Source organism: Labeo rohita, chromosome 23 (assembly GCF_022985175.1).
Source record: "Labeo rohita strain BAU-BD-2019 chromosome 23, IGBB_LRoh.1.0, whole genome shotgun sequence".
NCBI classification, from domain to species: domain Eukaryota; kingdom Metazoa; phylum Chordata; class Actinopteri; order Cypriniformes; family Cyprinidae; genus Labeo; species Labeo rohita.
The window spans coordinates 4,534,573-4,678,751 of NC_066891.1; the positions used below are offsets into that span (position 1 = coordinate 4,534,573).

A 144,179-nucleotide genomic window follows, 5' to 3' on the forward strand; every position below is an offset into this window, starting at 1 on the left:
CTCTATGGTTATTTGTGTACACTCAGAATAACAGCAAAACGTTGCGCTTTTGTAAAATAATGAAAGCAAACAGGATGCGCAAACAGGAGTCTCTGAACTTGAGCGCAAAACTTCGAAACTCTGTGTATACTTGCCTTACAGACATGAAAAATATATCTATAGAGGGTTAAATGTCTACTTTCAAATGAACCATTTTTAATAGAAAACAAATATTCTCAGATAATGTCATCCGTAAGAAACGTGCATACAGGTGCATCCACTATTGTGGAGATGATGAGTCAGTTTTGCCAACTTCATCTTTTAAGCTGAAAACAAAGAAAGTGTTATACAGTATTAAACATTAATGCAATCACCTTGTGTTTGTTTTCCCAGACATTCATAATTATTATATCTGCCGGTGCACTGTGGTAAGCTTTTTTTTCTGTGCACTTGAGCGCTTACTATGCTATGTAGACAAATACAGGCTCATTATTATGATTTATATGGTCTATTAATAAATGTGCGACTAATAGTCGACTAATGTTTAAAATGAATAACTACTAGTCGATCAGAAAAATCTTTAGTCCAGGGCAGCCCTAATATATACTATATTCTTATTCTTTCTGGTCCTCAATTCTGAAGGACCAGAGAGAACAATATTCTAGTGATAAGAGAACTCCAACTGTTTCACCATTTGTATCACTCTGCTTGCAGCATTTCCTACGGCGGCGGGTGTTATGGCGTATGCCCACATCTACTATAACTTTTTAAATACTGTTTTTATGTCATAGAATGTAGTTTTAAGAGATTTTAGTCAAGAATGTACTTGTTTAGACTTATAATTAGGGCTGGCAAATGATTAATTGTGATTAATCGCATACAAAATACGAGTTTAAGTTTGCCTAATATATGTGTGTGTACTGTGTGTAATTATTATGTGTATATATAAATACACACAAATTAATGTATATATTTAGGAGAAATATGTTATGTGCAAATATACAATTATTTATATATAATATAAATTCTATAAAAATTACAATAAATACATATACTTGTAAGTATTTATTAAATATATGCATGAATGTGCTTGTATTTGTATATGCATAATAATTACACCCAGTACACACACATATATTAGGAAAACTCAAACTTTTATTTTGTATGCGATTAATCGTGATTAATCATTTGCCAGCCCTACTTAAAATATACAATTTGTTAATAAAAATACTTTCTATGTGAAAATTTGCTTTGAAGTTTTCAGAGATGTGTGCTCCGGGGCGTCAGCAGCCTCACTTCGGCCAGATCTTCTGGAATTTGCCCCTGTCTCTGATGACTCTAGTGGTTGAACATGACATGTAATTCGTTTTGTCTAAATCTAACAGGCAGTCTTTGGTCTTATTAATCTATTATTTGTTTCTAGAGCAAATAGTTTTGGCTGAGGACAAAATCTCATCACATTATATTTTATGTAAATTTAATGCTGTATATCAGAGCACTACCTTTACTTTTGACTGAATTGCTTAGCAACTTTTATGATGGCTGTCATTGTTTATTAAATATTATTCAATATATAGTATTTTATATAAATAATAGTAGTAACTTCATTGTTTCGCCATCAGCACTAAAGACTTTTATTTTGAAAGAGACTGGAATGAGGTTGTAAACAAGGAAGTAATTTTTACTTTCAGTAAACTCTTGTAAGATGTAGCCTTAAAATGACCCTTAAAAGATTAATTGACAGTTTGACATTAAAACTAATGTTTTATTGTGAATATGAGATTAAGCTGAAGAATGAATGCTGTATTAGATGCTAAATACTAAATACTAAGCGCTTTTTATTACAGTATTGGATATGACAGTAATTAGGTAACAACATTAATATTTGAACCATAACTATAACTCATAGCTAAATCTAAGAAAATGGTGACAAAGTAGTAAAAATAGTAAATCATTTTGAAGATTTGCCATCAAAATAAAAGCCTAATAACAAATAATGCATCTTTTTATGCTTAAATGGCACTGGGATTAAATATTGCCATTTTAATGGATTTCATTAGGGGCATTTTTGTTATTAAGGTCCTGAGTGTACCTAGTGTGAAATACATTTGTGAAAGGAAATGAGAAGAAAAAGAGGGTCAAATATTAAAATCCAATAGAAATGTTTTTGGCAAATGTTTGCATTAATACAGGCAAAATTTTCAAAAAGCAAAAATGTCCCAGAAGACGCACAAAGGTTAAAGACCCCATTAAATTGCTTTTAGTTAGTTTTCCCAGAAGAAAAATACCGTCATTTCTAATTATAAAGTGAATTTGTCAGTTTTTATGTGCCCAATATCACATAGAGCTAAAACACATTGCACTACAAGCCAAAACTGTAATGAGGGTATTTAAATATTATAATAAAGTACAATTACTCAAAAGATGTCTTTTCTGGTTGTTTACTTGATGCATGATGCATCTTGATTATGAATATGCATCTTTTTTGTATGAATGTACTCTATATTATGCTGTGCATAAACAGTTTAGCAGCGACCGTAATGAAGTCTTAGCATGTTGACACTGGCAGCGAATGCTCATTTACAAACTCCTGATCTATGCAGGCCGTGAAATTGTTTCCAAATAATTTCCTGGTTTCATAATTTTCCCTCAGTTCCCTAATGACCCAGAACAGGTATTACGCACTGAAAATGAATAATCGCTACAAACTTTTAGCAGCTCTTTGAAAGAAAACAAAGCAATCGCGTCTCCAAAATGAATTATGAACATGTTTCACTGGAGGGAATTAGGTCCGGAATATTTAGTTCAAGCTGAGTTTAGCGAAAGGCTTTGACTGTTAAATGAGAAATGAAGCTTGGCTCTAACTACCTTCTCACTTTTAAACACGCTCGATGGGAGGCCCACGTGAGATCGAGGCAGCCTTTGTATGATACGCTTTGCCAGTGTTGACAACAGCTCTCAGAAACTCACATTACCTCCCACAACTATTGTCAGCCGGGTCTATAAGAGCTGCGACGCATGGAGACTAACAAACAGAGGCCGGGTCAAACCTGAGTGCCTATTCTTATGTTTGTTTTACTCTCGCTGTACCGTTTCTAAATGGCACAGTGTGCTTTTAAAGCCCTGGGACATCTTAATGCAAACAAAGGCAACCTGTGCTTTGCCTTCCTTGAACAACATCCACAAATCTAATACTAAATGGTGCTACGTCAGACGCTGGTATTTGTTATGGCTGTTGCATGCGTGCATATGTCCTAACTTCCTCAGACTGGCATAGTTTGCACAGCATTTTGTTTCTGAAGGCAAATTTAACCCATAATCATCAGGTATTACAAAAAGACAGAACAGACTCTTTGAAATGCACATTTCAATTGCACAAAGAAATGGCTTTCCATTTCATTCCCTTATCAACTAAATCAACAGAAATGAAAGAACTTCCAAGCTTTTACCTCTAATCAAGTTGGAAATGTATTACCGGTGGAGACTTTAGGGAGACGCGGACTTTTCTCTCCGCGCAAGTCATTTGTTTTTCCATTAAAGTCTGTCGGCCATGCAGAAGAGAGCAGAAGTAGAGGGAGCAGAGTTTCAAATAGATCCACTAAATTATACGACACCATTTCATGGAAATGATTCAGTAAATTTGGCATTGCAGGAATGAAACTTTTGACATTATTTAGCCACTTTCTTGTCCAACCAAACTTTTGGTGGAATACAAAGAGTAAATTCTTTAAAAAAATATCCTGGCTTCTCTTTTAAATGAAAGTGAAGGAAGATGAGAGCTTTAAAAATGACAGAAGAAGCATAAAAGTGGTCAATCTGAATCTTGCACCACAGCAGGAAAGATGTTTTGTGAAAAGTGTTTTGTGTCTGAAGCTTTGTAACACTCAGATTGAAATCATGTGGGAAAAAAATCATGTGACCGTAGTGTATTTTGTGTATTGCCTACATTTAGCTTTCTCCTTTGAGTTTTGATTCCTTGCAATGCCCAATTTGTGAATGAATCGATTTTTTTTTTTTTTTTTTTTTTTTTTGGAGTCAAATCTTTTTAATGAATCAATTGATTCAGTTTACAAAGCTAGTCTGTTTCTGAATTGATCTGATTCTCAAAATCAGTTCTTACTCATCTGGTAATTAGTGATTTTTAGTGATGTTGGTCAGTTTTGCACACAAAGCTACTTCAAAAAACATGGAATTTAGTCATATAAACCATTTTTATAAATTTTTAGGGCGCTTTTGCATCCTTTTTAAAGCTAAAAAAAAAAAAATCTGGTCCACAATTATTGTTATTGGAAAAATTTAAAAATATTATTCACAATTTGTCTTATAAATAATTCTTACTTGTACCTGAAAATATAATCTAATTAGACTTAAATGCAATAAAAAGGACACTTAAAATATACAATTGTAGTTTAAAAAAAGTATAAAAATAAAATATAAGAATAAAATATTAAAATAAAATAAAATAAAATTATATTGTGATTTTTGCACAGGTAAATGTGATCCAAGCACACACTATAAATTAGTGGATCCAGTTCACAAATCAAGTCTGAATGGTTTGTTCACAGATCGGACTGATTCTCAAAATCAGTAATAAATAATAAATAATTTATTAGTTAATTTTAGTGAATTTGGTCTGTTTCACACTTAAAAAAAATAAAATAAAATAAAATAAATCACATGGACAATTTTCATGATTTTTTTAGGGAGTAACACATAATTATTATTTAAAATTTATCAGATTTATGAATTCATCATTCTTTTGAGTCAAATCTTTTCAGTAAATTGATTGATCCAATTCAGAATTCCAGTTTGAATGATTCATTCAAACTGATCTGATTTTGAAAATCATTTCTTATTGATTTGATTATTCGTGAATTTTATGTGTGTTTCTCGCATAAGCTACAAATATAGTGCAAAAGCCATATGGACTATTTTTATCATTCTAAAGAGCTTTTACATCTTTTCTGGAGCTTAAAAACTCTGATCCACATTTATTGCTATGAGAAGAAAAGTATAATTATTATTTAAAATTGTCTGATTTGTGAATGAATCATTCTTTTGGGTTGAGTCTTTTCAGTGAATCAATTAATCCAGTTCACAAAGCCAGTCTGAATGATTCATTCACACATTGGACTTATTTGATTCTCGAAATCAGCTCTTATTCATCTGGTTACTAGTGAATTTTAGTGAATTTGGTTTGCTTATTATTGAACTATTTTTATGAAATTTTAAGGAGCTTTTTTTGCGAATTTAAAAAAGGTTCACTTTGTCCATTTGTGTTCTACAGAAGAAATATTCATGAAGGTTTAGAACAAGATGAAGGTAAGGAAATAATGACTGAATTTCCTTTTTTGGGTGAACTGTGCCTTTAAATTTCTCTGTGTATGACATTAAAAATAACTATGAACATTAGTTAAACTCTTTGTCAGTAAGTGTCCCTGACCAGTGACCTCTGTGAGATGTGACCGTAAACATTTCTGAAAACAACTCTTGAAAGAGTATGCTGCAATTTGAGTCAATTAGAGCGCTCTCTCCCGATTCTGGCCGCGCTGGGATTTGAATTAGAATGGCAAATGAGACAGCAGATGTTACAGCCGACCATCAGATGCTCAGGGATATTGGGGTTACAAACCAGTCAACCTTCTCACAGTGGCCATATACTGGACAACAACTGAGTGTGAGATTGTGTGCTTATTACAAGGAGAAATGCTGCTTTCCACTAGACACAGCAAAGAATGGTGCAAAACAAAAGAAAGGGATGCTACCTTTTATACCTGGCATGAACATGCATTTGCAGTAATGCAATTACATTTTGCATTGATGCAATTACAAAAAATCTGCAGAATGCTTTTATGTAATTGTTTAAACAATCTGATGGCTATATATATGTGTGTGTGTGTGTGTTTGTCTTTTAATAGCGTATATAAATAAAATGTAATTTAAAAAATAAAATAAAATTATAATGTGATTTTATTTTATTTATATTTATTTTTATGCAGATAAATGTAATCCAATCACACACTGTAGATGTGTTGGGATGCAAGGTGTAAACGCAATCCAGCTAAAGAATTTCCAGATGTGAATTAAAAATTAATGCCAGGTGTAAAGAGGCCTTAATGACATCCATCTATCATGAAATATATGTCCATTTCTAAGTGCTTTACCTATTGCGTCCCCCTGCATTTCACATGAGGGATATAAATACTGGATATACAGGACAATTTGTCAGTGTCCTGAACATCCAATGCAGTTTTGATGCAAATTTGGTTGTGTGTGCAAACTATCATTTCATAAGCGCACTTAAATTCATTCTTCTGTTAAAACCTGTGTATTATTTGAGTTGTAAAGCTGCAAATCATCATTGTACTGTTTTAATCTTTATGGTGTTAACTTTGTTATAGCTACAATGTACTTGGATATAACTTTACACAGCATAGTTTAGTAAGTGATCTTTTATTTAAAGGGACAGTTCACTGAAAAATGAAATTCTGTCATTATCTACTCGCCCTTGTGTTGTTCCAGAACTGTATATGCATTTTTTTATTCTTCTGCTGAATGCACAAGATGATATTTTCAAGAATGTTGGTAACCAAACAGTTTGTGTGTGCATCTGTAGACGAGAGAGAGGGAGAAATAGAGTGGCCTATGTGCTTTCCGCACATAATAAAAAGCAATTTTGTGGCAAAAGCATGGAATTAATTTGTCGTTTTTATCTGGTTGTTTACTATAGTTAATAGCTTGGTCAGTGTCCTTGAGGGTTCTGGTTCTTTTGCTGTTGAAGGTTGTAAGAACTTTTGAAATTACAGAATAACGTGATAGTGGACTATGTGCATGGAGTGTTCTTTAAAACTTTCACATAAAAATAACCCAGCTCCAAAATTTCAGGTGAAACGTCTTTTGATGTTATGGTGCAGTTGAGGTCAAAAGTTTCCATAAACTTTGCAGAATCTACAAAATGTAAATTATTTTACCGAAAAAAGAGGGATCGTACAAAATGCATGTTATTTTTCAATTGGTACTGACCTGAATAAGATATTTCACAAAAAAGATGTTTACATATAATCCACAAGAGAAAATAATAGTTGAATTTATAAAAATTACCTTGTTCAAAAGTTTACATACGCTTGATTTATACTGTGTTGTTACCTGAATGATTCACAGCTGTGTTTTGTTTAGTGAGAGTTGTTTATATGTGAAATATCTTATAATATTTATAACTTCCCTGGTGAAAAAAACAGCATATGCTGGTAGCGATGTTTTGATGCTGGAATGCTGGTTAGGTAGGTTTTGATGCTGGTTTAAGATGGTCCTTTGCTGGTTTATGCTGGTCCTTTGCTGGTTCATGCTGGTCCTTGACCAGCAACATGACCAGCAAAAACCAGCTAAGGACCAGCTTAAACCAGCATCAAAACATACCTACCAGCATATGCTGTTTTTTTCAACAGGGAGTTGTTGTTTTTTTTTACATTTTGTTTTTGGATCTACAAAAAAATTACTATTATAAAAAAAAATGCATTTTATTTAATTTAAATTCTTAACTAGTTAACTATAAATTAAATAAATTTAATTGTTAATGGTATAACAATTAACCCTTGTGCAACCTTTTGAACATTTTTGTCCTTTCAGCCTTTTTTGTGATTATTTCACCTGTGTTAATGCCAGCTGCATACATTTTGGCACAGGTGTGTATTTTTGGAATTTTACTATTTCACCTCCGTTTTCTTTAATAAATCTATTTTGCACTAGGTACAAAAAATTGTTACACTCAGCACCTTTTGGACAAAAATGTCCCCTTTGAAACCGATTAAAACTGCTATTTTTAATCATGGTGCCATTTTACTGTAAAATGATGCTAATTTTGTTAATAGACTTTCATTCTATTGGCAAGGCTTTAAAATTATTTTTTTTTACCAGATGGTGCCATTTTTATCAGGTTTGGCCCATAAAGCAAATACTCGCTTTATTCCTGTTTTCTGCTTCTGCAAATTATAGAGCCAGTTCATGCATAATAAATAATGCAGCTCTAATTGTGTGGGTGTGTTGGTATGGATGTTAGAGTGTGATTTGTATGTATCATAAAAAAAAATTGTGTGTGTGTGTGTGTTCTTGTAATATTTAAGAGAGAAAAACTACTGAAAATCACAAATCTAACCACTGTGTGCACCAGTGGAGTTTTGCTGGCATCTTATGGGGGAAATTTGGTACTGCGTCCAACCTGACAGCTCATTTTTTGAGATATCAACCTCAAATTTCTAGCAGGTTTAGAGTTTAACATATTTCATATAATATATTTTTTATATAAAATATTGTTCATAAAGCATTTTCATAAACTTAAACATCTGTAACTTTTTTTAAATTCACTTTTTAAAATTTTTCTACTTCATCAGTAATCTGCCATGGGTCTTCTTTAAAATGAGACCACACTTAAGTCTGTGCTCCCACGCTTCAAATTTTTATGACAGTTTTTTTTTTTTTTTTTTTTTTTTTTTTTTTTTTAGATGGAAATTTTTGTCCACTATGGACCTATGTGAAACATTTTTTTTTTTTTTTTTTTTTTTAATTGATACACAAGGGTTAAATATTACAAAACTACATTTTTAGCTTTATCTTTAACTGTTTAACTGTAGACTTGTTGCTGCTGTAGTTCTGGAACCACTTAATGCTGTTTACTAATCTAAACACCTCTGATTGGCCATTGTGTTCGTAAAATCAACAGAAACGTGTTTGATTGGTTATAATGCTCAACGCTGATCCAGCATGCACTGTAATTCTGAGAATTAGCACTTTTCATTCATTTTCACATTTCAGTTTAATCGAGACAACCATAATAGATTTAATTTAATTCAACTGTGCAGGGGCAATATTCACCCCTTTATCTTGAATTTGAGGCCATTTTTTGTTCATTTTGGTGACATATTTGCTACAAGGCCTGTTACTGAGTAACTAAACACACTCATACATCTGTAATACCATAATATATGAAGATTGTGCCCCACAGTATGAGACCGTAAGTGAGCCGAAAACATATTTGGAGGAAGCAGTCGCCCAGGCAGCCACCGGCCAGCTCACGGGAATAAAGCAGTTACCACACTTACTAAAAGAAGATTAATGTTTTATCCCTCACACCCAATAGTGCTTTGTCTCAGAGCGCTGCAGATGGGAGAGAACGGAGAGACGGATGATAAAAGTTCTCTGTGCTTCCCCTCTAATCAGTTTAGCTCATTTCTAATAGCAATGGATGACTGATACAAAAAGGAACTTTGATTGATTACATGCCGCCGATCTTCTCAAAAGGCATTAGCTTCCTCGCTCACAAAAGCCGGACCGCGGCATCAGGAGGTGCCCGTGAGTCATCACCGGAGGATGAGCTGGTAAAACAGCATAGGTGAGAGGAAAACTCTCAACCCTAATCCAGTGTGAAAGCCAAGAGCGATATCGGACTTAGTCGGGCGCAAAGGGTCTAAGATTGGCTGGTTAGCATGGACCTGTTAGCCAACAGAGGTTTCTCATTCATAGCAGTGTTGTTATTGTAAACTAAAATTAGAACTATTAAAAATGCTCATTCACTTAAATATGTTCAAGTACTAAAAATACTAAACTTTTACTGTAAAAAAGATTACAGAAGCTTATAAAAATTATAATATGTACTACCAGTCAAAACTTTGTAATGTTCTTCAAAGAAACCTGAAACAATGCTACTCAGCTGTATTCAACAAAATAATAAAAATAAATATTTTTATTAAATATTATTCTATTATTCTAAAATTAAATATTAGAATGATTTTTGAAGTGGTCACATAACTGGAGTAATGATGCTAAAAATTCAGCATTGAAACCGGAACAGGAATAAACTACATTTTAAAATATATTCAAATAGAGAACAGTTATTTTAAATAGTAAAAATATTGCAAAATGTTACTGTTTTTACTGTACTTTGGATCAAATAAATGCAGGCTTGGTGAGCAGAAGAGACTTCTTTAAAAAACATTAAAAATCTTACTTTTGACTGGTAGTGTATAAAATATAAAATTAATTAAAAGTATTATTAAATACTACAATAGTATAGAAAGAATGTTAAAATTAAAAAATATATATATATATATATATATATATATATATATGTTCAACTTTTCCATCCAAAATGTATCATTTATTTTAGCTTTAAGTACTAAAATTACAAAAACTGAAACAAAAATATAGTTAAATAGGAAAAATGTTCAAGTACTAAAAAAACTAAAAATATAAAAACAAAAGCCAATTCAAAATATTAACAAATATTACAATACTATATAAATAATACTAAAACAAAAAAAAAAAAAAATCATTTTCATTTACATAAATAAAAATAAAATATAAATATTAGATGGAAAACTATCATTTAATATTAAAAATTACTCAAACTAAAACTGGCTAAATAGCGAGGGGAAAAACAAATAAAAATGATAACAAAATTACTACAACTTGAAATAAAAACTGAAGATATAAAAATAAGAACTTATTCAAATTATTTAAATATGTTACAAAACTTTTTCAACAATACTAAAATGATGCCCAAACTTTTTAATACAAATGGCCAAAAATCAAATTTGATTGAGGTAAAATGTTGCATTATGTCCAACTATATAGTTAAATATATATATATTTTTTTAATAATTAAGTAAAAAAAAAAAATCAAACTCACTTATATAGTCTTTTTTTCCATTTCAATCTAAAAATACAATAAAACACTTAAAAATCTAAATTAGAAATAAAGATTTGCTTTATTTTGCATTTTAGCATTAATTTACATGCATTTTTTCCTATTTTTTATTTTTATTTTTTGTTTTCATCTCGTGATATATCAACGTGGGTAACGTTAAAGGTCATCACAGGCCAACTTAAAGCCAAAATAAAATTTCTATACTATTGTAGTATTTAATAATACTTTTAATTAGTTTTATATTTTATACACTATACCAGTCAAAAGTTTTTAGACAATAAGATTTTCTTATTTAAGCATTAGCTTTCTTGAGAAAAATTACAATAGGTACAATCAAACACATCCATTGACATACAGTAAGAGAAAATTAATGCAAACAGCAGCTCAGATTGTTTGGTATTCTTTTGAATTTATATATATATATATATATATATATATATATAAAATATATAACTCTAAACAGCAATTATAGGCCCTTTCACATCAGTGATCTTGAACACTGCATTAGCCAAAGATTAAAAGACAGCAAAACTATGATTATTTTTGGCATAATGGTGGTTATGTTATCGTATAGTTTAGTTTTACTTCCTTAACTTTTTACTTCAAGCATTGTATTTAGTCTTTAAAATTCATGAAAGCTGTGTAATTTATGATGATAAACCATAAAGGTATCATAACATTTTGTAGGTAAGCAAGCTTGTTTTCTGCAGTAATCCAAAAGCCATCGGAAAACTATTGGCCTACAAAAATGCGTCATCAGTAGCATATTACTCTTAATGTTTTCCTCATATAAAGACATTTCATTAATTAAGCCGAAGCATTGCCAAGACAACTTCACTTGTTGTTTAGCACCCTAAATGTCAACTTCATTGGTGCATTTAAGGAAAACAGTTTGGAATATTAAAACTCTTTTCAGCATTATCGACTGCCAAGGTGTGAAGACTATAAAAAAGTATGACCACAGCTTTTACAGGCCAGTTCTCAAAACAAGAACTTTGTTGATCAATTATGAATTTGCTAAACAATACTCAGTGCCTCTAGACTCAGTGTTCCTCATAATTTGATGCAGGCACACAGAAAACGGTCTGTGTTTGTTGAGAAGCGAACACCGATGACGTGACTAGACTGACTGGATGGGTTTCCAGAGTGGAAGCCGGTGTCTGTAATGTTATGCTGAGAATAAATCAAATGCGGGGCGGTGGCAAAATTATCAGTGATTTTGTAATCAGAATCTGTTTGGAAATCTGCCCTTGAAAGAGAGAGAGAGAGGGAGGGCTGGTAGAGCTTGCAAATGGATGCGGTCCAATCCCAAAACAATGATCAATGTGTCGCCACAGTCATGAGGGAAGACCGAACCTCTAGAGAATAACAAAAATATACAATACATGAAGTGTTGTTTATAAATGTAACTCTTTAACTCTTTTTACTCCCCCCCCCCCACTTCTAGAACTAAAATTTACAGATAATGTACTCACCCCCTTGTCATCCAAGATGTTCATGTCTTTCTTTCTTCAGCCGTAAAGAAAATGTGTTTTTTGAAGAAAACATTTCAGCACCTTTCTCCATATAATGGACTGATATGGTGCCCTGATTTTGAACTTCCATAATGCAGTTTAAATGCGGCTTCAAATCCCAAATGCGGTTGTAAAAGATCCCAGCCGAGGAAGAAGAGTCTTTTTTAGCAAAACGATGACAGTTGATTAACAAGAAAAATCTAACTCTGATCATAAGCCTAAAACTGACATTTTCTGAAAAGTTATTCCTCAATTCTAATTGGTTGATTGAAATATTGTTCTAGGATCAACAAGGATGTTGATCCAGGAACATGTTGTACTTGGTGAAATCGTGTTCACCGATCAAACACCCTTAACAAAAAATGTAAAACAACGATATAGGGCAATTTTGAAGTTGAGGGAGAACATGAGATGGTAGTTTTTCGACATACACTAACTGTCATGAACCGGAAAAAACAGTTCAGGCAGAGTAAGACAAGACAAGCGTTTGACATTAAAAACTATATAAATTGTATTACTTTTATGAAAATAACTGATCGTTACACTAGATAAGACCCTTCTTCCTTGGCTGGGATCGTTTACAACCACATTTGGGATCTTTGAAGCCACATTTAAACTGCATTTTGGAAGTTTAAAATCGGGGCACCATATCAGTCCATTATATGGAGAAAAAATCTGAAATGTTTTCCTCAAAAAACATAATTTCTTTACAGCTGAAGAAAGAAACACATGAACATCTTGGATGACAAGGGGTGAGTACATTATCTGTCAATTTTTGTTCTGAAAGTGGACTTCTCCTTTAACAAAATTTTCCAGATTTCCGTGTTTTTGCTGTTATACAGTAGGAGGCGCTATTATGCATCCTCTGAAAGAGTGTTAAACCTCTGGATCAAATACATGCAAAGAAGCAGGAACAAGCATTTACATATGTAAGCAAATGTATATGCAAAATAACACAATCATCAAGCATTAAACAGCATATAAAACAAAACTGCCTTGCATTACGGAATGAAATGTCAATCCAGGTAGTGGTTTAGAACTGTGCAAGCTTTAGGGATGTTGATTGTTTTGCATCTTTGATTTAAAAAAAAAAAAAAGTGATTTTTCTCAGCTTTTTGTTCAAAAAAAAAAAAAAAAAATATATATATATATATATATATATATATATATTATTATTATTTTTTTTTTTTTTTTGTTTGTTTGTTTGTTTGTTTGTTTGTTTTTTTGTTTTATATGAAACTTGCCCACATTTAAGTGTTGAGTAATGCATGAAGCTAGAATGAAATGTTTGCATGTTCAGATATCCATACAACAAAATATTCTCCAAAAATGCTGGAGGTGACCGACAACATTTAAAAAAAAGTTAAGAAACAGTTTAACCAAAAATGAAAATCTGTTATGTTTTACTCACTCTCATATTGATCCCAACCCCAATTTTATGCAGTTTTTTGTAGTGCAAAACGTTTCAGGAAAACAGTTCGGAATATCAAAAATCTTCTTGGACGCCACAACGACAGGCATCTGAGAATGGTTCGATTTGAAAAAGGGGATACTATTGTTAAAGATTAATTAAAAACCACTGCATGGATTTTTATCATTATAGGGTAGATTTGTAAATACACTGCCAACACACATTAATGTTCAAACAACATGTAAAAGTGAACTTTGCATCCGATGACCCCTTCAAAGGAGACCTATTATGCCCCTTTCTGCAAGATGTAATGTAAGTCTCAGGTGTCCCCAGAATGTGTCTGTGAAGTTTCAGCTCAAAATACCCCACACATCATTAATTATATCATTCTGAAAATGCCTATTTGGAGTGGAAGCAGAAACATGCTGTTTTCGTGCATGTCTCTTTAAATGCAAATTAGCTGCTTTTCCCCACCCCCCTTTTTTTTCAGAATAGGACTGTGCCTTTACAGCTTGCAAATTCTCTTTCATGTCTTATTGCACTTAAGCTGCCAAAAACATACAAGTTTACATTAAAAACACACAGGTGTTACAAAAACAGTCGGTTATGTCTGTGAAGGTAAACAGCTGGGAAATAAATTGCATGTTTATATGAGATCTATGTGGCAGCAGCGTAATATACAGTAAATATATTTATAAATCCACTGCTCTCTTGTCTTGTCTGAGACTGGGACTTTAAATAGCGTTCTGTGCAGACAACGACAGAACAGTTAGCATGCTTTGTTTGAACTTTTGCCATGGCGTTACAATTGGTATACAATTGTCGCTTGCGAAAACACAAAGTTATTGTGTTGTCCTTTGTCACGTTTTCTGAGTTGGTAGATGCACTGGGGACCTGATTGTAACACTTAAACACAGAAAAAGTCAGATTTTCATGATATGTCACCTTTAAAATGGCTTGGAATATCCAGAATAATTTCAAAGATTCTCTATTTTACAAAAATATACAATGTCATTTTGTGTCATTTTTACATCTAAAGAAAAAGTATACCTGAAAATGAAAATTCTGTCATCTTTTATTCAATCCATTGTTAATCCAGACTCATTTTTATGGTGTTTATGTCATTTTTGGAGCTTAACAGCCTTAGTTTTTTTTATGAATTTCACTTAATGGAAAAAATCATCCTCCATTCCTGATGTACAGAAGAAAGACAGTCTCACCGGTTCAGAAAAACACAAATGTGAGTAAATAATGACAGAATTATTTAAATTTAACAGGATGAACTATCCCTTTAAACAACACTCCCTCTCCCAAAGGCAATGACAGACGAGCAATAATGACAGGCACAGCTCTGAAACTCTGTTTCAAAGAGTTTGTTCCCTGCAAAGTTCAAACACACATTAATATGACTTCATTCAGCAAGCCCTCAGCATCCTAGCAGAGCGTCCCAAGCCGCAGTGATTGAAATGTAATTATTGGCAAATGAATTCATCTCCGAGTCTCTGCCAGTGATTGCTTCTTCATTGCAAGTCCATCTGGACCAGCGAAGCGTCTCTTTCACGCCGAATCCTCAATGAGTTCTCTTACACGGCCCACGCCGCGCGTCGCATCACGCGTCCCTGAGCTCTTTTCCATGCCACATCCAGCAGTGGGCCAAGGTTTATAATCTGCCACAAATCCCCCAGCGCTCCCGTACATGTCAGGCTGTCATAATCTCTTCTACATGGGCTGTCAAGTAAAGGGTCTTGTTTTCCGTCGTGCGCGCGGAGGATGTTGGATTTGCTGTTTTGCGAGCTCATTCTGCACTGTCAGTTCGAATGCAGCAGATGCAGAGAAAAGTCATCTTAACACAGCTGAACCAAGCTACACACCTGTCTGAAAATGTCAAGTGGCTGTGCTAACCTATGTACTGATACTACATACTTAAAAGTATATACTTCACTTGTGATGGGAAAGTACTAAGGAGATTTTTGCTAACGGATGGCTCGCCTTTGAACTTTGAGCTGTGATGCCAAATGCAATATTAAAATAGACCAAAAAAGTCAGTGTCACACTTTAAGTCACTTCAAAAAAAGAATAAGACTCTAGTTATTGTTCAAACGTTTGGGTTCAGAATGACTGAATGTCTCTTATGCTAATCAAGCCAACATTTATTTGACCAAAAATACAGTAAAAACAAATATTATTACAATTTAAAATAACTATTTTCTATTGTAATATATTGCAAAATGTCATTTATTCCTGAGACGCAAAGCTGAATTTTTAGCATCATTACTCCAGTCTTCAGTGTCACATGATCCTTCAGAAATCATTCTAATGTGCTGATTTGCTGCTAAAGAAAGATTTCTTATTATCAATGTTGAAAACAGTTGCGCTGCTTAATATTTTTGTGGAAACTATAATGCATTTTTAAAGGATTCTTTGAATTTAAAGTGAAAAATAAACCGTTTGTAACATTAAAAATGTCTTTACTGTCACTTTCAATTAAATCTACACAGTTGGATTAACAAAAAATGGATGCACGGCAATATTGGAGATACTCGGATGTAAACAACAGCATGGATTGCATGGTTAATGTACTAACAAATACGTTCTGCTAATTTATGCTGTCAAAACCACAGAAAAAACATGTGGAAGCTGTTAAATCATATAGAGAAGGACTTTAAGCAGGGAGGGGCACAATATTTGATGTACGAGCAGTATTAATTAAGATATTGGACTAATATTTCTCCTACCTGACTGGAAATGATAAGAACAAACTTGAATGTTGCCAAGATTCTTGCCCTGGAAATCCTGGTTCAGTTTGGCCAACCACGAACGCCTTTTGTTCCTCATTTTTGCACTCTTCCCCTTGATGTGTTATAACTTCTATAGTAGTATACTCCAAATTTTTTTTCCGGGTTTGACCGATTAGTATAGCCCAAAAGATGACAATAATTGAGCATTTTCAGCAGCAATAATCAGCAAAATATGCACGTTTCGTTCAGTGGCATTGTGTAAGTTCTGCACTGCGATTGTTGACGCGTCCTGAAAACACACTATTGTGTGAAAGCGGTTTCCTTTAGTTCATTGAACAAACTATTTTATTTGGTTTTAGCATCTGTTTAAATTCATTAAAGACAGTTAGGTGATTTGGTTCAAAAACACTGTTTGTTGTCCTGGTTGAAAGTCTCCTCACATCCCTATATCTTAAGTGGTCTAAATGTATTTATATCGTCTGTGGAAGATCGTCCAATCATAGTCCTCGGTCCTAGAGCTACGATAGGTTGTCCTACCTGCCTGTCAACGTATATATTTGCATATCTCCGCCCATCCTGTTCGCAGTTTGACTGTGCGCGTTCATGTGGTGTGGTTTTTGGAGGGAACGTTCAAAACTAATGATCGCAAACGTTTTTAAAACATTTAAACGTGAGTAAAACACATTTTTATAGCCTTGGTTCGTACTCAATATCTTAGTAGAAACAAAACAGCGGTTTACTTGGCAAATCTTTTGATGATTGTTTAAAGAAGTCTCTTAGCAACTAAATTGCAGAGGATAAACAAAGCAATTCAACATTAGCATTTGTTAGACAGGTGTACAGTTATCAGCATAGAAGATGGTGTGCTGTTTTACACACCTGTCTTTGCAAACATTTGCTAAACAGGTTTTATTATTATCATGTGTTTATGGGAACTTTGACTCATTGATGCATTTTATTTGCTCAGAAGTCAATTAGCTGTGTGCATGACACATCCGCATTGCAGAAAAATTAGAGCAGTAGATTTTCCCATGCATTTCAGGTTGGAAATATTTCAAGTGACATTCAGTTGCACTGTTTTTTTTTTTTTTCTCCAAGTGAAAAGTAGGAAATTCCAGCAAAAACTCTGCAGGTAGATGGATCTCTAGGACTTTAAACCCCTGCTGAGTGCATTAGATATTTAAAAGATGAAGTTCATTACGCAACCTATCAGATTTGGGCTTTGAGATGGATTGCTGCAGTATATCTTCCACAAAATATTTCTTATACCTGAGCATATGAATTTCAAAAGAATTGGAAAAGTCTATTTCATATTTCAAAATGAGCAATGCAATATATCCAGATACTAGACAGTGCACTTGGATAGAAGGCAACGGTTGGAAAGCGCAGCAATTTCAGACAGGGGATTCTTATGCTCCTAAATAATCCACAAGTAGCAGCATGCAGCATAAAAAAGCATTAAAAATTAGTGATGTTTGTTCCTTGGCAATTGAGATTACCTCTGACACAAAGAGGAGCAAGTGTGATATGTCTCTGTGCAGTTTTATAGCGCTCCAGGGAGGTATTGAGCAATGACTATGAACCCCCTAGAGGAAAGGAGAACGTACCAGGAGACAGATTTGTGGTTGTTCTCCCTTGGGCGGCACAACGCGCCATGCGTTTGCCATCTGTTTGTGGGCAATAACACTATGTGGTGATTAAAATGTATAAACAAGACACGTTTTCGCCAGCTTGTTAGAATGAGAGATTCAATCAGAAATCTTGATTTGCTGGTAGTGACCTTTCAATGTAACCCCCATAGACATTCTGAAATGAACATCAGGTGGAAGTGTCTAAATATAATGGCAAAAACAGAATTACTTGAGAAACAGAGACCCCTAGTGGAAACATTGTGGAAGTGCATTCCAAACCATGGATTGTACATATGGAGCATACCTTACAGCAGAATTTGTAATTGCTAATTCTTAACTACTGCATATAAAGCAGTTGAGTTACAATAAAGGAATAGTTCACCCATGTAAATGTACTCATCCTCAAGCTGTCCAAAATGTAGATAAGTTTGTTTCTTCATAGGAACAGATTTGGAGAAATGTGGCATTGTCACTTGCTTACCTACGCAGTGAATGGGTGCCATCAGAATGAGAATCCAAACAGCTGTTCTAGCTGGTAAACAGTGTTTGATCTGTGCATATTTCTCTCCTGATTGAGACGAGACGACTTTTTCACAGGAGAAAGCTATATTACGGATAAAGGACTCATATTTTAGCCAGAAGCAACAGTTTGAAGTGAAAAACATCTTAATGATGGATTTGTTTCTTATAACAGCTTTTTCCTTTATTAATTGATAGACTGTAGTCATGTGGATTACTAGTGGATTATTGTAGATTTTTTTTAATCACCTGTTTGGACTCTCATTCTGGCGGCACCCATTCACTGCAGAGGATCCACTGGTGAACAAGTAATGTAATGCCTCATTTCTCCAAATCCGTTCTCATTAAGAAACATACATTTAGTTCATATCTAAAGAGCGAAGAAAAATCTAGTTGCACAAATAAGAAACAGTCTTGAGTTAAACACAGTTGGTTTAAAGTGGATACTCATAACAACAGCTCAGCGTCTGGCAGCTACACCGAGTGTTTACTGAAACTAACACATACTTAAAAAGCACTTAAGAATAATTAAAGACGGGATACAGGAGGGAAAGTAGGTTCAAGAAAGAAAGAAGGTGGTGAAAATAGAAAGGAAGAAAATGAAAAGAGGAAGAAAGGAGAAAAAGGGAAAGACAGAAAGAAAGAAAAAGAATGTAAGAAAAGGTGATGAAAGTAAAAAGGAAGAAATGAAAAGGGGAAGGAAGAAGGGAAGAAAGGGAATGAAAAAGCGAAGGAATGTAAAGAAGAAAGAAAAAGAAAGAAGAGCAAAAAAAAAGGGAAAAAGAACAAAAGAAAAGGTGATGAAAGAAAGGAAGAAATGAAAAGGCATAGGAAGAAGGGTGTTAGATTGCTGTCCCCATGCCTAGACAAATAAGATCCAGCCCCGGATGCCAGATCCTGTCAGAAATGAATATAATGATTAAATGGAATAATAAAATTATTAAATGATTAATGATTATAAATGAATGAAGAATATATACAGTAAAAAGAAAGCAAAACACAACACATATGTATGATTGCTCTGAGGCAAACCACACACAGTTTGCATTTGAGGATCGTCCGATCCTTCATTGGGAATGAAAAAGCGAAGGAATGTAAGTAAGTAAGAAAGAAAAAGAACAAAAGAAAAGGTGATGAAAGTAGAAAGGAAGAAATGAAAAGGCGAAAGAAGAAAGGGAATGAAAAAGCGAAGGAATGTAAGAAAGGAAAATAGAAAAAGGAAGGGAAAGAAAGGGAAAGAAAGAAAAAGAACAAAAGAAAAGGTGATAAAAGTAGAAAGGAAGAAATGAAAAGGCGAAGGAATGTAAGAAAGGAAGAAAGAAAAAGGAAGAAAAAGAAGGAAGGAAAGAGAAAAAGAACAAAAGAAAAGGTGATAAAAGTAGAAAGGAAGAAATGAAAAGGTGAAGGGAGAAAGGGAATGAAAAAGAGAAGGAATGTACGAAAGAAAGAAAGAGAAAAAGAACAAAAGAAAAGGTGATAAAAGTAGAAAGGAAGAAATGAAAAGGTGAAGGGAGAAAGGGAATGAAAAAGAGAAGGAATGTACGAAAGAAAGAAAGAGAAAAAGAACAAAAGAAAAGGTGATATAAGTAGAAAGGAAGAAATAAAATTAGAAAAAAATGAAGGAAGAAAAGACACAAAAGGAAAATGAAGAAATAAAGAGAAGGAAGAAAGGATGGATGAGAAAAGGGAAGGAAAAGAAAGCAGAAAGAAGGAAAATTAAGGAAAAAGGAAACAAGAAAATGAAGGAAGAAAGGATATGAACATAATAAAGAAAGGAAAGGAAGGATGGACTGATGGATGGAATAAAAGCAGAAAGAAAGAAAATGAAGAAAATGAAGGAAGAAAGGAATAGGAAATTAAGCAAGAAAGAAAGGGTGAACAGAGAGTAGACGTATAAAAAAGAAAAAGAAGGCACAGGAAGGAATGAAATTAAGAAAGATGGGAACGAATGCAAATAAGAATGAAGGGAGAAAGCAAGGAAAGAATGAAGGGTGAAGAAAGAATGGATATAAGTGGAAAAAAGGGAAGAAGGAAGTGAAGGAAGAAGAGTTTGTGTGGGAAATAAGATCCCTGATCTCCTCATTTTCAGGCTGCACTTAATGCATGAGAGTGGGCGGAGCTTCTCTTTATGCCCACAGGGCAGAGGAACTTGTTAATTGAGATGTGGATCCTCCAGAGGTCGTCCGCCAGAGCCTCTAACTCCATTTATTTATCTGCCATTTTATTAGCTGCAGCCGGCCACACTCACACGCTCCCTTTAATTAGGCCAGTACAATCACGGCTGCTCCAGCAGGACCAGACCAGCATTTGATTATGCAGATGAAGAAATCACGACAGCTGGAATTCAGCACTCACTTCTCCTAGGCCAATTAGCACGCTTCAGACACCATGTAGTGACGATGTTTACCCTGTAATGATGCAGTTACACAGAGTAATAATTATACGTCTTGCTCAGTAGAATAAACTATGCGATTAAATATGATATCTTGTACAAATTATGCATGAGGGTTGTGGCTTTTTAATGCACAATGATTTTTCAAAGCCCTGCTGAAAATCAATACCACATGTAAATAACTTGTTATTCATTTCTGATTTTGAGATAAAATCAAGGCTTTTTGGAAACCTTCTGAATGCTTCTGACAATTTGTGTCCTTTGTTAACAGCTCAGAGTTTCTATTAGGCCTATATAAGGGTTGAAACACTTAAAAGAGTTGGTCAAAGGAATAGTTCACACAAAAAAAATAATTTGCTGAAACCTTCAGGCCTCAAGATGATGAATATTATTTCGTTTTTATCAGCTGTTTGGACTCTCATTCTGACGGCACCCATTCGCTGCAAAGAATTCATTGCTGAGCAAGTGATGTGATGCTACATTTCTCCAAATCTGATGAAGAAACAAACTCATCTACAACTTGGATGGCCTGAGGGTGAGTACATTTTTAGCAAAAATTCATTTTTGGGTGTACTGTTCCTTTAAGCCACTTGTAAATTGCTGGTGATTTGCATAAAGTGTCTATAAGTCATTTGAAATAGAAAACAAAGGAGCAGTGAGCATCAGCTGGCTCCATAGCTCAGTGGTTAGAGCACTGGTCTTGTAAACCAGGGGTCGCGAGTTCGATCCTCGCTGGGGCCTGTGGGTAAATACAAACATTTATCTTAAAAACCTATAAAATTAGTCAAATAAAAACAATTGCCATTGGCATATCTGTTCTATCATAACACCATTCTAGTGCTCACACTGAATGTTTACTCCTTTCAATTATAATTTGTAAACTGTATTGAATGTATCCAAAAATTTCAGATATTAACTTCATTTAAAATGTTTTTTAATGTTTTTTGCTCATCAAGGCTATATTTATTTAATTAAAAATACAGAAAAAAACTGTAATACTGTGAAATATTATTGCGATTTAAAATAGTGGTTTTCTGTTTCAATGTACTTTAAAATAGAATTTATTCCTGTAAACAAAAGCTGAATTTTCAGCGTCATTACTCCAGTCTTCAGTGTCATATGATCCTTCAGAAATCATTCTAATATGCTGATTTGTTTTTAGTGTTGGAAACAGTTGTACTGGTTGATCTTTTCTTGGGAACTTGTGATTCTTTTTCAAGATTTTTTGATGAATAAAATGTTTTTTAAAAAAAAGCATTTATTTCAACTTTTTTTTTTCTTTGAAAGAAATTAATACTTTTATTCAGTAAGGATGTGTTAAATTGATAAAAAACGATAGTAAAGAATAAAGTTCAATAAATGCTGTTCTTTTTAACCCTGAAAAAAGTATCACAGGTTCCAAAAAAATATTGAGCACCACAGCTGTTTGTAACATTGATAATAAATTAGCATATTAGATTGATTTCTGAAGGATCATGTGACACTGAAGGCTGGAGGAATGGCTGATGAAAATTCAGCATTTGTTTACAGGAATAAATTCTATTTTACAGTACATTAAAATAGAAAACCACTATTTTAAATCGCAATAATATTTCACAACATTACAGTTTTTTCTGTATTTTTAATCAAATAAATCTAGATCTGAAATTATATTTTCAAGTATATTAACATAGAGAACTGTTATTTTAAACTGCAATATTATTTCATAATATTACTTTTTATTTCTCTATTTTTGACCACATAAATGGAGTTTTGTTGAGCATAAGACTTCTTTAAAAAGCATTATAAATCTTACTGATCCCAAACTTTTGAACGGCAGTAGATATATACAGGGGTTGGACAATGAAACTGAAACACTGGCCAATATAGTGTTGGAGGTTTCATGGCTATATTTATGCAGCCTGGTGGCCAGTCTTTACTGATCGCACATTCCACCAATAAGAGCAGAGTGTGAAGGTTGACTTTGTGCACCCAATAGCTCAAACATTGTACCCTGAAGGTGGTGCCGTGTATTAGGATGATAATGCACCAATACACACAGCAAGACTGGTGACAAGAGTGATTTGATGAACATGAAAGTAAAGTTAAACATCTCCCATGGCCTGCACAGTCACCAGATCTGAATATTATTGAGCCACTTTGGGGTGTTTTGGAGGAGTGAGTCAGGAAATGTTTTCATACACCAACATCACATAGTGACCTGGCCACTGTTCTGCGAAAGGAATGGCTCAAAATCCTTCTGGCTACTGTGCAGGACTTGTATTTGTCATTCCCAAGATGAAATAATGCTGTATTGGCTGCAAAAGGAGGCCAAACACCATACTAATTGTGGTCTAAACCCAGGTGTTTCAGTTTCACTGTCCAACCCCTGTATATATACACATACATATACATATACATATATATATATATATATATATATATATATGTGTGTGTGTATGTATGTGTGTGTTTTTTTGAAAGAAGTCTCTTATGCTCAAGGTAGCATTTATTTAATCAAAAATACCGTAAACATTATGAAAAATTACTACAATTTCTATTTGAATATATTGTAAAATGTAATTTATTCCTGTGATCAAAGCTGAATTGTCAGCATCATTACTCCAGTTATCAGAGTCACATGATCCTTCAGAAATCACTCTAATATGCTGATTTGCTGCTTAAAAAACATATCTGATCAACGTTTGAAACAGTTGTGCTGCTTTTTACTGTCACTTACAATTAATTTAATGCATCCTTTTTGGAAAAAAAGTATTTAATTTCTTTAAAAAAAATAACAACCTTTGTTTTGAATGATGGTGTAAATTTTAAGATTAAAACCTGCAACCTTTCTGTTACCAGATTTACCCAATTTACCATTAAATTTACCCACTACTTTAAGCCTACATAATTGTGCCAATAATAAGAAACAGAAGGAAACAATGTAAATATTTTGCTTTTTTATTTTAACATCAGTGCCTCTTATTTCCTCTTACTGGAAGCTTCATCCAGCCGGCCCCAAATCCACCTGTATGCAACAGCTCAAATAATTCACTACACACAAGGACATGTGAAATGCAACAAACATCACTGGAGTAAACAGGGCGAGAACTTGTTGTCAGAGTAGAAATGCTATATCCTGTTGGAGACTGACAGTCTATAAGGTCAAGTCCACATGCTTAAGGTCTCAGCTCTCATCTGCCTCTAGATTGATGTTGTTTCCAAACTTGGCATATAATTGAACCTTCAAATCTCCAAGGACCTCCTGTATAGATGTAACACGACCCTCCAGCGCTTTGATCTCATCCTGCAGGGCTTCCTGTGGACACCAGAATATAAGTATGAAAACAAAAACAAACACTCAGCAAGCAAGAAACACAAGTGCAAATTGGAAATCTGCAAAGCAAAAAATGCTTAAAACTTTTGAAAAAATCTTTTTTATACATTTGAAAACTCTGTGACAAATATATCTAATCATTTTTTAGTTTTTATTATCAGTTCTCCAATAACAAGATCCTTGATGGTTTTGCAGTAGGTCGCTTTGTACTCGATTTGCAGCAACTTACTAGTAAAATCTATATAATGAATAATGTATAATCTAATGGGGCAGCCCATTTTACGTTTACGTTTAATAAAATGACAGATAAAGTGTGTAACCAAAATATCAATATTAAACGGGGAAAAAATGCAAAAAAGGAAAAAAAAAACACTTTATCTATAATACAAGACTTTTAATGTTTTATGTAAAAGCCTGAAACACTCCAGGACTCTTATTTTGACATATCCTGGACTCCTGCTAGCTGTTAATTCAAAAAGAGAATAAAATATGGTTTGTTACAAGTCACGTCACCTTTGCTGCCTCCAGCATTTCCTGTGTCTCTTCTTGAGAGTGACTGATGAACACGTCTCCGATCTGATACGGGATCAGCATTGCATCGTCCTCACACATCATGAGGTCATCGCTGGCATCTTCTAGATTCTGTAAGGATTTCTACAAAAAAAAAAAAAGGATTTGATCAGCATCTGCCTGAACAAAATGCAACCCAAAATGTATACAAATCAAACCAATTATTTACCTTTTTGGCTTCAATTTCATCTTTAAGTTCAGACATCCGATTTGTATTCCTGGCAAACTTGTTGATCTTTTGCTGGTCCTCAAATGTTACATTGACATCTTCAGCTGCCTGTTTTGATTTGAGTGATTTTTAATTAAAACAATGCATTTATTCCAATATAAACAAACCCATTTCCTCTAAAATATACACTGTAAGTTACAAGAAAAATATATAAAACTCAAATAATGCCATGGAATAATTCTGTTCATATACCGTGTCTGTAAACATATGCAGTGTTTTAAAATATTACTTTAGAGTTAGGAAACTCAGAACTATGTTCAAATGTTATGATATACAATTGAAGTCAAAAGTTTACATACACCTTGCAGAATCTGCAAAATGTTAATTGTTTTACCAAAATAAGAGATCATACAAATTGCATGTTGTTTATTAATTTTATACATTATATATATATATATATATATATATATACACAGAGTTGGGGAAAGTTACTTTTAAAAGTAATGCATTACAATTTTGCGTTACTCCCTGAAAAAGTAACTAATTACGTTACTTAGTTATTTTATGGAAAGTAATGCGTCACGTTACTTTTGCGTTACTTTTAAAATCTGGGCAGGGCTGGCTTCTTTGTTTTTAATATAAAACAATGCTAATGTAAAAGCCCTTTTACACCAAAAGTGAAATGAATTCACCTCAGGCTGAAAGAAAAGTACATTTATGCAGGAGATCACACTTTAGCTATAAAAAAAAAAAATTAAGCACAAATGTTAGTTTGTCTAAAGTAATTTTTGCTTATTAGTATGGTTGAATTGGATCATCGCAGGTCAGCAGCAAAGACATCAGATAATGAAATGGTATTAAATGCATAAAGAATATTTGTTTTATTTAACATATTTAATTATTGCAGGTTTGCGTCATATTCTGATTTGAATTTCACTGTTTTTATTCATTTTGAGGAATACTGAATCTGTTTTTTTGTGAGTGAGATGAATTAATGCATGTTCACATTTAGTCTAGAATACAGTAACATGTTTACTCCCAATTTCCCGACAGGAGACTTGACAATCAATAAATGGGGAAAAAAGTAACTGGCGTTACTTATTTGAAGAAGTAACTCAGATATTTCCTTAGAAACTCAAAAGTAATGCGCTACTTTACTAGTTACTTGAAAAAAGTATTATTATTACGTAACTTGCGTTACCCCCAACAATATATATATATATATATATATATATATATATATATATATATATATATATATATATACACACACACACACACACACACACACACACATACACACACACATATATATATATATATATATATAAGTTTAACTTATTTTGTCTTCTGGGAAACATGTAAGTATGAAATGAAAAAATATGGTATTTAAGCAAAATTAGAAAAATGTACACATCTTCATTCTGTTCAAAAGTTTTCACCCCCTTGCTCTTAATGCATCGTGTTTCCTTCCGTAGCATCAGTGAGCGTTTGAACCTTCTGTAATAGTTGCATATGAGTCCCTCAGTTGTTCTCAGTGTGAAAACATGGATCTCAAAATCATACAGTCATTGTTGGAAAGGGTTAAAATACACAAAAATACACAAAAAAGTTCTGTTCAGGGCAAACAAAGGACTCATGATAAACTATCATTAAAAAAACAAAAACAAACAAAAAAACAGCTGTGGATCATTCAGGTAACAACACAGTATTAAGAATCAAGCATATGTAAACTCTTTTGTAAATTCAACTATTATTTTAAAACGTCTTTTATGTGAAATATCTTATTCGGGTCAGTACTAAATAAACAATAACATGCATTTTGTATGATCCCTCTTATTTTCATAAAATCATTAACATTTACATGAACGTAAATGTAAATAAGAACTAAATGTCAATGCCAGAAAATCACGAATAATGTGACGTTAGCCATTTAGCTGCTCTCAAAATCAGTGAAAACAAATACTCTCTAGAGTCGCTCAACTTTCTCATTCGTGCACTGTTTTACATGTTTCAGCACCACTTACAGCTTACTAAGCACGCCAAAAAATACGACGTTGATCTAGACAGAAAGCCTTTTATTTGAACGCTTACCACTCCTTTCTTCATGGTGGCTGCCATCTTGAACGGGAAACGTGCTGCGTGCACGCGCGTGAGCAGCGGCGGCGGAATGGAGCACGTGGGTATTCATAAGTTTGGGCCTGGTTCTGTTGCCGTTTCAAAAATCTGGTGCTTTTGTCAGAGGGAGAATTAAAGACATTGCTTGACTTTAATAACTGACTTGAGTGCATGAGTTTTGCATTGCGGTTTTCTTGAAATTACCCGTAGTTTTCGTTGTGATCAGGATTTTCAAAACAATTACTGACATCTTCTGGACGATAGTAGATTTATTTCCAAATAGACATAATACACTTGAAGTTGAACCAGTAAATATACACTCTTATGTACCAGATATTTCCACTTGTCAGTATAGCCTTGTCAAAGAACCACAAATAAAGAATGGACATCTTAAAAACATTTAAACAATTACATGTTATTGTAGGCCTACTTGTTTACTTTCCAAAAACCCACAGGCCCAAAAGTGGCCATATGAAGAAAAAAAAACATATACATTAAGCTTGGCCAACTGACTTGTCTGGATCATTTTAAATGATGTTTATATTTATTATAGTGGTTGTTCCTATTGTATTTTTTAGTCATTTTGAAATCCATGACTGTCCATACACTACCAGTCAAAAGTTTTTGAACAGTAAGATTTAAGCCTGCATTTAGTTGATCTAAAATACTGGAAAATCAATAATATTGTGAAATATTTTTACTATTTAAAGTAACCGCTTTCTACTTGAATATATTTTAAAATATAATTTATTTCTGTGATGCAAAGCTGAATTTTCAGCATCATTACTCCAGTCTTCAGTGTCCCACAATCCTTTAGAAATCATTCTAACAGGCTGATTTGCTGTTCAAGAAACCTTTTTATTATTATTATCAATATTTAAAACAGCTAGTACATGTTTTCAGGATTCTGTGATGAATAGAAAGATCCAAGATCACATTTATCTGAAATAAAAAGTAAGTAAGTAAGTAAAATTTATTTATATAGCACCTTTCACAGACAAGGAGTCACAAAGTGCTTTACAAACTGTCAATAAAACGGATCAAACATGCATACAATAAGATCTACCATAAAACAACAAACAAAACCAATCTTCACAGAAATAAAATAACAGGCAACCATTGCTGTTAATTAAAAGCAAGTCCAAAAAGATGCGTCTTCAGGTGTTTTTTAAAAGAATTGACAGAACCCATAGTTCTCAGTGCTAATGGAAGAGAGTTCCAAAGCCTCGGTGCCACAGAACAAAAAGCACGATCACCTTTAGTCTTAAGACGTGTTCTAGGGACAGTTAAAAGGTCCAGGTCAGAAGACCTTAAAAACCGACCCGGTGAATGTTTATGTAAAAGATCCTGAATATAGAGAGGTGCCTGACCATGCAAGGCTCTATAAGTGATAACTAAAATTTTAAACTGCACTCTGAATTCAACTGGAAGCCAGTGAAGGTCCTTGAGTACTGGTCTTATATGAGACCACTTACTGGTACCAGTTAAAAGCCTTGCAGCTGCATTCAACTTGTACAACTTGTAGTCGCTCCAAAGAAGACTTATTCAAACAAGTATACAGAACATTGCAATAGTCCAATCGTGACGAGATGAAGGCATGAACAAGCATCTCCATCTCTTTTCTTGAAACCACCGATCTAATCTGAGCAATGTTCCTAAGATGGAAAAAACATGAGCGAACTACAGACTTTACATGATTGTTAAAACATATGGCTCTATCCAAAACGACACCTAGATTTCTTATTTCGCTATGATCTGAAGTAGCTGAAACCCCCAAAACCTGCTTAATCTTAGGTGTAATATTGTCAGGAGCAAAGATCATCATTTCAGTTTTATCCTTATTGAGTTGCAAAAAATTGTTTGCCATCCATTTATTAATGAAGACTAAACAATCCTGCAGAACTGACAGTTTATCTAGACTGTCAGGTCTAAAATAGCTGAATGTCATCAGCATATAGATGATAAGATATTATCTTAAAACTGTTAATAATCTTGCCAAAAGGAAGCATATACAGGCTAAACAACAGAGGGCCAAGCACAGAACCTTGTGGCATACCACAGGACAAAGGAACAGAATCAGACATAAAGGATCCAACAAATACAGAAAAAGATGAAAACCAATCCAGAGCTGATCCCGAGATACCTACTAAAGATTGTAATCTATTAATCAAAGTGCAGTGATCCACAGTGTCAAACGCTGCACTGAGATCTAACATAACCAACACGGAACATTCACCTGCATCTGTGGCCATCAAAATGTCATTAGAGACCCTGACTAGGGCAGTTTCAGTAGAATGATTTTTACGAAAGCCTGATTGAAATTTGTCTCCAAAATATCATTCAACTGCATTGCTACAACCTTTTGTAACTTTATACACTATACCATTCAAAAGCTTGGAGTCAGTATATATTTTTTAAAATATTATACATTTATAATTTATTTATACATTTTAATTATAAAAATACATTACAAAAATTATATAAAGTAATACTTTTATTTAGTAAGGATGCTTTAAATGGATCAAAAGTGATGATAAAAACATTTATAATTTACAAAAGATTTCCATTTCAGATAAATGCTGTTCTTCTGAACTTTCTATTCATCAAAAATATTCCATATATATATATATATATATATATATATACACTCAGCTGTTTTCAACATAATAACAACAAATGTTTTTAAATCAAAATATTAGAATGATTTCTGAAGGATCATGTGACTGGAGTAATGATGCTAAAAATTCAGCTTTGAAATCACAGGAATAAATGACATTTTAAAATACATTAAAATAGAAATCAGTTATTTTAAATAGTAAAAATATTTCAAAATTTTAGTCTTTTCGCTATGCTTTGGATCAAATAAATACAGGCTTGGCGAGCAGAAGAAACTTCTTTAAAAACATTACAATTTTGACTGATCTTTTTATTGCTAAGCAGAAAAACTGTACTTGAAGGCATCTCAAAATATCTTCTTTTATGTTTTAAAGAAATGCATGACAGAAGATGGAGACAGAATCTTTACTTTTGGGTGAACCAGCTCTTTCAGCTTCAGAATAGCCATGTGAGCGTCTATTGTGTTTCTGGTAAGTAAAACAGAGTTGCACCACAGGGTGCAAGCTGTTGAATATTTAGTTAACATAATGACAGCGGACACAACCTGACTGAACAAACTCACTGTGGTTGCTAGTGCTGGTTTCTTAAACATCCTCTTTGTAAACAGTGTTCCACCCAAAGACAAATATTGGGATGCTATGCAATTTCCCACTTTTTTCCCAACACAACTATTCATGCATGATTGTTTTTAATAGCCGTCTTTAATTTACATGTGCATATTTGAGTATCAATTACAAATATTAATGCATTCATTTTAAAAAACTATGATAGCAACTTTTCAGTTTGAATTCGGATGGTTTAGTGGAATGCCTTTGAGGTTTTTCAAGGATTTTCGCTCTTAGCATGTTGCAAGAATTCCTTTCATGGTGGCAGATCAAGTTCACAGTGACCACACAGGAATTTGCTTTTCGCCCCCAGTGTGTACATTTACAATGTGAGTCTGTGTCCATGAACGGCGCTTACATGACAAAATCTCACCCTCGGCTGATCTGCTCCTTTGTTCGTTGTCATGCTTTCTGTTGAATAGAAAACACTGAATGCTGTACATACTGGAGTGTTCTGTTTGACATTCGTTTAATGAAATATTAAAAAGTTTACAGTACGTTTTGGCCAAGCGAGAAGATTCCTCAGCTCAAACTAGTTGCATTTATTGGGAATGACTAAAACGGCCTGAATGGGCCTGTGGGAGACGGTCAGCATGTATTTAGCCTGTATTTATGCATGTCATGCAATGAAAAGAATTATATTATGTTGAGAAAAGATCAAAAAGGTCAAGCAGACTGATCATTTATGCTAAAACAATCAAGAAAAAGGGTGGGTCATGAATATGAGTAGGGGATCACAATGACATGTATAGTATTTAACATCAATATTTCATCACAAGATTAATGCGGGAGAACAGTCAACTTTATGTTAGCCTGCATACATTTGCTGTCTGTTTTTTTCTCTTTCAAAGACTGTATTTTTTTGTATTGCTATATTTTCCAAATTATCTAATAACAAGAAAAGAATCATTGCAGTGCATCTCATGTATCAATATTTGTCTTGGAAGTCAAAATGAAGTTTCCCTATTATTGAACATAAGCCTACTACTGTCCTACAGTCCACAGCAGTCCGTTGTACAAATGCTTTGTATTTAGATTTGCTTTAGGATTTATTTCATGATCTGAAGCTGATGATCAAAACTAGGGTTCATCACGACACTCAAACAAATGAACCAAATCCTTTTATGTTTGATGATGAGCTTAAACTGATCAGTTTAACTGGCTGTAAATATCAAATAGCCTGGTTAATAAATCCGTAATGAAGTCCAGAACAGGGTAAAATGAAATGAAATAAAATCAATAAATATAAATCAAAATATACATTTTTTTTACTATTAACCTTATTTCAACTATTAATTTATTTTATTTTATTATTTTATTTTATTTTAAAATAACAAAAGCTTTAACTAAAATAATAATAATAATAATAAACCTAAAAAAAACAGGGTAAAGAACAGGGTAAAATAATAAAATAAAATAAAATAAAATATATTGACTGTATTTAAATAAAATAAATCAATAAATATATAAATCAAAATAGTTTTTTTACTCTTACCTTTATTTAAACTATTAATTTAATTTATTTTATTTTTTATTTTAAAATAACTAAAGCTTTAACTTAAAAAAAAAAAAAAATCTATTTATGTTTAATGATAAGCTTAAACTGATGAGTTTAACTGGCTGTAAAAATCAAATAGCCCGGTTAATGAATCTGCAGTGATGTCCTGAACAGGATAAGATAAGATAAAATAAAATAAAATAAAATAAAATAAAATAAAATAAAATAAAATAAAATAAATGTTGACTGAATTCAAATAACATTTAAAACAAAATAGATTTTTTAACTATTACTTTTTTACTTTTTTAAACTATAATAGAAAAAAGCTATTAATTTTATTTAATTGCTACGCAAAATAAAATGAACTAAAATGAAAATGATTCAAAATATTAATAAAAACTCAAATTTAGAATTTAAAGTAACATTTGAAACATTTCAAATCATGCTGCAGAATATGATCGTCTTTCTGACATTGATATTAATTTAAGACAACTTACAGTACCTTTCAGACATTTTAATGCTCACCAAGGCTCCATTTATTTGATTTTCATCATATACATACAATTTAAAATAGCTGTTCTTTATTTGAATATACTGTTTTCTTTAATGTAGTTTATTCCTGGGACCAAAGCTGAATTTTCAGCATCATTTCACCAGTCTTTAGTGTCACATGATCCTTCAGAAATCATTCTAATATGCTGATTTGCTGCTCGAGAAACATTTCTGATTATGATCAATATTGAAATCAGTTGTGCTGCTTTATATTTTTGTGGAAACTGGATTCTTTCATGCATAGAAAGTTCAAAAGAGTAGCACGCCTCATTTTTCACATCACTCAAGTGTATTTCATGTTCCTTCCCATGTATTCTGCAGGTGAGCAATCATTAAATAAATAAAGGCTTAGACTGGTAAGCCTGTCATGTACTCTGTACTCAAGCCCTGGATGAGAGTCACACTGCGCAAATAAACTTCAGCTATGTATCCTCTACACACATCCTGTTTGGGCTCAACCACACCTACAAAACAGGCTGGCCCACGTGAGCTGTTCTCAGATCAGCCTGGCACTTTCTCTGCTTCAGTGTTTTGAGTAGATGCCGTCTGATGCCTTATCTTTGATGCGTGTGATAATCATATCACCTTTATTTAGGTGGAATAACTCATCAGTGTGAAACAATAGGACAAGAACATGAGTTCATCAGTGCTAATAGGCTCACAGACCAGGTCTCATCCACACTTTTGTCTCAGAAGTACCTTAAGATAATGCATTTTGAGCCCCACCCTCTTATAGGACAGGTATATGTGTACACACGCGGGCTGACAGACAGCAGACTGCTGAAGATTACTTTAATCGAGCTTTGGAAACTGTACACAGACTTTAAATACCAGTTTGGGGCACAACAGTGAAAAGGTAAATATAAATATTTTTGTAAATTTTAAATCAGTATATGCAATGGTCTGTATGTTTAATAATGATTGGAAATATTTTTTGTTATTTAATTATGATTCCTGCATGGGATTGAACCTAAAGACTTTACAAAAACAAGCCATAATCTACTCCACCCTGCAGCGATCAGTAGTGTTTCCTAATGGGACTTTGAGTGATATGATTGAATTTAACTCTTGTAACAGGCTTTTGAACAATTATTTTGTGCATATTTTCATTGTAATAACTATTTTTAACGTCAATGCCGATATTTAGTTGCTGACTTGAAGCGAAAATGGGAAACGAGCATTCAACTCAGAAAAAACGGCAGAAGGTGAGTTTTTTTTTTTTTTTTTTTTTTTTTTAATTACTTTTTACTAATATAGCTTTATTTTGCATCATTAATATTTTTTTAAAGTATTTTATAACACTTATTGTCTGCCGTTTTAGCAATATCATGAATATGTTTGTTTATTGATAATGTTTGTACATTGACTATGTAAATTAGCTTGATAAAAGCAAATGTTTTCAGTGTAGCAAGTAATTTTATGTCTTTCGTTTTGTGTTCGTTTTGGTAGATATTTGTGTGAAATTGTTATTCATAAAGGCAGATTATAAATTATTCATTATAAATTATTATAACACTCTTTCCAGTGTAATTATTCAATTAGAAACGTAAATATTTTAGTTTTTTCTTTTGATACTTTCTCTGCTAAAGACGATCATGTGATAGTGTTATGTTTACTGAGACAACTGCACAGGGTTGTTTTAGTTAGCAAAAAATAAAACCAGAAAAATAATTTTTGTTACTTGAAATAAAAAAAAGAACTGAAATTAAATTTTTAAAAACCTAAACTTATTTTAAATTAGCTAGTATCCAAAGCAACATTTAGTTTAACTTTAAGTAAAATTTTAAATTCAAACTAAAACTGGAATAAAAATTAATTAAAATTCATACGAATTATATATACATGTTTTATATATATGTATATATATGTATATATATTTACATGTGTTTTTTTATTTTAAAAAAGAATTTTTCTGCTTTAGAAAATACAAAAAAAAAAAAAAAAAAAAAAAGACTTATTCAAAATATAAACTATAATAGCATCTCAATAATACTAAAATAACACAGATTTAAACCAAAGAACAAAATGTAAAATAACAAAAGATCATGAAACTAACCGTGCAAATCATTTACCAGGTAAACACAGAGAAAAAAGTCCAAAATGGAGAACTGAATGGACATGCAGTACCAGCTCCAGAAACTGAACCTGGTATGTATACAATATACTGCACAGTTATTTTTTTCATGCGACTAAATGCATCTCCCCTCGTAATTTCATCTACAAGAGTAAGGCTCTACAACATCAGTATCATTAAGGTGACTAGCAGGCTTTTACATTGTTTGGATTAACTTAGTCAGCCAACAATTGAGAACATGACTCAAAGCTCTGTATAAACTTTGGGTGTTGTAGTCAGATGTGTGGTGGATAAAGCAATGTTTAATTTGCATTTTGTGTGCATTGCTATTTTGTTGTTGCTAACACTTTCACAAAGCCTTTATGGAAACAAAAAGCAGTCGCACGCACATTTTCCATGCTTTTTGATAGATAAATGTTGTTGATATATATCCCATAGAATGCATATGCATGCATATGTTCATGCACATATTATGAGACAATGAAAGTTGTACGATGCATATAGAAATAAGGCCAGAAATGCACTTTATGCAAGTATGCAATTGCATAGGTATTGCACAGTTTTTGTTCTGCTCTGTTATTTTGGCTGTAACCTCAAAAGTGTATATAAGAAGTGGGTGTGTGTTATGATTTATGACTGGTCAAAAAGATTATCATAGTGATAGCTGAAGGCAGTATATATTATGGTTCCTGTGTATTGCATACATAATTTCTTTTGTTTACCTTGATATAGAGATTATCAAAAAAGCACCAGTGGAGCAAAAGAGTGAAACCCCGCCAGCGCCTGTCACAGATCAACCAAAACCACCAGAAAAAGAGGAGGTAGACTGCAGTAAAGCCAATGGACCTGCACATGTGGAAACGACACCTGAGCCAAAAACGACAGTCGCAACAGATCCAGAACCACCTAAAAAAGCCCCAAAGCCTAGTGGAGATGAGGTGTCCGGCTTCCTTAAAATGTTTAAAAAGAAGAGCGAACCCGTGAAACCTGCAGCAGAAAGCGACGATGCAGTTGACGCACTGGCCAAAACGTTGGATCTGAAAAATGACGTGCAGCCTGTAAGTACAAGTTGCAAAACTGAAAATGTACTCGCCCTCTGGCCATCCAAGATGTAGATGAGTTTGTTTCTTCATCAGATTTGATGAGATGTAGCATTATGTCACTTGCTCAGGAATGGATCCTCTGCAGTGAATGGGTGCCGTCAGAATGAGAGTCCAAACAGCTGATAAAAACATCACAATAATCCACAAGTAATCCACACCACTCCAGTCCATCAGTTGACATCTTGTGTAACAAAAAGCTGTGTACTTGTAAGAAACAAATCCATCAAGACGTTTTTATCTTAAAACATAATTTAAATGTATTTAAATCATTTCTTCTAACTAAAATATGAGTCCTCTATCCATAATATTGCTTTCTCCAGTGAAAATGTTTTCTTTGTCTGAATCAGGAGAGAAATATGCATAGATCAAGCACTAATTACAAGCCAAAAGAGCCAAAAAGTCTAAATGTATTAGTGAATTTTTATGTGAGAGGAAGCGTTATTGGATTATGGACTCACATTTTGGCCAGAAGCAATGGTTTGAAGTCAAAAACGTTTTAATGATGGATTTGTTTCTTACAAACACACAGCTTTTGGCTTCACAAGATGATAATTGATGGACTGGAGTGGTGTGGATTACTTGTGGATTATTGTGATGTTTTTATCAGCTGTTTGGACTCTCATTCTGACGGCACCCATTCACTACAGAGGATCCATCGGTGAGCAAGTGATGCTACATTTCTCTAACAAGTTACAATGAAGAAACAGCATCAAACTATCCAAAATGTGGATGAGGTTAAGTACATTTTCATTTTTGGTTGAACTATTTTTCCTGCTACTCAATTTTTCCCTTGTCCATAGTAAAACGTCTGTATTTTAGACTTCAGATATTTCTGATTGGCTATGATTAGTCTCACTGCACAGCATTTTTGCTCTTAGTGTGGACAGAAAAATGATTTAGTCTTGTAAAATGTAGTAAAAAATAGTAAAAAAATCTTGAGGCACATTCACACAACGTTTTAGTACCATGTTAAAAAGAAAATCTAAGATTACGAGAATAAAGTCGAAATGTTTCAATAAAGTCGAAATGTTTCGAGAATAAAGTCCAAATTTTGAGCTTGAAGTCAAACTGTTCTGATATTAAAGTAATAATATTTCAAGAATAAAGTCGAAATTATGATAATAAAGTTGAAATTACGAGAATAAAGTCAAGAGAGGGCAGAGAAGAGAGGGGCGGGGCGAGCAGAGCTCATCAACATTTAAAGCGGCCTCGACCAGAAGAGAATGATTTTTGCAGAGCTGATTTTGGTAAGGTACAAAAGGTGTTTTTTACACTACCATTGAGAAATTTTAACCAAAGTGTGTTATAGACTTTTCATTAAGACCCTAAAGAGTTATATCAACTTGTGGAAAATGGGCATCCGATGACCCCTTTAAATATGTTCGTATAATAAGTTTTTTTTTTTTTTAAATATGACAGCTTGTCAATAGTTGGAGTTCACTTGAACCTTTATAACGTTTTATTGTTTTATTGTTTATTTTGTAATTAAATACATATGAGGAATGAAAGATAGGATGCCACAGATGTTTCTGTGGAATTTTCACAAAGAAAACAGTATAATTTAATGAAACAAATGTTTCGTTGTAATCGTAAAGATGATTGATTCACATGAATGCAGCGATCTGTCCCGAAACATTAAAGAGCGTGAAAAACACATTATTGCAAGACACACTGTTTGTATTTCACTATAACACTGACAGATTTTGAAAGCTGAGACTATTATATTAAAAGTACCAAAAGCACAAAGCTTATTGCTATTATTAGGTGGCTGGTGCACTACAAATAGGCCTAATGAATGCAATCGATGATGTGAAATATTATTTCCAAGCATGTCCCTGCGAGTATGGCACATTGTATGATTTCTGCTAATAATCTCAGGTGTATTCAAATAAATTTCGGTGGCCTGGCAACAACTTCCGGTGCTCCCAATCCAAGCCATCTGCATGCGCAGGCTATACTCTCAAAATATTATAACTTTAATTGCCACAATTTAATTAATTTCGACTTTATTCTCAAAACATTTCAACTTTATTCTTGAAACATTTCGACTTTATTCTCGAAATATTTCGACTTTATTCTCGAAATATTTCGACTTTATTTTTGAAATGTTTCGACTTTATTTTTGAAAATTTTTCAACTTTACTCTTGTACTTTCTACTTTATTCTCGAAACATTTAAACTTTGTTCTTGAAATTGTTCAACTTTACTCTTGTAATTTCAACTATTTTCAAAACCTTTTGACTTTATTCACGAAACATTTTGACTTATTCTCATAATTTCAACTTTATTCTCTAAACATTTAGACTTTTTTTCCAAAAATTTTTACTTTATTCTCGAAACATTTCAACTTTAATTTCAAAACATTTAGAATTTGTTCTTGAAACATTTCGACTATTCTCTAAATGTTTCAACATTATTCTTGAAATTTTTCAACTTTACTCTTGTAATTTCAACTTTATTTTTAAAACATTTAAACTTTATTCTCAACATTTCGACTTTATTCTAAACGTTTTGAATTTATTCTTAAAAACATTACTTTAATCTCAATTTTTTTCTTTATTCTTAAAACATTTTGACTTTAGTCTCGAAACATTTCGATTTTATTCTCGAAACATTGACTTTATTCTGAAATTTTTTTGACTTATTCTCAAAATTTTTCACATTTATTCTCAAAACATTTCGACTTTAGTCTCATAGTTTTGACTTTAATCTCAAAACATTTCAACAATATTCTCAAAATATTGCAACTTTATTCTAGAAATATTGCACCTTTATTTACTAATTTTTTTATTTATTTATTTATTTTTTTAACGTGGCACTAAAACGCCATTGTTCATTCATAATAAAATCAAGAATGCTTTAGTACAATTTTAGAACGTGTTGCAATCAAATTCTGCTTTAGCCGATGATTATTTTTGGATAGATACCTGCAGTATTCTGCCGAGCATCTACCAGGTAACAACAAATCCTCATAAATCACAAACGTAGTGCATTCTTATTCACATTTACCAATTTCTCGTTCCAAAAGGACAAAATCTTCATTAATGCAAACCAAAAGGAGATTCTTGAGGAAGTTGCGGAGAAGATCAAATTGCAATTGGTCGACGCCATTCCCGTGCAACCCGTAAATTCGAGTGTATTGACAAAGAGGTTCTCAAAAACGGATGAGATCCTCCCAGATTTGCCTGCTATACAAGAAGCAGTAGCTGTTCCAGAAGAACTAATAGCTGGAGAGCCAGTTAAAAGAAAACCCAGTGAGATACATATAGGACATCTGAAGTCTGAAGAAGCACAAGTTGACGCTAAGGTTGCAGAAGATGAAGAACCTAAGACGGAAGATGCGGAAAAGGCCTTGAAAGAAGATGAAGAGCTTATACAACTGGTTGAAAGCATTATATCGGATGAGAAGGAGCAAGCATGTGAGAACGAGCTCAATGATGTACTGACGAAAGTAGCCGATGAGGCTGATAGTGTGTCTTCAGATGTCAAATTAGCAGTGGATACTGTCAAAGTTGAGGAACCAGTCGTTGGAGCTGAAGAGCCGTTGCTGGTTGCTGAAGAAATTGCAGATATTGTTGAGGAAATCTTACAGATCACTCAGGAACAAGAAAGCCTTGATGCAGAAGAGTCTGAAGAACTTCAAAGGAACAAGTTTAAGGAGATATTGGTCATCGCAGAGCAACCATTAACAACATCTGTGGAACAAGCATTGATCGCTGAAGAAGAAATCACTCCTTTGGCTTCCGATTTTAATGGATCAGCAAATGTAGATGAGGAAAACTGGGTGATTATTGAGGAACCTGCTCGACCACTGAACGCTTCTGGATGTTTAGAAGAGCCTGTGCTCGCTAAAAGTAATTCTGGTGATTCTGCTCAATTGCTTTCCCAGTTGAGGTCTGCGTGCACTAAGGTTTTAGAGGATGCTTCATATAAGGCTCTCAGGGTTGATGCATGTGCTGATGAAAACACTGTTCATATCACAATTGAGCTTTGCCCGGATGAGTTCACATGTCTGAATAAGGTCAGTTGTAATACCGATGATCGTTCGCCGAGAAAGCCGCAGCATGGACGAATTTACCGCATGCGATTCACTTAAGATGTAAACGTACTAGCTCCTCTCCTCAAGATGCTTGTCATCAATTAACACAATTAACCACTAGATTTCTTCCTGAAGATGACGTTATTTAAAATATCCTGTAAATGTTTCTTTGCTTTCTTGGCTTATTGTTTTGGCTCTGTTTACTGTACCATACCAGACAAAGGTTTGAATTAATTAAGATTGTTTTTGAAAGAAGTCTCTTATTTTTGACCAAAAATAAAGTAAAAGCGATGCTATTGTGAAACATTATTACAAATTAAAATAACTGTTTTGTATTTGAATATATTTAATATTTCATTATAATATGCTGATTAGGTGCTTAATTGTTGTCAGTAATTATTGGTGCTTAATAATTAATAATCAATCTTATTATTATCAATGTTGAGAACTGTTTTTGCTGCCTAATATTTGTATGGAAACAAAAATGCAATATTTTAAGATTTTTTTTTTTTAATTAATAAAAAGTTCAAGGAACAATATTTATTTGAAATTTTAAAAAAAAGTAACATTATTATTGTGTTTATTGTCAGTTTTGATCAATGTACTGTGTCCTTTCTAAATTGGTATTATTATTATTATTATTATTATTATTATTATTAAATAAATATTATTATAAAATATTATCATTATTATTAACAATATTAATTAAATATTACTAAAAATATTACTTGCCCCACACTTTTAAATATTAAATATATATATATATATATATATATATATATATGTGTATATATGTGTGTGTATATATATATATATATATATATATATATATATGTGTATATATGTATATATATATATATTAATTATTATACGTTTTAAACATAACCGTATAACACAACATATAATGGAATAATAATGGAAAATTAATAATGGAAAAATATTTATATTCTTAATAAATTAATAAATATATAAATTAATGGTATCCACAAAAATATTACACAGCAAAAAGTATTTTCAACATTAATAATATATGAATTAATTATTTAAATTAATTATTTAAATTCAGCATTGATAATAACCTGGAAATTGCATCATAAATAATTCAATAAATAAATAAATAAATTGTGGAAAATAAGGAAAATATTTATATTCTTAACAAACGAATAAATATATAAATTAATGGTCTCCACAAAAATATTACACAGCAAAAACTATTTTCAACATTGCTAATAACCGTAAATTGCATATATATATATATATATATATATATATATATATATATATATATATATATATATGGAAAATAAGGAAAAAAAATTATATTCCTATTAAAATATGTAATAATAAGAATTATTATTTTAATAAATATATTAATTAATGGCTTCCAAAAAATATTACACAGCAAAAACTGATTTTAGCATTGATAATAATCTGAAATTGCATCATAAATAAAAATAATATAAATAATAAAATAATAAATAAATAAATATTTTACGGAAAATAAGAAAACAAATTTTATTCTTGTGCTAAGTTTATTAATTAATATATAGATTAATGGTCTCTATAAAAATATTAAGGAGCAAAAACAGTTTTTACATCTCATATATATGGAAAATAAGGAAAAATTATTATATGCTTATTAAAATAAATAATAATAATAATCTTTTTTTAATAAATAAATGATATAATTTTTTATATATATATATATATATATATATATATATATATATTTCACAAAATTCATGTTTTTATGTTTGATCGAAATAGACTTCTTTTAAAAACATAGTTATTAAAAAAATTAAAATATGTATTTTAATTATTCCAAACATGTTACTGTCTCAGAGAGTGTTTGTTTCGTCTTTTTCTTGTGTATTTTACATTTGCATGTATCTAACATCTAACGAAGAGCTACTGTAACTGTACACCAATCATCATCGACCAGCTATTATCGACTTATATCCGTCATATATTGACCATAACTGATTTCCACTAATATATAACCACCAAAACACATACTGTACAATTAAAATATGACACATTTCACTCTCAGATAAAGCAGACGCAGACGTTAAGTCCAGCACATTGCTGAATATCAATGAGTGAGGGGGGGAAACAGGCGTTAATAAAAGGATGATTGTTGCTGCTGGCTCGAGTAGGCAGAGGCATGGATGGAATTGTGCCCCTATTTCAATGCATCTATTGCACATCAGCTGTAAGGGTTGTAACACATTCTCTGGATTTGTCTATAGGATCCAGTGGACATAAAGACCAGCGCAGAGCCTGAGCCAGAGCCCGAGCCGGAGGCTGAAGCTCTCGAACCCAGTCCTGTGGAAGCCGCAGACGAAAATAACCCGTCAGAGGAGGTCAAACCAGTAGAAAAGACAGTTATGAACTTTTTCAAAACATTTGTAAGTATTGCTTTATTTGGTTCAATGATTTTAGTGATTTGAATGTTGAATTACGCACTTGAATGCATGTGGAGTTTTAAGCTGCAATGATTAGTTTTGATGTTATTGACTAAAATAAGCATGCAGTGTTTATAAAATGTTATTTTTTAACAATAACAAGTGTGCATTTGTCTATAACTGAACAATCTAGACTTGTTGCACCAGACTACAATGATGCATTTTTACTCCATCATTGTGGTATGTGTTACACTGCGTCTTTAATCTGTTAAACTCTGCTTGGCACTCTGCTAAATCAATCCTTTGGACATGTCAGACTGTGGCAGGCTTTTGTTTGCTGCATAATGTGAGCTCACAAGGGAGGCCTGTGCGTTTGGAGTTGTGATAAAGCACGGGAAGGCCTACGCCATCTCCAGAGGACAATGGCTGACTCAATAGGAGAAACATGTTTGGATCGGTCCCTGCCAGCCAGCTCTTTGTGTGCCCGTGGCAAAGTCAGCTCGTCTGGGTTGACAGACGGGCATTATCCTCACAAAACATACATTTTCGATTTCTCAGTCGCCAATGAGTATAGGCCCGGTTTGGGGACATGGAGTACCTGAAGGAGCAGTACGTGCTTAAACACGCCACTCTGATGGTCTTTCACAGTCACTCTAATGTTTCTGTGTCTCCGTTTTCTTTTCTGCATGCGAAGGTCACTCCGACCAAAACAAGCAAAGAAGCCAAAGCCACTCCAGATGCTTCAAAAGAACAGGTAATTAAAAAACCTTGACTGTCACAGCATTACTCATTCATATTCATGAGATTATTATATTATATTATATTACTTTATTAATTTTTAATGATTGAGATTATTGTCATAGTATTATTTCTACTATTATAATGTTTTAATAAGAGCAGTTTACAGTACCTCTATTCTGCTTAAGGCTTTTATTTCTGCATAGGATTGTTTTATTGATTATTATAGTGCTGAACATTTTAATGTGACAGCCTAAATTCTGTTCATTCATTCATTCATTCATTCATTCATTCATTTTCATTTGTTTGTTTATTCATTCATTCATTCATTCATTTATTCATTCAAGAATGCTTTATTAATAAATGTATAAATAAATATGAAATAATTATAATATTTATTTATTTAAGCTGGCTTTATTTATAATATTTGGAATAAATAGATATAAATAAATTCAAAATGTATTAACTTATTAAAGTATTTAAGCATGTTGTTTTTATAAATGTATAATATTTGACATTTTTAACCAAGTTATGAATAAATACATATAAAATAAACAGTATGTTGATCGATAGATAGTTTGATTGATTCAAGAATGCTTTATTAATAAACGTATAAATAAACAAAATAAAATGTTTATTTAGGCTGGCTTTATTTAATGAATAAATAGATATAAAATAAATACATTTAACACATTTTAACTTTTTTTTTTTTTTTTACAAATGAGTGGTATTTATGACATTTATGTGTATGAATTTTAACATTTATGAATAAATACATAATAATGCATTGATTGATTCAAGAATGTTTTACTAATACATTTATAAATAAATATACAATACATAAAATATAATATTTATTTATTTAAGCAGGCTTTATTTAGAAATTATGGATAAATAAATACAAAATGTATTAACTTAATCTATTAACTAGTATTTATTTTATCCTTAGTATTTATTTAAACATCCTTTTTTACAAATGTATGATATATTATGATATTTCTACAAATTTATGAATAAATACATATATTAACACAGTGCACTGATTGATTGATTGATTATTTATCTAAGCATGCATTATTTATTTATTTAAGAATGCATTATACATTTATGAATAAATAAATATAAAATAAATAAACACATAAACTATAACTATAAAATGCATTTATTTATTTATGTTTATGTCTAAGGATGGTTAATACAATTATATATTTATGAATAAATAAATAGAAAAATATGGAAGATTTATTTATTTATTGTTATTTATCTACGCATGATTTATATATTTATAAATAAATAAATATAAAAAAATCAATTTATGTCTAAATAAATAAATAATTCAAGCTTAGATATATACACAAACAACAACAACAAAACTCTGTAATATGAATCTATTGTCCTAAATAAATATAAAACTAATAAATACATATAAAATAAATATAAAATGCATTTATGTATTTATTTTTCTGTCTAAGGGTGGTTAATTCATTATACATTTATGAATGAATAAATTAATTAATAAATAAATAGAACAATATGACAAATGTATTTGTTTATTGATTGTATTGATTCTATTCTATTTTATTCTAATTTGTAATGATTGCAATTATTGTCATTATATTATTTCTAATATTATTATTATTTTATCTAAGCATGATTTATATATTTATAAATAAATAAATATAAAGAAATATCATTTATGTCTAAATAAATAAATAAATCAAGCTAAGATGTATTTGTTTATTGATTGTTCTACGTATTTATCCAAGTATAATTTATATATTTATAAATACATAAATATAAAGAAATACAATTTATGTCTAAATAAATAAATTATTCAAGCTTAGATACATGTGAGGGAAAAAAAAAAACTCATGTAAGATTATTGCCCTAAAAATAAAAAATAAAAAACAAATAAATAAATGCATATGAAATAAGCATAAAATGCAATTATATATTTCTTTCTTTATTTTTCTGACTAGTGATGGTTAATGTTATTTATACGTTTATGAATTAATAAATAAGACAAACTTATTTATTTATTGATTATTTTTTCTTATTTATCTAAGCATGATTTTTATATTTATAAATTAATAAATATAATGAAATACAATTTATGTCTAAATAAACAAATAATTTAAGCTCAGGTTTATTTGCCAAAAATTAAAGCATGATTATTGTGCTTAATACAGATGATGCTTGGTATTTATTGTCTGAATGTTTATTCTTCAGTCACAGAAAGAAACCCCACCAGCACCATCAACAAATGTGAGCCATTTCATTTGCATTACATATTTTATTGCTTTTATAATATTTCCACCTTTTGCATCATTTTTATAATCACATTTTAACACCATAAGCAAAACAATAATGCCACAAGAAACCTGCTGAGAAAAAGATTTGTTTTTGAGAGGTGCTTTGTTGACTATGAAGCACTGCAGAGGAATAAATAAAAAATGTAAACCACCTGCTGTGTTGTGCTTAAAAATAAAACAAATGCACTCCTTTCAAAGGTACAGGAAGCACCCAAGGCACCTCCTCCTCCTCCCCCAGCACCACCTAAGATGGAAAGCAAAGCAGAGCCGGCGGTAAAGAAAGAGGAAACGTCTGCAGCAAAAGCAGCGACAGCAGCTGCAACAAAAGCAGAGGGATCTGCCAAGAGCAAAACTAAAGACAGTGCATTAAGCAAACTCTTCCGTCCAAAGGTAAGACAGCAAGAACAATAAAGCACATTAATAAAGCCTTTCCCTTTGGTTCTCCGGTGAGACTTGGACTCTTACTGTACGTGTTAAATCTGTATGTAGCGTATGTGGCACGCCGTAACACAGTAATGTGAATTTGAGGTGTTGCTAGGCAAGGTGGTGTCAAAAGTTCAAGCGGCGACAAGCAGTGGAGCCAGAGCTAAGACGTCAGGAGTGGTAAATGATAACAAGCACGGGCTGCTCTGATATTAACTGAACTGACCCATTACTGTTAACTCAAGACATGCAAATTAATACAGAGAGCTACTGTTATTTTGCCTTTTGTGTGAGAGAGCTGGAATCAGAGCCTAAAACGAACATTTTGCCACACCAGTAAATGGCAAAATTTACTGGTCATTAATAGTTTTTAAGGCCATGAAACTGTATGTGTATTATTTCAAAAAAAAAAAAAAAAAAAAAAAAAAAAAAAAAGGCAGAACAAATTGGGACACTGATAATAATATTATTATTATTATTGTTATTATTTATTGATATATTATTATCATTTCATTTATTAATATATTATTATTTTATTTTATTTAATTAAAAATATTGCTACAATATTTTAAACTGTAAAATATTTTTAAGATAATAATTTGAATATATATATATATATATATATATATTATTTAATATTATTTATAATATAATTATTAATAGTATTACATTACAATAATTATAAATGACTAAATTACTAAATCACAAATTACTGTAACACTATTGAATTGTAAAATATTTAGTGATGATTTGATTATAATAATATTATTTTATTATTATTAATAATAATATTATTCAATCAAGTTATTAACTCAATTAATAATATCGCTATAATATATTAAATTATAAAATATTTTAAATAATGATAATAATAATAATACATTATAATAAAAATTATAATCACAATTCACTATACTATTGTAAAATATTTAGTGATAATTTGAATGTTAATAATAATAATCTTATTATAAAGTTAAATCAATTAAAATATCACTACAATATATTGAACTGTAAAATATTTTATAACACTTTTAATTTATATAATAATAATAATAATTACATTATAATAAAAATTATAATCATAAATCACTATAATACTATTGAATTGTAAAATAGTTAATGATAATTTCAATGCTAATAATGCTAATAATAATAATAATAATTATTATTATTATTATTATTATTATTATTATACAGTTAAATCAATTAAAGTTATCACTAGCATGTTGATGTTTTTGATGTTTTTAAGGTATCACTAGAATGTTTTACTTTTTAATGAATTGATTTAATAATAATAATAATAATAATAAACATAAACAATAATCATTAGTAGTAGTGGTATTTAATCCAATTATAAAAAGCAAATCAATAAAATATATTACTGTAATACTATGGAACTGTAAAATATTTCACAAAAATCATTTTAATGTATTATATTATTACATTATAATAATAATAATAATTATAATTATTATTATTATTATTATTATTATTATTATTATTTTATTCAGTTATAAAAAAGTAAGCACATCAATGAAATATTCAATATAATTGAATCACTATAATGAATTGTAAAGTATTTCATAATATTTACTTTTTATTATTTGATTTATTAATAATAATAATAATAATAGTAATAAAATAGTAATAGTAGTGGTATTTAATAAAATTCTAAAATGTAAGGAAATCAATACAAAATAGATACTGTTGAACTGTAAATAATTTCATAATAATAATTTGAATGTATATAATAACAACAACAACAATAATAATAATAATAATTATTATTATTATTATTATTATTATTATCATTATTATTTTATCAAATTGTAAAAGTTAAATCAATAAAGAAATATTATACTATTGAATTGTGAAGTATTTCATAATAATATTGATATTTCATAATAATAAAGTCTGAATGTAAATAATAATAATAGCAGAATTTACTGTGAAAAGATCACTGGAAATAATGGAAATAACTCATTGGAAATAATGAATGAGTGAAGGCCCATTACGGTGACATCATGTTGACAGCCGCCATTACCTCATGTCACAACAGACGCCAACTAAACCATGTGCCTCTCCATTCCACCACTTCATAACTGACATCAGATTTATTCAGCGACCGGAGGCTCTTGTAAAGGCTTTATGTAACCAGTGACTCAGTATTTGTCCATGCTAGGATGAACGGCCAGTGTAAAGTGCTGTGGGAATTGTAGATTATTGCAAAATTAATGTCAGTATGTGCTTGCCTGCAGCCTGTTGTGGTGGAAGAGAAAAAGCCGGTTGAGGTGCAGGTAAATACATTTAGCTGATCGATTGTCTCTTTGCACGGTGGTGGGACTGTCTTCCTAAATAAAATCATTAATCTACTATTTACACTTACGTACTTGGCACTTTCTATGAAGAGGGTATAAAACAGTGTTGCATTACTAACATATGTTTCAAAGAGTAAAGATATATTGGATGAACTATTATCTAATGTTGCATGGTATTTTTTTAACATCTATCCAGCTTTTTCAATTATATAAAATGTACAAACTTTGACAGAAACCACTGTGAGAAAATGAATATTCTCAGTCAATTTTTACACAAATTATAGTTTTGATTGTATTCATTCAAGCCTATTACTAAAATAAGTCTATGGGACAGTTTATGGGACATAGAATTGTATTGGTTACTACGAACATTTGGTCCAATGTTTTAAATGACTTAGGCTTCAACCCTGTTACGTATTTAGAATTTTTAAAAGCACATTTTTAAATAATTAATAAATAAATAAATAAATTATATATATATATATATATATATATATATATATATATATTTAATATATTTAATATATTTCAAAATATTTAAAAAATGGCCAAAAAAATATATTTGTTAAAATAATTTGTTTCAAAATATATTTACATTTTCATATCTATGTATGTTTTCTGGAAATTTGTGGTATATTTTTGAAAATGTATTTATACCTTTTAAAATATATTTTAAAAAATATAAAGAAGGCAAAAAATACATTTGCGAAAATATATATTTTCATGTATATATATATATATATATATATATATATATATATATATTTTTTTTTTTTTTTTAATAGATTTCAATATCTACAAAAATGGCCAAAAGATATATTTTTGAAAATATATTTATACCTTTACAATATATTTTCAAAAATATTTAAGAAGGCAAAATAATATATTTGCAAAAAAATTTTTTTAAAATATTTAAAAAGGCAAAACAATATATTTGCAATATATATATTTTCAGATATATTTTTAATATATTTTTTCAAAAATAGTTAGAAAGACAAACAAATGCATATTTGCAAAATGTATTTTTCTAAATATATACTTTTAATATATTTCAAAATATTCAATAATGGCCAAAAAATATGTTTTGTACATTTTTGAAAATATATTATACCTTTACAATATATTTTCAAAAATATAAAAAAATAAAATATTAGCAAAATATATATTTTCAAATATATATATATATATATATATATTTGGTTTATGTATATATATATATATATATATATATATATATATATATATATATTTCAAAATCTACAATAATGGGCAAAAATATATTTAGTAAAATATGTTTCAAAATATTTTTTATATCAATATATTTTTGGCTATTTTTTGTATATTTTTGATAATATATATATACCTTTAAAATATATTTTCAAAAATATTCTAAAAAAGGGCAAAAAAATGCAATAATATTTATGCAAATATATTTTCTAACAATATATTTTTTATAATGTCTGCATATATTTTCAGAAAGCATTTAAAAATATAGTTTGCCCTCTATATTTCAGTCCCAGAAAATGCATTCACATATGTCACATTTGAAGGAAAACTTGATTTGTTGTCTGTAACGTGCAAACATATAACACAGTTGAATAAAATTCAGCAAGGAACATAATTTAAAATGCTTCAATAATGCAGTATTGCAATATATAAAAATATTAAACATTTTTAAATCATTATAAATCTATTTTTGATCTCTAGTAGGCCATCTACATTTATATTTAACCCTAAATGTAGGCTACTGTAAGACTGGAAATGTATTTTCTTGCCCCAGAAATATTATTTTTATTTAGTTTATTATTTTATGTATTTTTTTATTATAAAAAGATGTATTTTTTGGCCATGTACGTTTTTAATGCAGTTAAACAATTAGTTTAACTATTTGTTTTATTAATAGGTTTGCAAACTATATATACATTTATTTATTTCTTTTTGCTACTATTTTGTACCCTAATGTCGGAAAGTGCCCAATGTTTTTGTCCAATGTACACATCAAAATCTGGAAGAAAACAAAAATGCGGTCGTTGAATGTTAAGTAAAGAATGTTAAGATGATTCATTCATAAGCTTCCTTTCAATCAATTGACCATCTTCTTGATTCCTCTCACTGTTCCTTTATTTGCTGTATACTGTTTATGAAACAATCTTCTCTTATGTTTCTCTGACTCAGCAGGTGGACGCGTCTAAAAGCAGTACTCTGGAGGCCGCCGCCAAACCCGAAGAACCTCCAGCGCCAAAACCCGAGGAGAAGAAACTAGAGAAGAAATCCACTTTTGGGAACCTGTTTAAACCCAAGGTAAGCTCGGATGAGTTGAGTGCAGGTGTGTGTGAGTGTATCAGATGTGTTTCTGCATGCAGTAACAGCTGTGTGTGAATTTGAGGTACTGCTCGGCCAGGTGAGCAGCAGGATCCAGGCAGCGGCGTCCAGCGCTGCCACCAGCATCTCCCTCATGTCTGCTGCAGCGGTAAACGCCGCTATATGAGCCCCTTCAGACATTAACCAGACTGACTCATTTCACTGCTTTGCTCAACTTCACATCTGATCTGACACACGTGTGTGTGTGTGTGTGTGTGTGTGTTTGTGTGTTTGTGTGTCTGTTCTCTAGAAGTTGTCAAAACACAGATACAGTATCAGTGGCACAGTTATTAATCAATTTAATCATGTAATGTGTAGCCTCTGACTGACTTCTGAATAATTTTTATATTCAGAATAACTTCTAAATAATCTATACTTTCGTGTAAATTTGATACTTTTTTCAAACTTTCAAACTTAACTTCAAAATCCTTTTTCTTTCTCTTTCTTTCTTTAAAACTTACTTTTTTTCTTTCTTTTGAACTTTTTCAAAATTACTTTCAAAATTCTTTCTTTCTTTCAAACTTTTTTCAAGCTTTCTTTCTCTTTAAAGCTTTTATTCTTTCAAAATATATTTCTTTCTAACTTTCAAAGTTTCAAATCATGTTACTTTTAAACCTTTTTTTAAACTTTCTTTCATCTTTTCTTTTTCTTGCAACTTTAAAACTTACTTTCGAACAATGTTTTTCAATCTTTCTTTCTTTAACTTTTTTAAACTCACTTTCAGAATTCTTTCTTTTTAACATTCTAACTTTCAAAATTCTTTTTCTTTGTTTCTTTCAAACTGTCAGCTTTTCAAACTTTCTTTCTAATGTTTTCTTTTTTTCTTTCTCTTTCTTTCTTACTCAGACTTTTTCTAACTTTCAAAATTACTTTCAAACTTTTTTCAAACTTTCAAACTGTCAGACCTTCTTTCTTTCAAACATTTTTCAAACTTTCTTTCTTTCTTTCTTTTTTCTTTCTTTCAAACAACTTTTTAAAAACTTTTTTAAAAGTACTTTCAAACTTTTCTACTTTCAAAAATTTTCTTTCAAATTTTTTTTTAACTTCTTCCGGTTTCTTTCTTTCTTTCTTTTGGTTTCTTTCTTTCTTTCTTTCTTTCAAAATCACTTTCAAACAACTTTTTTTTTTAAACTTTTAAACTTTCTAACTTTCAAGCCTACTTTTTCAAGTTTTCTTTCAGTTTCTTTCTTTCAAACTTTCTTTTTTCTTTCTTTGTAGGTTTATTACTTTCAAACAACTTTTTTCAAACTGTCTTTCTGTGATGAGGTTAAGGATGAATCGTGAGACGGTGGATCCATCTGCAACAGCTTTATTAAATCGGACAACTTTAACAGGCGTTGGTCAGAACTGGCAGACAGGTGTGGTGAAGGCAAATCCAAAGGGGTAGTAATAGTCCGTGCAAAAGGTCGGGGCCGGCGGCGAGACGATAACAATAATCCGAGGGAATAGCAAAGGTCGACTAAGGGCGGGCAGCAAAGGTTCACACACAGCAAAACAGTCCAGTTGGCAACGGGTAGGCAGTCCGATAAAGAAACGCTCAGGATTGACGACATAACCGACAAAACTTCGCGGTGAGCGAGCCGGCGAGGAACGCTGAAATGGCCGCCGGGGAGGAAGTGACCCGGGCGACCCGGAACCGGAAGCGAGAGCCCCAGGCACGGGATTATGGGTAATGTAGTGCTAATACTCCGGTGACGGTTCCCGCTGGTGCGAGACGGGGAGCCACAGAGACCGCGCTTGTGACAGAGCCCCCCCCCTGCGAGTGCCTCCTGGCACGAGGAGGCAACCGACGCCGGGGTCTTCCCCTGCCTCGGGGTCCTGGCCGACCGGGGTTAGCAGCGTGGAAGTCCGCGGTGAGGGAGGGATCTAGGATGTCCCTGGCGGGCACCCAGGACCGCTCCTCGGGTCCGTAGTCCTCCCAGTCGACCAGGTATTGCAGGTGACCGCTCCGGCGTCGGGAGTCCAGTATGGCGCGGACTCGGTAGGCCTCCTCGCCGTCGATGATCAGGGGGGCAGGTCTCTGGGGTGCGGTCTCGTCTAGGATCTCCCCCTCATCCGGGGACCAGCGGGCTTTAATAGAGAGACATGAAACGTGGGTGAGATACGATACTCAGGAGGTAATTCAAGTCTAAAAGATACTGGTGTAATTTGGCGGATTATCTTAAATGGACCCACGTACCTGGGGCTAAGTTTCCTGCAGGGGAGTCGAAGGCGCAGGTCCCGGGTAGAGAGCCAGACCCACTGACCGGGCTCGTAAGGCGGACTGGGTCGGCGTCGACGATCCGCCTGGGCCTGGGTGCGGCGGACAGCTTGCTGTAGATGAACATGGGCCCGGTTCCAGATAGCCTCGCTCTGTTGGAACCAGGAGTTGACCGCGGGTAGTTCTGAGGGTTCTCCTGACCAGGGAAACAAGGGGGGCTGAAAGCCTAAGACGCACTGGAAGGGTGTTAGATTGGTTGAGGGTTTCCGTATAGAATTCTGGGCGTATTCAGCCCAGAACAGGAAACGACTCCAGTTCTCTTGGTGATCGTGACAGTATGACCGTAGGAAACGGGTCAACTCCTGGTTCAGACGTTCGACCTGACCATTGGCCTCCGGGTGGTATCCTGAGGTCAGGCTGACGTTGACTCCCAACAAGTGGAAGAAGCTGGACCAGAGGCGTGAGCTAAACTGGGGTCCCCGGTCCGACACAATATCCTCGGGGAGACCGTAGAACCGAAAGACTGAGTCACAGAGGGCCTCTGCCGTCTCCATGGCGGTGGGTAGCTTAGGAAGGGGAATGAGGCGGCAGCCCTTAGAGAATCTGTCTATCACTGACAGAATGGTGGTATAGCCCTGGGAGGTCGGGAGGTCAGTGATGAAGTCCACCGCTATATGTGACCAGGGGCGGTTCGGGACTGGTAGGGGTTGCAGCAGCCCGGCGGGCCGCTGGCGAGAAGCTTTGGTGGTGCTGCAGACCACGCAGTTCTTTACGAAGGTTGCCGTATCGGAGCGGAGTGACGGCCACCAGAAACGGTTGAGTAGAAGGTCGATGGTAGCCTCGATTCCGGGGTGACCTGAGCTGGGAGTTGAATGGACCATTGAGAGAACACGGGGACGGAGCTCTGCGGGAACGTAGGTCCGGTTGTCGGGGCAGTCTGTGGGTGGAGGGTCCCGGGTATGGGCCTCCGTGACCTCGGTCATGATATCCCAGATGACGGGCGCAACGAGGACGGAGGCGGGCAGGATAGTCTCAGGTGGTAGGGTGGTGTGGTCCGGTTCATGGATTCGGGACAGAGCATCCGCCTTGATATTCTGAGTGCCGGGACGGTAATTAATGGTAAAGTGGAACCGGGTAAAGAACAACGCCCATCTGGCCTGGCGATGGTTGAGGACCTTGGCAGTGCGGAGGTATTCCAGGTTTTTATGGTCGGTGAGGATGGTAAAAGGGTGTTGTGCTCCCTCCAGCCAGTGCCTCCATTCCTCCAGGGCTAGCTTTATGGCAAGAAGTTCCCGATTACCGACGTCATAATTCCTCTCGGCTGAGCTGAGCTTGTGAGAGAAGAATGCACAGGGGAAGGTCTTAGGGTTCTCTCCCTGTCTTTGCGAGAGTACGGCTCCCACTCCGGTGCTGGAGGCGTCGACCTCTACAATGAAGGGCAGCTGGGGATCTGGGTGTTTGAGGATGGGTGCAGAGGTGAATCTCAAGCGGAGATCGTTAAAGGCGTGCACGGCTTCAGGAGACCAGGAGAGACGAATACTGCCCTTCTTGACCATTGACGTGAGGGGACCGGCTATGGTGCTGAAATTGCGAATAAACCGGCGATAGAAGTTAGAGAACCCTAAGAAGCGCTGGAGTTCCTTCAGAGTCTTGGGACGGGGCCAGTCACGCACCGCATTAACCTTGCTGTCATCCATGGCCACGCCCTCTGGACTGATCACGTAACCCAGGAAGGAAATCTTTTCTTGATGAAACTGACACTTCTCCTCCTTGGCATAAAGTTGATGCTGAATGAGTCGATTGAGCACAGCTCTGACATGATGAACGTGTTCGGTATAGGAGCTGGAGAAAATGAGGATGTCATCAATATATACAATGACCCAGCGGTTCAACATGTCCCGAAACACCTCATTGACGAACGCCTGAAAATATGATGGACTATTGGCCAGGCCGAAGGGCATTACCCGGTATTCATAGTGCCCTGAAGTGGTGGAGAAAGCCGTCTTCCACTCGTCTCCCTTCCGGATACGAATAAGATTGTATGCTGAGCGGAGGTCCAGCTTGGTGTAGAATCTGGCGGACCGAAGCTGCTCCAGGGCCGGGGAACGAGAGGGAGAGGATATCGGTACTTGACTGTGAGCTCATTGAGAGAGCGGTAATCGATACAGGGTCGCAGACCGCCATCCTTCTTTTTCACGAAGAAGAAGCCTGCCGATGCTGGCGAGGTGGAGGGGCGGATGAACCCCTTAGCTAGCTCCTCCTCGATATACTTCTCCATAGCCTCTGACTCAGGCTGTGAAAGGGGAAAGACGCGGCCACGAGGTGGAACCGCTCCGGGTATTAACTCAATGGCGCAGTCTCCAGGTCGATGGGGTGGCAGTTCGGTGGCCCGGGTGATACTGAAGGCCTCGAGGAGGTCATGGTACTCGGGAGGTATGGTGCTGCACGGAGAAGGCGAGGCTGACCTGGGTGATTTCGGTGGAGCCGGAGAAATGCAGTGCTGATGACAGTGGGGTGACCAGTGAGTGATGCGACCCTCGGTCCAGGAGATGGTTGGTTCGTGACGGTTGAGCCAGGGGTACCCCAGAATGAGCGGGGATTGTGGTGACGTGATGATGAAGAACCGGATGGATTCTTGATGGTTAGGTTCTAGGCGGAGGGTTAGGTCCTTGGTGGTGTGGTCGACGCGGCCGGTTCCTAGCGGTCTCCCGTCGAGGGCGGCCACTGCCACGGGGAAAGCACAAGAGACAATGGGCAACCGATTAGCTTCAACAAAGTCCTTGTCAATGAAGTTGCCGGCAGCACCGGAGTCAATTAAAGCTGTGGTCTGGATAGACGTGTCATTGGAACTAAGCAACACAGGAATCTCACAGCGATTTAAGCCAGATTTGCATACACTCACCGAGGTGGAGGGTCGTGGAGGTCGAGTCGGACAGGTGGCCCGAATGTGTCCTGGCTGTCCGCAGTACAAGCAGAGGTTGTTATTTAGGCGCCGCTGTCTCTCCTCGGTGGTTAGCTCTGTGGCTCCCAGTTGCATAGGCTCTGGCGCATTGGAGACCGTTGGCTGAGGCTGAAAGGTTGGCATGAGCGAGCGGTTGGACCTGCGGGCGCGCATCACGTTGTCGACGCGGATGGAAAGGTCGATGTACTGATTTAGTGAGAGGTCTTCATCCCGGCAGGCCAGCTCCACTTGCAATTCCGAGTTGAGCCCCTTACGATAGTGGAGCTTAAGCGGACCATCATTCCACCCACTTTGAGCTGCTAGTGTTCTGAAATCCAGCGCGTACTCGGCCGCTGTATGACGTCCCTGACGCAGCGCAACGATCTGCTCGCCCGCCTCACTGCTCTCCGGAGAAGGCTGGAACACCTCCTTAAAGCTTTTGAGGAAAGTGGCAAACGTGGGGTAGGTGGACTGACCCAGATCCCATACTGCGGTAGCCCACTCTAGCGCCTTTCCGGTCAGAAGTGAACAGACAAACGCGATCTTACTTTCGTCCGTAGCGTACAAGTTCGGTTGCTGGTTCACGAACAGGGTGCACTGGAGCAGAAATCCCTTACATTTAGCGGGTGTACCGTCGAACTTGTCCGGGAAAGCAAGTCGTGGGCTCGCGGTGACGGGCTGAATCACCGGGAGTGGTGCAGGTGGAGGTGGTGGAGATGCGACCGGTGGTGCGGCTACCTGTAATCCCTGTACCGCTCGAACCAGCTGTTCCGTCAGAGCAGTTAGGCGATCCAGTTGTTGCTGGTGCTGGGTCAACATGGTAGCTTGAGCGGACATCGCCGACGCAAACTGAGAAGCTGTCGCTGGATCCGTAGATGGCGAAGTTTTCTGTGATGAGGTTAAGGATGAATCGTGAGACGGTGGATCCATCTGCAACAGCTTTATTAAATCGGACAACTTTAACAGGCGTTGGTCAGAACTGGCAGACAGGTGTGGTGAAGGCAAATCCAAAGGGGTAGTAATAGTCCGTGCAAAAGGTCGGGGCCGGCGGCGAGACGATAACAATAATCCGAGGGAATAGCAAAGGTCGACAAAGGGCGGGCAGCAAAGGTTCACACACAGCAAAACAGTCCAGTTGGCAACGGGTAGGCAGTCCGATAAAGAAACGCTCAGGATTGACGACATAACCGACAAAACTTCGCGGTGAGCGAGCCGGCGAGGAACGCTGAAATGGCCGCCGGGGAGGAAGTGACCCGGGCGACCCGGAACCGGAAGCGAGAGCCCCAGGCACGGGATTATGGGTAATGTAGTGCTAATACTCCGGTGACGGTTCCCGCTGGTGCGAGACGGGGGGAGCCACAGAGACCGCGCTTGTGACACTTTCGAACTTTCAAACATTCTTTCAAACTCCTACAAACTTTCTTTCAAACTTAGCTTTAAACAACTTTATTTAAACTTTCTTTCAGACAACTTTGTTTCTTTCTTTCAAACCTAAATTTCTTTTTCAAACTTTCAGTATTCTTTCTTTCTTTCTTTCTTTCTTTCTTTCTTTTTCTCTTTCAAACTTACTTTGAAACAACTTCCATGTTTTCTTTTTCTTGCAACTTTAAAACTTACTTTCAAACAACTTTTTTCAAACTTTCTTTCTTGAACTTTTTCAAACTCATTCTAACTTTCAAAATTCTTTTTCTTTGTTTCTTTCAAACTGTCAACTTTGAAACTTTTTAAACTTTCTGATGTTTTTTTCTCTTTCTTTCTTTCTTTCTTTCTTTCTTACTCAGACTATTTCTAACTTTCAAAATTACTTTCAAACTTTTTTTCAAACTGTCAGACCTACTTTCTTTCAAACATTTTTCAAACTTTTTCTTTCTTTCTTTCTTTCTTTCTTTCTTTCTTTCAAACAACTTTTTAAAAACCTTTTTTAAACTTACTTTCAAACTTTTTCAAATTTTCTTTCAAATTTTTTTTCAAACTTTCTTCCGGTTTCTTTCTTTCTTTTTTTCTTTCTTTCGGTTTCTTTCTTTCTTTCAAACTTTCAAAATTACTTTCAAACAACTTTTTTTTTTTAACTTTTAAACTTTCTAACTTTCAAGCCTACTTTCAAACTTTTTTCAAACTTTCTATCTTTTCAAATTTTACTTCAAATTTTCTTTCGGTTTCTTTCTTTCTTTCAAACTTTCTTTCTTTTTTTAAACTTTCTTTCTAAGTTTATTACTTTGAAAAGAACTTTTTTCAAACATTCTTTCAAACTTTATTTCAAACTTTACTTTCTTTCCTTTCTTTCAAACTCCTACAAACTTTCTTTCAAACTTAGCTTTAAACAACTTTATTTAAACTTCTTTCTTCCTTTTTTCTTTCTTTCTTCCTTTCTTTCTTTCTTTCAAACTTACTTCGAAACAACTTCCTTTTTTTCCTTTCCTTTTTTTTCAAATGTTTAAGCTTTCTTACTAACTTTCAAACTTACTTTCAGACTTTTTCCAATTTTTTTTTAACCTTTTTTAAACTTGTTTCTTTCTTTCTTTCTTTTTCTTTCTTTCTTTCAAACTATCTTTCAAACTTTACTTTCTTTCCATTCTTTCAAAGTCTTTAAAACTTTCTTTTAAACTTTCTAACTTTCTTTTAAACATAGTTTTAAACAACTTTTTTTAAACTTTCTTCCAAACAACTTTCTTTCAAACCTTCAAACAACTTTTTTAAACTTTCTTTTAAACAAATTTCTTTCTTTCTTTCTTTCTTTCTTTCTTTCTTTCTTTCTTTCTTTCTTTCTTTCTTTCTTTCTGTCTTTGTCTTTCTTTCTTTCTTTCATATAGTGACAGTTCACTGTAAAAAACAAAAAACACAATTTGTTGAGTCATCTTAAAATAATTTGTTATCCTGCTGCCTTAAAATTTTAAGTTCAGTCAACTCAAATAAGTTTAGTCAACTTGAAATGTTAAGTTGTACTAAGTAACAACTATATTTGTGTTTGTTAAACTTAAGTAACCCAGCTGCCTTAAAATTTTAGGTTGACTCAACTTAAATATCTAAGTTGTCACTTAGCATAACTTAACATTTCAAGTTAAATCCTTTTTTTTTTTCTGAGTTGACTCAACAAATTGTTTTTTACAGTGTTCCTTTGAGGTGTGAGCTAATGTATTTGCTAATATATTTACTTTATTTGATTACTTGCTGCAATTTTTTGTGACTTCCTTGATATATTAATACATTAAATGTATGCATATATATGTAATGTTGTTTTATACTTACATTTTATATGTAATGTTGTTTTATACTTATATTTTAAATTAACAATAATATATGGTCATACAGTACATAATATATAAAAAGTTTGGGTCAAAATGTTATAATGGTTTTGAAAGACGTCTCTTATGCTCAGCAAGAATGTATTTACTTGATCAACATTACAGTAATATTGTAAAATATTTTAAAACAACTTAAATCATACAATATGCTGATGTGATGCCATTATCAGTGTTGAAAACAGTTGTGCTACTGTTTTTTTTTCTTTCAGGATTCTTTGACAAATTTAATGTTTAAAACAACAGAATTATTTTAGGCCAATTCCTGCTAGATAAAAGAAGTAACTTCTAAAAAAAAAAAAAGAACACACACATACTGACCCTAAACTTTTGAACAAGAGCGTATAACATATGTGCACAAGGATAAAAAAAATCATCTCAGTAACCCCCATTTGGTTTTTTTGTCAACACAAGGCACCAGAGCCCAAGAAGGAGACTCCAGCTGCACCTCCGGTGGCAGAAGCCGCTCCACCCGCGAAGGCCAAAGAGGAGCCGAAACCCGTCGCTCCCGCACCGCAAGCGGCCCCAGACAACAAATCAGTCGACAGCACAGATAACTCCTCGCCCAACATGCCCCGCAAGCTGGAGAAGAGGAACTCCCTCCAGCTGTTCTTCAAAAACCTGGTTAAGTAGAAACCCAGAGATTATCCAGGGCTAGGGATCCCACCCAAAACAAATGTGTGAGCATTTGCAATCTGTGTAGCTTAACTCTTCAGTTGTATGTAGCTTGACAGTGAAATATTTTGTAATTCTGTCCGACGTCTAACCATCCTGATTGTTTTGATATTGCTAGCTATTAATTTTAAAACAGTGATCTTTGAGGTTGTGCAAAAATCAACATTTACAGTGTATGTCCACTAGATGGCCTCATTTACCAACCTATCTAGATTATTCAATCAATTCCATTTTTAAATGAATGCAGATTTTAAGTTTCATACTTAAATTGTACATTATTTAATTATTGCATGAAATCTAATAATATTGCATGAATTTTCATCATCTAAATATTTAATTCTAATCTTTGTTGCAATGCAACACTTCTTCATAACTTCTTCATAAATAAAAAAATACTTTTGTCATGTAATATAAGCATAACTATCCACAATTACGGTTATTTTAAGCAGGATCATCCATGTCAATTATCTCGGATAAAAAAGTGATGACAACTAAATGATTGCAGATAATAAAGCACACAAATTCACCAAAGCTGTGCTTAAAAGGACGTGTCGAAGCAAGATCTGCTTTAGCAAATAAAGGCCCGGTTGTCAGACGGGTTTTGCTTTAGGCACAACTACGGACGAGTAGTAAAAAACACAGTTTACTTGCTAGCTAGGATCACTAATCTTGCGTTATGCGTTGGTGTGTCTCACAGGGCCAAAAACGCCATTCTGATGCCGGAGTGCAAACGGACCCTGTGGCACCCGAGAAGGCCAAATAAAACCCTGCCTTTGTTTTGATCGCTCATCTTTGCCAAAACCATTGGCAGCCATGCACATAAGAACATATTTACAAAAGTTGGGAGGTTTTATGCTGAATTGCAAGGCCCAAATTTAAAGTAAATATCAAGTAATAATCTAAATCCCCATGCATTTAGTGAAAGCAGAAGCAAGTGTAATGATATTCCTTGTTAAGCAAGTGCTATATGTGTTTATGACCGGAGGGAGGAACTTGTGTTGTTTTCTCGTAAAGAAACGTGTCGAGTTGCATGGTGTGGCATGAGATTGAAAAGTGAAAGTGAAAATGTAATCCTGCATTTAAGATCAACTCCCTTTTCTGTGCATGTTAAAATGTAAAGTATGTTAACTATACTAACACTACACTCATATTGCATTGCAATTTACATGCATTGCACATTGCATTTAAGATCCCGTTTCACCGGGCCGAAGCAAACATCACGCGTGTTTGCACGTGAAAGTAATTTCTTTATATAATCATACACTCTGTGATTGTGAAAACAATGACCTGTCATTTGCTTATTTCAATCACTGAAACCTACAAACCTACACATTTGATATTTCACTTAAAGTGCAAAACTTCTGAATCACTTTAATCGATCTATAGAAATCGAATTATTTATTTCACACAATGTCAATCGAATTGAACCCCAACGTACTTGGTTATTTAAGTTCAACCCAGTTTTCATTTCCACTTAGAAGGTTGTTTATTAATGTTGACTTACTAACTAAAACGCATTATAATTATTGTCTTTTTATTTGCTTGGCTGTCCAGTTCTGACCAGGGGAGACTAAACGTAATTTAGCTAGATAATGTTTTATTTTCTTTCTTATTTTTCTGAATGCATCACTTTGTTATTAGTATGAAATACATATGTGGTATACAATTATGCATATACAATGTACATTCAACTCTCTGCTGCAGTTGCATATGTTTCATGATTTTTTTTTTCCTAATTTTCTCTACATTTGTAAAGAGTAGATGGGCCTAATTCAAAATTCAGACTATATCCATGAATCTTCGACTTTCTCTATCTCCTTTGTTGCACTTTTGTCTATTTAACCAATTTATAAAAATAAAAGAATCATTTCTCTCTTGACTTGTTCTGTATTTATAAATAAATCACTAAAACATGTTTCCAAATCTTTTATGTAAATATACTGTATCTTCTAGTAATATATTTATTTGGCCATTTTTTTATTTGAAAATATTTGAAAATATAAAAATGTATTTTTGAAAGCATTTAACATAGTGTCACGCTTCAGGCAGGAACAGACTAACAACGACGTAATGAAGCGAAATATCTTTAATAATCCAAAAGGAACACTGGAAACACAGGGAGGTAACATTAACGTCCGACAAGGAAAGGGGGAAAACACAGGCTATATATACACAGACTGATTACAAACACTGGTGCAGACAATAAGGGAGATACCAAAACACACAGAGCTGCAGGGGGAAATGATGGGAGAAACCAATTAATCAGTCCAGGGGTGTGACACATAGTCTATATTTTGCCCTCCATATATTTCAGTTTAATAAAAGACATTCACCTGTCACATATAGTAAAGATTTAACCTAACTGTAGGCTACTCGATGAATAGAAATGTTTTTCTTTCTTTTTTTTATTTGTGGGTTTTTTTTTAATTTCAGAATAAAATGTGTAAAGTGTTTACAGGTGTAAAACCACTCTATTAGGTTTCCATATGGAGCAAAAATAAAATAAAATAAATGTTTAATATTAAAAAAAGCAGTAAATAAATAAATAAATACATTCACAAAATGAGAATATTTTATGTAAATATATCTTCTAATATATTTATTTGGACATTTTTTATATTTTAAAATATTTTTTAAAAATACATTTATTTTTTAAGCATTTAAAATAGTCTATATTTTGCCCTCTATATATTTCAGTTTAATAAAAGACATTCACATGTAACATATAATAAAAAATTAACCTAAATGTCAGCTACTCAATAATTAGAAAGAATTTTTTTTTTTTAATTTTCAGAAAAAAATGTGTGAAGTGTTTACAGGTGTAAAACCACTTTGTTAGGTTTCCATATGGTGCAAAAATGAAATATGGTAAAAATGAAAAATGGTCCATGTTTCCAAATTTTTTAATGTAAATATACCTTCTACTAATTTATTTATTTGGCCATATATATATATATATATATATATATATATATGTATTTAAAGCATTTAAAATAGGCTGTATTTTGTCCTATATGTATTTCAGTTTAATAAAAGACATTCACGTGTCACATATAATAAAGATATTATCTAAATGTAGGCTACTCAATGATTAGAAATGTATTTTTTGCCTTTGAAATATGTTTTAAAATACATTTTGGTAACTGAGTTTTTCTTATATTATTAATATATTGAGCTTCACAGTTTACAACATATATTTACCATATATGTGACCCTGGACCACAAAACCAGTCATAAGTAGCATGCGTATATTTGTAGCTTTGGCCAATAATACATCGTATGGGTCAAAATGATCAATTTTTCTTTTATGCCAAAAATCAGTAGGGTATTAAGTAAAGATCATGTTCCATGAAGATATTTTATAAATTTCCTACCTTAAAAATATCAAAACCTAATGTCTGATTAGTATTTTGCATTGCTAAGAATTTCATTTGTACAACTTTAAAGGTGCACCCTCAGATTCCAGATTTTCAAATAGTTGTATCTCGGCCACATATTTTCCTATCCTAACAAACCATACATCAGTGGAAAGATTATTTGTTCTCTTATGGCTGATTTGGTGGTCCAGGGTCACATATTTAAAATATATTTTGGCCAGGAAAAAAAATTATTATAGAATTTAACACACACACACACGCACACACACATAAATATAAAATATGGTTTTGTTTACAGCTAATTTCTAATAGTCTGATATTTGCAAAGAGAGCGTGTGGCAGGACCGCCTACAGGGCAACAAAAATTTGGAAAACAATTAACAAGTGACAAAAGATGCATAGCATTCTCAGTATTATTGTGAGTGCAGTGTGCTGCTGCATGCTTGTTTTTTTCCCGCGCAGGCGCATCTGTGTGTGTGTGTGTGTGTGTGTGGGATCACGGGTTTGGGGCTGGAAAGGGGTTTGCTGGAGGAGCCTTGTCAGCACTAATGTGTGTCACAGTCGACAGACAGAGAGATCAGAGTCTGGATCAGATTCCTAAAGCCTCAGGGGGCCGAGACCTTCCCAGAGTCTTAATTCTTCATTATTCTTTTCCACAATTATCTGTTTTATCCCAACACATTAATAAACCCAAACATTTGAATGTAATGTTAAAAATTTCATTTATTCCTGTGGTCAAAGCTGAATTTTCAGCATCATTACTTCAGTCTTTAGTGTCACATGATCCTTCAGAAATCATTCTAATAGACTGATTTGCTGCTCAAGAAACATTTAGACACACTCTCACACAGACATATGCAGCTGTTAGCTATAGATTTCCAGATTTTTTAGTAGTGCATGAGATGGATTTGTTAGGTGTGCTACCTTCAAGTATTTATAAATTAAAGAGAGCTGCTGACAGAGGGAGGCTAAACAGAGCTGCCATTGTCCAGCAGACTCATGACCGCTCTCATAACTGTCATGAACGCTTCTCTGAGAGAGATGTGATATCTTTGAGACCCTCACGCTAATCTTACACAAATGAGAATGAGGCCTGAAACCTGCTAAAGACATCAAAAAATCGTCATTGGCCCAATTCATTTTTAATATTGAAATAAAATGATATACAGCCTAATTAAGACACCCAGTGCTCTGATGCTGCCGTAATGTTACTGGGTTTACATAATCAAAATTGTGTAATTATGAACATGCAGCAAACATACAAAAGATCTCTTTGTTAATTATGATCATGTTGGCTACAATAACAAACTTTAGATGACGTAACTGTGGTCAAAAGTCTATTATAATAATTTCTTAAATGTTTATTAAAATTATATACTGATAAATATAATGTTTATTTTAATGTTATGAGATGACTGGATGATTTTATCTGATTTCCTATTGAACTGTCACCAATTGCAGTGGTCAAACTATTTAAAATATAGTAAATTACGCTACAAACTCGATAATAATGCACAATGTTTTCATCTAACATGTATTCTAAGGTGCAGCTCGTCATATTAATGAGCAGGGCTCTCAAGTTTTGGAAAAAGTTTGGAGTGAGATTACTATTAGGGGAGGAGCCTCTCAAATATTTGCAGCAGCAGCCTCTCAGCTCCATGCAATTCTCTCAAGTTTTTGCTATAAGTTCAATTTTGTCTATTGTTCAAAATTGACCAGCACAAAATAGAAATTATCACAACTGGTAAATCTGAAAAAAGTCAAATTCGTACAACATAAAATAAAACGTTTTATATATTTCAAAAATATAAATGTATCAAAAATAAAAAGAAAGTTGGCCCCAAACGAGCCAAATTAACAGCAGTGCTCAATGTACATACTGTACACATACAGTAGGATTGCAGAACCTGCCCTGAGCATGTAGCCTATGTCAAGTGTGTGTGTGTGTGTGTGAGAGAGAGAGAGAGAAGGCCTACACATTTCAACTTATGAATGGCACATTTTGATGCCTCGATGACAGTGGTACACTGTAAAAAATAAAAAACACAATTTGTTGAGTCAGCTTAAAATAATTTGTTACCCTGCTGCCTTAAAATTTTAAGTTCAGTCAACTCAGATTTGTTTATTCAACTTGAAATGTTAAGTTGTACTAAGTAACAACTTAGATATTTGTGTTTGCTAAACTTAACAGATGGGTAAGTAACCCAGCTGCCTTAAAATTTTAGTTGATTCAACTCAAATATCTAAGCTGTCACTTAGTATAATTTAACATTTCAAGTTGAATAAAGTTTTTTTGAGTTGACTGAACTTAAAATTTTAAGGCAGCCAGGTTACAAATTATTTTAAGTTGACTCAACAAATTGTTTTTTACAGTGTAGGGGCTCGAACTTAACTACACTAACTAGTAATGGAATGATGTCATTTAATAACAAAATAAAATCTGTTACAGTTACTGAGAAACAATGTACAGTTAAATTACAGTTGCTTATGAAAATGTTAACGATTCACACACACACATTTGATTTCCCAAATTGCATTGACTGGTCTAAAATATGAGACACCAATGTTTCAGGAGTTTAGGACACAGAACAGGACACATGCTTATTTGATAACTGAATTTTAGAAAAGTAATCAAAAAGTAATCGAATGTAATCAGTTACATTACTTTTAAAGCACTTAAAATAGTTTGCTTATTTCAGTTAATGTCACAAAACTAGCGAGCTAAGCCAGTAGTGGTGCTGACATTGTCCTATAAAGTGAGTCATTTATTCATCTGAAATGATGAATCATTATTCAAATTAAGAATTCTGAGCACATTTGATTTAGATCAGGATTTTGGAGCGGGTTCGCGAATCATTTGTTTCAGTTCGTGGCTTCGGAGCGCGAATCATTTGAATTTGATCGGAAATTTGGAGAGGCTTCGCGAATCATTTGATTCAGATCCAAAGAAATCATCTTTATAAAACCGCTGCTGTATTGCTGGTTTTACATAATAACAACAACAGTAAAACATAATAACAGCAATAAACTTTAGATGACATGAAAAAGTCAAAAGTTTAAAAGCGAAAATGTTAAGGTAGATGGATGTCTCCACCAATGTCAAAATGAAACCTTCGCCACCGAGAGTGAGGAAATGATGACAGAACTTTTATTTTAAAATGAATTGTACTTTTAACTTCCCATATTAAAAATTTTTTTAAATCCTCTATGTTGTTATATATATATATATATATATATATACACACTACCGTTCAAAAGTTTGGGGTCAGTACATTTTTATTTTTTTTTTTTTTTTTTTTTTTTTTTTTAAGAAATTAATACTTTTATTCACCAAGGATGTATTAAGTTAATAATTAAAAGTTTATTAAAGGTTAATAATAAATAATTTACATTGTTATAAAATATTTATATTTTGAATAAACACTGTACTTTTTAAACTTGTTATTCATGAAAAAATCCTGAAAAAAAAAAAAAAAAATCACAGGTTCCAAAAAATATTTGGCAGCACAACTGTTGATATTATCCAACATTGATCATTCTAATAATAAATCCGCATATTAGAATGATTTCTGAAGGATCATGTGACACTTAAGACTGGAGTAACAGCTGATAAAAATTCAGCTTTTCATCACAGGAATAAATTCTATTTTAAAGTATGTTAAAATAAAAAACATTATTTTATATTGTAAAAAACATTTTGCAATATTACTGTTTTTTTTTCTATATTTTTAATCAAATAAATGCAGCCTTGATGAGCATAAGAGACTTCTTTAAAGACTATTACAAGTCTTACTGACCCCAAACTTTTGAACGGTAGTGTATATATATATCAAAACTGCTTACTATCACTTGTTTCACTTATGCCTTATGTGGTAATTTTGTTTACTGTATGCAAACTGATGAAACTCTTTAACTTTTTGGTTCTGCAATATAAATGTATTAAGTACAAAAATAGACGTATTCCTCTTATCACTTTTTAATTTAATTTTATATAAAAACTCTTTGTTAAACTACCTTGTTCTACCATATAAATATATTAAACAAAGAAATCCTCTTCTTTATCACTTTTTATTTTATTTTTAAAAAATTCTTTGTTCTACCATATAAATATGTACTGAATTAAAAAATCACTTTTTAATTTTCTTAGATGTGATTTATGAAATCCCTCTGGTAAAATTCCTCGTTCTACCACAAGGTGTCTCTGCGATTCTCAACTGTTTTTGTTCAGAACCCAGATTTGACATGAAACCATGTTTTCCAACCTCTTTTTTCTTAAACACTCTCACAGCTCCATGTGTACAGCCCTATTACTCCTTCATAAACACCACACCAGAAATATGCTCATTTTTACTCACATTACAGAGGATATTATTAATCATTTTTCTTCATAAATGAATGAAGTCACTTAAAAATAAAAAAGGACAATGTCACTCAAAACTCCCCATCGTCATCTTTAATCTGCTACAAGTTTCATCCACCTTCAACACGTCATGTTGCTTTGTCTGCTTTCCTTAAAAAGGAACTGAAACAAAGCTGAATAAAACGTTCCAACTACCCTCTTCAACTTTCTTATGTTTTTATTTTATTTTCCTGAATTTGTATACAACCTAGAACTTCATCACTTTAGCATTGTATTTTCCTGTTGTCTAATGTGTACCGTTTGTTGAGAAGCACTGATCTGTGAGCAGCACGTCCTGTTTATTTATTTCTGATAGATCATTTCAAGCATATTTTTAATTTCTCACAGTCCATTATTGGGGAAATTGTATTCTCCATTTGAACAGACAGGAAGTTATTTTCAAAGGTGTTTTCCCGACTTCTGTCATCTCGCATGCTGTATGTAGGGGAGCTGGTTTCAGAAGAATCCACCCTCACTAAAACAAACTTCTTGAAAATCATAGTAAGCAGGATGAGGTGTGAAGCTGAGGTGAGTGCGTAAACAGTGAGGAACGTTTCCCCCACTGTCTGTCTCACATCACAGCATTTTCCATTTCAAAAGCTCCAAGATTTTCACCCTCACTGGTGCATTTGCAGGACAAAAGAGCCCTAACAGTGACATTCTGCCCATTCACTTCTGTTTATTGGTAAAAACTCACCACCTTTAAAATCACTTATGCACAAGGCACAAATAGTTAACCTTGGTGTAACAAAAACGAAAGTCAGAATGCTTGCTTGACACAAGCTGATTTGTAGAGAGATTAAACTCAATGGTAAATATGATCTAAGACTTTTGTTTCTCTTCTTCTTCTGCTCAGCAAGTCCTGTAACCAACTAAATCTAGTCAACAAATAAATTAAAATGTAAAAATTATAAATAACTTGTTATAAATATCCAATAATTTAAATAAACACATTTATTTATTCATTTATTTATTTATTTCTGAATAAATAGTTCATTGTTCATTTCTGGGAGTAGAGGTGTGTTGGTTGTTGTTTTGATCTATGAATGTATTTCGTTCTGCCAAGCAGGAAGTAATTTATATTCAGTAATTTATTTATTATGTAAACAATGGTTTTAAACTATTTACTTAACATTTGAACAGTGGTTTAAACAATTTGATTTTATTATATTATTTTTTACTTTTTAAACAATGGTTTAAACAAATGAATTCAATAATGTTACCACCACTGCAAAGTCATTTGATTAAAGATAACAACTTTGCAATTAAAATAATATTGATATAAAATAATAGAATTACAGCTAGGTTTTATTTAATATTTATCTATCATTTAAACAATGGTTTACAAAAATAAAATCAATAATGATACCACCACCACAAAGCAATAATTAAAGTTTTTTATTATTATTATTATTTTTAATTTTTAAGTTATTTTATTTTATTATTATTATTTTTAAATTATTTTTTACTATTTAAACAATTGTTTAAACAAATTAATTAAAATATGATACCACCACTGCAAAATCTTTTGATTAAACAACTTATTTATCATTCCAACAATGGTTTACACAAATAAAATCAATAATGATACCACCACCACAAAAAGCAATATTTAAAGATTGTTTAATTCATTTTACATTTAAATTTTTATTTTATTTTATTTTATTTTATTTTATTTTATTTTATTTTATTTTATTTTATTTTATTTTATTTTATTCTTATTTAAACAATTGTTTAAACTAATGAATTCAAAAATGATACCACCACTGCAAAATCTTTTGATTAAAAATAACAACTTTGCAATTAAAATAATATTGATATAAAATAATAGAATTAGAGCTAGGTTTTATTTTGTTGTTTGTATTTATTATTTAAACAATGGTTTACAAAAATAAAATGAATAATGATACTACCACCACAAAAAGCAATAATTAAAGACTTTAAATTAATTTTAAATTTAACTAATTATTTTATTTTATTTTATTTTATTATTGATTACTATTTAAACAATTGTTTAAACAAATGAATTCAATAATGATACCACCACTGCAAAAACTTTTGATTAAAGATAACAACTTTGCAATTAAAATAATATTGATATAAAATAATAGAATTAGAGCTAGGTTTTATTTTGTTATTTTTAATTTTTATGTATCATTTAAACAATGGTTTTCACAAATAAAATCAATAATGATACCACCACCACCACCACCACAAAAAGCAATAATTAAAGATTTTTAATTCATTTTAAATTAATTATTTTTTATTATTTTATTTTGTTCATATTCCTCATGCATGGGAGATAATAATAATCCCCCATATTTATGACAGTCTTTGCATTAATAGGAGAAACAAATTTGTATAGGGCTGATTCCCGACAGTGAGCAGTTGAGGCTGAACAATGCAGTCAGCTGCTCCTGACACATCAAGACAAAACCAGGCTTCAGCAAACTTCACAATCCACTCAGAGCATCACACATGTGTGCCGTCTGCTCAACACACACATACACACACACACAATATACATGCTTTTAATGAATTCCATTTTCATCAGTGTACTCTGTTTGCTAAGCTGTGCTGTTATGTTAGCAGCTGTAATGCAGAACTTGCAGAACTTACAGCAAGTACATTTAAAAAATAATAATAGAATTAGAGCTAGTTTCTATTTATGTTTTCATTTTTTTTTAGTTTTTAATTTAATTTAATTTAATTTAATTTAATTTTATTTTATTTTATTTTATTTTATTTTATTTTATTTTATTTTATTTTATTTTATTTTATTTTATTTATCATTTAAGCATTGGTTTAAACAATTACAATCAACCACTGCAAAAACAAAAATTAAAGATAACAACTTTGCAATTATAATAATATTGATATAAAAACAATAGAAATAGAGCTGAATATTTTTTTGATTATTTTAAATATATAAGTAATACAATGTATATATAAAAATGTATTTATATAATAAATACTAACTAAAACTATAGTAGTATATCAATGATACTGAAATAACATGATCAAAAATTTTGTCTGTGAAACAACTTTTTTGTTTTTTGAAATAAAATAAACATGCCATAACTAAAATGTAAATAAAATAAAAAATACAAAAATATTATTTAGGCTAGTTAGCTAGTAAGATAACTAAACGTAAATGTAATAAATTATGTAAATTAAATTGTATAAAAATCTAAAACAGTCGCTTGACATATAATTTTATTATTATTACTATTATTATTATTTATTTATTATTTAAACATTGGTTTAAACATCAATAATGATACCACCACTGCAATAACAACTTTGCAATTAAAATAATATTGATATAAAAATAATAGAATTAGAGATAGATTTTTATTTCATTTTATTTTATTTTATTTATTATTTTATTTTATTTTAATGAGCAAAAAACAAAATTTAAGATAACAACTTTGCAATTAAAATAATATTGATATAAAAATAATAGAATTAGAGATTTATTTTATTTTATTTACAGAATCCACCCTGAAGTCTTTGATATTCTCATCCTTTCTTCTATATATATATATATATATATATATATATAGACAGACAGAGAGAGAGAGAGAGAGAGAGAGAGAGAATTTAATTTAATTTAATTTTATTTATTAGTTTTATAGTTTATATATATTATTTTAGTATTTTTAATATATTTTATGATATTTCAGGTAATGTTCATTGCATTAATATCTGTCTATCTATCTATCTATCTATCTATCTATCTATCTTTAAGGGTATGTATGTTTACTCAACTCTTTTTATGTGTGACGTTTTTGTGTGTGATTATCTAAAAGTTGTTTATGTGTCACCTAATCAGTGAGTAGCTTTTCTTTCTCAAACGTTGTGCTGATGCCTTCTGCCCTACTTTTGGTCCATCATTATTGGCTGACTGGCCATTTGGCTTGATATTATCCTCAGGGGAACAGCACAACCCCCTCCCAGCTAACGCTCGGGACGCTGCCATTTATTACCACTGCAAAACTGGCTTATTAGGAAGTGCAACTATCAGAGAGACATGACAAACGTATCTAGTTGGACTGGATGGCCAAGATTATATTGTTTGTAAACTCATGCAAATCAGCTGGATACTGGTGAATCATGTTTAAATGATCAAACCTGTCATTTCCTCCTCGAAGAGGCTAATCTGAGCAGCGCAAACAAAGACACCGCACTAATGATGAGCTTTTGCTGTGACTGATTCGTAACAGTATCACAAAACCATCATCCAGATCTGAAGAACCGCAATGGAGATAATTCAGGGTAGATAGGAATCGGATTAATACTTAACTTAACTGAAACCATAAAAAAAACCTTTTTCTTTACTTGAAATAAACACTGAAACAAAACATATACAAACTAAATAAATAACATATTAGTATATAAATAAATATCAAAAAGTACTAAAATAATATATATAGATTAACTGTAAAAGTAAATTTAAAACTATATATATATTTTATTGCAGCTAGTTGCTTTTATATGCTTTTTTTATGCTTTTTTTTAACTTAAAATAAAAATAAAAAAACAACAAAAAAAAAACACTATAACAATACTAAAACTTTAACTAAAATTAAGATAAAAAATATATATAAAATACTAGTAAACAGAAATTAACATAAATATTAATCAAAGCTATAATAGTATATCAGTGATACAAAATAGCATTGATAAAAACTTTTACTAAATAAAGATTAACTGAAATAGAAAAATATATATATAACATAACATAATATTATTTAATAATACAAAATTATTCCAGCTAGTTGCCAAAGTAAACTTTTCTCATTTTCGATTAGTTTAGTTAAAGTACTATAATACTGTATTTAAAATTTACTAAAATATGAAAATTTGTTTAAGCAATATGTAGAATATATACACTTATTACATAGTTAGTTATACACAAAAATAATTTAATAAATTAAAATAATAAAATATACTTTAAAAAGTATATATATATATATATATATATACATACAAAAATAATAAAATATAAAAACACAACATTAATAAAACTTTAACTAAAATTAAAGTGAAACTATAATAAAATGAAAAGAAATTAAAAAATGAAAATTAAATAAATATTAATCTAAACTGTAATAATATATCAATGGTATTTAAATAGCACTGATAAAAATTTGGTGTCAAACACAATATTTTTGTTATTTACAATATTTTTGTTATTTGAAATAAAATAAACACTAGTTAGTATGTTTTATTTCAGATAGTTAGCTCGTAAAATAAACTAAATATAATAAATTCTATAAATGAACCTATATAATCAATATACAGTAAATTAAATCATATAAAATGGCTGCTTGAAAAACAATTATATATATATATATATATATATATATATTTCATATACCTTCTATTTATCAAAGAATCCTGTTCATCCTAAAAAATCAGCTTTTATCACAGTGTTAAATTAAATTTTAAAATATTTTCAGAAAGAAAACTGTTATTTTAAATTCTAAAAAAATTCAAAATATTACTGTTTTATAACAGTAATATAATATAATATAATATAATATAATATAACTATAACTAGAATAAATGAAAATTTATTTTAACAATATTTAGGATATATAAAATGAATAAAATTACTGATCTGAAAAAATCAATACTGTATAAAGTGCTATACAAATAAAATAAAAAATCTAAAATCTAAAAAGAAAAACATTAAAATAAGTCAAAACTATAACAGTCAAAACTATAACTGTATTTAAATGATTCTAAAATATCACTGATAATAATGTTGTGTGTAAAGCATTGAACTAAAACTTTTTTACCAACACAACTTCAGTCTCCCCTCAGTCTGGATGTACAGGCGGTCTTTCATCAGCGCAGACATAATAATGGCGTTCCTGATTCCTGCTGCCCCCAAAGCCTTTGTGATGTCAGAACAATAGGACGTGAGCGGGAGGCCTCGAGTCACATGTGCTGCTTTGATTAACATTTGACACTGCTGTGTGTGACACACACTCAGGATACAGCAAGAATAATCCAGGTGAAAGACAGTTCAGCTCAGTTTGTTATCAATACATTTTGCTTTACAAACGGAAACAGATGAATACGCTCATTTAAGTCATAAAAAAAGGACATGTAATTAAGAATCCTCTCATTTTAGACTAAGATGTAGCAGCAGTGACTTCTAGTGTCATCTTTGTTATGTCAATATTTACAGCTGACAAACATGTCTCTGTGACTGATATCACACAACACTGCTATAATGTGAATCATCGTATTTATATGTGGATGATAATGTACAATGAGTCTGTCATGATCACGAAAATAAACCCTGGCGAGGATGATTAGCTCTTCGTAATATTATAACTGCCTGACTGTACATTATCACACTTATTACATAGTTACTTATATAAAAAAAGTATAAATAAAGAAAATAAATTATAGTTTATTATAAAGTATTAAACTATGAATATATTCCTATATCCTAATATTGCTAAATCTTAACCACAAGTATAATAGTATATCAGTGATACTAAATAACCCTGATAAAAACGTTTGTATGTGAAATACAACTTTTTTGTTATTTGAAATAAAATTAACATTAAGTAAATAAAATAAATAAAATATGTATATTTAAAATATAAAAAAACATAAATAAAACTATATAAGTAATATAAATGACATAAATAATATTTAAAAAATGTAAATCTATATAAAAATGTATATAATTAATTATAATATAAAGTATATAACATTAATAAAAACAATACAGACAAAAAATGTCTGTGAGAAACAACTTCTTACGTTATTTGAAATGGAAAAAAAAGTGAAATAAAATAAAATATTAAAAAAAGTATTTAAAATATAAAAAATAATATAAATTACATAATATTAAAAATATGAATTTATATAAAAATATATATCATTTATTATAATATATAAAAATAATAAAAGCAATATAGACAAAAATGATAAAATATGCAAAAACAACAAAATTACTAAAACGCAAGTAAAAAAAGTAAAACGTAAATGTAAAATTAAAGTGGAAATAAAAAAAACAAAAGTGAAATAAAATAAAATATCAAATAAGTATTTAAAATATAAAAATTTGCATAAATAAAATTACATAATATAAATTACATAAATAATATATAAAAAATAAATGTATATAAAAATGTATCTAATTTATTATAATATATAAAATTAAAAACAATATAGACAAAAATGATAAAATATACAAAAACAACAATATTACTAAACCTTAATTTAAAAAAGTACAAGATAAAAGTAAAATTGAAGTGGAAATATGACAAAAACAAAAATTAAATAATATAAAAATTAAATAAATAAATAAATAATATAAATATTATATAAATAATAATGTAATAAAATATATGAAATAAATATTATATAAAAATAAAAATAATAACATAAAAATAAATATTAATAAAAAAAACATTTTTCTTATTTAAAATTAAACAAACATTAACTGAAATAAAATTTTAAAAAAATTAACTTTAAAAATTTTAAAAAGCTAGTAAAATAACAAACTAAATATAACAAATGATATCAATTAAACTATACAAATAATATCTAAATAATATAATATATGGTATATATATATATACACATACATATTATTTCTGAAGGATCCAAATTCAGCTTTGCATCACAGGAATAAATTACATTTTTAAATATTTTCAGATAGAAAACAGTTTTTAAATTGTAATAATATTTTTACTGTTTTTAATGTATTTTTGATCAAATGGTGATATATATATATATATATATATATATATATATATATATAAAGAGTTGAGCTGCAACACCAGCTAAAAGCCATCTCGGTCAAAAATGAGATAATGATACTAAGTGAATGCTTCTGACACATAGTATTCATCCATCAAATGCTTTTACTTCAAACTTACTAAATTCCAGCCTCAGCCCAATCAGAAGTACCAGTACTTACATAGCAACCTATACAAAGTAGCCAGAAAGAAATGCTCATTTTAAAGAAAAACATTAGATGTATCTAGAGGCCTTTGCATCTGAACTCTTTAAATATATATTTCTAACAAGAAAATAAGTATGAGCCGCTGTGCACTTGTTACTCAGCAGATTATTGTCAGGATTATCATGCGTTAGATCACCAGATCAGACATGAACTGAAGCTGAGCGACTGAACAATCTTCTTAAAAGCCTGTTTTGTAAACTTTCCCCCATCATGCAGTGCAATACTTTCCATTATGGAAACCAGCAACTGAGACTTAACGACTGGGTTCGAGTCTTGGAATGACATCATTTAGTGTGCACTAAACAAATGGTCCAAAAATCGCTCCTTGAGGTCTCTGGGCAGTTTATTGCTGCTGAACAGAGACTGATGTGGATTTGTTGACTGTGTGGTCCTGCTGACAGCTGTGAGCCGCAACTGAGAGCCTCTCTCTCACAGAAATGATCGCAATAGAGCATGCGTCTGTAAGCCAGCATTCACAGCACAGATGAATGGGAAGCACACAACACAGCACTGCCTGGACTCTCTTCAATGGATTTACTGTAGCTACAAAAGAATGGGAGATTTGACTTTGGAAACTCAAATTAATAGTTCCTGCCAAAGAAATCCTTTATGACACTACAAAGGTTCGGACCAATAATCAATGCCTCATTATATGAGCCAGATGTCATACATGTATTAGAATTTAAATTGATGTAAAGTCATTTCAAATCTTTTTTTTTTTTTTTTTTTTTTTTTTCTTTTAATAATCTTGTTTAGCTGAAAATTGCCAAATATAGAAATAATAATAATAATGTTACAGGTTTATTCTCAGAATATTGCAACTTTACTGTCATAATGCTACAACTTTATTCTCTCAATTTTTACTTTATCTTTAAAATACTACAACTTTTTTTCTCAAAATATTACTTTATTACTAAAATATAACTTTAATCTCACATTGCTGACTTTATTCTCACAATTTTGATTTTATTTGATTTATTTGTTTTACAAATATTTGTTGTTGTTTTACGTGGTTCTAAAGCGCAGTCATTATATTTTATTTATTGTAATATTTATTGTAATATTTATTCCCAAAATATTACAATTTTACTGTCATACTTTCTTCTTACAATTTTAAACCTTTTTTTAATCTTGTGTAGTTGAAAATCACCAAATATAAAATTAATAATTTTCAAATCAACAACAACAACAATAATAATAATAATAATGTTATGGCTTTATTCTCAAAATATTACCACTTTACTCTCATTCTACTACAACTTCATTCTCACAATTTTGACTTTATCTTCAAAATACTATAGACTTTTATTTTATAATGCTACAAATTTATTCTCTAAATATTACAATTTTAATCTCATATTGCAATGACTCTATTCTCATAATTTTCGATTTATTTTAAAATAATAAAATAATAAAAAACAGTCATTTTATATATATAATTGAATAATAATTAATATATTTAATATATTATTAATCATTTTTCAATAATTATTATAGCTTTTAATGATACATTTTCCTATATATATCAGAAAATGTTCAACTCCCTAAAAAATGTTAAATTGCTGTCTTAAATTGCATACAATGGTCATTTTTTTAATAATAATAATAGATTGAATAATAATAAGTACAGCTAATTTTTTTCAGTTACACAAGATTATACTTGCAAATTTAAGGCAGCAACTAAACTTAAGTTGTAATTTCATTAATAATAAAGCAAAAAGCAATAGGCAAAACATCTGCCTATCTATCTGTCTATCTGTCTATCAAAGCCTGTGCAACTGCTATTATGGCACTTCTTACTGTATCCCATTACATATCACAATACTTCCTTAATAGATTGAAACATTAAACTAATGAGCCTCTCCTTTAGTTCTCAGGGCAAAATAATAAAATAACATGGCATTTAAATCCTCACACAAGAACAATGCAAAAGCAAAAGGCCTTAGGGAGATTCCCAAGAGCTGCATCTTCCTTTCCAAGAGGGTTGGGTGTGGAAATGTGGGGGATGGGGACGCAGACGCTTCATTCACATGCATAATATCCAACTTAAAGACAACAGGAGTTGAACTGGTGCAGAAGGACATCCAGCCATCCATAATAAATGTACAGAACGTGTATAGAAGTTGTTGCAACGACTTTAGTCAAAAGCACTTTTCATGCTTTGAAGGTCAGATTTTTAATGGAGAAACAAAGGTTTCAACAAACGCGTAAAACTGACTTGTGTAGGTCTTTGCATTTGAGTAATTTCAATAACAAAGTTTCCTCAGCTGAATGATTGCACAACTTAACAGTTGTGTGTCTTTCGCCTGAGGGTGTTTAAAGTACTTCTCACTTCTGATGAAGCACTACATCCCGGCTACACTCCTATTCCAGCTACAATCAACATGCTTTCTGTGTCACAACAAATGCCTGCTGTATTAGTATTAGTCATTAGAAGCCATAAGAACTATTCTGTATAGAACATGACTAAATAAATAGCATTTCCTTGAATGCTTGACTGCTCTGCAAAACCTTTATAAGTCAAAGTTCATGCAACCCACAAGTTTTACTTGCTTATTTGCATACAGATGCATAAAGGTGCTTTTCTAACACATTTGCTTGAATAATGTGATCTTCAGTTCTAAATATGCTTAGAATTGTGACTTTGAACTGTTAAAGTAACAGTAACAAACTCTGATCTATGGTTGTTACATTCATGTGTTTTCTTGTGTGTTTCTCTTCCCCTCCCCCCAACCTACATGATGTGTGTGTTTGTGCGAGTTGAGGGAAGCAGTGTGAGGGACGTGATAGGTATCTGCTCTCTCAAATAACAGCCAAATTTCCTGCAGTTTCATGCAGTTGCAGAATAGAGACGATTCAGTGCTTATCTGTGTTTGCGGAAGAAATAATGAATGGAAACATTATGGGAGGAGAGAAAGCAACTTTGTCTGTTCTTCTGTTCTGCACAGTAATAGTTAAATGCAAAAACTAGGACTTTAAATGCAAGTTTTTAGGATGATGCCATCATGAGGCGGGGCTGCATGAACTGGAATAAATACATTTTGCCCTCATTTGGTGCATAAAGCTGCAGGATATAAAATGATGCCTTTTTTAAGCATATTTAAGTTTTAAAATAAAACAAATTTAGCTCTAGCAAAACAAAAGAGTCTATAGATTTATTCAAAAAATTCTTAAAAATGCAATTTCCAGCACAGAATGGTATTAAACATACAGTAAGAAAACATACAGTCTCTTCTGCTCACCAAGCCTGCATTTATTTGATCCGAAGTACAGCAAAAACAATTTTTGAAAAATTTTTACTATTTAAAATGACTGTTTTCTATTTGAATATATTTAAAAATATAATTTATCTATGTGATCAAAGTTACATTTTCAGAAATCATTCTAATTTACTGATTTGCTGTTTGAAGAAACATTTATTATTATTATTATCAATATTTAAAACAGTTGAGTACATTTTTATCAGGATTCTCTGATAAATATAGAAAGATCCAATCATTAGCTTTTATCTAAAATAAAACGTTTTTTGTAACTTTATACACTATATCATTCGAAAGCTTGAAGTCAGTATATATTCTTTTCTTTTTTGGGGAAAGAAATTATAAGAACGAATGCTCTTATTTAGTTTGGATGCTTTAAATTGATCAAAAGTGATGATGAAGGCATTTGTAATGTCTCAAAAGATTTCTATTTCACATAAACGCTGTTCTTCTGAACTTTCTATTAAAGAAACCTAAAAAAAATTATACTCCGCTGTTTTCAACGTAATAATAATAATGCATGTTTTTGAGCTGCAAATCAGAACATTAGAATGATTTCTGAAGGATCATGTGACTGGAGTACAGATGCTAAAAATTCAGCTTTGAAATCATAGGAATAACTTACATTTTTAAACACATTCAAATAGAAAACAGTCATTTTAAGTACTAAAAATACTCATGCATGTTGTTACTGTTTTTGCTGTACTTTGGATCAAATAAATGCAAGCATGGTGAGCAGAAAACATTACATTTACTGTTCAAAAACTCTTGACTGGTAGTGTATGAAATGGAATAAATACATTTTCCCCTCATTTGGAACATGAAGGATAACAAAAAAAATTTTATAGTGCGTGTACGTTCCAGTCAAGCTGTAATTTGCTCAAATGATGACATTTTCAAGCATATTTAGTCTAATAGCAAGGTTTAGGATAGATAAAACACTATGAATGCAACTTCAGCAAAACAAAACAGTCCATAATTGTATTCAAAAAGTATTTAAAATGTAATTTTCACCACAGAACTTGATGCGGTGGAAATGTTTATGACAGTGTTTAAGTCATAAGTGTGTTGAGTGTGTTTTAAGAGAGTTTGTTTTCTAAAAAAAATATCCATTATCCTTAGCTTAGGCTGAAAACACCCATAACTATCCAAGAGTGAACTTTAGTAGTGTTATCGTAGTATTTGTGACTTTCTGTAAACATATTCACGTTTTTATCCCTCAAACATACGGGTACCAGCTGAACGTCGTATTACATGAAAGGACATTTGTTTACAATGCGGGCTAAAGTGACTACTAACTACTAACTTAGTGTTAACTTCCTCCTCATTACTACTAACGGAAGCCATCCTCACACGTCAGAGTCTCTGCATTACTCTCAAACCCCAGTTCATAATAAGCAACTACCATAAACCACAACTCCACTCTGTAACAATCTAGATGAAGAATAGTTGAGAGGGTCATGTGACTAGAGGTGCGTTGCGTGAACGCGCCTGTCTGCCTCATTTGCTTAAACGGTTCTTTCGAACAGTTCGTTCGTGATTAGTGATTCTTTTACGTACGGACGTTATTGCGTCACCACGTGGTCCCTTGATGTCCCAGCATGGCACATACTGTTGAACATACGTTTTAATAAAGCCATGTTAATACGTTTTTATTCAGTATTAGACACTATACAGATCATACAAACAATTCAGTTAGAGTCTGTGGTTAATAACATATACTTAATACTTATGCAATAATATTTCACAACTTCAGGGTAACTTTTTATATGTTGTAATACAACTAAATTCGATAAAACTGTTATTAACATGTTCCAGTGGATTTTAAAACTTCCGCTATTTGGACATTGGCGCTTCTATTAAAATTTTTGATCATTACGAGTAAAAAGTACCTAATACTTTGCGGTTCAGTATGAGATGAATTAAGTAACCGTTGGGATTGATTCAGTGTTTTGATTCACTAAAAAGAACGGGATCATATTGTCATGAGAATCAAACTGTTCAAAAAGTGAACCGACTCATTAGAGTGATTCCGTTTGTGCGGCGTGTTTTCGATTCACCGAACTGATTCATTCCAAAAGATCCGACTCATAAAGAACTGTGCGTTAACGAATCGGACATCCTCGGCTACCCACGGGAGCGCGCCCTCTCTCTCTCTCTGAACGCAACAGCTGCATAGTGAGTGATTTGCAAACATTGAAAGCAAGGCATTTCGTCCGGCTAACAATTGGCTAACTCAGCTAATCAGATTTCCAGAAAGAAAGAAGCTACCAAACTAACCCCCCATAGATATTATTAGTTACTATAGCGATTGTTGGCACACAATAAGAATACCTGACGAAGTCTGAACATAATGGTAGGTATGGAGGGTGAGTTCCTTATTTTCTATATCACTCATCGCTAGCGTGTCGCTAGCCAAATTTCTATTATCAGCACGAGCACAGGTTGATCTAACCTCACCAAAGTTAACGAATTGAGACATATGCTTTAGTTGAACCCCGACAGTCTGTTATTTGAAACGAAATAGAGGTAGATGTTAAAGTTGATGTCTTTTTTGTTATGCAGGAACTGCTTTAAGACCTTTTGATGTTCTTCCTTAACTTGAAAGGGGAAAGAATAGAAAACAACTTGACTAAAGTTTCGGCCATCCCCCAAAAACAAAGTTATGAAGTTGTTTTTTGATATCCGCCCTATTATGCTATACCATAATAGCTTTTGATGCAGCCATTGCAAAACAAGTTATTCTAATAGCTACAAAGAAGAAGGAACTTTTGTATAAGTCAAGTTTGGTTTATCCTAATAATGATTTTTTTATTTTTCCTTTTGTTTGAACGTCCATTTCGTCTTGTTTTTGTTGTTTCTTCCATCAAACTATGTGTATACGTTATTTATTCAAGTTATTCAACTTCTACTTGATCTCATTGTTCTATAGTAAAACAACTTAACTGTAGTTAGGGAGGAGTTTTTGTATCACATTCCAAAAGGAAACAAAAAAGTAAAAGAGGACATGCAGGTATATTGGCGAGGTATGTAGTAAAATAAGCTGTAAAGCTGCTGATCAAGTTAGAATGATCACGTGTCAGGAAATTACAGCCACATTAAAGACACGCTTCCACACACGAGGCATTATTATTTAGATAAACTATGATTGTGTTCATAACGCCCGTCGTTTGCACAGTTTCTATTATGTTTTTGAAAAAACGATACTTTTAAACGTTGCATTATTACGTCAGGAACCGTCGTGTTAATTAGCAGCCATCGCCTCATCTCTCCATTTGTACTCGACGTCAATTGTACTCAGAAGTAGTATTGTGTTTGAATACCTTGATTTACATACCAAATGTGTGTGTGTAATTTCTTAGTTTTCGAAATCATATATGTGTATGGATGTGTGTGTATATATATATATATATATATATATATATATATATATATATATATATATATATATATATATATATACACTAAAGAGTACACACACTCTATATAGCATATAGAGTATAGCATTTTCCTGAGGTAGTTATTGAGTGGCGGGTGTGTTTTTCTCGCATACTGTTTTTTTTTACATTATTATAACCTGTTTTCACTGATTTGCATGAGCCATCCGCATCGTTTGTTGTTCTATAAGACAACTGCTATAAGTGTAACTGACATTGTCTCTTTTTAAGAACTTCTTTTGAGACATTTGGATGGTTTGGGGCCCAACAAACATGCTATTCTTGTGAACAGGTTGCATGGTGAAGCCCAAACAAAAGAGTAAGACAAACACCAGCTGGTCTCTAGCTGTTTCTTCAGCATGTCAACTAACCGTGTTTTAGGCTATTATAATGACTCAAGCATAGGTGGGGCCAATAACTTTATCATTTTGTACTATTTAGGTTATCTAAAGAGAACTTTTCTGCATTTGAAAGTAAATGGGCTTTGTTCAAGTTTACTCTCTGATACGCAAACAGCGTTGTTTTTTTTAAAATCAGCATGGCGAGGCCTGTCATTAAAGTATGTCTGCATAATGTAAAAGAATTCACAGATTGTTTTCTTTCTTTTTCACTTGCTTATTTTTAACAGTGGTTATTCGGTAGATAACTGATGTGCTAAAGCTTCCTTTTCAGCCTCCGTTTCTCTTTTTTTTTTTTTTTTTTTCATCTTGAGCCTCTGTTTCTCTTTTTTTAGTGCCTTACGTTAGCACAGCCTATTTTTGTGTTGTGTTTCCCTAAAAGTGAGTTGAGCTAGTTGTATGTAAGGAATAGCAGGAGATTGTTGACACTGCATGATTGATTCTTTATGTTTTGTATTTCAGGTTTTGCTTTAAGCACTTGTGTGTGTGCAGTTTAAAACTGAGTGGCAACATGCCTAAAAATTTGCAATTAGGCTTGAATAAGAATGTTGTATGTTCATCTTGGGTGTTATATAACATCCTACGAGAAAGATAAATGGGGTTCCTCTTATTTATTGGCTTGTTTCAGCATGGAAGATAGGCTAAAAGGTTGCAGAACAATGCTGTGACTCCACCTTAGACCTCATGAGTGAGGTTTCACAGATATTGTGAAGGACACCGCTGTAGATAGGCATACGACTTTGGCTTCCTGTTGCCTCACAGTAATGCATCTAAGAAATGGCATTTCGTCAGTTTTGTCCCAGAAAAACTTTCTAAAAGATCTGAAATCGGGGTTTCCCTACATGTTATGTAAATGTACCAACTGCAGAACAGTTGATGTCAGATCTTTGTACAGTTTATTAGAATTTATTAGAAGACAATGCTTTTGTTTGTTTGTGACGTATATATTCAGTGAAATATATATATGACAAATTTATATGGCAAATTACATTAAAATAATTAGTCAAGTGCCGGTTGTAAGCCTTAAAGCTATAAAATGGCTGCTCATTATTATTATTATTATTATTATTATTATTATTATTATATAATTTTATAATGCATTATGTTCGTTCATGCAGTTTTTATGATCTCTTATCAATTGAGATTATTGCGTGGACATTGCACAATTAAAAGTTGATTTGTCACTCTCCTGGGCCATTAAAATTAATTAGTGAAATAAAAAAGTTTATTAAAAATTGTGGAAAACAAAGAAATGGAGATCATTTACAATATCCCTTAGACACACGTTTATTTTTTTTATCTTAAAACTTGATAAAACATGTCTTGGCGATGGTGCAGAAACAGTCCCACTGGAATAATTTAGCAAAGATGACTTTTCTCAAGGGCACAATTATTATAGTCTAACACTATACTCTCAGCAACCCTTTAGCTGCTTGTTCATGCTCAAATACTTTATGCTCACAATCTTTAGCTGTTAGAACAGATCTTTATCCACAAGGTTACTACTGTGTTTTACACTGTCTGTGTTACCTTAAATAATGCTATATTTATTCAACAAAATATCAAAGGCTTGTTTCTGTGCGCTTAGATTATTTCTTGCTCTGTGTATGATCTGCTTTTGGCAAATTGCATTTGCTGTCATTTGCAGTGTACTTAAAACAACTTTTCTTTTGTCTCCAGTTTACTTTGGAAACTTAAGCAAAACATCAAACTTAGAGCCCTGTGTGGTTTGTAATCTTTTTTTAACAATCCATGTGACAGATCATGTTTCATCTGTAGTAACAGTTCAAAAGAGATGAGCACTTGTTTTCTCTCCCCCATTAATTTAATCATCTGTATTTGTAAGTGTAGTCCTGAGTAGATTACATTCCAAAGAACTGGCCACACCTGACTTTGTCTTTTTCTTTCATTTCAGGTTTTGCCTGTCAGGACAATTCCTCTGTGTGAATCACAAGAAATCAACTGATCAAGTTTATGCCCCATTACCTGGCAGTGACTGGCAAGCCTCGACTGCTTCTCATGTACAGGATGGATCATACGGGTTTACTGCAACTCTTGGCATATGTACTGTGCTGAAAATTAAAAAGTCTGTTAGGAAAATTTGCTAAGTTCCATGGAGTGTTGTGTAATCTGATGCATGATTTCCTTTATGACTATTTCAAATGAATGACTCTTCTTTCACATGTCTTGTAACATCCATCATATTGTTTCATACAAGCTTTCAGTTGAAACTAAATAAGAAAGAAATACCCAAGTAAATTCCTGCTGACATGCCTACCCACCCATTGATCCCATATGTGGAAAGTCCTGACGGACTAGGTCATGACATTCTCAGCCACAGTAGCGCAAGCATGCCTGGTACTGGATCTAGCATGACGCCCCACGCCAGCGTGGTGGAAAAACTAGACACCCTGGCAGAAAGTAGCCTACCTCTAGACTGCATGTTTTGTGAGGAGACTTTCCTGCATCAGGAAGACCTAGGACCACACCTTCTTTCCCAGCATCCCACAACATTCCACGCTCCCGCGGTGTTGCGTGTGGAAGCGGAATTCTTAACTCCCAGCGAAAGGGCTCGTTCTAAGACCTGCCCAGCTGTGGAAAAGAATGAGGAGCTCTGTTGCGTTGTATGCGGCCAGGCCGTTGCAGATGCGACCGAGCTGGAAACGCACATGCGGAAACACAAGGACTCTTTCACGTACTGCTGCGGCCTTTGCGGGCGTCGTTTCAAAGAGCCGTGGTTCCTAAAGAACCACATGAGAACCCATGGTGGAAAAGCTAAAAACAAAAACCAGGACCTGGAGATCCCAGCCACCGTTAATGACGTCATCCAAGACCAGCCCCTATCACCGGTGGTCACGTCGTACAAAATGTGCATGGTATGTGGCTTCTTTTTCCTGAACAAGGAAGTTCTGGCTGAGCACAGCAAGGTGCATAATCGTGAACCGGAAGTGGATGAGATCGTCTCCGAAAGCCAACCTCCTGAGGAGGTTCCTGTATCTCAGAAGGCGTTTTTGCAGAATCTACAGTTGCATCCTTCGGATGCGAGAGAAGAAGCTGAAAGGAGTCATCCGTCTGGACGCTGGATATCCCAACTTGATCCTTTCAACACCTACCAAGCTTGGCAGTTGGCCACCAGGGGCAAGATCGCAGCAGGTCCGAACTTGGCCAAGGAGCTCAACGCGGACTCCAACTCTGATAACGAGGACTCCGGTTCTGAAAAAGAGGAACTGGGGGCCATTTGGGCTTCTGGCGGTGGAGACAAACCCAGGCGAGGCCTACGAAGTGAACTCAAGCCTAGCGAGACTCCTTCCCCATCACCTGAGCAAAAGGGTCTGATTCGTAAGGACAAGCCAACAAACTGCGAAGAGTGTGGCAAGATCTTCCGGACGTACCATCAGTTGGTCCTCCATTCCCGAATCCACAAGAAGGAACGAGGGGGAGCAGATAGTCCCACCACACCTGTAGATGGGAGGGCCCAAAGCGTAGGCTCTTGTAGTAGTTCTTCTCTTGACCGAGCCGAGGAGTACTCAGAGGATGGCTCCGAAGAGGGAGTGCCAGTTGACGCCTTTAATCCAGGTATTATTACCCAAGTGCTTGGTATTGTTTTCGCTTTTATATTAGTTTTTAATTGCTCGGTTAAAAACAACTTAGCGTCATCTGTCAGAAGTTGATCCACCGAGCGCTCAAGATTGTCATCATCTTTTTGAGTTATGTACATCATAATTACACAGAAATGTGCACTTTTTACTACAGAAGTAGGTACTTCTGTCTCGAGGGTTTTAATGAACCCTTTTTATGCCGGTTGAGAACTTAGGGCTCCCTCTGCTGGTCAGAGAAAACACTTGCATGTTTAACTCAAGGACATTCTGTAGTGGAGCTTGCAGTTTTAAATATCAGTTCTAGAATACCATGTATTGTTCAAAGCTTAAATCAAACTTGTCACTTTCCCTACAGAAAAAATTGAGGAAGGATCGGGAAAAATGAAGCTGAAGATTCTTGCACCAAGAAAGTGCAGTTACTGTGGCAAGACTTTCCGCTCAAACTATTACCTCAATATTCATCTCAGGACACATACTGGTTAGTCCTTTGCTTTTTTACATCATGGGTCTTGATTTATGCCTCCAAATGGCTTGTATTTCAGAATGAATGTAGTTAAACGTTGACGTCTCCCCTCTCATTTTACAGGTGAGAAACCGTATAAATGTGAATATTGTGACTACGCCGCGGCACAGAAAACGTCTTTGAGGTACCATCTAGACAGACGCCACAAGGACAAACCTTTCACAGAAATCCCGAACATTCCCGCCACGTCATCTGCTAGAAATATCATCAAGGCTATTGAACCTCCCAAGAATGTAGATGACAAACAAGCCCTAAAACCAGCCAAACAGTGGCTTGCTCCTAAACCTCTGCCTGTCAGTGTTAAACATGAACCAGGCATGAGCCAGGCCGTTATTAGCAGCACAAGTCCTTCCATTCAAGTCAAGCAAGAGAATGTAAGTTCTCCCGCCGCAGCTCCCTACACCCCTGTGGGCGAGGTCAACAAAAAATACCCGTTACCGGTAAACCCGAAGATGGAGGATAAGGAGGCTACGGAAGCACCTTTGAATTTATCCCTCAAAGTGCCACTTCCTGTATCTGCTACCTCAGTACCCAGAAACCTGTTACCGACTAACACATGTACCTCTTGCTCCTATGAAACCCTTTATCCTGAGGTTCTCCTGATGCATAAAAAGCTCATCCACAAGGAGAAGTTGGATGTCAAGAAGAATGGATACAGACCTCAGAAACTGAAACGGTACACTGGTTGCCCGCCGGCGCTGGAGGGCAAAGACGTCACTCCTTTGCCCCCCTTCAACAGAAAGCAGACCCGTCGGACCAAATCCCCATTGCGCCAACCTGAAAAACTTACGGAGAAGCTTCCGAAACCACCTCAGATGTCTAAGATTTCTCCTGCAAAAGAGCGCTGGAGAGATCAGCACCAGGAGGGTCAACGTGGCAGGGAATCAGATGCAACCAGCTCGCTTTCTAGAATCCCAGAGCAAGAATCTAGCAGAAAATTAAACACGTCATTGGTGATCGATCGAGAGTTGAGTGATCGATCCAAGCAGAGGCCTGGCCTGGATCATGAGGTGAATCAGAGGGCAAGCATGGGCAAAAACGGAATGGTTTGGCCCACGGATCCAGCTAGACTTTGCCTTTCGGACCGTTTCCGAAACTTAACGCAAACGGATGTCGGCGAACCCTCTAGCAAGAGGCACAAGTCCTTTGAGCCTTTACATACTGCATCCGGGTGGCTTGGAGAGGGTTTCAACCGACTCGTGCCCTCCGGGAGAAATGCGAAAACCTCATTGCAGGCGAACTCGCCCATGGCATCTGTTAAGGTGACTCCCACGGCGTCTCCCAACAGCATGCAGGCTGACTGGAATGTCATCGGCCTGCTCCGCACCTGCACGCCCAACAACCTCTATCACCCCGCCGCCGCAGGGTCCAGCCATGTCATGGCCTCACCTGTCACTGGTAAGTACTTACAAAATGTTTGTCAGCAATTGCTCATTAGGTAAAACACACTGTTTTTACGTACTTCAGGATAAACATCAAGAATTTTCATACATTATTTGCCTGTACAGTATAGTACTAAATAAGTGTAGTTCAAAAGTATAGTACTAAATTGGTGAATTGACGTACTGTGTAGGCAAATCTCACAAATTGTATTTCAATCCTATTTTGTGTGTGTATGTATATGTATATATATATATATATGTGTGTGTGTGTGTGTGTGTATATATATATATATATATATATATACACACACACACACAGTTTATATATTAAACTTGTTAAACTAAAAATATTGCAAAAATATGTATGTTTGTTTGCATCTAATTATTTTAAATCTTTATTTTTGTAAATATGTATATATTTTTGACATTTTACTTTATGTATATAAAATGGCATAGAAATTAGTATAGAATTTATGTAAATAAACAGCAAAAATTACAAACAAACAGCAAATTCTATACACATACATTTTCAGCATATATTTTATGTAAATAAACAGCAAGAATTACAAACAAAACAGTAAAATAATATAAAGAAATAGCATATAAATTAGTATTTAAAATATTTTATGTAAATAAACAGCAAAAATGACAAAAAAACTGCAAAATCTTTTATTCACATACATTTTCTATATATGTATGTAAATAAGCATCAAAATTGCAAATATTAATTATTTTATGTAAACAAACAGCAAAATTCTTTACAGATTTTCTGTATATTATTTTATGTAAATAAGCATCAAAATTGCAAATATATAACAAAATAATATATAAATAGCATATAAATTATCTAAATTATTTTAAGTAAATAAACAGCAAAAGTTACAAATAAAACTGCTAAATAGTATGCATATATAGCATATGAATTATTTAAAATATTTTATATATATATAAACAGTAAAAACAGCAAAATTATATACACATACATTTTCTGTATATTATTTTATGTAAAGCATCAAAATTGCAAACAAAACGGCAAAATAATATATAGAAATAGCATATAAATTATGTAAATGTATTTTATGTAAATAAACAGCAAAAATGAGAAAAAATAGCAAATTATATATATACACATACATTTTCTGTACACTATTATGTAAATAAGCATCAAAACAAAACAGCAAAATAACATAGAAATAGCATATAAATTATCAATTATTTTATAATAAAAATCATTATTAAAGTAATAAATTACAAACAAAACAGCAACATTTTATATATATATATATATATATATATGTATGTATGTATGTATGTGTATATGTGTATATATACACAGACATGAACACATTTTTAGTATAAAATGACATATAAATTTGTAAAGAAATTGTTTTATTTAAATAAACAGCAAAAACCGCAAACAAAACAGCAGATTTTTATACACGCTATACACATTTTTCCTTTACGAAAATGACAGTGGCTTTCAAGAATTATTTAAAGTTTTAAGACTTCGCCATGGCCTTTAAAATGGTCCTGGCAGTTGTTTAATAAAGAGGTGTCCTGGAATCCAGACTGAACATCACCCCGTATGCTTCTCTTTTTAGGGAACAGGTCCTTGATCTTCCCTCATTACTCCACAAGCATGACTCAGAGGAGAATCCAAACCAGCCCTCTGAGTAACGAACGCTGTGGACCTTCAGATAAGAGCTCTTAGACCTATCCAGGGTAAATGTCTTCACCAGACCTCACTCTCATTTCACAGCTATTGCGTGGTTCACGTAGCTAATGCACTGTTTCTCCTCCGCAGCTTCGAAAAATGCTTCGGCTAGGAGGAAAGTTTAACTGATTCGATGTTGCTCACTGTTCTTCAGACACTACCGCTGAAGGGTTTGACGTGTTGGAAGGATGTACTGTGCGGATTACTCTAGCCTTGGCAGACCGAAACTTGGACTGCGGCCTTGAACAGTGTTGTTTTTGATTCAATTTGCATTCCATTACGGCAATAGATTCATCTGCGGTGCACTTAACACAAAACCGAACGTCAGACGCACTCCGTGCATGACAGTTGACTCTGTGAATCTGTTGCGGGTCGTTGGTTTACGATGACGGCCTAAATACTAATCAAACCACGAGCCCGGCAAGTGCCTCCATTACTTTTTATTAAAAGCCTAAGCGGATTAAAATGCACGAGTGGACGGCACTGACCAAATAAACAAAGAGGGGCGCTGTGTTTTTTGTTTTGCTTTCCTCTAATCGTGTCTATATTGTTAATGTTTAACATCTCTTTTGCAGGTCAACTTTATGCTATGCACAGAACATTAGAAACCTTCTCATGTGTACAAAATCTAGCTGCTGTGTTACCGTCTCGGACGCGAGACTTTTGAAGCAATGGTGACGTACTGTGTACTGTTGTGTAGGTACATTTAAAAGTAAAATAAAGAAATGCAGGGACTGCGTGAAACCTCTTTCACTGTGACAAAGACATTCAACGGGATCCTCAGGATTGATGAGAAACATAACTGTGATTTTTGCGCCTTTGCCTCCGAGTGCGTGGCGAGCGTTTTTGTTGTGATTGTTACGTTTTCATACGCCAGAATGTTTTTGTTATTGTCTTTTTTTTTTTTTTTTTTTTTACTTAATAATCAAGTGTATTTATTGCTTCTTTAGGTTGTGTGTGCAACGGTGGATAACGCTCGTCGTGGTTTCTGTTACTGTCTGCGTTCGGTATACTAACTCGGAAGATGTTTGGAGAGTTAACTTATTTTGTAATATTTAAGGGGCTTTCATGAAGCAAATGCGTCATATTTCATTGATAAACTTGAAGCGTTTTATTTTTATTATTATTATTATTATTTCGTTTGCTTCACACCACAATAATGAATTGCCCCTTATTTAGTTTTCTTGTGAGTCGTAGATCAGTTTAGGCTGAGTGATAATGGATTTATATTTGACTTTGGTCAAAAACAAGCACAGATTGGATGTGTCTTTCTGGTTTTTGTCCTCGCTCACGCTCAGTATTTCGACTCTTAGATGCACCGAATTGAGTTTGTGTAGGTAGTTTGGTTTAGGATGTAGTCTCTGCCATGTGTAAATTGTTTTGTTTTTTCCCCCCTCTAGGGTGTACTTGTTCCCAATTTTTAATTTTCCTTTTTCTTTTGCACTTTCACTAATGACTTTTTCTCTTTAGAAATCCTTTCTTGTGGTCAGGTTGTGTCACAGGCGTGCACAAATAATGCTTTTTCTCCCTGCTCCTTTTGTCCAGTGTTTCATGAATGATGCTGTTATTTTTGCTCTTTAACAGAATGTGTAAATTGGATTTCCAATCTTGTATCTCACCTTGTTATTAAGCCAGGTGTATTCCAGGGCTCAGGCCCTTTCTAGAGGCAGAATAAAGCAGTTGTGCAAACTGGAAGAAGTGTCAGATTATCTGTTTTTCATTTTCATCTGTGGAAGGTGAGTAGTAGAGTTTGTTTTTCTGTTTGTTTTATCTTGATTGTGGATGTTTGTTATATATTTAGACTTACATGCCTAATTTTTAGTCATAGACTGTACTTTTTGCAGGCCAGCAAACTGTTAGTGAAGTGAATGGTCTAGTTGTGTGTAGTTTTCATGATATTTAAATGTTTTTGACAATCCCTCTTGACCTTTAGTAAGAGTATTTGCTTAAATTTCTTTGTAAAATTCACATCACAAATTAAAATATTTTACCCCAAATAAAAAAAAAAGGTAACACTTTTATATAAGATCTAATTTCTTAACATTAATGCATTAACTAACATGAACTAATAATAAGCTATTTAACTACAGAGGCAGTTATTAACGTGTTAATGTTAGTTAAAGGGGTCATCGGATGCTAAGTTCACTTTTACACGTCATTTGAACATTAATGTGTGTTGTCAGTGTATGTACAAATCTACCCTATAATGATAAAAATCCATGCGGTGGTTTTTAATTAATTTGTAAAAATAATATCCCCTTTTTCAAATCGAGCCATTCTCAGATGGTGTCACACCGACAGAGGCCTGCTGATTTTGGCAAGGTAAAAAGGGTGTTGTTTTACACAACCATTGAGAAATTTGTACCAAAGCATGTTTTAGACTTTTCATTAAGACCCTAAAGAATCATATCAACTTGTGGAAAATGGGCATCCGATGACCCCTTTAATAAAAGTGTTAATTTTCATGTTAGTTCACTAACTACTATATATATATATATATATATATATATATATATATATATATATATATATATATATATATATATATATATATATATATATATATATATATATATATATATATATATATATATATATATATATATATATATATATATATATATATAATATGTAGGATGAACTATTGTAAATCGTTGCTGTAATTCTCACCCCTGTCCAGTTGGTGGCAAATGCGCTCCAGTCTGGCAGTAGAGGATCCAGAACAAAAACGAAAATGTCACAAATGTTTTCCTATGCCTTTGATTACGCGCAGGCGAGTACACAGAAGCTACAACGATCTATCACACCACATTAAAGAGTGCCAAAATGGTATTTATAGGTTGAATTTCCTAAGGAAATTGATAGAATTTGAAATCTGAGACTTTGTTTTATATGAAAAGTAACACAAAGCCTAGCCTATATATTTACTGGAAGGAAGACGCACTATATACAGCCATTCATCAACTGACAGCACAGACCAAGAGATCAATTGTGATTTTAAGAATTGATATTGGTTCATTAAAATGAGAATCTATTGAAATCCATTTTGTTTTGATTTTTTTTTTTAAACACTGCACTGTCAATCCTGTAGGTTCATGATTAAAAATGAAAATGTGAACACAAATAACTTTAAATGTGTTGTTAATATTAATAATAGATTATGACAGAATTTTTACGACCCTGTCCGTCAAAATGAACACAAACAATTTTGTTTTATGTTTATTTATTAGAATTTTCACCCTAATTATCATTATTTTAATGCAAAAAATAATAATGATAGTAATAATATAATTAATTAAAAAAAAAAAGAATAAATAAACCTTTTTCCTAAGCAAATTATCAACAAATAAGAAAAGGGTCTACTATATTCTGTTTAAAAAATGTTTTGGCCTTGCAAACATTTAAATGCAACTAATTTCTTTAAATTTTCAGTAAATTGTCTTTTTGGAAAACGTTTAGAAAAATATGATCATATTTCACTCCCCAAAGTAAAAAATGGTAACATTTTAAAATAAGATCTTATTTCTTAACATTAATGCATTAACTTACATGAACTAATAAGCAATATAAACAATTTTTGTTTTTGTTTCCCTAAATTATCATTACTTTAATGCAAAAAAAGGAAGTAAAAAATAAATAAAATAAAATAAGGATAAAAGAAATTCATAAGCAAATTATCAAAAAATAAGCAAAGGGTCTACTATATTCTGTTTATGAAATGTTTTGGCCTTGCAAATATTTAAATGCAACTCATTTCTTTTACTTTCAGTAAATGGTAGTTTTTTTTTTTTGTTGTTTTTTGTTTTTTTTTGGACCCATGATATTTTGAAAAATATGATATTTCACCCCCAAAAAGAAAAGAAATGGTAGCATCTTATTTCTTAACATTAATGCATTAACTTAGATAAACTAATAATAATCAATATGAAAAATTTAGTTTTATTTATTTATTAGAATTTCCCAAGTTATCATCACTTGTTTATTATATAAATAAATAAACAAGGATTTAAAAAAATGATTTTTTCAAAAGCAAATGATAACAAACAAGCAAAGGTTCTACTATATTCTGTTTATAAAATGTTTTGGCCTTGCAAATATTTAAATGCAACTCATTTCTTCCACGTTCAGTAAATGGTATGTATTTTTGGAAAAGATTTTGGAAAATAAGATCATATTTTGCCCACCAAAGAAAAAAAAAATGGTAACATTTTAAAATAAGATCTTATTTCTTAATATTAATGCATTAACTTACATGAACTAATAATAAGCTATATAAACAAATTTGTTTTTATTTTATAGAATTTCCTTAAATTATCATTACTTTAATGCATAAATAAAGTAAAAAAAAAAAAAAAAAGATAATTAACTTTTTTTCATAAGCAAATGATCAGCTAATAATCAAAGGGTAAACTAGATTCTGTTTATAAAATGTTTTGGCCTTGCAAATATTTCAGTACAACTTTGGACCTAGCATTTTTTGGAAAATATGATCATATTTCACCCCCAAAAGAAAAAAAAATGGTAATACTTTAAAATAAGATCTCATTTTTAACATTAATGCATTAACTAACATGAACTGATAATAAGTAATATAATTTTAGAGGCAGTTATTAACCTTCTTCACAGTGCATTAACTGTTAACAAATACATTGTTTAAATAAGTGTGTGTGTGTGTGTGTGTGTGTGTGTGTGTGTGTGTTTTTTTTTTTTTTTTTTTTTTTTTTTTTTTTTAACAATTTTCTTTTATATTTATTTATTCAAACTTTCCCTAAATTATAATTTCTTTAATGCAAAATAATAGTAACATAAAGATAAAAATAAACTGAATAAAATAAGAATAAATAAAAAAAAAAACTTTTCCATAAGCAAACGATCATCAACAAATTACATATTTGTAAAAGATATATATAGATAGATAGATAGATAGATAATAATATATATAATAATAATAATGCCTAATGAAGAGTTCGGGGTTTTTTTATATTTTTTTATTTATTATTTTTATTATTATTATTAATATGTTGCTCATATATATATATATATATATATATATATATATAACTAACTTTTCATTAGGCATTATTATTATTATACACTATATTATTTTATTAACAATAATAAAATGATAGAATCTTAATAATTATAAATAAAATAATATATAAAAACAATGGGCTCTTCATTAGGCTTTATTATTATTATTATTATACACAAAAAATTGGTGAAAAAACAATCACTCAAATTAATTTGACAAATGATTAATAAGTAGAAAAACTGAAATAGTTTCTTTTAAAACATAATCCAACAATATTTGTTTTATGTATAAGTTAGATTAAGCTCAGCTCCCTTTTTTTGTGCAAAAATTAAAAGCTTTTCGTAGAAGTTTTCAAAATAATCAAAAGAAATCAATTACAGAATTAAATAAAAATTAAATTGCAATAATATTCCACAATATTACTATTTTTTTAAATGATTATTTTAATTACTACATTTAATTATCCTAAGCATTACATTTTACATTTTGAGTAGAAATTTGCTTAAATTTTATAAATAATTTCCTAATGCAATAAATAAATAAATTTTTACATTTTATTATTTTTATTTATTTATTATAAAAATAATAAAAGTATAAAATAATAATAATAATAAACATATAAAATAAAAAAATGGTCTTTTTATTAGACTTTATTATTATTATTATTATTATTATTATTATTATTATTATTATTAAAAATTGATGTAGAAACAATTTTCACTGAATTAAACAAGAAATGTTGGAGTAGGAAAAAAATAATTTTTACGTATATTTTAAATAAAATATTTTACTTTTAAATTATTACCCTCCTAGATACAACTGTAATGATTTAACAAACTCAGCTCCCTTTATTGTTCTAAGCCATTGTTTTTATATATTTTATTTATTTATTTATTTAATATTATTGTTGTTGTTGAGCGTTTGCTAATGAAAAGCTTTATTTTGTTTTATTTTATTTTATTTTATTTTATTATAATTTATTTTATTTTAAGTATGACCTGGACTTGTTCTTTACACATTTATAATGTGACTTCACTGGCAGCCCACTAGAGGGCAGTGTGTACCAACATGTGAACATTTGCCAGCGAAACCATGTGCTTTTGCTTCGTTTAATCCCGGGACACAATGAGCTCTTCACACAAAGACATATTAGGCCCTTTACAGATAAAACAATCATTCACCGTTCTGGATACGAGATGACTACATTGCGTTGAATAATAATCCTCTGCGTCTTTCATTTGAGGCCCACACACTTGCACTAGACAGCCGTGCATTAGTAATTGTTCATTTGCTTTGTTCGTCTGTGCTGAACCTGGCCGAGTGCATCACAGTGCTTAAGTCTGTCAACAGCAAATTACAAAGGACAGTATCCAGCACATTAAACAGAGTCGTTCACCCCCTCCTTTCCTTTTTGACTATAGCACATCTGCTTGCTGTCTGCTCCCCAGGGCCAGCGCTGTGTAATCTATTGCATTAGCTCACATTAGCGCATATCGCCCATGGGTCTCGATAATCACAAACGCAAAATGAGCATTTCACTTAGTATCACCCTCACATGCCCCTCAAACAGAGGCCAGAGCGAGCATCTGGATGGACGGCAGGGGGAAGGAAGCACAACCTCGGTTCGTGACACGCTTCCTGTTTGCCCAAATCCCTCAAGTCCAATCCGAAGCGTCATTTTCCGCCTCTTAAGGGGGTTTCTAGCGAACACGGTTTTCTTTTGCTGTGTTTATTTGATGCCGCTGGTCTGCGGTGATCGGTACACGTCTGGATCAAGCCTCATTACGGCTTGTGAAAGTTGGAAAGCACACAGGCTTCTTGTAAATCATTGGCCGTGATGAGGGAGTTTAGTGTTGCTTTAGCGGTGCTGAGGTTGTTTGGAGTAAGAAAAATGTTTTTTCAAGGCAAACACGACCACGGATTTGCAAGGAGCCTAATAGCCACTTGCTTCAGTCCCCAAAGTGTTGTATTTTACCCTCAGAATCGAAGAAAACAAATTAAGAAATTATATTTTGCATGAAGAAAATGAAAGCAGCTCATTAGGAGGTTTTGTATTGTGACTTTATTTTAAAATTACCACATTTCCTCCACAATTTACTCCAGGTTGTCCCATTTTCTTCCCATTTTGTTATCTTCATGACTGTAATCCAAAACAAGGATATTTTAAGAGAGAATTTTACCTATGCATAATTTTAGTGTTAGTTAATAGGATTTTCGGTTTTACTAAATTACACTTCTTTAATGAAATAAAAAAGGATTATTTTAATTATTACCTTTAATTATACTAAGCATTACATTTAGAATTTTGAGTAGAAATTTGCTTAATTTTTATAAATAATTTCCTAATGCAAAAATAAATAAATAATAAATACAATAAAATTATATAAAAAAAAAACCAATGGACTTTTTATCAGGCCTTATTATTATTATTATTATTATTATTATTATTATTATTATTATTATTATTATTATTATTACACTAAAAACATTTTAGAAGCATTACATTTTAAATTTTGAGTAGAAATTTGCTTAATTTTTATAAATTCTTAATGCAAAAATAAACTAATTAATTAATTAATAATAATAATAATAAATAAAATAAATCATATAAAAAACAAATGGACTTTTTATCAGGCATTATTATTATTATTATTATTATTATTATACAGACTAAAAACTGGTTTAGAAACCATTTTCACTCAGAAATTGCTAGTAAATTTGACAAATTCTTGCAAAGAATCAGCAAGTGTCACTCTGAATTAAAATCATTTTTGTATATTTGTATATTTTGACTGTAATGCAAAACAAGTATATTTTATGATAGAATGTTAAGTATGCATAATTTTAGTGTTAATTATTAGGATTTTCAGTTTTACTAAATTACAATTCTTTAATGAAATAAAAAGGATTATTTTAATTATTACCTTTAATTATACTAAGCATTACATTCTACATTTTGAGTAGACATTTGCTTTTTTTTCTTTTTAAATAATTTCCTAATGCAAAATTAAATTAAATTAAATTAAATTAAATTAAAAAAAAAACTGGACTTTTTATCAGGCCTTATTTATTATTATTATTATTATTATTATTATTATTATTATTATTATTATTATTATTATTATTATTATTATGCACACTAAAAACTGGTTTAGAGACCATTTTCACTCAGACATTGCTAGTAAATTTGACAAATACTTGCAAAGAATCAGCAAGTGTCACAATTAAAATCATTTTTGTATATTTGTGTATTTTATGTAAAATAATTTTTATTTAAGTTCTTCCAGATGCAGCTGCAATGATTTAACATTAAACTCTGCTCCCTTTATTGTAAAAAAAAAAAAAAAAAAAAAAAAATTAAAGCTTTACTTTAAAAAGGATCAAAAGAAATCAAATTAAGAAATTATATTTTGCATGAAGAAAAAGAAAACAGCTCATTAGGAGGTTTTGTATTGTGACTTTGTTTTAAAATCACCACATTTCCTCCACAATTTACTCCAGATTGTCCCATTTTGTCATTTTCATGACTGTAGTGCAAAACAAGTATTTTTTTTTTTTGATAGAATTTTAAGTATTCATAATTTTAGTGTTAGTTAATAGGATTTTCAGTTTCACTAAATTACAGTTGTTTTTAACAAAATAAAAAAGGATTATTTTAATTATTACCTTTAATTATACTAAGCATTACATTTTAAATTGAGTAGAAATTTGCTTAATTTTTCTTAAATACTGAAATAGTATTTTCTTTTAAAATATACTCCGACAATATTTGTTTTCTGTACAACTTCAAAAATGTAATTAATTAATTAAAAAAAAAAAAGTACATATATTTTATGTAAAATAATTGATTTTTAAATTGTTATTCTTTCAGATACAACTGTAATGATTTAACATTACACTCCACTCCCTTTATTGTTAAAATAAAATAAAATAAAGCTTTTCTTAGAATGTAAAGAATCAAATAAAGAAATTATATTTTGCATGTAGAAAATAAAGAGTTCATTAAGAGGTTTTTACGCTGTAACTTTATTTTAAAATCACCACATTTCCTCCACAATTTGCTCCAGATTATGCAATTTTCTCAAATTCTCATGTTTAAGTTGTGTTCATTACTAATGCAAAACAAGATATATATTTAAAATAGAATTTTAAGTATGCATAATTTTAGTGTTTAGTTAATAGGATTTTCATTTATGCTGATTTACATTTCTTTAATAAAATAATAAAAAAAAGGATTATTTTAATTTAATTATCCTAAACATTACATTTCAAATTTTGAGTAGAAATTTGCTTATTTCATAATGCAATAAATAAATAAATAATGGGATTTTTATTCTGCATTTTTAATTATTTTATTATTATTATTATTATTATTATTATTATTATTATTATTATTATAAACACAAAGCTGGTGTATAAGCAATTTTCACTCAGAAATTGCTAGTAAATTTGACAAATTAAACAATCAGCAAGTATCACATTGAATTAAGCAAGAAATTTAAAGTATAAAAACTAAAATAGTATTTTCTTTTAAAACATACTCCAACAATATTTGTGTACAAATATTTTATGTACAACTTTTTTTAAAAAAAAAATAATAATAATGTATATTTTATGTAAAATATTTATTTTTAAATTCTTATTTTTTCAGATACAACTGTAATGATTTTCCAGATTGTCCCATTTTAAGTCATGTTCATGACAGTAATGCAAAACAAGATATATTTTTTAAATAGATATTATTATACATTATTATTACTATTATTATTATTATACACAAACTGGTGTAGAAACAATTTTCTCTCCGAAATTGCTAGTAAATTTGACAAATACTTGCAAAGAAACAGCAAGTATCACATTGAATTAAGCAAAAGAAAAGTTTGGAGTACAAAAACTGAAATCGTATTTTCTCTTAAAACATAATACAACAATATTTGTTTTATGTACTTACAAAGAATATTTTTTACATATATTTTATGTTAAATAATTTATTTTTAAATTCTTATTCATCCAGATTAAAGTTTTCCTTAGAAGTTTTTGAAAGAATCGAAACAAATCAAATTAAGAAATTCTATTTTGCATGAAGAAAACGAAAAGGTTTTTACGCTGTGACTTTTCTCATGCAAAACGATGCAAAGCAAGATATATTTTAAGATACAGTTGTAAGTATACATAATTTTAGTGTTAGTTAATAGGATTTTCATCCTATGCTAATTTACATTTCTTTGAAGTTTAAAAATATATACATATTATTACATTTAATTATCCTTAGCATTACAATTTACATTTTGAATAGAAATTTGCTTATTTTTTTTATAAATAATTTCCTAATACAAATAAATAAATCAAATAAAAAATGAATGGCAATGACTTTTTATTAGGCTTGTTTATTATTATTCACAAACATGAAACAATAGTGTAGAAATGGTGCTCTTATTCTCCAAGATACAGCTGTAACAATTTAACATTAAACTCAGCTCCATTTATTGTTCAAAAATGAAAGCTTTCTTAAAAGTTGCAATTTTTGCATGCCAATATGAGTAATATTCAATTTTATCCCGCAACCTATTGTTGAATGCAACATTATGCATTTGCATTTTCAGTTGCAATGCTATTCTATACACTCTCGTGTTTGTCACCCATGATTAATTCCACAATCAAAAGTGTTCAATAATTAGCGAGGCTGGTTGCACTTAATTACACAGTACGTGTAGTTACACAGTGTACCTAGGTTACTACATGGTTTAGGGTTAGGTTTAGGAGTAGGTTCAGGGTTACTACCTACTGTAGTTATTACCTAGTTATAGTAATTACTATAATAAGTACAAAGTCAGTACACGAGGAACAAGACTGTGAAATAAAGTGCTACCATGAGGTTAAAGTCACTAATATGCAGCATTTAGTGATAAATAAGGTATAAAGAGCTTTAGTGGCAGCTTGTATCTTTTATATGAAAGTGCATGAGTCGTAATAGTCATATTTGTTACTACAACAGCAGCTGCAGTTTATTTATGTGTAAAACTTGGGTAAATAAAAAGATGGCTGCGCCTTTAAATGTTCTCTTAACTAGCATTTTCTAATGCACACATGCAATGCAGAGCAACTATTACAGCTCGCGTCGTCATCCCCTGCTGTTACAGCACAATAGTTAATTCCTGTTTTCGTCCTGCCTTGTTTTCTGTGAAGGTGTGGGCCCCTTTGTGCCCGGGGTCACACCCTGCCGAAGAGACGTTTATTTCCACTGGGTTCTGCTTTATTCGCCACAGGAGGTGTTGCTTTTGCTGACATAGGGATCTGGCACGCAGCGCACGGCCCGGGCCCCACGCAATGCTGTGTGCAGCAGGTAATGTGCAGGAGAACAATACTCAGATGTTAATTAGAGTTATGTGCAACATGGGGCCGCATGCGGTTACCCTATTGCCTTTCATAGTATTTGCGAGAGCTTTTGTGGCGATATTCCCCACGGACGAGTAGTATAAGGCGACTGTATACATATTTTATTAGCGCCGTTTCCCCCTGTCAGGCAAATTATTTGTTCGCCGTAAAAATGTTTGACTGTCTGCTTCGGTTTGATATTTTAAAATCAATGTTTTGATTAATTAATCATACCAAATTAAGTGTGTATTTTAATCAGTATATACCCTGCCACTTATGTTGTTTTTGTGTTGTATGTTTCATCATGTTTCATGGCTTAGTGCACAATTCGGATCCAAAATGTGCTTTCATGCAAACGTTGCATCCACTCGTCTGTGCACGTATTTCATTTCACGTAGACTTTGATGCAGATCAGTGGGTGTTTTACATGAGTAACACAAGCGTGAGCTCGGAGGATAAATATATATGTGTGTGTGTGTGCGTGTATGCATGGGCTATTTATATACACCACCAGTCAAAAGTTTGGAGTAAATGTGTTTTTTTTTTTTTTTTTTTTTTTTTGATTAGGGATGCAGTAAAAACAGTAATATTGTGAAATATTATTACAATTTAAAACAGCTGTGTTTTATTTGAATATATTTTAAAATTTTAATGTATTTTAAAATGTAATTTATTACTGTGATCAACTTAAAAATTAAAAAACAATTAATAAAATTGTGAGATATAAATTAAAAATTGCAAGAAAAATTTTATAATTGTAAGATATATAATTTAAAATTGCAAGTGTCATAATTATGAGATACAAACCAAAAATTTAAAGAATCAGAATTGTGAGATATAAACTAAATATTGCAAGAAAATGTAATAATTGTGAGATACAAACTAAAAATTGCAAGGTAAATGTTGTAATTATGAGATACAAACAAAAAATTGCAAGAAAAATATAATAATTGAGATATAAAATTTAAGAAAAATATTGTAAGAAAAATGTCAGAATTATAAGATACAAACTAAAAATTTAAAGAAAAGGTCAGAATTGTGAGATATAAACTAAATATTGCAAGAAAAATGTCAGAATTGTGAGATACAAATAAAAAAATTGCAAGAAAAAGTCAGAATTGTGAGATATAGACAAGAAATTGCAAGAAAAATGTTATAATTATGAGATATAAAATAAATATTGCAAGAAAAATATAATAATTGAGATAAAATTAAAAATTACAAGAAAAATATTGCAAGAAAAATGTCATAATTATAAGATACAAACTAAAAATTGCAAGAAAAATTTTAATAATTGATATGAACTAAAAATTTAAAAGTCAATCGTGAGTTAGAAACTAAAAATTAAAAGAAAAAGTCATTGTGAGATATAAATTAAAATTGAAAGATAGTCATAATTGTAAGATATAGACTAAAAATTGCAAAAAAACAAAAACAAATGTGAGATATAAAATTAAAAATTACAGGAAACATGTCATAATTGTAAGATACAAACTAAAAACTGAAAGAAAAAGCCATAATTGTGAGATTTAAACTAAAAATTGCAAAAAACAAATGTCATAATTTTAAGGTATAAAATAAAAAAATTACAAGAAAAATAGAGATACAAACTAAACATTGAAAGAAAAAGTCAGAATTGTGAGTTATAAATTGAATATTGCAAGAACAATAATTATGAGATACAAACAAAAAATTGCAAGAAAAATGTTATAATTGTGAGATATAAAATTAAAAACTACAAGAAAAATATTGCAAGAAAAATGTAGAATTATAAGATACAAACTAAAAATTGAAGGAAAAGGTCAGAATTGTGAGATACAAACAAAAATTTAATGAAAAAGCCATAATTGTGAGATTTAAACTAAAAATTGCAAAAAACAAATGTCATAATTCTAAGGTATAAAATTAAAAATTACAAGAAAAATGTCATAATTATAGGGACACAAACTAAAAACTAAAAAAGAAAAAGTCAGAATTGTGAGATATAAACTAAATATTGCAAGAAAAATGTCGTAATTGTGAGATATAAAATTAAAAATTGCAAAAAAAAAAATTAATAAACATAGAGATCCAAACTAAAAATGGAAAGAATTAGAATTGTGAGATAGAAATTAAAAATTGCAAGAATAATGTAATGATTGTGAGATATAAATCGAAAGAGAAAGTCATAATTGTAAGATATAAACTAAATATTGCAAGAAAAATGTCAGAATTGTGAGATTCAAACAAAAAACTGAAAGAAAAATATAATAGAGATATAAAATTAAACATTACAAGAAAAATATTGCAAGAAAAATGTCAGAATTATAAGATACAAACTAAAAATTGAAAGAAAATGTCAGAAATGTAAGATATAAACTAAATTTGCAAGACAAAATGTCATAATTATGAGATACAAACAAAAAATTGAAAGAAAAAGTCAGAATTGTGAGATATAAACTAAATCTTGCAAGAAAAATGTCATAATTATGAGATACAAACAAAAAATTGAAAGAAAAAGTCAGAATTGTGAGATATAAACTAAATCTTGCAAGAAAAATGTCGTAATTATGAGATACAAACAAAAAATTGAAAGTAAAAGTCAGAATTGTGAGATATAAACTAAATCTTGCAAGAAAAATGTCATAATTATGAGATATAAACTGAAAATTGAAAGAAAATAAACTAAATATTGCCCAAAAAAAGTAAATGTGATTTTAATGAAAGAAGACTTTTTTGCTCACCAAGGCTGCATTTATTTGATCAGAGATGCAGTAAAAACTGTAATATTGTGAAATATTATTACCATTTAAAATAACTCTTTTCTGTTTGAATATATTTTAATATATAATTTATTTTTGTGATGCAAAGCTGAATTTTCAGCATCATAACTCCAGTCTTCAGTGTCACACGATCCGTCAGAAATCATTCTAATATTCTGATTTGCTGCTCAAGAAATATTTATCATCAATGTTGAAAAATGGTTTTGATGCTTGATATTTTTGTGGAATTGTCATACAGTGCCATTCAAAAAAAAAAAAAAGTAAGATTTTACAAAAAGCTGTTCTTTTAACTATTTATTTATAATATTAAGCTGCAATACTGACTTTTCAACATTGATTACAAAAATCATTGTTTATATTTGAGGACCAATAATAATTAATAATTTAGCAGCAAATCAGCATATTAGAATGATTTCTGAAGGATCATGTAACACGGAAAACTGGAGTAATGTTACTGAAAATTCAGTTTTGTATCAAAGGAATAAATTACATTTTAAAATGTACTCAAATGGAAAACAGTTATTTGAAATTGTAATAATATTTCACAATATTGCTATTTTTTGTGTATTTTTTTGTATCAAATATTAAAATAATAATAGTATATTCATGTAATGCAGTATAGCTTTTCTGTGCTATTTAAGATGTTCAAAAATGCACTCAAAATATGATTTGGGACAAATTTAAAATGTCTTATAGTAACTACGATGTGATTCATTTGATATCTGTATAATAAATTCAGTTAAACAGTTCTGAATATACTTTCTAACACTGGGTCTTCTTTCTTGTTTCTTTGTTTCAGGCGTCTGTTTCTCCTCACTCCAGACAAAAGCAGCACATGGAAACTTCATATCAGTCATGTGGTCTCTTCATGGGCGATGTTGTCGTCATTGATAATTGCCTCCTCCAGATTGTCAACTTGCATGTATTAGCAAGTGGGCCAGACGAGCACGGTGAGACCGAAGGAATCCGACTTGTGTTTTTTTGGAGGGATGTAAAGTCGGCGTTCGCTGTGATTGCTCATCATCGTCGGTGGATCCCTCTGAGAAAGAAGGGAGATATAATGGCTCTTGCGGAAAAAAACAGCCGCTGGCCTCGGGAAAGGGATTTGGGTGTCTGGAGACAAGCAGGACCATATGGAGCGGGCTAAGATAGCAAGGCACACGTTCAGAATAATGGATGATGTGTCATGTTTCATGTTGCTAAGAAGCCATCAAGAGACCTGGTTGGGGGAAATCAAAAGACGTACGTACAGTAAAAGCGACTGTTTCTGCGTTTAAAGATTTCGCTGCTTCCATCAGCCCACGTTTGCTCTCTGTTGGCTGAACCCATTAATGGGATGAGGATTTTTAACAAATGACATTGTTGTCATTGTTCCCTAAAAATGGGGCAAAAAAACTATTTAACACACTTTTTGGGCAAAGAACACGCCCAGCTGTTGAATAGTACATTTCCTAAAGTCTTAAAGGAATAGTTTAACTCAAAATTCACTTACGCGCACACACATAAATATCATACATACAATAATACATCCACAAAATATTAACCAGCAAAAAGGGTTTTCAACATTGATATTAATAAGACATGTTTCTTGCATATCAAATCAGCATATTAAAATGATTTCTGAAGGATCATGTGTCATTCTGAAGACTGAAAATTCAGCTCTCAGGAGTAAATTACAGTTTAAGACTTTTAGATTGTTTCCTGCGATTCTTAAAAAAGTTAGAACTGAGACAATTCTGAGCTGACATCTCACAACCTTGTTGAATTATCTGTCATGAAATAAATAAATAAATGCAATTGCTTTTTTTAATCACAATTCTATTATTTATATTAGAACTATGTGGGAAAAAAATCTGAATTGTTAGATATAAACTAAGAAATGGAAGAAAAAAACTGAATTGTAAGATATAAACTAAGAAATGGAAGAAAAAAACTTAATTGTTAGGTATAAACAAAACATTGAAAGAAAAAGTCAGAATTGTGAGAAAAATTGAAAAAAAAAAATGTAAACTGTAAAATACAAACTAAAAAGTTGAAAGAAAGTCATAATTGTAAGATAATCACTAAAACTTGAAAGAAAAGACAGAACTGTGAGATTAAAAAATTCAAGAAAAATTCCGTAGTTTTGAGATGCACACTAAAAATTAAAAGAAAAAGTCAGAATTGTGAGATATAAAATTAAAAATTGCAAGAAAAATGTTATAATTATAAGATACACACTAAAAATTAAAAGAAAAGGTCAGAATTGTGAGATGTAAAATTAAAAATGCCATAAATGTAAGATGCAAACTAAAAGTTGAAAGAAAAAAGTCATAATTATGATACAAAAATGAAAAATTGCAAGAAAAAAGTCATAATTGTAAGATACAAACTAAAAAATGAAAGAAAAAGTCATAATTGTAACATATAAAATAGATAAAATTATAAGATATAAAAAATGTCAATTGTGACTTTTATAAAAATGTTATAAAAATTGAAAGAAAAAGCCAGAATTGTGAGATGTAAAATTAAAAATTGCAAGAAAAATGTCATAATTTTAAGATACAAACTAAAATTGAAAGAAAAAGTTAGAATTGTGAAAGGTAAACTAAAAGTTGAAAGAAAAAAGTCAATTCTGAGATACAAACAAAAATTTATAGAAGAAAGTCAGGAATGTGAGAAATAAAATTAAAAATTGCAAGAAAAGTGGCATAAATATAAGATACAAACTAAAAGTTGAAAGAAAAAAGTCATAATTGTAATATAAAATGAAAAATTGTGAGAAAAATTTAATAATTTTGAGATATAGACAAAAAATGGAAAGATAGTCATAATTGTGAGATACAAACTAAAATATGAAAGAAAAAGTCATAACTGTAAGATATACAATGAATAATTGCAAGAAAAATGTCAGAATTTTGAGATACAAACTAAAAACTGAAAGGAAAAAGTCGCAACTGTGAGATGTAAAATTAAAAATTGCAAGAAAAATGTTATAATTGTAAGATACAAACTAAAAATTAAAAGAAAAGGTTAGAATTGTGAGATGTAAACTAAAAATTGAACGAAAAAATGTCAATTCTGAGATACAAACTAAAAATTGAAAGAGAAAGTCAGGAATGTGCGAAATAAAATACAAAGTTGCAAGAAAAATGCCATAAATGTAAGATACAGACTAAAAATTAAAAGAAAAAGTCAGAACTGTAAGATATAAAATTAAAAATTGCTAGAAAAAATGTCATAATTTTGAGATCCAAACTTAAAATTTAAAGAAAAGGTCATTGTGAGATAGAAACTAAAATTGAAAGAAAGTCATAATTGTAAGATACAAACCGAAAATTTTGATAATTATAAGATATACACTAAAAATTGAAAGAAAAAGTCATAAATGTGAGATATCATCGAAGAAAGACGTCAATACACACAATGTTTCAAGTTAATCTATTCTCCTGTCTGATTTGTTTGTTGGGCAGAATGGCAGATTCTGCATTATGATTGGTCGGATCGCCTGTCAATCAAGCTGTTTGCAAACGGTCAGTTATCTTTTGTTTAATTGTTTTATTCTCTGGTGGAAACAAGCTTCCATACTAGACTGAGTAAACAGTGATACAATGTACATTTTTGGGTGCACTGTTCCTTTAAATAACATCTTTAAATGCTCTCTTAACACCCTTCTGATTGGCCACCAAAATGATCCCCGTTCAGGAAATTTCATCTTGTAAACAAAAAGCATAATCACTCTTCCCCAGATGTTGCATTAGCGTATTCGACACCAAACCGCTGAGGGAGATACGAGACCGAGGTCACGACCCCGTGAAAATATACATCTAACGTCGGCCCGTCTGAGCCCGTCTTCCCTTCTATCATCGAGCCATAAATATTACAATGCCTAAACATCACAATCTCAAAACACAGCGCAGAATTGATAGATGGAGGGTGAATGATAGATGGAAGACAGCTTTGTTTTCCACCTTTCTACACTCTGGATCAGGAGCACGGGGCGGCGGGCTATTTTTCTTTTTTGCCAGGGGAGTTTTTCTCTTTTTCTTTCTTTTTCTTTTCGCAAAAGCACGTCCACTAAGTGTGATTCCCCCCCCTCGCTCTCTTTTTCTGCCTCCTGCGCTCTACCTGCATGTGAAATGCGTCTGCATACCCCTAACCTCGCTTTTTCCTCCTGTGTCAGAGCCACCCTTAAGTGCTGTTGCCGATACCCATGAGTAAGCCCCATAAAAGCCGCACCATCGCCGCGGCCGTTATTGTTTCTTGCGGATGATTGATTGATGGATGAGGGCTGACACTTCAATGAAGCCATTTCCACTGGCATCTCTATCCGATGATGTGCAGCGTATATTTTCTATCCACGCCTCATTGCTCGCCTGTGTCATTCCTGGAAGTTCATTTACACCATGTTCCCTGAAGGACCTTTTTTTTTTTTCTTTTTTTTTTTTTTTTGCCCATCTCCCTTTTTTCTCTCTCTTTTTTTTTCTACTGTTTTTCTCCTCATGGTGTCATAAAATAATGCTATTTCTTGTAGGCTCTGTGGGAGCCAGGATAATTTGCGCAGAGTGACAAAACAAAAGGCATGGAGAGGTTACTTACAGAAGGAACATGTCTTTATTAAATGTATGTATGATTAAATGTAAATCTGCTTAACTATAGTATTGTCATTCCTGCTGTGCAGGATCTTTTTGGTTTCATTTTTAGCATTTAAAAAACGTTAAACTCACATTTTTTTAAAGGTTGAAATCATTTTAGTCCCTCACAATATCATTAAGTAAAATCAAGGGTTAATTTTAAATAATTCTACTACTATTATTATAGATGTTGCTATATTTGTTTATTTTTTAGAACTGAGTTTATCTAGAAATATTGCTTTAATCGGGTATTTCATGTTTTTCACAATGTTTTACATGCGTTCACACGTTTTATGCTGTTATTTTTGTGTAATGTCCCTTTAAGAAAACAAAAGCCTGTTCATTAATGACATCATCTTCCAGGAAGTGCCATTGTTTTGGAGGGAAAACAACAGCAGCAACAACAGTAAGTATAAGCAATAGATTTGATCAATTCTGTGATGCATTAGTTTATGTTACTCGAAAATAATTTTTTATTAAATTGACCCACCCCCTTTATTTCTATTGCTATGTCTGACAAGCCATGATGCTTTCACCCCAAATGTTGCCAAATCCGACTTTTTTCTGTGGAATTGGGTTACTTTTACACTGTTGTCACGGATTGTTTTTCATGTCCAATAATGTGATATTTAGCCCCAGGAATGCAAATTTTACCATGGGATCCCCTCCAAAACGATTGGGTGGGGGTTTTTTTTGTAAAAACCTGGCAACCCTTCATGTTCTCACACAGTGAAAAATACACTGCGGAGCAAAGAGAAAACTAACAACACGCCAACAGACAAGACAGGTAGGCTACTACAGAAAAAAATGACAGATTCCGCATTATGATTGGTCAGATCTCCTGTCAATCAAACTCCCTGCAAAGGGACAATTAAGTAAACATGAGGGTTAATTTTAAATAGTTCTACTACTGTTAATTACAGATGTAATGCAATGTTTTTTTTATGTATTAAGTCTCAGCTTTCAAATTTTGTCATTTTGTAAGAAATTCAAACAGTAAACACTATTTTGTTTTTTGTTTTTTTTTATTAAATTGACACTTTGTAAAGACCCGCCCCCTTTCGTTACTGTTTTTGTCCTACAAGCCATGGCAATCTCACATGTTGCCAAATCCGCTATTTTTCTGCAAAATTAGGCTACTTTTACACTGTTGTCACGGGTTGTTTTTCATGTCCCCGCATATTGAAGCAATACTTAGTGCCTGGAATGTGACTTTTACCGGGGGACCCCTCTGAAACGCGATTGGGCTAGTTTTGGTGTGAACACCTGGCAACCCTCACCACACATTATGTTCTCACGCAGTAAAAAATACATGTACGTCAAGGAGCTAAGAGAAGCTAAGAGACACACAAGACAGAGCAAGTTCAAGTCTACCAACAATATGTTCTGCTGTCTGGTTTGTTTATCAGACAAAACTGACAGATTCCGCATTATGATTGGTCAGATCTCCTGTCAATCAAACTCCTCGCAAAGGGACAATTAAGTACACATGAGGGTTAATTTTAAATAGTTGTACTACTGTTAATTACAGATGTAGCTATATTTGTCATATTTATTTTTAAAACGGAAAAACGAAGTTTATCAGGAAATACAGTTTATATCGGACATTTCATGTTTTTTTTTTTATGTATTAAGTCTCAGCTTTCAAATTTTGTCATTTTGTAAGAAATTCAAACAGTAAACGCTATTTTGTTTTTTTGTTTTTATTATTAAATCGACACTTTGTAAAGACCCGCCCCCTTTCGTTACTGTTTTCGTCCTACAAGCCATGGCAATCTCACATATTGCCAAATCCGCTATTTTCCCACAAAATTAGGCTACTTTTACACTGTTGTCGCAGGTTGTTTTTCATGTTTTTAATGAAGCGATATTTAGCGCCTGCAATGCGACTTTTACCGGGGGACCCCTCTGAAACGCGACTGGGCTAGTTTTGAGTAGCAATTGGTTTTTGTTTGGTTTGGTTTTGGTGTGAACACCTGGCAACCCTCGCCACACATTATGTTCTGACGCAGCGAAAAACAACATCGCAGAGCAAAGAGAAAACTGACAACGGGTCGACAGACAAGACAGAGCAGGTTGCTTTAGGTATGAAACAAAAATCTCAGCTTTCAAATTTTGTCATTTTGTAAGAAATTCAAACAGTAAACACTATTTTGTGTTTTTTTTTTTTAATGTCATTTTTTTTTTATTATTAAATCGATACTTCGTAAAGACCCGCCCCCTTTCGTTACTGTTTTTGTCCTACAAGCCATGGCAATCTCACGTGTTGCCAAATCCACTATTTTCCCGCGAAATTAGGCTACTTTTACACTGTTGTCGCGGGTTGTTTTTCATGAAGCAATATTTAGCGCCTGGAATGCAACTTTTACAGGGGGGCTCCTCTGAAACGCGACTGGGCTAGTTTTGAGTAGCAATTGGTTTTTATTTGGTTTGGTTTTGGTGTGAACACCTGGCAACCCTCACCGCACATTATGTTCTGAAGCAGCGAAAAACAACATCACAGAGCAAAGAGAAAACTGACAACGGGTCGACAGACAAGACAGAGCAGGTTGTTTTAGATATGAAACAAAAATCTTAGCTTTCAAATTTTGTCATTTTGTACACTAAATATCATTTCGTGGCTCTTTAATGTGCTGCAGCACTTCAGTTTAAGCGGCACGTCATCCGATCATCTCTTCTTCTTTACTAGTTATATGGAATAATAGACATAAATAAACAACAAAACACATCGTTTCAACCGCGGAAAGACATCAATACATCATTTTTTTTCAAGTTCAAGTCCACAGACGTTAATCTAAGTTACTCTCCTGTTGGCAGATTTGGCATTATGATCATTCAGATGATCATTCAGCCTGTCAATCAAACTCCCTGCAAAGGGTCAATTGTAGAACTTGCTGTGATAATTAATACATTTCCCCCAACGGGAAAAAGTTAACTTTAGGTGTTTATTTCTATTTTGTTAGATTACATCTGGTTAATTTTCTTGCAGATGTGTAAATACAGTTCAATCAGAGCATATTTCATAAGACGTTTATAGAAATACTTCCTTAAATTACAACACAAGCTCATTCATTTTTTGTTTTAAAAGTGTACTGGATAACAGGAATGTCCCGGCAACTCTGTTAGCATTTAAGGTAATTACCCACAACGTTAGTCAACCGGCAACTAATGGTGTGGCTTCCTGTTTTTGCTTCCAGAATATCGTAGCAATAACAACGATTTTTCAGTTGGTGAGTTGAAGAAGAAAGATTGCTTTTCGAAGACAATTCCTCATTTTTATCTCATATGGAGAGCAGATGGCAGGCCTGCATCAGTGCAGGAGGCTTTCTGGGATGACAGCCATGAGATTCCCCCTCAGGTGCCATTGGAGCCCTCATGTGCCGGGAGTGTGATGGTTGGGACATGGCACCTCCTCGTGAAAGAATGGCTCTCTGTTCGCCTCCCTTTCTCACTTCGTAATGGTGCTTGCTAACAACCTAATATTTCAAGTGTATGTGTGCACACACAGTGGCTCAAACAGTATGGACTCTCTTCTCTCCTTCTCTGACAGTCTATTTCTTTGTGTGTGGGTATGAAAACACGTCCTTGGATTGGAGCTGAAGATCTAAGGACAGAATTATCTTCTTATTAGGAGTATTCTGCTTAGTTTAATGCTCGTTAATTAGTTTAATGAACCGCTAATTGTCTATGGATAGTATTTGTGAGAGAAATTTGAACTACGGTAATGCACTTCACATTGGTTATATTGGAAGTATAAAAAGCAGAAATGCAAAGCTTGTGATTTTATTCAAACTTTAAGTCTGCTATTTTAGCTAGTCATGCTATGAGTCAAAAGTCAAAGTAGAGAGAGTGTGATGGTTGGATATTTTATTTAAATTAGTGATTCTTTACAATTTACAAGGCTTCACTGAAAAAATACAAAGGATAACATGTTTTCTGTCTTTTCGTAGAAACCAAGGTCTGTGATAATTGACAACATGCCACAATTTAAAAAAAGTAACCTAAACAGGTAAGTAATTTGAAAGTCCAAACTGAAAGCAAAAGTACTGTGCAAATCGATTCAGTCATAGCCAATCTATACATATTTTGTTTTTACATATACCTGTAGATCTATGTGGCACAGATCTCGGACCAGTGAGGATTCATTATGGGCGGAGCTACCCAGTGTGACACCATGAAAACAGAAGCCAAGCACCTTGCAAAAGGTAGAGACCTATTTAATCTGTTGTTTTTATTAATTTTTTTAAAGTTTAAATTTTTCCATCTTAATTTTTCTAGGCTCTGTTGTAATGGTTAAATTAAAAAACACATTCATCAAAAAGCATGTCTAATTATTTGTAGTCACGAAAGTTAGACAATTTAACACATTTAAAACTGTGTTTTCCATTCATTTTCCGGATTCCATTTTAATGGATTTATTACACTTTTAACAATCAAAAGCCTAAAATGTCTAATTAATTGATATATATACATATGTGCGTGCGTGTGTGTGTGTGTGTGTATATATATATATATATATATATATGTATGTGTGTGTGTATATATATATATGTGTATATATGTGTGTGTGTGTGTATAATTTATTATAGTGTATATATAATTTATTTATTTTTTCAGAAATGTTTTTATTTATTTTTATTTATTTTCTGTTGTGTATTTAAATTTTTCTGGTAAAAAAAAGTCTTAAAAATAATGTTTAAGAGAAATTAACATTAAAATAATTAAAAAAAAAAAAAATAATTAAAATGACTTCATTCCTCATGTGACAAACATGTTTTAATTTTTTTTTATTATTATTATTTTATATATTATTTTAAATAATATATTATTATTATTATTATTATTATAAAATTTATTTATTTATTTTTCCAGAAATACAGTGTTGTGTATTTAGATTTTTTTTCTGGTAAAAATTTGTTGAAAATGTTTAGAAAAATAATAATAATAATAATAATAATAAATGCAATTCATACAGGCCAGGATTTTGTTCCTCATGTGACAAACATGTTTCAATTTCTTTCTTTTGTTGTTTTAGCCGACTTAAATTCAAAAGTGTCATGGTCATTTATTGTTTAACATTTTTTTAATATTATTTTAAATAATATATTATTATTATTATTATTATTATTATTATTATTATTTTATTTATTTTATTTTTTTCAGAAATAATGTGTTGTGTATTTAAATTTTTCTGGTAAAAATGTCTTAAGTAATGTTTATAAAAAATAATAATAATAAAAATGAATTTTAGTAGTAGTAGTACTATAATTACATTTAAGTAATATATTTCTTTCACAGTTTTCCAAATTAAACTGAACTTTTATTTTGATGGATTGCTGTAAAAACGTTTAAGTTTCTGTTGAATGATATGATGATAGTTTTTCTCAAAAGAACCGGTAAAATGCTCATGAAGTGACTCCCAGAGCAGTTCTACAGATTATGTTTATGTGTTCATATATTCATATATTGTTGCGGCAGAGGCTGAAAACACCGCAAATGTCATGCGCGGTTCAGTATGTGTATAGTAAATGAAACTGTGTGTCTGCGCCATTTATTCACACAGAGACACACAGAACATGTAGGATTCACATTTAAATAGTATTTTTGCAGCTTAATAGATAAAGACACTAGTCCATCTCATGTTTTGATTGAAGTGTACTGGCATACTTTTGAAATCAGAGGGCCCTAGTTAGGACATAACTCCAACACTTACAGAAAACTATCCAAATATTATTCTTTTAGGGTTACAACAGCTTGTCACTGGGGCGGGGACTTCTTTGTACCTTATTTACTTCTAAAAAGTTCATAGTAGTACCTTAAGGTGACATATTACTCCTCTAAAGCACATTTTAGGGATAGGTAAAGTACAAAGTTGTCCTTTTAAGGTTACCGTGCCAGTGACAAGCTATTGTAACCCTAGGGGTACCATTGTTTGAAAGAGTGATAGTGAATATGCTGTTTCTTGCATGTGTGTTGTGTGATAATCAGAAACAAATGCGTTAAGCTTATAGTGTTCCCACATGAACCATTTCCTTGGTTGTCTTTTTTCCTCTGTTGTTCGTGTCACAGGCCATTTTACGGTGACAGGGAGTGTCTGCATTATGTACGAAAATATTCGAGACCTCATCACAATATCAGAGAGAACAAGTGGATACTCCACCAAAAGCCTCCTGCATTTTTGATGACTCGACCTTCTGTCCTCTTCCCGGAGATGAAGTGTCTCATAAGAAGAGGTGAGTATCCGTTCCCCCTGTATTTATACAGGCCTTCCCAATGAGAGAATGTATGGAGGCAGGAGAGGCGATTGGACTCTGGCGTATATTTCCCCTGCGTCTCCCTTCAGCATGTCATTCTTTATCAGTAATCACCTTAGAGGGCAGCGTGGCACTCGTTTGCGAGATGCTGACCTCCCTTGCACTGAGAGGCAGTGGACAGTGGGCCCATCCATAATGCTGCGATGCATTACCGGTGGTAATATGTAGTGTAGTCGCCCCTTTCAGGCACTAGCGTTCAAGTGCAAGGCCTGGGGAAAAACACCTCTTGGGACCCATCAAAACTCAGACTGATTCTATGTGTCGCTGGTATTCATTAACCCGTAGAAACTGTGAAAAATGGAAGATGCTTAGCTATGTAGATATGAACTGTGTATGCCTGCCCTGCTGAGAAGGCCAGGGCTTTGCAACTCCAGTTTTTGAGGGTCACTGTCCTGCAGAATTTATTTCCAACACTTATCCATCTTGCCTGACTATTCAAGTAATTCCTAATTTACTTGTTTGAATGTATTGGATTAGGGTAGGAGCTAAGTGGCCTTTTGCATGCCAAGTCTGGGTCTAGATGGTGCACCAATATTGTCAAGCTGTTCATCTGCAAAACTTGCGTAGCATCTAGCAAAGTTGACTAGTATGGCCTTTCTGTTGATGCCAACTGAGCAAGGAAGTCTTACTGGTTAGGCTAGTTAAGAAGCCTTTTGAGAATACCAGCTTCCAAAATGTGGTCTGGATATTCCATTTCGTTTTTATACATATTTTGGAATATGGGGGGCGCCATTATTTTGATGATGTAAAATGGTTGCACTTGGTGAGCTACTGCCACTACCTGTTGCTATTTTTAAGGCTGGGACGCACCAAGCTGATGGGTGTTGTTGCCTCGCATTGGCTGCATGTGGACCAAAAAGTTGTGCTTGAACAATATCCGACTGCAAACTAGCACATGCGTTCTGCGTCTGCATGTAAGGAGTTAACTCTCTTTATCAGCAGGTATTAATAATTGATATTCGTCGTTCAGAAGGAGAAACCAAAACAAGGATATACGTGAATATACGAAATGTAAACAAAGCAGTGCTTGCTTACCATTTTAAATATCAGTTCAAATATCAAGACTTGTATGGCTTAATGTAACATAAATGATGTCTTTTACTGAAATGTGTAGTAAAAAATCCATGGAAGATTTATGTTATTTTAAAAAATCCACATCGTTTTATACATATTTTGGACTGTGGGGGACACCATTATTTTGATGATGTAAAACGGTTGCACTCGGTGAGCTACTGGTGCTACCTGTTGCTATTTGTACTGCAACGCAACTAAGAATAAGCAATTCGGAGAATAAAATACTGATGCGATGTCACATTGTGCGGCTTTTGTTTGTAATTTTTAGTCAGAGGTCAACAAGAGAAGCGATGTAAATCTTCACTGCTTTCCTAGAGATAGGAAGAGGAGAAAAGAATGGGAAGGTGCCTGTGGACAAATAAAACCTCCTAAAGCCTCTTTTTTTTCTCTCCACTTTAGTGCTGATGTCTTTAGGGCTTTTTGTAGACCACAGTTACTAAAAGGGCTTACAAACGCTAAATGCCATCTTGGCAGGATGTAAACATTGTAAACATACTGACGCTTGTCGTGACACTGCGGCCACTGAAGAAGTTTCTTAGCGCTCATTTCACTTGATATCCCAGGACATTTAGACTCCTTGTGGGGAAAAATCAATGGTATGGTATTTGGTTTAAATGCCGGGAGACACCAAGCCGACGGTCGGGAGTTGACTCTTGTCGGGCCGCCAACGAGCCTCTTTTGGGCTAGTTTGTTTGGTGTATTCCACACGTCGGCTCTTGTTGGGCTCACGTCGGTGGAAGTTGAATCGGCGTCGGGGCCATCAGGATCATCAGCGAGAATGACAACTCTGATTGGATGCTCAGTTTAGCAAACGAGTCAGTGCTGGAAAATTAATGTGAAAGTGAAGAAAAGGAGTAAGTAAATAAAGGTGTTACATGATCTTACCCAAGCATTCCAATATGTGAATATTTTCATAACAACATGAGCTGGTTAAAATGAAGAAAATTATCAACATAACTGCTATTCAAAATAGTAAGCAAGCACTGCTTGGTTTACATTTCGTATATCTGTGTATAGCTCCTATATTCTTGTTTCAGTTTCTCCTTTTGAATGACCAATATATATTACTGATAGCTGCTGATATAGACAGCTAATTCCTTTCACACAGGCACAGAACACACATGTTAGTTTGCAGTCGGCTGTAGTCTGTGCAGTGTGTTTAAGTGCAGCTTTTTGGTCCAGACGCTGCCAAAGCGAGGCGACAACACCATTGGCTTTTGTCGCGGCTAGTTCTTTGATGTCGGCTTGGTGTCTTTCGACCTTAAGCCCGTATGCTTATATCCATCGCCACCTGTAAAAATAGCAACGCCATGTAGCGCCAGCAGCTCACTGTGTGCAACCATTTTATATCATCAAAATAATGGTGCCCCCCATAGTCCAAAATATGTATAAAACAATATGGACTTTTTAAATAACGTAAATCTTAAACCTAGCCTGACAGATGCTTGTCGTTGACCACGACATTGGCCGATGCTTGACCATCGGCTTGGTGTGTCCTGACTTTTAGTCAGAATATCTGCCAAAACCAACATTATGCACAAGAAAATGCAACGGTGAGGGATAGATGTACAGTTTGTTCAATAGGTTGTACTGTCCAAAATCACATCTAATCTTCACAAACTATAATTCCTAGACCAGATGTTTCCAGCGATGTTCCAACATGCTTATAGCATCTGTAAGCTCTTTCAGTAGCTGTGATCATCATATAAGTGTTTTATTTTCTGAGTTGTGTTGTGGTCAAAATAGCAACAGTTAGTGCCAGTAGCTCAACGAGTGCAACCGTTTTACATCATCAAAATAATAGTGCCCCCCCATAGTTCAAAATATATATAAAACAATGTGGATTTTTTAAAATAACATAAATCTTTCATATCTTTCATATGTTCATATTTCAGTAACAGACATCATTTATGTTATATTAAGCCATAAAAGTCTTAATACCTGTGAATCTCTTTAAAGCCAGGCTCACACTACAGGATTTTTAGCCCGATTTTGCCCCTATTTTCCCCTCCCGAGAATCAGAGCAAAAATGTTGTTGAGCACCTCGATCGGTCCCGATGTTCGGCACGGATTATCTGGTAATGTGAGACGTTCACAGATTGAATCTTGCACCTCCCGATCTGCTCTCACACAAATCGGGGCCACCTCGATCATATCAACGTTTGATAATTCCGGATTTTAAATCGGGATGATCACGGGTATGATAACGTCAGTACTTTCACAACAACCAATGCGTGACCGCAAAACAGCTGCTGTACGGAACATTGGATAGTGGAGATGGAAAAAACTGCTTCTTATTATACAAACAGTGTTACTGCAAAAACATATGTTGAAAACATACCACAACCGCATGGAGCAAGGAAAGCTCTGGAGTGAAATCGTCTCCGTTTTCAACATACCGGGTGAGTGCATAAAACTGCTATCACGCTAACTAACATTTGTACTAACATCTATTGCGTAAGAGGCGCTCTCTCCGTCATCATAATCTTAATAATATCTTGTAGTGTGTGATGCGCCACAATTTTCAAATCTTGTAGTGTGTGCATGTTTAAGATTTCAGGGAAGATAATCTGCAAAGATTCTCCTTATGTGTGCGCTGCAACCAGATTTCATAATCGGTTAGGTGTGAGCCTGGCTTTAAGTGGCTCATGTATTCACGTATTGGAATGCTTGGGTGAGATATGACATTATAAGAGTGTTCTGTTTGTGCCGTCTTGATTTACTTGCTTGTTTTTCACGTCTAATCTTCACAACCCATGTTTCCTAGACCAGTATTTCCCAACCAGTTCCTGGATCCCCCAAGCATGTCTCTTTTGTCTGACATACCCATTTCAGATCTTGAAATCTTGGAGTCTCTAATGAGCTGATGACCTGAATCAGGTGTGTTTAATTAAGGAGACATGCAAAATGTGCAGTATTGGGTGGGCTCTGGGAACGTGGTTGGGAACCACTGTTCTTGGCATATTTTCAATGTTTATTTGGCCGTTAACAATGAATGAACAGTACAACGTATTGACCAGACTGTACATCTATTTAGTCATTGTTAAATGTGGCATCCACCCTGACTAAAGTCCATGCAGCAGCGAGCTGAACCTGAAGTTTACTCAAACTCATGGTCCAAGATGTGCTGCTAGACACATCTCATCTGCCCAAGTGCATGTACGTCTCAATCCTAAAGGCGATTCAGCCACGCCCATCTGGCAAAGCAATACACTTTATCTGCTAATGCGTGCTGACACTGAATACTACACCCACCGAAATGAGGAACCGCAAATTGGGTTATTCATCTTCACCTGGCGGTAATCTAGTTGATAAGCACTATGCACGTAGATCTCGGGGGGGAAGAGGCAATGTGATTACTGAGAGCAGAGCCCATGATGCCTGAGCTGCAGTAAAAGGGCCTCTGGTGCTCCGAGGGATGGGCCTCTAACAAACACATTTGAAGAAGACAAAGAAAACACTCGTTCTCGGCCACGTAGTGGCTTGTAGCGCTAGTAACAGTTTGCATGAGATGACGGGAAAGGAGAATAAATGAGCTTGTTTTACTGACTAAAGGCAGAAGGGTGATTTGAGAGGTGCTCTGCGGCATTCGAGAGAGATATCATCTATTTCTGCCTCAGAGAGACTTGGTCTTTTTCTTTGGTTTATATCTTCCTGCCGTAGCTCAATTGTTTTTCCCAGAGAATAGCGTGCATTCACCTGTGAAATCGGGCCAGCGTGCAGAACAGTCTGACTGTTGTAAATAAAGAACAAAGGCTAAAGAGATTCAGCTGTCCATCAGCCGGGCCAGGATACAACATTATCTCACAGCAGACCGGCTGGAAGTTAAGGGATACTCTTTGCCTAGTCGTCGAAAATGTATCTGGCAAGTGAGAATGCAAAGCAAAAAAAAATGTATCAGAGGCCTCGACCAGACCGCTGAGCCTTGGAAATGTTTAGGTTGCATTAACTCATTATGCGGCGGCAGTACCTTGAATTATGTTAGCAATGTAAACACAGGCCTCTTTAGCCGAGTCCACCGTCTGCGGGTCGTGAAAAGAGCCGGGGCCTTTGTTGCTCGCTCTAGCCGGTGAATTATTCCCGTCCCTTCAGGAGTCCGTCTGACCAAGACGTAGCATCATCTCATGACTTATGCATGTCATAGACCCCCTTTACTTTCCCTCCTAATGGCCAGATAGCTTGGGCGGCTGCGAGTTGTTGTTGTATTTGCAGACGTGATGCATAGATCCCCGGTGGCCGTGTAAAAACCAGCCAGGCCAGGTGCAACACTAATATCCCAGCCGTATCCAAACATTTCCTTTCAAAGTAACCAGCACACAGGGGCCCATAAATTAGAGCCAAGATGTCGGGCTTCCAATAAGACCCTACCCTGAGCAATAAACTTTGACATTGGTGTGTGAAAAACGGTGGCCCTTTTTCATTGTCAAGTGTTACAAATTGATGAAATGAGTTCATCGATGTTCCCTGGTCATTATCCCTCTAGTGGCACTTTGTTTTACAGACAGCGGGGAAAGGGACGGAGCAGATTAGGGGCCCCCGACACAGTTTATCAAACCAAATCTAATATCATCCATAAGAAGGGAATCTGGAAATCAATACTTCATTACTAAATTGTTACTGGGGATGAAGAGTGATTGTGAGGGTTCAGAGATGTGTCTCGGCGGCCGGGGCACGGGAAGTTCAATGTCACCGGTGAAGTGATAAGTAAAGGCTTTGATGGGAAGAAACATTTCTGTAATGGGGGCACTGGTGAAGGAGGGATGGGGGGGTGTTGGTGAGAACAGATAATAGAAACTGAGTTCGCCTTTGATTGGGCCGTTGCTTTATAGCCAGGAAGAGAGAGAGAGGTGGGGAAAAGGAAAGGGAATCTCTCTTTCTTGACTTCACCCATATCTCTAAGACTACCGGGCGCGTGCGACATTACGGCGGACTTATTGGGTCGTTGGCAAGCAAACTCTCATTATGAAGGCATCGATTTACACAATAATAAACTATTTACCTAATATAGATCTTTGCTTATTTGCTCGCATTGTTCTATTTGCAGAATCTGTGTGTTGAATTTAGGAGAGCGTGAGCCTTGTTGGTGCTAGTCTTTCATAGCCTTTTCACTATTGGTGAGGGAGTCTACATTAGCCAGAACTATCAAAAACTGCCTTTTAATGTAACGTTTAAGGCAGGTAAATCTTAAACTGTCCAGAGACATCAATTTAGCATGATTTTAGCCAAGTGTAAATAAATGCTGATTTGTTGACCGATTTTATTGCTGATTTGAAATATGCTAATACATTAGTTTAGCTTGATTTTACCCAAGACGCTAAATAAATGTCACTTTTGTTGCAAGACTTTATCGCTGATTCAAAATGTACATGATATGGGCTAAGAAGCTATATGAATTCTACTTCCGTTGCCAGATTTTATTTCTAACTTGAAATGTACTGTTTACAGTATTTTAGCATTATTTGCGCTAAGAAGCTGTATGAATTCCACTTTTATGTTAAAATATAGTATTTTAGCTCAATTTGATCTAAGAAGCTAAGAGCTACTTTTGTTTACCATGTTTTTTTTTTTTTTAAACATTTTTTTTTAAACAAAAAAAAATTAAATATGTTAAAAATACAGTATTTTAAGATGATTTGATCTGAGAAGGTAAATGATCACTGTTTGCCAGATTTTATTTGCCGGAGTTACAAAATGCATAAATGTAAACATGTATTGAAGTCTTAAACAGTACTGTAGCATGATTTCAGCTAACAAGCTATATGAATGCTACTTTTGTCGTCAGATTTTATGCTGATTTGAAATGTTAAAAGTGAAGTATTTTAAGTATTATTTGAACTAAGAAGCTAAAGGAATGCTACTTTTATCAGATATTTTTGGTGATTTGAAACATATATACACTACCGTTCAAAAGTTTGGGGTCAGTACATTTTTATTGTTTCTTTTTTTTTTTTTTTTTTTTTAAAGAAATTAATACTTTTATTCACCAAGGATGTATTAAGTTAATAATTAAAAGTTTATTAAAAGTTAATAATAAATAATTTACATTGTTATAAAATATTTATATTTTGAATAAACACTGTACTTTTTAAACTTGTTATTCATGAAAGAATCCTGAAAAAAAAAAAAAAAATCACAGGTTCCAAAAAATATTTGGCAGCACAACTGTTGATATTATCCAACACTGATCATTCTAATAATAAATCCGCATATTAGAATGATTTCTGAAGGATCATGTGACACTTAAGACTGGAGTAACAGCAGATAAAAATTCAGCTTTTCATCACAGGAATAAATTCTATTTTAAAGTATGTTAAAATAAAAAACATTATTTTATATTGTAAAAACATTTTGCAATATTACTGTTTTTTTCTATATTTTTAATCAAATAAATGCAGCCTTGATGAGCATAAGAGACTTCTTTAAAGACTATTACAAGTCTTACTGACCCCAAACTTTTGAACGGTAGTGTATATATAAAAAATATAGTATTGTAGCATGATTTGACGCATTTAAAGTCAGCAAAATCTGGCAACAAAAGTAGCATTCATTTAGTTTTGTGGCCCAAATAATGCTAAAATACTATATTTTTAACAGGCTTTTAAAATGTATTTTTTTTTGGATGATAAATAAATGCTAAATTGGTTGCCAAAATGTATTCCTTATTTAAAATATTAAATGCAGTATTTTAAAATTATTTGAGCTTAAAAAAATGAATGCTACTTTTGTTTTCAGATTTTATTGCAGATTTGAAATATGTTTTAAAATATGTTGAAATATCATTCCTGTACAGTAGAGCATGACACTTGTAATGCCAACATCATGGTTTGATCTCTTGGGAATGCATAAACTGATAAAATGTTTGCCTTGAATATAGAGCTGCAGAACGATTAGTCACGATTAATCGATTCAACATAAAAGTTTATGTTTGCATACTATATGTGTGTGTACTGTATATATTTATTATGTTTATATAAATACACACACACATGCATATATTAAGGAAAATATGTTAGATTTATATGTCAAATATTTTTATATATAGGGCTGTCAAACGATTAATCGTGTTTAATCGCATACAAAATAAAAGTTTGAGTTTGCCTAATATATGTGTGTGTACTGTGTGTTATTATGTATAAATACAAACACATTCATGTATATATTTAAGAAATATTTACAAGTATACGTATTTTGTCATAATTTTTATATAATTTATATTATATATACATTAAAATATTTTGTACATAAATAACATTTCTCTTAAAAATATACATTAATTTGTGTGTATTTATATATACATAATAATTACACACAGCACACACTTATAATAGGCAAACTCAAACTTTTATTATGTATGCGATTAATCGCGATTAATCATTTGACAGCCCTATTATATATATGTAATATGTAATATTATATAGAAGCATTTACAAATACAATAAATACAATTTTTTGTTTTAAATATATACGTATATGTGTGTGTATTTATATATACATAATAATTACACAGTACACCCACATATGCAAACATAAACTTTTATTTTGAATAGAGGAATCGTGAATAATTGTTTTGCAGCTCTACTTGAATACAAAGTCGCTTTGGATAAAAGAGTTTGCAAAATGCTTAAATGTAAACATGTATTGCAGCATGATTTGAGCTAAGAAACTAAATAAATGCAACTTTTGTTGCCAGATTTTATTGCTGATTTAAGCTGTTTTAAAATGCAGCTACTAGTTCTTGCACACAAGTTCTCGTTGTAACAACCTAAGAAACAAATTAAAACAATAAGAAAAGCACTCTGACAACCACAAACTAATCAGACTGAATCTGGTGATTTCAGCTAGCTCTTGTCCTTGTTTTGTTTACTTCAGTCCGTTAAACGGACAATCAGACGCTTTCTACACAGTAATACGACTGTGATGCGGTCTCAAACTGCTTAAAGACACTAAGCCGTCCTCTGGCATTGAAATAAATAAATTAAAGAGAAGGAATAAAAGACTTTCGAGCAAATTATTTCAATGAGGCACGTTACGCTGCATCGCTAACTCCACAGTACGTCTCTAATTGGAAGACCATTGTCTGAGCTGTCACGACTGAAGCCGCGCACGTTCGCTCACGTTAAGACGTTCTTCCGGAGCCCCTTTCCGCGCAGGTGACAAAGATAAAAAATTTTTACGGCCGAGTTTGACATCGGCGGAGGGAGAAGACTTAGTCCAGTATCAGAGGCCCACGGCTAATGATTTTTGAGCAGCCCCCGACTGAGCCTTAAATGTCTTCAATATCCATAAACAACTCTATACTGTCCAATTAGGCAGACAGAGATGTACTGAGCTGTCAGACAGATTTGCATGGCTAAGCACCTGAGATCCCGCAGATGATGGGGGGGAGGGTTCGTCAGGCCGGGAGAGAAAGACGAGCACAACGGATGACTTTCATTACTGCGTTTTGCCTTTTTCCCAACACCCAATTACTGCCAGGATTAATTGATTATGTTACCTTTCTTTCAAAGCCCAATGCAGAGGTTGCTGGCTCTTTCTTCCCCCGCTTTATACACTTACTTGAGTCCTTTTTTTGCATTTTGTGCACATATAAAGCCCCGTTTCTCCTGTGGGGATTTAATACGTTTTGCAATTTACAGGTTAGGAAAAAAACATCCAGATCCGTTCCCTTTGAAAAAGACGGCCATTTGCAGCGGGCGATACCGTGCGTAATTAGGATTTATTCTCTGGCGTAGCATCGCCGTTGCCCCTGCTCTCTTCTCCCCTCTCTCTTCGCAACAGGCCTGTCAGCGGTCAGGGAGCTTGGGAGAACGTGACACTTCCTTGAGTACGTCTGATGGGAGTGAATCATGCTTTTTAGATTCATTATGGCACTTTATTTTTCCACTGGGCCTTTTCTCTCCTGTCCATCCAGTGTTGGGAGTGAGACGTGTGAGGGTGTATTAAAGGACAGACAGCGTACATATTTCACGATATGTACGCGGTTCTGCTCCGCAGACCGGCTGAGATGCTCGGCTCTCTGTCGGTGTCTGTTTTGTCGTACATGCCGGCCAGACAAAGAACTCGAAATGGCAAGTGTGTCTCGGTACGGGGGGAACGTCGTCAAAGTCACATCAGGCTGTCCGTAATTTCTGGGTTAAAGCTGGTTATGTGGGGAGCGAGTGAGCGAGAAGCAGGGCTAGTTTTATGTCTGTTTTCAAAGCTGCTATACAATTATATTGCAGCTTTATATGGAGTTATAAAGTGACTAGTAATGGATTTTGCCAGATAATGATAACAAAAATGGAAAAAGAGCTGATTTCTGAGTAGTTATTACTGAATGAATAAAATTAGGAATATTTAAATGATTTTTAAAAATGTAAATGCCTTTTATGAAAATGGTTGTGAATTTGTAACTTTAAGCCCATAATTAGCAGATAATTGAGATTTATTTATATTAAAGCTTTAGAATAATTATATATAATATTATTATTTTGTTTATACTATATTATTGTATCTTATTATGTTTTCTATCTTATTATATCTTGTATAATATTACATATATTGTTATTTGTTATTTATTTATTTAATTAAATTATATTTTATATATATTTATATATATGTGTGTGTGATTTTTTATATATATATATATATATATATATATATATTTTTTTTTTTTTAAATATATATGTAAATGTAAATTATACATGCATATATAAATACTTTTCTGTTTTTCAGTATTTTACTGTATTAATGTTTTCATAGATTTTAATCAGAAATCTTGATTATCATCTTAAACAATAAAATTGAGAAAAATATTAAAAACTTTAAATATTACACTTAATATATTTATATTAAAATATAACTACAAATACTTCATATAATATTTTTCATATTTAAATGTCTGCGTATATGTATCTTATATATTTCACTATATTTAATGTCTCATGGATTTAATATCTAATCGAAAAATAATATTTTTTCCACATTATCATCATCATCAAAAAAACAAAAAATCTAGAAAAAATTTACATTACATTAAATATTGCGTATATGTATTTTATATAATTTACTATATTTAACATCTTCATGAATTTAATATCTAATCGGAATTCTTTTTTTTTTTTATTCCTATTGTCGTTATCATCTTAAATGAAAATAACTAAGAAATCTGGGGGAAAAAATAACATTAAATATTACACAGAATATATTTATATTAAAATATAACTAGAAATATTTCATATAATATTTTACATATTTAAATGTGTTATGTATTTTACATATTTTATTATGTTTAATGTCTTAATGGATTTAACATCTAATCAAAAATCATCTTTTTCCCCCATTGTTGTTATCATCTATAAATAAAAAAAAAAAAATGTAAATGTAAAATATATATGCATTTAAATACTTTTCTGTTTTTAAATATTTTACTGTATTAATGTTTTAATAGATTTTAGATTTTAATCTGAAACATTAAATATAACACAAAATATATTTGTATTAAAATATAACTATGAACATTTCATATAATATTTTACATATATGGAAATGTGTGTGTATATGTAATTTATATATTTTACTATATTTAACGCCTTCATGGATTTAATATCTAATCGGAAATCATATTTTTTCCCTTCATCGTATTTATCATCTTAAAAAAAAAAATCTGGAAAAAAATAACATTAAATATTACAATAAATATATTTATATTGAAATGTAACTACAAATATTTCATATAATGTTTTACATTATATATTTTACTATATTTAACGCCTTCATGGATTTAATATGTAATCAGAATTTTTTTTTTTTTTTTCCATCATCGTTATCATCTTTAAAAAAAAAAACAAACAAACAATCTGGAATCTTTTACTGCATTTAATGTTTTCATTGATTTGAGGTAATTTGTGATTAGATATTAATTATTAATTCTGTCTGTCTGTGTGTGTGTGTATATATGTTATATTTTATACAATAATTTACATATTTATTTTGCATAGATTGCGTCACTTCAAGTAGGCCCACAATCAGATTTCATTTATGCAGTTGTATAGTAGAATCCACATGATAACATATAATTTTTTATATTTCCGAACTAAGAACATATTATGATATTACTTTTCTCTCATAAAATGGTTTTTCCGGCAAGTATGGTTTCTTTCTTGAGAAGCTTGAGAAGGCGCTCCATTTGAAGCATTTTATTTTGATCTCAGACATTGGCACTGTTGACACCTCAGTACTTGACTGTCCCTCAAGCCTTTCCATCTCCCCGGCATCGCACTTCCATTGGAACTAATTAATAAAAGTGTTTAAATCGCATTTCCCCCCTCCTGTAGTAATTAACAGCAACATCTGTTAAAGTTTCACTCAGCCTAGAAATAGCAGCCCCTATGCAAGCTCACAGGGAGAAATACAAAATGTGCAGAGGATCCGTTTAAACGTTCAGACCGGCGCACGTGACCACGGCGGACAGCCTTGTTAGGATATGAGGTTTGTATTGATACGTTAAACCCATTGATTCGATCATGTTTTAGTTTCTTGTCCGTATGCTCATTGCCAAGCCATCTTGGGTGCATTACAACATCAGATCGATTTTGAAAGCTTTTGATTATGTCTGTTTTCTGAATTAGACAGATGGGAGGATCAATGAAGAGGTCAAGTAAGGTTAAAGCAAAGAGCCCCTAAGTACCGGCCCTCCCGGCAAAACTGGCAGGATGTATGCTGATTTAGTGGAGGTACTTTATATGTTTTCACATGGAATCAGCCTAGATGTGCTGGTAAAGACTGCAGTGCATGCTTTAAAATGTCACTGTTCATTATTCACTTCGGTCAAGGTGGTTTCAAATGGTGAACTGGTTGATAATTGGCTGAGATGCTTGTTTTGAAGGAATATTCTGGGTTATTCTCAGCATCATGTTTATGTGCTGCATCTGTGGCATGCTTTTGATAATGAGTAATAGAATAATAAAATGCATGTCATATGGACTCATTTTACTGTTTCCATCTCAAATAAAATCAATAAAATCAGAATTCAATTAGAAAAATAAGTGGAATTCTGAGATGTAAACTTAGAATTTCATGAAAAAAGTTGGAATTCTGAGATGTAAACTTAGAATTTTTAGAAAAAAGTTTGGAATTCTAAAATGTAATACATAAATAAATAAGTCTGAAAAATAAAAAATAAATAAAAAGGTAATTTCGACACTTTATCTCGCAATTCAGACATTTGTACTTGCATTTGCAAAGATAAATAAACTGCAAAATATACAGTCAGAACTGCAAGATATAAATTCAGAACTCGTAGTTTTGACTTGCAGTTTTGAGTTTATGTTGTAAATTTTGAATTCAAATCTTACAATTATATGGTTTTCTCTATTGCTCTGTTGCTGTTAACTTGCAATTGCAAGTTTATAATTATAACTCTGAGAAAATTCAGAATTTTGAGATAAAAATTCAAATCTAAAATCCGAATTCTGAGTAAAAGTTGGAATTGTGAGATGTAAACTTAAAATTCTGAGAAAAAAGTTGGAATTGTGAGATGTAAAATCAGAATTCCATTTAAAAAAAGTGGAATTATGAGATGTAAGCTCAGAATTCTAAGAAAAAAGTTGGAATTGTGAGATGTCAACTCAGAATTCCATGAAAAAAGGTTGGAATTGTGAGATGTAAAATCAGAATTCTGTGAAAAAAGTTGTACTTGTAAAATGTAAAAAGTTAGCATTGTCTGATGTCAACTCAGAATTCTGAGAAAACATTTGGAATTGTGAGATGTAAACTCAGAATTCCATGAAAAATAAGTTGGAATTCTAAGATGTAAACTTAGAATTCTGAAAAAAAAAAATAGTAATTGTAAGATGTAAGCAGAATTCTGTGGGAAAAAAAGTTGGAATTTTGAGATGTAAACTCAGAATTCTGAGGTAAAAGTTGGCATTGTCAGATGTAAACTCAGAATTCAGAGAAAACGTGGAATTGTGAGATGTAAACTCAGAATTCAATTAGAAAAATAAGTGGAATTCTGAGATGTAAACTTAGAATTTCATGAAAAAAGTTGGAATTCTGAGATGTAAACTTAGAATTCTGTGGAAAAAAGTTAGAATTCTGAGATTTAAACTTAGAATTTTTAGAAAAAAAGTTGGAATTCTAAAATGTGAATTCTGAGGAAAAAGTTGGAATTGTGAAATGTAAACTTAGAATTCTGTGGAAAAAAAGTTAGAATTCTGAGATGTAAATTTAGAATTCTGAGAAAAAAGTTGGAATTGTGAGATGTAAACTTAAAATTCTGTGGAAAAAAGTTGGAATTGTGAAATGTAAATTCAGAATTCCCCCCAAAAAGTTATAAAAAGTGATAAAAAGCTGCAGTTACTTTTTTAATGTTTTGTGTATATTTATCTTTTTTTAAATTTGATATCATATAGACAGATATGAAACTTTAGTAGAATGTGTAGTCAAAATTTAACCTATGCTAGCTAGCTAACTAAATGTCCTTGTTACTGAAAATTATAATTTATTGGTTATAATGGACTATAAAAATTAGGAGACATTTTGTTAATTGTAATTGGTTATTTAATAGCTACAATAAGGCCATTTTAGTCATGTGACTTGTAACAAAACTTATATCTTACAAAACTCAGGTTAAACAAAAAAACAAACAAAAAAAAAAAAAAAACATTATAAAACTATTTTGGGTAAAAAGGATGACTTTTTAAAGTCAAAAAGTCCCATGAAGCCAATGTGCCTCAGGTTGAGTACCGGCACTCTTCTAAATCAGTCGCTGCGATTAGACAGGAGGTATCCCATGAATCAGGTTGCACTGGCTGCTTATAATCACTTTTGTGTGACAAAAAACTAATTGAACTCAAGCTGTTTTGTGTACACGAGTATGACAAGAGCTAATGGGATAATTTGAAATACAAACGGGTCCTCACTTTTTCATCATTAATTACTACTAATTATATGAGCACGCGCGCTCTCGTTGAGGCACCTATTACGGGATTTTGTACTTGAATGGTGTATATCACAATCAGAATGTCAGTGCTGGGTCTTAATTGTCTTAGTGTCTTCGCTGTCATTTCTGAACCTTCTCTCTGATTACACTATATGACACCTGCAGGTACGACTGACAAACTGTGCGGTTATATTTGTATATCATAATGATAATCATGATTGATAATCATAACTTCAATAGCCTGAATCAGATCTAAAAATGCTAAATAGACAATGTTTGAAAAGTAGACATTTTTAAAGCCAAAACTAAAATACACATGCATGCTAATTACTTATATATTTATTGATTCATTGATACAGAGATGCTTGTTTTGTTACACTTCATCAAAATGTCAAGTCGCTCCAACCCTGAAATGACTTTGCTTGTCAGATGTTGGTGTTTTATCACTAAACCCTTATATTTTTACCCTCATTTTTTAATTGTTGTAATAAAGTCCAACTTTACACTCTTTGCCCTCTCTAAGCATCCTGTCCTCCATTTTACTTCTGTAACATAACATATTAATGAAGTAAAATGGATTATGAATGCCATTTCATGCTGACTTATTATAGAAGTGTTGTTGCAAAGTGCACACACCATTAGCTTTAAAGTTTTATTTTTTATTATATATTTTATTATAGCATGGAAGAAAAATGGGTTATGCTTACAAAGCAGTGTTGCAATACTGTACACATATAAATGCTATTTAATATTAATTTTATTTTTTGTTTATTTAGTGTTACTGTATTATATGTGACCCTGGACCACAAAACCAGTCATAAGTAGCACAGGTGTATTTGTAGCAATAGCCAAAAGTACATTGTATGGGACAAATTTCCTACTGTAAATATATTGAAACTTAATTTTTGATTAGTAATATGCATTGCTAAGAACTTCATTTGGACAACTTTAAAGGTGATTTTCTCAATATTTTGATTTTGTTCAACAAACCATCAATGGAAAGCTTGTGTATTCTACTTTCAGATGATGTATAAATCTCAATTTAAAAAAATTGACCCTTATGACTGGTTTTGTGGTCCAGGGTCACATATTATATTGTATTATAATAATAGTTGCAAATCTGCACTGTAAAAACTATAAAAAACATTTTGTTGAGTCAACTTAAAATAATCTGTTACCCTGCTGTCTTGAAATGTTTAATTCAGTCAACTCAAATAAGTTTAGTTAACTTGAAATGTTAAGTTGTACTAAGTACTAAGTTAGATATTTGAGTCAACTAAACTAAAAATTTTGTTTGTTAAACTTAAAAGCTACCCAAGTATGCTACCCAGCTGCCTTAAAGGGGTCATCGGATGCCCATTTTCCACAAGTTGCTATGATTCTTTAGGGTCTTAATGAAAAGTCTATAACAATTTCTCAATGGTAGTGTAAAAAACACCTTTTTTTACCTTGCCAAAATCAGCTCTGCAAAATCATCCTGATCTGGTCGATGTTGCTTTAAATGTTAATAAGCTCTGGTCGCCCCGCCCCTCTCTACTCTCTGTGGAGCGATGAGCCTGTTTACTTTAGCCGCGTTTAGCTGCTAAACTTGCTAACTAGCACGTTATTAGGAAAGGCGATCACAAAGATTCATAAAAATACTCCTTATACTCACTTCTGCTGTAAGTGAAGCTCGATCACGAATGATTTGTGCGAACATAGATGGATATATGTATGTCCCTGTTCCGGCATCGCAACAATGGTGATCAGACTGTTACTGTTCATTTAAGGCGGGTCTAAGGTAAGACGCCTGTGTCAATCAGCTATCATGGGAGTGGCCTCTGTCGGTGTGTCGTCACACAGACAAGATGCTGAGAATGGCTTGATTTGGAAAAGGAAAAATTACTTTTACAGATTAAATAAAAACCACTGGGTGGATTTTTATCATAATAAGGTGGTTGTGTACACACATTTATGTTCAAACAACATGTAAAAGTGAACTTTGCATCCGATGACCCCTTTGAAAATTTAAGTTGAATCAACTCAAATATCTAAGTTGTCACTTAGAACAACTTAACATTTCAAGTTAACTAAACTTATTTGAGTTGACTGAATTAAAAATTTGAAGGTAGCAGGGTAACAGATTATTTTAAGTTGACTTAATAAAATGTTTTTGATTGTTTTTTTACAGTGCAGTTTTGCAACAATTAATATAATACAATATAATATGTGACCCTGGACCACAAAACCAGTCATAAGGGTTAATTAAAAAAAAAAAAAAAAACTTAACATTTTAAGCTGACTAAACTTGTTTTGAGTTGACTTAAATAAAAAAATTAATTTAGGGTAGCGGGGTGACAAATTAAGTTGACACAACAAATTGTTTTTACAGTGTGTACACATTAATGCTAGCAATCTATTAGTTTATATTTTTATTATTTATTTAGTGTTATTATATTGTATTACATTTTTTAAGTAAAATGGGTTATGAACAGTTTAATCTTCACAAATTCTTTGTGTACAGCAAAACTGTACACACATTAATGCTATAATTTATTTTGTATATTATATTATATTATTATATTTTGGAAGTAAAGTGTATTGTGCCCACTGTTTCATGCTCACAAAACTTGCTGCAAAAAAATCTGCACACATTAATGCCAACTTTATTTTTGTTTATTACTATTTATATTGTATTATATTATATTATATATTATAAAAGCAAAATGGATTATGAACACTACTAGCATAAACATGACAGATTTTGCACATTGACTTGTTTTTAATTAATATTTTTAATATATTGTATTATAAAATAGATTATAAATGCTGTTTCAAGTCTTGTTGTAAAACTGTACAGACTAGCATAAACTTATTAGGACAGATTTTGCAAACACCATTTTCTAATATATTATTATTATTATTATATTATATTATATTATATCATATTATATCATATTATATTATATTATGGAAGTAAAATGCACACAAGACTTGCAAAAAATGTGCACACATTAATGCTAGCATTATTTTTATTTATTACTATTTATTTTATCATTTATTTTATATTATATTATATTATATTATATTATATTATATTATATTATATTATATTATAGAAGCAAAATGGGTTATGAATGCTGTTTCAAATCTTGTTGTAAAACTGTACACACTAGCATAAACTTAGGACAGATTTTGCAATCACACTATTTGCTATTATATTATATTATATTGTATTATATTATATTATATTATATTATATTATATTATATTATATTATATTATATTATATTATATTATATTATATTACAAATACTCCCAATTCAAGAAAAAAAGTCATCACGATTCTGTTTACAAATGTGAATACCTTCCAGTAATTTATTACTTTTCTCGCTCTTGGTATTTTGACAGAAATGGCGACCAACAACAGTTCGGCCCCATTAAGACAGCACGTCTAATATTCATCCCGCCGTATATTCATCAGATTGGACAGACCGCATCAACTCGGCTCATTTCTGCATTTTTAATTGTTGTTTTTTACCAGGAGCTCATCCTTGGGGAGGCAGTCCAGTCTCTCCGAAAGGTTAGTGGTCCCTGATGCAAGCGCAGCGCTGGATTTCACATAATGTCATGTCTTTGTTAGCATTTTCACTGTTAATAATGTAGTCACCTGACATCAGCCCGCCACACCAGAGGCATGGTAATGCGAGGGAAATGCGATCTCCTTTCCAAAAAACAATTACTGCTGAAGAGTATCGCTTTTTTCGCCCCTCCAAATGGTTGTTTTAGCCTTCATTCAGAGATTCATCAGTAATCAAGGGTTAATTTCACACTTCACTGAATGGCCTGTTTTAATCCCTATTCAGAGTAATTAAATCTGTCTAATAAAGTGAGCACTTTTCTTTTTTTTTTTTTTTTTGTTCGCACTTTATTTTTTTTTATTGTTTTACACCCTTCACGTCTCATCTCCCGAGCAACACGTCATCTCGCCTCCGTGACAGGCCGAATCTATCCCTAAAATTAAAACATTCCTGACCTATCTAAGATGACAGGAGACGCAGAGAGAAAAAGTGATAGAGTTAGAAAAGAGAGAGGGGGGGAAGAAAGGGATAAGCATGAGAGAAGTTGAAAGAGATCCTTCACAAAGCTCGTCAGGAGTGCGAAGAATAGCTGACAATCGTTTTTTTCCCCTCCTTTTCTCTTTCTCGCGCACTTCCATTTCAGACGAGTGGAATGTGAAGATTTGACCCTGTCAATCAGGACCGGTGACAAGTTTAATCACGGAGCGCCCTCCACAAAATCATGGCTAAATAGGAATGCAAATAATAGAGCACCAGGGCCTCTTATAAATGCTAATCAAGAGGGCTAATCAGCTGACAGGACCACAGATCCTGCTCGTTCAAGGAGTCACTCAAACTTACTTTCTCCTCTCTTTTGCGCTTTCTTTTCCCCCTTTCGCTTTCCCCATTACAGGCTATAAATCTGCACGTCTGCTCGGAAGGATATCCGAAACGATCTCTACCCGGCTTCCCGGAGAGCGGGGCGGTGTGATGGTATGAGCGTTGAGGAGCAACTGACTGGCATTACTAACTTAAAGGTAGATTGTGTAATTTCTGCGTCGTTAAACGGAAATGCAAAAATAATGACTGTCAGACATGTGCTAGTCCGCAAGAGTGCGTTAGTCCCCACCCACTTTTTAAGTGGCTCTAGTATTTTTTCCATTAATTTTTCCCCTAGTGATTTTTAAAAAGTCTTTGTTAAAGGAAAAGTCCACTTCTAGAACAAAAATTTACAGATAATGTGCTCACCCCCCTTGTCATACAAGATGTTCATGTTCTTCTTTCTTTAGCCGTAAAGAAATTATTTTTTTGAGGGAAACATTTCAGGATTTTCTCCATATAATGGACTGATATGGTGCCCCGAATTTGAACTTTCAAAATGCAGTTTAAATGCGGCTTCAAACGATCCTAAATGCAGTTGTAAATGATCCCAGCCGAAGAAGAAGGGTCTTATCTAGCAAAACGATCGGTTATTTTCATAAAAATAATACAATTTATATACTTTTTAAAGTCTTGTTTTGTCTCTGCCTGAACTGTTTTTTCCGGTTCATGACAGTTAGGGTATGTTGAAAAACTCCCATCTCATGTTCTCCCTCAACTTCAAAATCATCTTATATCGCGGTTTTACCTTTTTTGTTAAGGGAGTTTGATCTTTGCATATTCACTTTGCACAGGCTGTGTTGGTACTTCTGTAGCGATGTAAGATGATTTTAAAATAATTTTTGAAGTTTAGGGAGAAAATACGATTGGAGTTTTTTGACATACCCTAACTGTCTTGAACCAAAACACACAGAGTTCAGGCAGAGCAAGACAAGATGAGCGTTTGAGATTAAAAAGTAATCTTGGCGATTTCACGCCAGGCATAATTACAAACTGAAAAACTTGCGAAATTCGCAGAACAAAAAGGTTCTCAGAATGTCCAATATCTGTATTTATCAGATAAAACTTTTGTTTTCTTTAGGAATCCTGCAAGCACTTTATTTTTTATTGATATTAGATGTAATTCTTAAGTTAAGATCAAAATGATCTGACATGGTTATAACATGTGACATGGTTATAAACTTAAATTGTAAAGCAGGGTCTAGAAATATATATGGTCTTTTTATAAAAGCTTACATTTTATACATTTAATAACTAAAGAATCTCGCAACCACTTTATTTTCCCCCTTTACTTGTACTGCACAAAAAGTGATTCAGTAACATTGAATGGTTTGCATATGGTTGTGTTCTTAATTACAGCTTTCCTAAAATGATGTCCTATTCATAAAACAAGAAATATCCCAATATATCGTCTTGTTTACAGTATCACAATGTATCGCAACATATCGTATCGCAACCCCTGTATCGTGATACGTATCGTATCGGCAGATTTTTGGCAATACACAGCCCTACATTATATGTAAATTTCTATTCTGGAAGTGGACTTCTCCTTTAATGGCACTTTAAATGCAAACAGACAAAATTAATATAAAATAAGCTGATAGTGTATATTTTTAAATGTGATTGTTGGTACACTTTACCAGTATACTTATGCAATATGAAATAATTAAAGAAATTTTATCTTTTTCTTAATAAAACACAAGATTTGGTTTTCAAAAAGCCTTTTTCCAAAGGGTACATCTTGAAAAAAAAGGGGGTCATCTTATTATCAGGGTCATCTTATATTCGGACCAGTACGGTAAATAAACTAACACTAAAGCTTAATAAAAAACAATTAAATCTTTCAAAATATCAACAAAAGCTATAATAGTATCAGTGATAATAAAATGCAGAAAATAATACAGAAATTGTACTTTTATAGCTGCAGCAGCTTGTCACTGGGACAGTAACGCTTTAAGGAAAAAAATGTACCTTATATACTCCTTAAAGGTGCACATTAATCAAGTCAGGTGAAGTCAAATAGGCTTGACTTCATTATTAGTACCTTAGAGTAGAAATATGTAACCCTTAGTATGAACCTTTTTGGGGTAAATAAGGTACAAAGTTGTCCCTTTAAGGGTCCTGTGCCAGTGACAAGCTGTTTCTGCATAGTTGTGTTGGGAAGTCTGATTTATTTTAATGAATAATAACAAAAAAGTTTAGCATAATGGTGCTGTTTATCACAAGAGTGTGTTTTGTTTATAAATGATGGCGAGGTTCCACCATCTAGAACGTAGTGAAATCCAAAAATGTCTATAAGAGCACATCCAGTGGTCCATTAAATTCAAACAAGATGAAGTACCTTTCGTTTGCAAAGTATCCAAATGACTGGGTTATCCATAAATAGGCATTAACACAACTTCTAGAAAAAGATAACTATATCACGATATGTACCGTTACTGTGATATAAAATGACTCATACGTGATTCCGCCCACCCCTACTGTCCCGTGTGACTATTGGTTATCATTGAGCGGTCCGCCCACTTCTGCTCTATTTGTGCAGATATAACATGTCAATTATGCCCACCTTTGATCTCGAAGTGTAGTTATTTTTCAGCGTTTCTTCCCTCTGTGGAAGAAATAGCTATATTTTTAGGCTTCATAAAGTGCACTTGATAGAATCCCCCCTCCTCTCGATGAGATGAAGTAGCCGTCTGTTTCAGAACCATGTAAATGAGGCCTTGCCAATCCACAGCTCTGTGATCCGACTCAGAAGTGAAGAGCTCAGTGGAGACTTTGAAATGTTGATTTAGTCCTGGTTTGAGGATGGCGAGTCCCCCCGTCGCACCTTTAAAAATACAGTTGATCTAAGTTTCATGTGCGCTTCAAAGTTGTGAAGGTTGCCTTTCTCTTCCCAATTGTCTGAGATGTCAAAGCTAAATGTGAAGATCCGCTCCGCCACGCCTGCATCAAGAGCGCGGCGTGATTGTTTGAAGTCCGCGAAATCACAGACGATAAGACTGAAGCCAAGGCAGTCACTGTCTTCTGGAAACTGTACTTGCTTTTGTACTTTGTGTTCTTTCTTACAGTACTTTTGGTACCTGCGCCATGTGTTTTCCATTCTCAAAAGTTTTAAATGAGGAGGGTTGCGTTTCCTTTATTGCATTGGTTAAAGGGTTATTTCACTCAGAAATGAAAATTCTGTCATCATTTACTCAACTTTGTGTCGTTCCAAAACAGCAGGGTATTATTCTTGTGCGTGGAACACAAAGGAGAATTTTTTCGAAGAATATTCATATAGTCACATGCTTCTTTTATTGCTATATTCCAAGTCTTCTTAAGTCATATAATTGGGTTTTTGGAGAAACAGACTAAAATTGAGGTTGTAATTTGCTCTCAAAACTCATTTATGACAATAAAACTGTCATTTGAGAAAGCTCGCGAATGGCTTCAGATTTTTTTTTGCCTATTTTTGACTGATGGGCTCATCATGAACTGTCCACAGATTCTTCTGCTCTATGAGGGTGAGTAAATATAGTTTTTTTTAATAGGTTAAACAGTTGTGAGAACTTATGACAATGCACTTCTAATTCTAGCTTCATCAAGGTAAAAGGAAATACAATCCGGAAGTGTGGCGGTCGCATCGGATTTCTGAAACCAGGAAGTGCGGAACACAAAAGAATCACAGATCCCTTCCAAAACATTAAAAACACGGTATGCAGTTAATTTTGTGGTACGTCTACGTTTACATTTTGACTTTTGAAGAGGATGCTGCTCCGTCTAGTGTATCTGCTTTTCAAAATCAATAATTTATGGTAAAGGAAGTCTTTTTATTCAAAGGCAAAACATTATTGTAACATAATCATAAGTGATTCCATCTGGTTTCGTTTGTCAGCCAGAGTTACGCTTAAAACGGCAACGTAAACAAGCTCTCACATCTCAAAAACTACCACTGGCAAAGTCTATTTCTCCTCTCAAACTGATGGTTTACCATCTAATTCTCTCGGGCGTATCTGAGTGCCTGAAACGTTCCCATCTCCAGAAACGCATATGAGTTTGTCTGGCAGTGCCAAGGGTGAAAACAAAGACTTGCTCGTAAAATATACAGTCATGCACTGCAAGAGGCTGCAATAAAATATCCAAACATTTGGATATTACATTATTTTGAGAATTAGTGCTGCCGTTTGAGTTTTTAGTTGTATAATTGTGCTGGTTTGTCAAAAAGTGCTTGTGAATAGAAAATAGATTAGGTTTTAAGCAAAAACTTATATTTACTCTAAATTTTAAAATCTATTTCCTGTAACATCATGCCATTTTGAAAAATTTACAGATAATGTACTCACCCCCTTGTCATCCAGATGTTCATGTCTTTCTTTCTTCGGTTGTAAAGAAATTGTTTTTTGAGGAAAACATTTCAAGATTTTTCTCCATATAATGGACTGATATGGTGCCCCGAGTTTGAATTTTCAAAATGCAGTTTAAATGCAGCTTCAAACGATCCCAAATGCGGTTGTAAACAATCCCAGCCAAGGAAGAAGGGTCTTATCTAGTGAAACAATCAGTTATTTTTATTTTAAAAAATACAATTTAAATACTTTAACGCTCTAATGCTCTTTTCTCTAACGCTCGTCTTGTCTTGCTCTGCCTGAACTCTGTGTATTCTGGTTTAAGAAAGTTGGGGTATGTCGATAAATCATATTTTCTCCCTCAACTTCAGAAATCATTTTAAATTCATCCTACATCGCTGCAGAAGTACCGACCCAGTCTTTGCAAAGTGAACATGCAAAGAAGATCAAACACCCTTAACAAAAAAGGTAAAACAGCGATATAGGATGATTTTGAAGGTGGGGGAGAATGTGAGATGGGAGTTTTTCGACATACCCTAACTGTCATGTCAAAACAGAGTTTAGGCAGTGCAAGACAAGACGAGCGTTTGACATCAAAAAGTATATAAATTGTATTATTTTTATGAAAATAACTGAACGTTTCACTAGATAAGTCCCTTCTTCCTCAGCTGGCATCGTTTACAACTGTATTTGGGATTGTTTGAAACCGCCTTTAAACTGCATTTTGGAAGTTCAAACTTGGGGCACCATATCAGTCCATTATATGAAAAAAAAATGGTAAAATGTTTTCCTCAAAAAACTATTTCTTTACGACTGAAAAAAGAAAGACATGAACATCTTGGATGACAAGGGGATGAGTACATTATCTGTAAATTTTTGTTCTGGAAGTGGACTTCTCCTATCATGACACTTTAAATGCAAATAGACAAAATTAATTTAAAATAAGCTTTATAATAGTTTGGTTGTGCAAGGTGGATTTAGACCTACGTGTGTGTTTGTTTTTTTTTTTGGTTTTTTTAGTCTTCCACCCTTTCATACGAAAGCTGATGGCTGGTTTTCTGGCTGCTAGTTAACAGCAGACCTTCCTCGCACACACCCCGAGGTGAAGATTCAACCCGCCGACCACCCACTTCGCCAGACATCTCCCCCGGGCATCAACACCACATGGCCATCGTCCAGCCGACATCTCCCCAGCGACGGGCCGCCGCTGCTAATGATGCCCCGTGTTTGGCAGTTCAGAAGCCTGTTTGATCAGGTATCAACCCTGCACGTCAATGATCTCTACAGATATCGCCGCAGAGAGCAGAATGGAGGCTGAGGTTCAGAAGGATCTGTCATCAGATCAATCAGCTCTCCTCACCCTGTCAACCAGTCAGTCTCTGGGACCGAGGGCCATCAAGGGCCAATGCCTTGCCTTTGGTTGCACTTTCTCCTCAAGCAATGGAAGGTTTTTATCTCTAATGAGGAATGGGTTTGGTTTGTGGAATAAAATTGCAGAGGTGGTGTTGATGCGTACAACCCATCTGGTTGTACAAAAAGAGAAGCATTTAAGATAAACTACCAAAAGTGCATGGACACTTGAACACCACACCTGGTGTTAATTTTAAACCCGTATGTCCTTTGTTCATCTTTGGAACACAAATTAAGATATTTTTGATAAAATCCAAGAACTTTCTAACCTTGTGTAGACAGCAAATTCAAGGCCCAGAAAGGCCGGAAGGACATCGATAAAATAGTCTAAGAATGTAGCTATGAAGCTACAAGAATCATTTTTGTGTGCAGAGACAACAAAAATAACTTTATTTCTTTTCTTCTGTGTCAGTCAACGCATGTTCACGACAGTATCACGGTACATATGAGTGCATTCCTCTGCTTGCAAACCAGCAGCACCACATGTATGTGTCATAGTACTTGTGAACATGCGTCGAAGACTGACACAGAAGAGAATAAATTGTTTAATAAAATCGTTATTTTTGTTTTCTTTGCGGGCAAAAAGTATTCTTGTAGCTTCATAAAATAAGGGTTGAATCACTGATGTCACATGGACTATTTTTAGCAATGTCCTTACTGCCTTTCTGGGCTTTGGACATGGTAGTACTGTTGCTGTCTATGCAGGGTTAAAAAGCTCTCAGATTTCACAAAAATATCTTAATTGGTGTTCCAAAGATGAATGAAGGTCTTACAGGTTTGGAACAACATGTGGGTGAGTAATTATTGATAGAATTTTTATTTTTGGGTGAACCATTCCTTTAATACTAAAGGTGTTAAGTGAAGTTTTGTGCAGATCAGTCAAGTTCTTTCACACCGTAAGGTTTAGGGAGATCACAGTGGGTGTATGCTTGACTTTCTGTACATTTTTGTAATGGCTAAACTTGTTCATTAAAAAGACAGTGTCCAAAAACCTGTGGTCATGTCATGTACCCACTCTAGAGTCTAAGATGTTATAGGCCCCAGGCTCTATTCAATAAACCTGCACAGAATCTTTCTGGCAGGATTTTTTTCCCCCCAAGTTCTATACATTCCCCACTCTTTGCATCTTTGTTTTTGAATGTTTTGGCTAATTTTAGCATGCTTTACCTGTGGGCCTGCATTTGCAGATCACATTAGAGCTGGAATACACTACGTGACTTAAAGGAGTAGTTCACTTCCAAAACAAAAATGTACAGATAATGTATTCACCCCCTTGTCATCCAAAATGTTCATGTCTTTCTTTCTTTAGTGTAAAGAAATTATGTTTTTTGAGGAAACATTTCAGAATTTTTTTCCTTATAAGGAACTTCTGTGGTGCCCCTGAGTTTGAACTTTCAAAATGCAGTTTAAATGCAGCTTCAAATGGCTATTTTCTAAAAAAAGATGATTTTGAAGTTGGAGGAGAAAATGAGATGGGAGTGTTCCGACATACCCTAACTGTCATGAACTGGAGTACATGCAGAGCTAGACAAGACAGGCGTTTGAGATTAAAAAGTATGTAAATTGTATTTTTTTTGTTTATTTTGTGTATTTATTTTTGGTTTTGCTAGACAAGACCCTTCTTCCTCGGGTGAGATTGTTAGAAGATGCATTTAAACTGCATTTTGGAAGTTCGAACTCACGGGCACCATAGAAGTCTATTATATGGAGAGAAATCGTGAAATACTTTCCTCAAAAAACAATTTCTTTACGACTGAAGAAAGAAAGACATGAACATCTTGGTTGACAGGGGGTGAGTACATTGTCTGTAATTTTTTTGTTCTGGAAGTGAACTACTCTTATAATGCCATAGACTGTAAAATAAAACATGGACGTAGTGTCCTTGATGTCAGTCTTCTTGGCTGTGCGTCATCGTGCATCACTCCTGGACAATCGAAAATGGAGACGGGACGTGGGGGGAGTTGGTTGTTGAAACCACGCCTGCCTAGCTCGACGGTGGTGACAGTGGTGGCAACCAACCTGTCACTCAAGTGGCCATGCTCATAATTATGCAGAACTTTAACGGTGCGTTTCCACTAAAGTGTCAAATCTGCACTCAGTGCCAACGCTACCTTCTTTGGGGTATGTCAGATTTAGGGAAGAGCACGCCTCTGAAAACGATGTTTACACCCTGTTTGCATTTCATCTTCTTCTTTTAATGACGGTTCGAAAATTAAACACTTTATTGGCTAGGTACAACCTAAAATTCAAAATGATGAACGCAGCCTATAGAGACAGCCCTAAATAAAACACATGACTTCAACGAGTGATTTCAGCTCAGTAATCCACCAGTTCAGCAAACACTCAGAAACACATTTCAAGATCTTGCCTTGCCTACTTTTTACAGCGACTAGTTGCTCACCGCTGGTGTGTCCCGGCTTTAAGGCTTTATATAGTTTTAAAAGGATTTTAAATTACACATATAGACCAAAACCACTTTGGTAACACTTTATTTTGATAACAGTAAGTAATTTTGCAAGTGCATGTTTAATGTCAGCTTAATTCTTCTTATAACACTCTTCTAAACTTTGCAAGTATATGTCAAGTTATTCTACTAACCCTAAACATAACCTAACAGTCTGCTCTGAGTTAGTAGACATGTGGTTGCAAATTAATGAGAATTAGTTGACATGTAGTTGCAAAGTTACTTATAGTTAGTAGAATGTCTAAAGTGGACTATCGACATAAAACGTAACCACCACTTTTTGTGCCAGGCTGTAAACATATTTTGTATTTATATCATATTTTGCTGTAAATGCACTTTAACTTGGGGTGTCTATGGGACTCCCTTTGACTCCCTTTTGGAGCCAGTCTAGTGGCTAGTCAATGAATTGCAGTTTAAGTCAGTTCCGTGTTGGTTTCAAGAGAGAGACCGGAAGGTTGCTGCTTGCTTAATACTCAACACTAGGAATCATACGGTTACAGAGAAAATGGTTGTAAATGGTTACAGAGAAAAAATTAGCATCATGCACCAAATGACTGAGGATTGCACAATATCAGACTTTAAAGTTGTTCCAAACAGAAACATGCACATGGTTAGAGACATGTGACAAATTAAAAACAATATATGTTCTAAAATCGGCTGAAAATAGCAAACATGTTTGGCATGATCAGACAGGATGGACTCTTAGTCTAAAGCTACAAAATCATCATACACTACGCCAGGGGGTGGTGAACTCCGGTCCTGGAGAGCCGCAGCCCTGCAGAGCTCAGCTCCAACCCTAATTAAAACTCACCTGCCTGTAGCTTCCTAGTAACCCTTCAGACCTTGATTATCTTGTTCAGGTGTTTTTGATAAGGGTTGAAGCAAAACTCTGCAGGGCTGCAGCTCTTCAGGACCGACGTTTGCCATCCCAGCACTACGTGATGAAATCTATCAAATCAAATCTGCAGACTAACTCTCACTTTCAGCACCTAGTGTCGACTCATCCAGACTCTAAATCTGTGCAAAAGTCATGTAGTCTATTCCAGCCTTTACACTTGAGCGAGATGAACACATGACCTTCATGCGTTCCTTAAACGCCACCCGTCTGGATTCCCTCGGACTGGCACTCGGGTTCCAGCGGATGAAGGGAAAGGGTACAGAGAGGTTCTGGATGACAGGTCTGTCTGCTATTTTTACACCCGTTCTGATAACGTTGGGGAAATTGACAGACTACCAAATGATGTGTTGCAGAGTGGCGTGGTTGCCGACAAGGAGACCTCTTCACGCAGGAGGGCACAGGCTGCTGACATCAGGGATAATAGCGGCGCACAGAGCCCATTGTGTGTGTCCCCCACACATGGCATTTGGAACTGAGCGGCTTCTATCCCAACGGACAAACGATTCGTGCTTGGCCGGGGAATGTCAGGCTTCGCGCCTTTCAATCAGCTCACTTGAAGGATCTTGGCAGGGGCTGCTCTCTTAACCCTCGAATTCATTAATAATTAGCTTAATTGTGTGAGGCAGGGGTTGGCCGAACCCAAGACGCCGAGTGAATTCTTGATTGCCGCTCCCGTTTTTCCGCCGCATGCATTCGTTTAAGTTTTTACCTGTGGAGTGATGCGTGTACCTTTCTGTTCCTTCGCATAAACTTTTGTCACCATTCATCAGCAAGCATTGATTACTCCTGGTGCATAGTGAGTTTGGACTGCTTCACTCTCATTGGACTGCTCAGGAAAAAGGCAAGCTGGCATCCTCCATCTATGCCACTTACTTGTTTTCATTTTGCCCGGGGGCTGCTGCCAGCGTCAGGGGTTTCTCTTTGCAATGTGACAGCTCCATCTCAAGGGGTCTGGCTCCCCATGCAAAAACAGCGCATCAAAACAAATAAGGCCTCCGCCGCTTATGAGAAAGCCTCGATCAGTACCGCCCTTCAACGTCGCGTTGAGCGCGCGAGGCAATCTTCCACAGTCTTCCGCGGCTCTCTGCCAGTCTGTCCTGCAATTCAGCATCATCTCTACGGGAGGCCCCCGCTTCTGTCATCCTATGGAACCACTGAGGAGGTAATTACAGATTTTGCAGCGTACAGAATTTCCGGAGACGGACACCTGCCTTAAAAAATTATGCTCTTCCGCGGCCGACATTCCCACCCCTGCTCCTCCCTCCGC

General features: G+C 33.1%; 4 protein-coding genes, 1 long non-coding RNA gene and 1 other non-coding gene across 16 annotated transcripts; 5 read left to right on the forward strand and 1 right to left on the reverse strand.

Moving 5' to 3' along the window:
- The first annotated feature begins 21,551 nt into the window (after positions 1-21,551).
- On the forward strand, positions 21,552-21,624 carry trnat-ugu (transfer RNA threonine (anticodon UGU)). Its single transcript has one exon. It is a non-coding gene; the product is annotated as a tRNA-Thr (tRNA).
- A 2,183-nt stretch (positions 21,625-23,807) lies between these two features.
- On the reverse strand, positions 23,808-27,170 carry pfdn4 (prefoldin subunit 4). The gene is made up of 4 exons (XM_051097016.1): positions 27,033-27,170; positions 24,939-25,046; positions 24,713-24,853; positions 23,808-24,181 (listed from the first exon to the last, which is right to left on the reverse strand). The coding sequence occupies exons 1-4, from the start codon at positions 27,057-27,059 to the stop codon at positions 24,050-24,052; spliced, it is 408 nt and encodes a 135-aa protein (XP_050952973.1). The 5' UTR covers positions 27,060-27,170; the 3' UTR covers positions 23,808-24,049.
- A 5,767-nt stretch (positions 27,171-32,937) lies between these two features.
- On the forward strand, positions 32,938-61,094 carry bcas1 (brain enriched myelin associated protein 1). 9 transcript variants are annotated; one of them, XM_051097002.1, is made up of 14 exons: positions 32,938-33,183; positions 33,475-33,532; positions 34,403-34,475; positions 35,134-35,459; positions 41,793-41,951; positions 42,643-42,702; positions 44,916-44,951; positions 45,197-45,388; positions 45,527-45,601; positions 47,680-47,718; positions 49,918-50,040; positions 50,126-50,209; positions 58,955-59,164; positions 59,913-61,094. In XM_051097002.1, exons 2-14 carry the CDS (start codon positions 33,494-33,496, stop codon positions 59,976-59,978), a joined length of 1,482 nt encoding a protein of 493 aa, XP_050952959.1. In that variant the 5' UTR covers positions 32,938-33,183; positions 33,475-33,493; the 3' UTR covers positions 59,979-61,094. The 9 variants fall into 9 exon arrangements, with proteins under 9 accessions (XP_050952959.1, XP_050952963.1, XP_050952958.1 ...); XM_051097001.1 differs by having other exon boundaries at positions 32,942-33,183; positions 49,915-50,040; XM_051097006.1 differs by lacking the exon at positions 45,527-45,601 and having other exon boundaries at positions 32,940-33,183.
- Positions 61,095-80,372: 19,278 nt separating this feature from the next.
- Positions 80,373-90,216, forward strand: znf217 (zinc finger protein 217). 3 transcript variants are annotated; one of them, XM_051096992.1, is made up of 6 exons: positions 80,373-80,428; positions 84,001-85,661; positions 86,040-86,162; positions 86,271-87,605; positions 89,191-89,311; positions 89,394-90,216. In XM_051096992.1, the coding sequence occupies exons 2-5, from the start codon at positions 84,356-84,358 to the stop codon at positions 89,298-89,300; spliced, it is 2,874 nt and encodes a 957-aa protein (XP_050952949.1). In that variant the 5' UTR covers positions 80,373-80,428; positions 84,001-84,355; the 3' UTR covers positions 89,301-89,311; positions 89,394-90,216. The 3 variants fall into 3 exon arrangements, with proteins under 3 accessions (XP_050952949.1, XP_050952948.1, XP_050952947.1); XM_051096991.1 differs by having other exon boundaries at positions 80,391-80,619; XM_051096990.1 differs by having other exon boundaries at positions 80,391-80,606.
- A 5,618-nt stretch (positions 90,217-95,834) lies between these two features.
- On the forward strand, positions 95,835-104,808 carry LOC127154902 (uncharacterized). The gene is made up of 3 exons (XM_051096783.1): positions 95,835-96,094; positions 100,522-100,678; positions 104,272-104,808. Exons 1-3 carry the CDS (start codon positions 95,835-95,837, stop codon positions 104,617-104,619), a joined length of 765 nt encoding a protein of 254 aa, XP_050952740.1. The 3' UTR covers positions 104,620-104,808.
- A 6,073-nt stretch (positions 104,809-110,881) lies between these two features.
- Positions 110,882-139,787, forward strand: LOC127155060 (uncharacterized). Its single transcript, XR_007825529.1, has 6 exons — positions 110,882-112,094; positions 112,194-112,290; positions 114,155-114,318; positions 132,788-132,959; positions 133,850-137,508; positions 139,161-139,787. It is a non-coding gene; the product is annotated as an uncharacterized LOC127155060 (long non-coding RNA).
- Positions 139,788-144,179: the final 4,392 nt, after the last annotated feature.

Bases quoted from the DNA above. Each gene is read 5' to 3' on its own strand.
- pfdn4 (XM_051097016.1), bottom strand. From the start codon at position 27,059: ATGGCAGCCACCATGAAGAAAGGAGTG. The intron at 25,047-27,032 runs GTAAGCGTTCAA...AAATCAAAACAG, and splicing joins CCACCATGAAGAAAGGAGTG to GCAGCTGAAGATGTCAATGT. The intron at 24,854-24,938 runs GTAAATAATTGG...TTTTTTTTGTAG, and splicing joins ATGAAATTGAAGCCAAAAAG to AAATCCTTACAGAATCTAGA.
- bcas1 (XM_051097001.1), top strand. From the start codon at position 33,494: ATGGGAAACGAGCATTCAACTCAGAAAAAACGGCAGAAG. The intron at 44,952-45,196 runs GTGAGCCATTTC...CTCCTTTCAAAG, and splicing joins CACCAGCACCATCAACAAAT to GTACAGGAAGCACCCAAGGC. The intron at 50,041-50,125 runs GTAAGCTCGGAT...TGTGAATTTGAG, and splicing joins GGAACCTGTTTAAACCCAAG to GTACTGCTCGGCCAGGTGAG.
- znf217 (XM_051096992.1), top strand. From the start codon at position 84,356: ATGCCTACCCACCCATTGATCCCATATGTGGAAAGTCCTGACGGACTA. The intron at 86,163-86,270 runs GTTAGTCCTTTG...CTCATTTTACAG, and splicing joins TCATCTCAGGACACATACTG to GTGAGAAACCGTATAAATGT. The intron at 87,606-89,190 runs GTAAGTACTTAC...TTCTCTTTTTAG, and splicing joins CATGGCCTCACCTGTCACTG to GGAACAGGTCCTTGATCTTC.
- LOC127154902 (XM_051096783.1), top strand. From the start codon at position 95,835: ATGGGTCTCGATAATCACAAACGCAAAATGAGCATTTCACTTAGTATC. The intron at 96,095-100,521 runs GTACACGTCTGG...TTTTCTGTGAAG, and splicing joins CCGCTGGTCTGCGGTGATCG to GTGTGGGCCCCTTTGTGCCC. The intron at 100,679-104,271 runs GTAATGTGCAGG...TCTTTGTTTCAG, and splicing joins CGCAATGCTGTGTGCAGCAG to GCGTCTGTTTCTCCTCACTC.